Source organism: Pleurodeles waltl, chromosome 8 (assembly GCF_031143425.1).
Source record: "Pleurodeles waltl isolate 20211129_DDA chromosome 8, aPleWal1.hap1.20221129, whole genome shotgun sequence".
Taxonomy (NCBI): domain Eukaryota; kingdom Metazoa; phylum Chordata; class Amphibia; order Caudata; family Salamandridae; genus Pleurodeles; species Pleurodeles waltl.
In genome coordinates, this window is record NC_090447.1 from 1,322,564,460 (window position 1) to 1,322,708,638 (window position 144,179).

Below are 144,179 nucleotides of genomic sequence, written 5' to 3' on the forward strand. Positions count from 1 at the left end.
AGAAAGAAAAGAACGGAGAAAACGAAAATCACAAATATAACAAAAATAGGATTCCCCTATCACAAATATTCTCTCTTATCTCTTATTTTATAACATTAACTAGAGTCCCTTATTCCTAATAGTACAGAAAGCAGCTCAGATGCATTTGGAACTTTCCTAGATACAATTTCACCATCCAACTTAATTCAAGATTGAGTGGCCAAAATTCCTCAATGTATACCAGATAGTAATCGCATGCACTGAAAACCTGCTCCTTTCAGATTCAGCAATGTTATAATTCTTGAAGGGGAAATGCCTTACCTTCCAACGCACCGATTTTAAATAGCGAGTGCTAAACAAACACGCCCGATAAAAGATTGCCGAATGCAGCGTTCTCCATTTTACAGTCAGGCACTGAATTACCAAACGCGGTAGAAGCCGTGAAACGACTAAAAACCGCGAGATTTCGTACTAAAAGAGCCTCATGGGATAGCGTCGGCCATCTTTGGAACGGTTATAAATGCAGCCTACTGATACGGCAAAAAGACTAAAATTAAGTCAAAGAGATAGTCCGGATTGCAACGAACATGCCGTCAGAAAACAATGTCGGCCATCTTAGAATGGTCATAAATATAGCCAGCTAATAAGGAAAAAGACACCTACCATAATAGGAATATAACATAAAAACTAAAGAATAAACAATGAAAAAATAATAAATAATAAGTGAAAAACGACATAACAACACATCTTTAGAGGATCCTGACCCACCCCAAAGAAAGTTCAAATTAAGGCATTCTCCCACGGTATACACTCATTAAGACCCTTCTCATATGTGTCCAGGGTAAAAATCCAAAACACTTCCCGCTTCTTCCTTATGTTTTCCATTACTTTACCTGGGACGTCCTTAATCTTTTCCAAGATCGTCCATGTCAAATCGTCAAGGTCATGTTTTTCTTTCAACCAATGTTGAACCAAAGGAGCTCCCTCCCTTTTGGTTCGAATACTCGATAGATGTTCTGAGATTCGTACTCTGATTTCACGTCCAGTTTCTCCCACATACCCCACTGAGCGAGGACAGATGATCAAATACACACAATTAGAGGTTCTACAGTTAGTCATGTCACACAGTTTGTATTTCTTATGTCCCCATACCAATAGATCACTAACAATGGCTTTGGGGCATACTTTGCAGGTTCCACACTGGTGATTTCCCAAAACTGGGACAGCACCGGAAATGGACTTTTGACAAAATTCTTTATCTCTAGGTAGGGCTGTCTTAACTAATTTATTGCGGATGTTCTGATTTTTTTTTAAAGCCAAAAGAGGTCTCTCTAATGGTTGAAGAGTTTGGTCACTATTCAGAATTTGCCAATTGCTATTAATTATTCTCCTGATTTTATCATTCATATTTGAATGTTGAATGACACAACCTAATCGTTGTTTAGATTCTTTCGTGCATTGTTGAAACATACTCTCTCTATTGTAGTATTTTGCCCGTTTGTACGAATCTCTGACCAATCTCTTAGGGTATCCCCTCAGAAGGAGCTTTTCTTGAAGCACATCTGCATGTAAGTTATAATCACTCAATTCCATGCAGTTTCTACGAATGCGTAGAAACTGACTAAAGGGAACCCCTTGTTTCTGACTTCTGGGGTGGTAGCTATCAAAATGGAGAATAGTATTCTTTGCCGTGGGTTTTGTATATAATGATACCTCTAGCTGGGAATTTTGACTTTTTATCCAAATGTCTAGGAACTCAATTCTGTTCCCGCTTTTATGGATGGAAAATTTAAGATTAGTATCACATAAATTAACCCATTTGCAGAACTCTTCTAGTTTTTCTTCACGTCCTGACCAGATAAAAAAGACATCATCTATATACCTCGACCAAAGCCTGATATTTTCATAAAAAGGGGCAATTTCATTGTATATATGGGTCTGTTCAAATAGGCCTACATAAATATTGGCAACACTTGGAGCACAAGCTGCTTCCATACTGACTCCCTTCTTCTGCTGATACGTTTCTCCATCAAATTCAAAACAATTACTTTCCAATACAATCTTAAGGAAATCAAGAACAAACAACAGGTGGTCCGTCATACCTTCCTTATCAAAAATTTGTCGAACCGCCTGCCAGGCTTCATGTTGGGGGATATTTGTATACAGGGCCTCAATGTCCATAGTAACCAGAAATTCACTATCTGGATTGAACCTAGCCCCTTCCAGGATTGAAATAATATGTCCTGTGTCTTTCACATATGCAGGAAGTTGTACTACTCTTGTTTTGAGAAATGTTTCCACATATTTTGATAATGGTTCCGTAATGGACCCTACTGTGGACACAATGGGTCGAAAAGGAGGATCCGTCTCACTTTTATGAACTTTCGGAAGACCATATAGAATAGGAACTCTAGTGGTCTTAGGATTCAAATATACGTACTCTTTTTCACAAATCAATCCATCATTGTATGCCTTCAAACTAACTTCCTGAATTATCTTTTTTACTTCCCTTTGCCAACCACTGTTGGCTTTACTGTAATGTTCTGGTATTCCTAACAAAAGTCTAACCTTATGTTTGTACTGATCCACATCCAGGAGGGCAATTCCTCCCCCTTTATCACAAGGTTTAATAACCATGTTTTTATTCTGCTGTAATCTTAGGAGCGCCTGATGTTCAATTCTCGTCAGATTACAGTTGGGCTTAGGAGTGAATTTACACAGTTTTTTAACCTTCTCGAGGACCAGGTTCTCAAAGATTCTTATTTCGGGTCCCACCATATCAAGGCTCGGGGTGAAAGTGGATATAGGTTTCAACCCAGACAGATTATTCTCTACAGTATTATTTCTGTTCTCAAAAAATCTGCTAAGACTGATACGCCTAAAAAATGCATATAGGTCAGTAAGAAGTCCAAAACAGTTGATCGAAACACTAGGGACAAAAGATAAACCTTTTTTCAAAATAGCTTCCATATCCGCATCCAAAGTACAAGAAGTGAGATTGAATACTGGTATGGGATCTAATCCCTCCCGTATTGTTGTCTCCTTGTTTGCAGGAAATGTGTAGGGCTGTCTGTATTGAAATACCTGCCCCTCTGCTGATTTCTGTACCTGGCACGTTGTGATCCTCGCCGAGATAAAAAATGATTGGATTGATTGAAACCTTCCTGATATGAACTTCTATTACCCAATTGTTCGGATCTATAACTAGTGCCTTCACCCTCAGACTCCGATGTATCAGAAAAAGTAAAAAATGTTTTACTAGTCCAAAATTGTCGGTCTAACGGTTGGCCGGTTTGATTATATTCCTGATAATATTTCTCTGACAAATAGGGGTAAGCTTTCTCTTGGGTAAACCACCTAATGTCCTTTCTAAGTTTATCTGACTTCCTTTTTATCAGGTAAGCGCCAAAAGAGTCTAATTCCTGGTTTACCATCTCTAGTTGTTTTTTGGCTTCGTGTATAGAATCTTGGGTTTTTAATTCATCTTCCAATGTCTGTATTTCTACGGCTAGTATTTCAATCAATTCCCTAGCAGTCTCCACAATAAGGATCATCCAATCCCGGGAACATCTATTCGATATTAAAGACCACTTCTCTAGAAATTTACGAATTTCTGTAAACAGACCAGGTATATTTCTCACCCTTAGTCCTGCTGGTATTACTCCAGCCCTCAAATATTCCAACATAAAGTCCGCATGTAATTCTGTTAGTTTTACTTTCTTTTTCAATTCCACCAATTTAAACCACCCTTCCTTAGGTTGATTAAAACCTGAGTTCGATCCTGATCCTGTCCTAGGTTGCCCTAATAGTTTAATCAAATCATCTTCCGAGAATCCAAATGTTTTTATCCCATCCATAATTAAAAGATGAGAAAAGAAAAGTAAAAAAAGAAGAAAAAAGAAGAAAAAATAAAAATAAATACCTGAGTGAGGGAAGTGCACAAGGTAGAAGGAGGAATCTCAAGAGAATAAATATTAAATAGACAGAATTCAGACATACATCAAAAACCTATATACATATAACCCTCTGGACAATTTTGTTGTATCACAAGAAGAAAAGACTATTGAGGGTCCCTGGTATAATGCGTAGCCCATCCAGGGAAATACTTGAGTACAAGAAGAGAGATTGAGCTACAACTAATGTCCACTGCTATCTACAATTGTAGAACAACAACAACAATCAAGATAACTGAAATACACAAAATGATATTTATTACATATGTATGTACAACAACAAAAGAATACAATGATCAAGATTAAATATAAAATATTTACATATTCACAGGGAACGGCACATACATTTATATATAGTGAATAGACAGAGACAAAGAATTATACAAAACAAAAACACAACAAATAATGAAAAATAATAGAAACATAACATTGAAAAAAGGAGCAAAAAATCCAAGTTGTCCAAAATACAATACAATACAATTTAGATATATACTTTCTCTACAACATTATTTTAAAGCCTTACTAGTATTCACAGTTTTAACATGTTAACTTAGAACCAGATCGCGTCTCCACCTAATTCAAAAAAGAAAAATTACTTGGACCCTAAACTTCATATTCCATTATAACAACTGTAGGAACTAAGCCTCCGCGCGTTTCGGCGGTAAACCTCTGTTTTGTAAAGCCGCCTTCATCAGGGCAGTTCCTTTTTAATGTTAGGTAACTGATATCGCAGATCTTTTAGATTCTCGTCTTTCCCATCCGAATCACATCTGATAAACATAAAAAATAACAATAAGGAATACCATAGTCATACGTTTAATCTAATTCATTGAGATTCCACCATCCTACCTACATAATACCACAAACCAAGAATAATCAAAAGGAATACCAAAGTGCACGAACGAAGAAATCAAGTGAAAAGATTCAAAAACAAAAATTAAAGGACAATAGAAACCAAGAAAAGATTCCACACCAAGAAACAGTGCAAGAGAATTCAAACACCCACTACATGCAGAAAACCATAAAACCTATGTGGTTTCCCAAACTACTCTCCACAATAAATGTATTAACAATATTAAATACCAGATGACAATGTTGATGCGTTCTCTCATAAAGAGAACACGGAAAGGTTGGTTCTCTAGCTTCAACTTTTGATCACACGGGGCTCCCCAAATAGGCCCACAGTCAGATTCACAAATCCATCTCTATTTCAAAACAGAAAACCTCAAATCAATAAAAGAGATCCATAAGTCTAATAGGCCAACCTTGTACCTATAGGAGCAGTAGCTTGTTCCTAAACATACCCAAGTGGTCTTCAAAATAACCGGATTCCTAGAAGGATAAATATCACAGCTTCCATCAGTCTTTCATCTATATATAAAAAAAGAAAGAAAAGAACGGAGAAAACGAAAATCACAAATATAACAAAAATAGGATTCCCCTATCACAAATATTCTCTCTTATCTCTTATTTTATAACATTAACTAGAGTCCCTTATTCCTAATAGTACAGAAAGCAGCTCAGATGCATTTGGAACTTTCCTAGATACAATTTCACCATCCAACTTAATTCAAGATTGAGTGGCCAAAATTCCTCAATGTATACCAGATAGTAATCGCATGCACTGAAAACCTGCTCCTTTCAGATTCAGCAATGTTATAATTCTTGAAGGGGAAATGCCTTACCTTCCAACGCACCGATTTTAAATAGCGATTGCTAAACAAACACGCCCGATAAAAGATTGCCGAATGCAGCGTTCTCCATTTTAAAGTCAGGCACTGAATTACCAATCGCGGTAGAAGCCGCGAAACGACAAAAAAACGCGAGATTTCGTACTAAAAGAGCCTCATGGGATAGCGTCGGCCATCTTTGGAACGGTTATAAATGCAGCCTACTGATACGGCAAAAAGACTAAAATTAAGTCAAAGAGATAGTCCGGATTGCAACGAACATGCCGTCAGAAAACAATGTCGGCCATCTTAGAATGGTCATAAATATAGCCAGCCAATAAGGAAAAAGACACCTAGCATAATAGGAATATAACATAAAAACTAAACAATAAACAATGAAAAAATAATAAATAATAAGTGAAAAACGACATAACAACACATCTATAGAGGATCCTGACCCACCCCAAAGAAAGTTCAAATTAAGGCATTCTCCCACGGTATACACTCATTAATACCCTTCTCATATGTGTCCAGGGTAAAAATCCAAAACACTTCCTGCTTCTTCCTTATGTTTTCCTTTGCTTTACCTGGGACGTCCTTAATCTTTTCCAAGATCGTCCATGTCAAATCGTCAAGGTCATGTTTTTCTTTCAACCAATGTTGAACCAAAGGAGCTCCCTCCCTTTTGTTTCGAATACTCGATAGATGTTCTGAGATTCGTACTCTGATTTCACGTCCAGTTTCTCCCACATACCCCACTGAGCAGGGACAGATGATCAAATACACACAATTAGAGGTTCTACAGTTAGTCATGTCACACAGTTTGTATTTCTTATGTCCCCATACCAATAGATCACTAACAATGGCTTTGGGGCATACTTTGCAGGTTCCACACTGGTGATTTCCCAAAACTGGGACAGCACCGGTAATGGACTTTTGACAAAATTCTTTATCTCTAGGTAGGGCTGTCTTAACTAATTTATTGCGGATGTTCTGATTTTTTTTGAAAGCCAAAAGAGGTCTCTCTAATGGTTGAAGAGTTTGGTCACTATTCAGAATTTGCCAATTGCTATTAACTATTCTCCTGATTTTATCATTCATATTTGAATGTTGAATGACACAAACTAATCGTTGTTTAGATTCTTTCGTGCATTGTTGAAACATATTCTCTCTATTGTAGTATTTTGCCCGTTTGTACGAATCTCTGACCAATCTCTTAGGGTATCCCCTCAGAAGGAGCTTTTCTTGAAGCACATCTGCATGTAAGTTATAATCACTCAATTCCGTGCAGTTTCTACGAATGCGTAGAAACTGACTAAAGGGAACCCCTTGTTTCTGACTTCCTGGGGTGGTAGCTATCAAAATGGAGAATAGTATTCTTTGCCGTGGGTTTTGTATATAATGATACCTCTAGCTGGGAATTTTGACTTTTTATCCAAATGTCTAGGAACTCAATTCTGTTCCTGCTTTTATGGATGGAAAATTTAAGATTAGTATCACATAAATTAACCCATTTGCAGAACTCTTCTAGTTGTTCTTCACGTCCTGACCAGATAAAAAAGACATAATCTATATACCTCGACCAAAGCCTAATATTTTCATAAAAAGGGGCAATTTCATTGTATATATGGGTCTGTTCAAATAGGCCTACATAAATATTGGCAACACTTGGAGCACAAGCTGCTCCCACACTGACTCCCTTCTTCTGCTGATACGTTTCTCCATCAAATTCAAAAAAATGACTTTCCAATACAATCTTAAGGCAATCAAGAACAAACAACAGGTGGCCCGTCATACCTTCCTTATCAAAAATTTGTCGAACCGCCTGCCAGGCTTCATGTTGGGGGATATTTGTATACAGGGCCTCAATGTCCATAGTAACCAGAAATTCACTATCTGGATTGAACCTAGCCCCTTCCAGGATTGAAATAATATGTCCCGTGTCTTTCACATATGCAGGAAGTTGTACTACTCTTGTTTTGAGAAATGTTTCCACATATTTTGATAATGGTTCCGTAATGGACCCTACTGTGGACACAATGGGTCGAAAAGGAGGATCCGTCTCACTTTTATGAACTTTCGGAAGACCATATAGAATAGGAACTCTAGTGGTCTTAGGATTAAAATATACGTACTCTTTTTCACAAATCAATCCATCATTGTATGCCTTCAAACTAACTTCCTGAATTATCTTTTTTACTTCCCTTTGCCAACCACTGTTGGCTTTACTGTAATGTTCTGGTATTCCTAACAAAAGTCTAACTCTTGCCCTGACAATGGAGAGGGTGTTGTGGGTCCATATTGCACTCTGCTTCGTGCACACATATTTTAGCTTTGCTTAGGACTGCGGCCTGTTCCCTTTTACCTACATATGTGCTCTGATGTCATTTATTCGACTTTATTCACTTTTAGTTAGCCGATTCCAACAGGGAGTTTTTACTTTCTTATCAGCTGTAACTCTGATTCTGCTAAAGTATTGTTATTATTATTTTGTGCAGAACATTTCACCATGTATCCCTGTCCAAGGTTGATGAATCAGAGTACATGGTAATCCAGATAGAAATCGTCACCACAGAAGTTTTGTAAACACTCTGACGCTTAGGCAGAGTCCCATGTCAGGCCTCTTCACGGAATTAAAATATGTTTTATAAAAACACTGTGTCATTAAAGACAGGATTCCATCCACGCTGTGTGCCACTTCATTGCTGACCTCGGCCCTGTCTCCACAGCCAATCCAGGAGACGGAGGGCAGATCCCTTTCCTTCAGGTAATGGAGGTGGGTACTCTTCTTATGGACTGAGTGTGGACGGATTGGACTCTCACTGGTATGATCTCACTGAGAAGTTAGTGGCTAGGTAGAATTCATCTATATATTTCATTCCAATATGATAGGACTGTTGGTTTTCTTCTTGCTGGTCACCACCATTCGAATACTGTTATGCCTCAGTGCCCTAATAATTGCAGCATATTTATTTTATTGTAGATTGCAGTCTTTTCAATAAATTTATTGAAAACTACCCTGCATCTCTTTCTTTGCCTGTGCTTGTAAGAGACCTTTTGCCAATATGAGAATGGGGCGGGACTTGTCAACCACGACTTTCTCCTTGAAGTCACTAAGTGTCATGTTCAGGCTGCCACAAATGAACCTTTCTTTTAAGTTTTGGTGAGCTGCTGATAGCTGGCCAGAATACTTAGGTCGGCAGTTGTCACACGGTGTGGGATTGGACTCAGTCCCCAATAATTGGTACAGCTGCCTCCCAAAATCCAGCAGCCTCATTTCTACAAAGGGAGACTGCAACACCAATTTATCGAGATTGTAAGAATCAAACATATACCCGATGACAAAAGGAATGTATTCAAAAGCAACACAATGCACATACTTATTGGATAGTGTGAATGTTGAAATAATGCATCGATTCCATCAAAATTGTTGTTGACAGAGTGCAAAGTCATAGAATAATACAGACCTGCATTTACATATTTCACATATCTACATATTTCTGAAATATAATGTTGGCAGTGTCTTCTATTCAATGGAAATATTTGATCTTTTGCTGATGCTGTCTACTTTCCAAATCCATCTTTTCTCACAGAGAGTTAGAAAGTAATCAGCACTCTGGAATCTGGATGTGGGTTCAATGACATCAATGGCCCACCATTTGATGTCTCTCTTAGGATGCCTGTATTGTATGTAATGTTCTACCATAAGGGGTCATGCTCTGTTTTGCATCTAACTTCTGACTCGTGTTGTAGAATGTGTTTCCATACATGTTGTGTTGTTTTACCAATGTACGGGAGACCACATAGGCATTCAATGCAATAGATTACATTTGACGTGTTACACTTAAACACATGCTTCACTGGAAAGCCAGGCCCATGGATGTTGACATTTTTATCATATTTGTGGTATTACAGGCACTACAATTGTTACAATTGAAATGACATATGATCAGTAGTAGATTGAAGCAATGTTCAATTGTATGTTGAGTAGGATCCACATAGGCCTTAATGAGCCAATCTCTCGAAATAGTACTTCTTTGAAAGACAATGTTTTTCTGAAAATGTGGAATCTTCTCTCGGGAAATTCCAATGTCTGCAGACAAATTTTCTAGCTTGTTTGATAATGTGCCAAGTGAAGAAACACAAACCAGATGAGATTGTGTAGGAAGATCTTTGATTGTAAAAGAGATGCTCCATTGTTATACCATGCTCTCTTGAGTGATCTTTTCAACAGTCTATATGGATTTTCACATGATTTAAGTTTATCCATAAGTTTGTGGGGTTCATGAAAGTAAACCTCTTTTCTGGTACAGTTATGCCTTAGGTGCAAAAACTGGTCAAATGGCAGACTGTCATACAGAGCTTGGGCATGGTGCTTTCGTATTTAAGAAGTGTGCTTCTGGCAGTAGGTTTGGTAAACCAAGTAGTGTATAGTTTGTTAACCTCAACATTGATGGTCACATCTAAAATAAGTCATACTAAAAATATTGTGCTCAAGTGTGAATTTTAAATCGGGTTCAAGTAATTCAACCAATTATGGAAAGACATGAGGGTTTCTATGTCTCCATGCCAGACCCTAAAGACGTTGTCAATACAATGCATTTATTTGCTGGTATATGGTTTATGGGGATTGCTCGAGATGTTAATAAATGTAATGTAAAAATTTGCAACATAAATGTCCTCTATACTCAGAGCAAAAATGGTCCCCATGGTTACGCCTTTGTCCTGTGAGTAAAACTGGTTCTTAAAAATGAAAAGAAATGTGGTTAAGGGCCAGTTTTGCACATTTATGAATGAAAAATGTAGGAACTTGATGGTGACAAATTCTGTTGCCACGGTTTCAAACCCCATCCTTTGAGTCAATGAGATTGTTTCTGAAGAACCACTCTCAGTTGGTCATTTAGGGTCCTTTTAGGGACACAGCAGCCCAAATGGACTGTGGGGTCACTCAGGGCTCTTCTTGATCAACGCACCTGTATAACATCTATATTAAGCCCCTCATTCAAGCTCTGGACAAAATAAACTTTAAATTACGCTGATGACTCCCAGTTAATTTTCAGACTGAATGGTTCTCTTGCGTCTCAGAGAAACTTTCAATCTGTCATATGTTTTTACTGGAACTGGACGGGAAGAAACTTTCTAAAGCTTAATGCTGAAAAAACATTTTTTTTTATTTTGAACAACAAAATCTACACTTAGAATCCTTCTGCCTGGCCTTCTGAAATTGGAGAGCCGCCTACTTCAAAAACATTATCAAAAAGTTTAAATGTCATCATTGACAGCGAACTCTCCTTGAAACCTTAGATATGCTTAGTGATCTTTACCTGTTCCTGACTCTCAGGAAAATGAAAAGGAGTGCCAGATGCCTTACCCATGATGCCTTCAATTTGGTGGATATGGCATTAATTACACCTTAGGTTGATACTACCCAAAAGCCAATTAGGAAGATTGCAGATTGCACAAAATCAGGCAGCCAGACTTGTTTTAAATTACCCAGAAATTGTCATATCACTTCTGTGCGAGAGATCTTCATTGGCATTTAGGGCAACGGCCTCCAATTCTTAAAACCCAGAGTTGTGGAATATCCACCAGCTAGGAGTCTATGAGCATCTTCTTCAAATCTTTTTATTATCCCAAAATTTAACAGGAAAAGGATGAGTGGCCTCAGGTTCTCTGTACAAGCTCTCACAATTTAGAACTCCCTCTCTCTAACAGTACACCACCACGCTGATTATTTAAAATGTAGGAAAGAGTTAAAGACTTGGCTGTTTAGGCCATTATTCTTTACACCCTTGTTTCAACATGCATCTGGTTTGGTTTGGATTTCCTGTTGTTGCCTAGCACCAAGAAACTATTTGGTGAATGTGCACTGAACAAGCCATTTTAACATAAAACATTGAATCCCCATAATGAATATTTCTCTGTGATGGGTAGGGATATTTGAGAATGGTATGGCATAATATTTGCGCAATACCAGTGACTAAAATGAGAGAACCTGACGTTTTCAGGAAGGATTAGATGGGGTTCTCCCCCTCAAGAAAAGCTTTTAAAACATTGTCAACTTATGCTTTGTAAAACCACATGCTTTATGTATTGTTGCAAAACTCCTTAGACTCTGAAAGGGCACTCATGCATTATGATAATAAAAATAAAATTATTAATATTATGGGTGGGCATAGTTGCCATAATTCTCTGTAGTGTAGTTACTCATAATTACCGTAAAATTTAGCACTAATTTCTGTGCATCCAAAATGTGCCAGAGAATGCATTTTTTGCTAATAAAATAGCACTGAATGTTGCAGGACACTAACAGCAGTAGCCATCAGCCGCTCTCTTTTTAGTCCATTGTTCCTGGTCCCCTGTTGCAGGATTTTTGCCCTAAATTACTCTTAATTGCTCAACCTGGTGTAATTGCATAATATTGGTAATTTTGCATCAGAAAGCTAATGAGAAATTACTGAAATTACTCTGACTACTTGGCATAATTAAAGTTTAATCTAGGCCTAATTACTATAGCACCTTCTTGATGTGCCAATGAGTTGACCCATGTTCTTGAATATGTGCCATGCATGGCACCTTATGTCAACAAGACCTCACAAACCGAACCAGGCCACTATTGATGTCCTTGTGCACAGCATTTACAATTACTTGAGGAGTGTTTAAAACATGGCTTTGTGAATTCTTCGGAACAATAGTTTCAAATGAAGGTAGGTAAAAATCTATAATATGGTTTCTATCTTGTGATCTAACTTGTGATTGATTCTGGTGGATTCAAATGGGCTCCACTATAATTATTTAGATATAGATACATTATCAAAATCTTCTTTAATCATATCTTGTTGCAATGGTGAAAACGATCTAAGGGCTACTATGTGTATATAGGCCCTCATTACAACCTCGGCGGTCTTTTCAAAAGACCGCCGAGGCTGCGGGAGCCAGAATACTGCCAGTGCTGTTGGTATTTCTGGCTCCCTATTATGACTTTACTGTTGGGCCAGCGGACGGTAACAGTGTTACTATCCGCTTGCCCAGCGGAAAAGTCATATCAACATTGCTTCCAGCTCGTAATGGAGCTGACGGCAATGCTGATGTGCAGCGGGTGCAGTAGCACCCGTCGCGCATTTCACTACCCGAAATTCGGGCAGTGAAATGCGCAACGGGCTATACCCTGGGGGCAAAGTGCATGGGCAGTGCAGGGGCCCCCAGGGGCACCCCAAGTCCCCCTTACTGCCAGCCTTTCCATGGCGGTGTTTACCGCCATGGCCAGGCTGGCGGTCGGGGACTTATAATCCCCAGGGCAGCGTTGACTGCACTACTGCCCTGGGGATTATGACCGATAGTGGAGGGGCCAGCGGTATGGCCGTGGCTATAGCACCACGGTCATAAGAGCTGGCAGAACACCGCCAGCCTGTTGGTGGTGTTACCGCCAGCTTACCGCCGGCGGCCAGTGTCATAATGAGGCCCATAGTCTGTCATGCCATTGCATGTGGCTGCTACAGAAACATATAATGAGATTTAATTATATTATAGTATAGGTTTTGCATAAAGATTATAATTTAATGGATTTATGAAGTATTTGATATTAGCTTGTGCCATCATTGTTAAAAGGTCTGGACGCCAGGCTCTTTAACTATCTGTATGATTTATGGTTGACTATAGGAACCTTTTTTGGGGTTATTTATTTTGCCCAATCACCAAAAAAGAGCAAATTATGTATTTACCTCTGTATCATAGTGTGAACTACAGCTACAAGGGTCAATTTAAAAGTAAAGACAGAAAAATATGAATCATCCTGAATAAGAAAAAAATGATATGTAATCTTTAGCATCGTCAGTCCTGTAGGAAATATGTAGACCAGGGTGAAGAAAGATGGCATTACAGCGTAGCATAACCAGCAACATTAAGTTACACCTAGGGTTAAAGTATTGAGGCAGACATACATCTATCAATCATATTAACAGAGTCTTTAACAACTATTAGAACATTAGAACATTTGAATGTTGAGAACTCCATTGAACACAAGAGGCCCAGGGCCTGAAATTAATGGTAATGACCTTTTGCTTCAACATTTCAATGTTTGTTGTTCTGTTTTTGTTTTGTACAACATTCCACCCTCTTCTTCATTATAGGTCCTGCCTATGGATGGCACCTACGACTCCGGTGAGGGTCTTTAACAACCTATATAGCCCTTAGCAGTGGGCTATAAGGCTGTAATATAAACTGACAAACACAATCAGAAAAAACTGATATGACTGAAAAAGAAGCAAATATGGACAGTACAACTGAGTCAAATCCTTACAAACCTATGGGTGATAAGCACACACCTCCTTATTGCAACTGCTGGTCACAATTTGTAAACAATATTATTGCAAACAGATTTTTTGGGGGACTGACCTATGTACGAATAGTTCAGTTTACAAACAAAGGGTTTCAGAGTGGTCGAAATCGAACCAACCTCATTATGACTCATGAAGTATGTCACATTTTGCAACTTACTCCGATTGAAGAAAATGACAGGGATGTTGGCCTGCCTGGGTCAGCAGACCACCAAGCCTTTGACTGACATTACATACAATACACTTTCTTTTTCTTAAGAAGCCCAATTCCTTAAAGGAATGAGCTACTTTGAAAATAATTTCCTTTTAACACATTTTCTATAGGAGTTGGTAGAGGACTTCTTGACCACTGCCTACTCAACAATAAACCTTTTCCAAATTTCACAAAGGGGGCAGGGTAACAGCAGGACACCTTTCTCTTTGTAAATGTATTACCACCTCTTTTGAGGGATCAGTAACATTACAGTGTTTTTTAACTAGAATTCATAAACAACACCACATTGGACAATTCAAACAAGACACACCTGACACCCATACACCCACATACCCACACCACTATAAAACACCCACCCACATTACCTGCAACCCTTTACAACTACAAGGCAATGCCATCAGAGGGACAACAAGACCACTGACACAACCAGAGACTACTCCCACCTATAAACCACTCATGTACTCCACATCACACACTCCAACACATTACCCAACACACCCTCACCAACACACCTCACATAACACCCATGGCACCACAAAGACACTCCCGTTTCTCAGAGGAGGAGCTAAGAGTCATGGTGGAGGAAATTGTCAGGGTAGAGCCACAGCTATTTGTAGCACAGGTGCAGCAGATATCTATAGCAAGGAAGATGGAGCTATGGCGGAGAATCATGGACAGGGTCAATGCCGTGGGACAGCACCCCAGAACTAGGGAAGACACCAGGAAGAGGTGGACAGCTTACGGGGGAAGGTACATTCCATAGCAGCAAGACACGAGCTCGCTATCCAGAGGACTGGCGGTGGACCCCACCGCCTCCTCCACAACTCACAGCATGGGAGGAGCAAGTCTTGGCATTACTGCATCCTGAGGGCCTGGCTGGAGTCAGAGGAGGACTGGACACTGGTAAGTCAACTCTCTACGATTATCACCCCCTACCTGCATGTCATAACATACCCTCACCCTCACTCCCATCACTCCACTACTTCCCACACACCCCACCATCACATCTCACTCATCCCAAAGCCAAGCCCTTCATTCTGTACCAATTCATGGACACCCCTCACAGCCCTGCATGGACACTCATCACTATAGCATGCACAGCAGAGAGAACTAACAATCCCACCATACACTAACATATGCACGTGAAAGCTGGCAGGGCAAATCCAACCATAGAGGGGAAGCCACAAAAGTACAATACATCAGACACATAAACCATAACACATCATTTACATTCCCACAGGTACCCCAGCTAATGTGACCAGGGAGGAGGTGCCAGTATATCCAGCCCCACAGTGATGACAGCGACTCTGGACTTCAGGATCTGGATGACCTACCTGGCCCATCAGGGACCACTGGGCAGCTGGTCACCCAGGCCCAGTCACACGCCACCACCGAGCCTCCCCCATCTGGAAACACCACCACAGCACCCACCCAGCGTACCCACACCTCTGTCTTGAGGACATGTCAATCAGAAGTGTGTCCACCTCTACAGGGACCCCAGGCCACACCTTGCACACAAGACAAGCAGGGACCTGGGGTCAGCGGAAGTGGGCACAAAGTTCAGGGGACAGTGGCACAGGCCAACAGGGAAACTGGGAGGACTGGTGTGCGCCGGGGGAGGACAGGCCCAGGGAACCGACTCTCCAGGAGGCACTCTCTGAGATCTTGAGAGCCTACCAACATTCCCAGGACACAATGGGCCAGATCCTGGACAACGTGCAGGAGAACAGGCGGCTGCAGGAGGGACAGTACTAGGGGATCAGGGAGGACTTGCAGGCCATCAACAACATCCTGATCTCCATAGCATGGGTCCTGGAAGACATGGCCAACATTATGAGGGAGGCGGTCTCACACCAGCGGGCTCCTGCCACTAGCCAGACATCTGACCAGCCTTCCACTTCTGCTGCCGCTAGTGGCCAGGAGGCCCCGCCACAGGACTCACAGGCCACCAGCACCCCTCTCCCTGCAGAAGGTGAAACACCCCACAAACGTTCCCTGCGATCCAGACAGAAGCCAGAGACACTTGTCAAGACCTCCGCCAGGATATTAGACTCTCATGATTGTCACCCTTGTGTCCCACTCAGTCACCCTGTCCACCTTGAAGTGCCATTGCTCCCCCTCCTATGTCCCCTTGGACACTGCACCTCTGCTACAAACAGACTAGAGCCAAACCCTGGACTTTCCTCCGTCATCACCCCATCCCATTGCACTTGCCCCCTATATGTTAGCACTTCAATAAACACCCTTTGACAAAAATCCATTTGGAGTATGTCATGTCTATCAAATATGTATTGATAGAAACAGGTACAAACATTGAAAATTAACTGTACATGGAATGACCATAGATGAATGACCTGTAGCTGGCTGTAGCGATCACACAAGGAATATTTGTCAAATCACCAACATCTGAAAAATGAATTGCCAGAGGGAACAGTAAGTGGGCATAAAAGTGGGAAGTATCAGCATGCCATTGCCACACAGATTACAACCAAAGTCATTGAAATGTAATGTTACATTGTCCTACCTGTGTGTCATTGGAAGTATTGTTGAATAACTGATGTTCTGTTGTCCTTAACCTCACTGTCCACATGGTCTACTGCTGCCACACGGGCATCTCCAGTCTCCTCTGAGGGCCAGGTTGTGCAACATGCAGCATGCCACCACTATCTGGCAGACCTTCTTGGGTGAGTAGCACAGGGATCCACCTGTTAGATGGAGGCACCGGAACCTAGCTCTCAGGAGGCCAAAGGTCCTTTCAATGCTCCTTCTGGTTCACCCATGTGCCTCATTATAATGTTCTTCTGCCCTTGTCCTGGCATTCCTCACAGGGGTCAGCAGCCATGATAGGCTTGGGTAACCAGAGTCACCTGCAAATATTGAGGTACAACATTTAGCCAACCACTATCCTATATGGCCAACACAATACCGATACACCAACATCTACTGGGTGAGAACCAGGGCTCACCTAATAGCCACAGCCTGTGCCTCTGTAGTTGGGCTATCACATTTGGGATGCTGCTATTCCTCAGGATAAAGGCATAATGCACCGACCCAGGATACTTTGTATTGACATGGGAGATGAACTGGTCCACCAAGCACACCATCTGAACATTCATGGAGTGGAAACTCTTACGATTCCTGAACACCTGTTCATTCTGCTGGGGTGGGACAAATGCAGTATGTGTTCCATCAGTCGCACCAACAGTGTTGGGGATATGCCCCATTGGATAAAACTCAGCCTTCACTGTGGCTAAATCCTCAACCTGGGGGAAAACAATGTAGCAGCACGTCTGTTTTATTAGGGCAGACAACACTCTTGTCAGCACTATTGAGAACACTGGCTGTGACATTCCTGTTGCCAAGCCCACTGTCACTTGGAAAGAACCAGATGCCAGGAAATGGAGTACAGATAGCACTTGCACAAGAGTGGGGATCCCAGTTTACTGATGGATAGCAGATATCAGGTCATGCTCCAATTGGGCACACAGCTCTGTGATTGTGGCGCTGTCAAGTCTATAGGTGAGGGTAACGGGCCTGTCCTCCAGTGTTGCCAAGTCCACCAGGGGTTTGTACAAGGGGTATGTCTCCATCTCCTATTCATCCGCAGCTGTAGGTAACTAAGGGACACAAGAGTGAGGAGACTGTCACAAACTGAACATTGGAGCCACAACTGGAGTTTGCAATCTGTGAACTTGTAATGTGTCAGTGTGATTTGTCCAGTATGTGCCTATTTCTCCTATGACGCAGCATGAATCCATAGGGCTGCCCCCCCTCTGAAATGGCGTCCTCTTGTCCTGTGTGGAGGGACAGGTGGAAGTGAGGTAATTCCGCTGACGTTGTGCGCCGTGGCAGGAAGTGGTCGGGAACCGCCGTGCAACTCCTCATTGGTTAATATTGTCCCCTATGGGGTACAGTGGCCAATGGTGATCTACGCCGGTAGTGACGGTATGCACCGCCACAGACGTGACCGCCATTTTCTACCTGATTCCTCACTTGCTACCTTACCAGCCACAGGAGAGGACCTACACTCCATGTGCTGCTGTGACCTGTGCCTGGACCCTACTTTGACCCGTGTGACTGGGGAAAGGGCCCCAGTCTTCACTTCAGAGGAGTTGGAGAGACTGGTGGATGGGTCCTACCCCAGTACAGACTGCTGTATGGGCCTCCAGACCAACAGGCGAGTGCACAGTGGGCACGATGCATGTGGCATGGATGAATCGAGTTTTGTGTGTGTGAAGGCCTCGTGTAAGGGGGTGGGTGGATGTCCTCTTTGCGGTGTACAGCTTGTGTGCTAGGCTATGTGTGTGCCAATGGTTTTGGGAACGGGTATAATGGGCCATATGTGTAACTGGCTGGACTGTTTGTCTAATGGTGTTTTCCTGTGTATATTGCCTCTGCAGGTCAGCGCCCATCAAAAGAAGGGTATATGGCATGCCATTGTCAAGGAGGTGCAGACCCTGGGGTCTATGGCAGGCAGAGCACCCACTCTCGCAAATGGTGGGAGGACCTACGATGCTGGGCACGTAAGATGTGGAGGCTTAGCTGGGGGTGGCCTCCAAACGAGGAAGGGGTGGCCGTCGAACCCTGGCCCCCCTGATGGGCCGCATACTGGTGGTGGCCTATGCAGAGCTGGAAGGGTGCCTGAGGGCATCACAGCAGCCACAAGGAGGTGTGTACATTGCCCATCATTAAAACTTACGCCTGGTGGGGTGGTATCCAGGTGGTGGATGTGTGTCAGTGGGTGCCCCTAAGCCAGGCCTGACATAGCAGCATAGGTCCTCATGTGGCTGGAGTTCTGAAGGGATAATACTGCCTACCTGGCATGTAGGCATCCACTACTGGTCAGGGTTGCATGGGTCCCAGGTGTGCTGCAGTTGGCAGTGTGTGCCCCTCCTCATGCCTTGGTGTCTAGCAATATCAGTGGTGGTGCAATGCATAGTGCGTAGGCCTGTTCCCTGTGTGTGATGGTACTGTGTACGCTAATGGTGGTGTTGGTGCAGCCATTGATCCAGTAAATCCGTTGTCTCTCTCACCCCTTTTTTGTTTTGTCATCCTGTCCTTATGTGCATTAGCATCATTTGGTGGTGGAGCAGAGGCACTGGCGATGGAGGGCGATGCATCTCACAGGACCCAGGGGGCAGAGTCCACCGACGCTGAGGGCACCAGTGGGATGGAGGGCGAGGGAAGCACCACGGCGAAGACTGCAGGGGACACTTTAAACACAGATACCGCCTCCAGTGGAAGCTCCCTAGTGTTTGCAGACACTTCTGTGACCACCCCAGATACAGATACAGCCGCCACCCCTGTGCCAGCACCACCCTCCCAGCAGCCCCTCATCGAGTTGCCCATGCCTGCTCACCCAGGAGTGTGGGCATCCCCTTTGCCCCAGGCACCTCAGGCCCTGCCCCAGTTAGCCCTGAGTGAGGAGGCTATTGACCTCCTGAGATCCTTCTCTGTAGGGCAATCAACCATTGTGAATGCCATCCAGGGGCTGGCATCCAGATTCAGCAATGCAATGCATTTCTGGAGGGCATTCACAGTGGATTGGTGGCCCATCAGAGATCGATTCAGGCTCTGGCCTCCTCTCTGATGGCAGCCACTGTCCCTGTTTCTACTGTCCCCACTCCAACTACCACTCACAAAAACACCATTCATTTGCAGACACTACAACATCCACTATTTCCACTGTCTTCCCCTCCTCCCCCTCCACCACCTTCCTCCCAGCCACGTCCATACTCACACCTGCATGCACTACATCATCATCATCCACTACCAGCATCATCACCACACCAAGCAGAACACACACCTAACTGGCAGACACCTCCACAACATCCATGCACACGTCCCCTGTGTCCTCTCCCACTGTGTCTGTCCCCCTTCCTAAAGTACACAAACACAAGCACTCAGACACCCAACAGCCATCCATCTCACAACAGCATACAGCCCCTGCACCCAAATCCAGCAGACAGACACCTCCAGCAACCACTTCCTCATCCTCCACTCCATTCCTTCTCCCTCCTCCCACCTCAATGTCCCTAAGAAACTTTTCCTATCCACCACTGACCTCTTCCCTACCCCTACTCCCGTCCTGCACATATGGCCAGGGTAGGAAGAACCCAGCCAAGCACCTCAGCCACACAGTCCACGGGCCCAGTTTTATCTGCAACAACTCGTGGTGGAAAGGGATCCAGGCCACATTTACTGAAGGGGAAGGAGCCTGCACCATCCTGCCTAAAGGGTAAGGAGCCTGCAGCAGCAGGCAAGAAGGGCAAGGATCCTGCACCTGCAACCTGAAAGTGCAAAGAGCCTGCACCAGCAGGCAAAAAGGGCAAGGAGCATGCATCTGCCCCCCAAAAGGGCAAGGAGCCTGCACCAGCAGGCAAGAAGTGCCAGGAGCCTGGACCAGCAGCTGTCACGGAGCCCCCACCACCAAGAATGGTTGTGCATCCATCCAAGGGTGCAGGGGATGTGCAGGAGCCTCCCACCACCACCAGCACCACCACAGTGCAGCCGTCACCGCAAGCGGACGGAATGTAATCCTGCCTTCATGGGCTACTATGTGGCCTGTCCCCTTCATAACCAGTGGGCAAGTCACCCACTCGAGAGACGGTGGCCTTGCACTCCCCAGGACCAAGCACAGGGAATGTTGCCTCTTCCAGAACCAGTAGGTAAGATACCCACTCCAGAGACAGTGGCCTTGCACTCCCCAGGACCAAGCACAGGGCATGTGGCCCCCTCCAGAACCAGAGGGCAAGTCACCACTCGAGAGATTGTGACATTGCACTTCCCAGGACCAAGCACAGGGCATGTTGCCCCCTCCAGAACCAGTGAGCAAGACACCCACTCCAGAGACTGTGGCCTTGCACTCCCCAGGACCAAGCACAGGGCATGTTGCCCCCTCCAGAACAAGTGGGTAAGACACCCACTCCAGAGACTGTGGCCTTGCACTCCCCAGGACCAAGCACAGGGCATGTTGCCCCCCTCAAGAACCAGTGGGCAAGTCACCCAGTCGAGAGACTGTGGCCTTGCACTCCCCAGGACCAAGCACAGGGCATGTTGCCCCCTCCAGAACCAGTGGCCAAGTCACCCACTCAAGAGACTGTGGCCTTGCACTCCCCAGGACCAAGCACAGGGCATGTTGCCCCCTCCAGAACCAGTGGGCAAGACACCCACTCGAGAGACTGTGGCCCATCACTCCCCAGAACAAAATACAGGGCATGTTGCCCACTCCAGAACCAGTGGTCTTGTTTCCGCTCCCGACTGAGGTGCCCCCGGCACCTGTGGTGCCTACCTATTTGCCAACTGATGCCCCTGCAGTGTTCTTTCCATGTCGATGGAGGTGACAAGTGGGGCCTTGGACTTTGCCCTGTGGCCATGTGGCACACGCGAACTGAGGACTGGGCAGTGTCCCTTGTTCAGTACATTTGTAAATACCTGTTACATTGGCTAACTTAATATTTTTTAACTGTGTTGATATTATTACACTTACTTTGGTAAATTTGTTTTGTCCTTGCATTATTCTGCCCACTTAGGGGGATAAATTGTTTTCTTGTGTATCTGGTTGTGTGTATGGTGTGTGTGTCTGGGGTGTGTGTGGTGCGTGAGTGTTTCACTGTTGTTTTCCTCCCCCCTCCCTTGTGTGCTAGGTGGCTGTACTCACCGCCGTCGTCTTCGCCGGCATCGGTGCTCGTGGTGGAGCAGAACGTAGAATATCATCAGAAATACATGCAGTTCGGGTTCCACTGCAGCGTGGTTCTTCCCTGTGTCTCCAATGGTGAGTCCTTTCACTTCTTTGCAGTGTTTCCGCCAGGCTTTTGATGTTGTCGGTACCGCCCCAAAAAAGGTGGCGGATTGTGTTGTTGTAAAATGGTGGGTGGAACATTGACTTCCGCCTGGCTACTGGCAGCTACCACTGTGGTGGCTGTTTTTTCAGCCCTGACGGTCGGTGTGGTACATTGGCTGTCTTTCGGCGATCTTTCCGCCATGATCATAGTTTGGTGGTAATTACCGCCGGCCTGTTGGCAGTATTACTGCCACTTTATCAGTGACCGCCAGAGTCGTAATGAGGACCAAAGTGTTTTAGAAGCTGGAAGATGCTCTGTATTGAATGAACTGATAGGTAGGCTAACAAGGAGGAAGATGTCACCAGAGAACTAGAGAAGAATAGCCTGGACAAATTCAGCCATAACTGATACAGAGGCATTTATTGGTAAAATTGAGAAACCCTTTTAGGATTTCAAACAGACACAGAAACATCAGAGACGCTGCAAACATTGACAACTTTAAACTTCATAAGTATGTCCAGATCTTCATAATAGTTTACAGCAAACTAGCAAACACCAGAGTCCAGTACAAGGACCAAGCAGAAAGCAGATGGTTTATCAGCATCTTTTAAACTTCTTCATCAAAGAGCTCAGGAAAAGATACACAAGTAGTGATTTAACCCTTGAGGAATAAGGATTTAATTTTTGGGAGATGCCCCAGAAGAGGAAGAGGAACGGAATGCAAGAATGGGGATTTAGGGAAATTCAAACAGGAAAAACACAGTAGTAGTAAATAAAGCAACTAAAAATATGGAAAAGGGGCTTGTATCACCCAGGCATAACCTGTGCAGCATGAACACCTACTAAGCCCAACATGAGGCAACTATCTATAGGGCTGAACATTATACAGCCAAAACAAACTGATTTTGTGTAATTTAACACTAAGGCGGTCATTACAACATTGGCGGTAAAAGCTGCTTACCACCATGCAGAAGACCGCCAACACACCACCGCGGCTGCGGAATTCCGCCACAGCTATTATGACCCACATCTCGGAACCCGCCAAAATTCAGACACCCACACAAGTCCGCCACACCAAAGGTCAGTGATAAACTGGCGAAAACAAAACCTCCACCGTCACGCCAACAGAAATACGCCCATAATATCACGACACACGAATCCACGCGGCGGTCTTTCAACCACGGTATTCCATTGGCGGTACACACCGCCACGCTCAAAATACACACACTCTTACAAAACACAGCCACATTGGACAATTCTAAATACACACACCTGCCTGATACACATACACACACCACTGCCACACACCCATTACAATATAAAACACACACCCACATCACCCACAAACCCCTACGACAAAAATTGAGAATGAAGCACAGAGAGAGACACCTCCAGCAAGTACAACAGCATCCACAGGCACATAACACCATTACCCACACAACTTCCACACACCTCACACAACACACCACTACATATCACCACACACACCACCCCATGGCACGGCAAAGACACGCCAGGTTCTCGGAGGAGGAGCTCAGGGTCATGGTGGAGGAAATCGTCCGGGTCGAGCCACAGCTATTTGGAGCACAGGTGCAGCACACCTCAATTGCAAGGAAGATGGAGCTATGGCGAAGAATAGTGGACAGGGTCAACGCAGTGGGACAACACCCAAGAAATCGGGAGGACATCAGGAAAATGTGGAACGACCTATGGGGGATGGTGCGTTCTGTGGCCTCAAGACACCACCTGGCAGTTCAGCGGACTGGCGGCGGACCCCCACCTCCTCACCCACAACTAACAACATGGGAGGAGCAGGTCTTGGCGATTCTGCATCCTGAGGGCCTCGCAGGAGTAGGTGGAGGAATGGACTCTGGTAAGTCAAATCTTAACTATTACATCCCCCACCCTACCCTGCATGCTATCACATACCCCTACCCTCGCCCCCACCCCTATCACTCTAACTCCTCACAAATGTACCAATATCACAAACTACACATCCCAACACCAAGCCCTGCATGCAACAACAAAGCATGGACACCCATCACCAAAGCATGCACACTGCACATAGCCATCGACCCCCCTAAACCATCATCACACAACCTCCCACACAGGAATGCCAGCACTGGGGTACACGGTCACCCACCCATTGCACACCATGCCACACAGAGATGCAATAATCATGCCTTTCCAACCCTGCAGGACCCCTACCCAACGTCACCAGACAGGAGGGTCCAGACATGTCCACTCCACCCACAGAAGAGGCCCACAGTGATGACAGCACCTCTGTCCACCTGGATCTAGATGACCAGCCCGGTCCATCGTGGGCCTCGGAACAGTCGGTTCCCCTCACACAGGCACAGCCCACCACAGACCTTCCACCCTCTGGTAACACCAGCACAGCAACCACCCAGCGGGCCCATACCTCTGTCCCCAGGACACATCAATCAGCTGTGGGTCCACCACTACAGGGAACCCAGGATAACCCACCATCCCAACAACAACAGGGACCTGGGGACAGTGGCAGTGGGCACACGGTCCAGGGGACGGAGGCCCAGGAACACAGGGGAACTGGGAGGGCTGCCGTGCGACAGGGGGCGGACAGGCCAAGGGAACCCACTCTCCACGAGGCCCTCTCCTCCATCATGGGAGTATACCACCACTCCCAGGAGACGATGGCAACGGTACTGGCCAAGTTTCAGGAGACCCAGCGCATGCAGGAAGAACAGTATATGGGCTTCAGGGAGGAACTCAGAACCATCAGCTCCACCCTGGGCACCATCGTAGGGGTGCTGAAGGAACCTCTTAACACCAGGAGGGACACTGTGGCACTCCAAGGGGCCCCTGACACTGGCATGGACGATGAACTGCCCACCACCTCCGCTGGCGCTAGTGGACAGGATGCCCCGCCACAGGACCACTACACCAGCACCCCACCCCCTGCAGAGGGAGAACCACCCTGCAAACGGTCCTTGAGATCCTGAGATCCAGGAACAAGACAGAGCACGATGCCAAGACCCCTGCCAAGAAATGAGACCACCCTGATTGTCATCCCACTGTCCCACTTTGTCACCCTGTCCATAATTAAACTGCCCCAGCTCCACTTCCTATGCCCATATGGGCAATGCACCTGTGAGACTAATAGACTGGACTCTGCCAGGGACACTCCTCCGCCATCACCCCTCACCATTTAACTTCCCCCTCCAATATTTTGCATTTAAATAAACACACCTAAAGCACAAAATGATCTGGAGTCTGTCTGTGATTTCGAAATAGTGTATTTGCAATTACAGTGACCAAATATTCTTGAAATAGTAATGTCAACATACCTATGTCACACAGCTCTAGTCCATGAGGAATCTAAGCAGATGACACACGCTGGGACCCACATCTGTGAAACCATAAGGGAAAGTAACAACTCAGTGACCATACACTGGGTGAAAACGGCAGACAGTAGAGAGGTAGTAGTGTAAAAGTACATGTAGTAGGCAGGAATGTATTCTCACCTGTGTTTCACTGGAAATATTGCTGGATCACTGAGTCCCTGTTCTGCATGTCTTCTTCCTCTGCTTCATCCTCAACACTGTCAACAGGCTCCACAGCTGCCACAACACCGCCATCTGGACCATCCTCCTGCAGAAAAGGCACCTGTCATCACAAAGCCAAGATGTGAAGCATACAGCAGGCCACGATGATCTGGCACACCTTCTTTGGTGAGTAGAATAGGGATCCACCTGTCATGTGGAGGCACATGAACCTGGCCTTCAGGAGGCCGAAGGTCCACTCGATCACCCTCCTAGTTCGCCCATGGGCCTCATTGTAGCGTTCCTCTGCCCTGGTCCTGGGATTCCTCACTGGGGTCAGTAGCCATGACAGGTTGGGGTACCCAGAGTCACCTGCAAATGGCGAGGGACAACTGTTAGACACACACTAACCTGTAGGGATAACCCCAGACAAGCATTCACACTGTCTTGCTTCCAGGGGCTCACCTAATCGCCACACTCGGTGCCTCTGGAGTTGACCCATCACATAAGGGATGCTGCTATTCCGCAGGATGTAGGCATCATGCACTGAGCCAGGGAACATGGCATTCACATGGGAGATGTACTGGTCGGCCAAACATTCCATCTGTACATTCATAGAATTATAACTCTTCCGGTTTCTGTACACCTGTTCACTCCTGTGGGGGGGGGAACCAAAGCCACATGGGTCCCATCAATGGCACCTATGATGTTGGGGATATGTCCAAGGGCATACAAGTCACCTTTCACTGTAGGTAAATCCTCCACCTGAGGGAAAACGATGTAGCTCTGCATGTGTTTCAGCAGGGCACACAACACTCTGGACAATACCTTGGAAAACATAGGCTGGGACATCCCTGATGCCATGGCCACAGTTGTTTGAAATGACCCACTTGCAAGGAAATGGAGCACTGATAGCACCTGCACTTGAGAGGGGATTCATGTGGGATGGAGGATTGCTGACATCAGGTCTGGCTCCAACTGCGTACACAGTTCCTGGATTGTGGCACGGTCAAACCTGTAGGTGATTATCAAATGTCTTTCCTCTATTGTCGACAGGTCCACCAGCGGTTGGTACACCGGAGGATGCCGCCATCTCCTCACATGTCCCAGCGGACGGTGCCTATGAAGGACAGCAGCGACCACAGTCAAACAACTCAGAGGTACGTACGAACAGTTTACACAGAACACCAATCATACACAAAAGGTGGCCTGTATGTGTGTTGAGACTAGGCCTAGGTATGTGTGACACAGTTGGAAATTAGGCCATGTGGGCCCCTAAATATGGCGGCTGCGTGACCTCTAAAGTGGGACAAAGGGATGTGAGGTAACTGCGCTGGCATTGTACACCGTTGTGGTAGGCGGTCGGAGACCACGGCGCAATGCTTCATTGGTTAACATTGGACCCTATGGGTCCCAGGAGCCAATGACAATGTACGCCGGCGGTGATGGTATGCCGGCGGTGATGGTACGCACCGCCGCGGACGTGACCGCCGCGGAGGTGACCGCCATTTTCTATCTGTTGAATCACTCAACACCTGATCTTCAACAGGAGAGGACCTACACTGCAAGTGCTGCTGTGACCTCAGTCTGGAAGAGACAATGGCTTGTGCGTCTGGGGAAAGGGCCCCTGCCTTCACATCGGAGGAGTTGGAGAAGCTCATTGATGGGGTCCTCCCCCAGTACACGCTACTCTACGGTCCTCCAGACAAACAGGTAAGTACACAGGAAGCATGTTGTATGGGCTATGCCTGTGTAGAGGGGGCTGGATGTAAGAAGGAAGGGGGCAGAGTTCTGTGTGCATGAAAGAAAGTGGGTGCATGTGCCACATGGCAAGGGTAGGGATGGGGGCCACTCACTTTGATGGTGCAGTTGGTAATGACTTCTCTTCTTCACCTGTACATTTCATGTAGGTCAGCGCCCACCAGGAGAAAGATATTTGGCGTGCCATCGCCAAGGACGTCCGGACCCTGAGGGTGTACCACAGACGTAGCAACCACTGCCGGAAAAGATGGGAGGACATTCGTCGCTGGAGCAAGAAGACGGTGGAGGCTCAGCTGGGGATGGTCTCCCAACGTGGGAGGGGTGCCCGTCGAACCATGACCCCCCTGATGTTCAGGATCCTGGCGGTGGCCTACCCGGAGTTCGATGGGTGCTTGAGGGCATCACAGCAGACACAAGGGGGTGAGTACACTCTCATTCTGCTGACTTCGCGAACAGTGGAGTTGTCTGGGTGGGGGAGAGGGCTGTGGGTTTCCCTAGGCCAGGGCAAGTTCCGTAGGCTAGGCCCCTCCATAAGGCATGACCCTGTGGCCCCCCACCCCACCTCTGTAGACTGCCAAGTACAGCTATTCATGCCCCTGTGTCATCTACGTGTGCAGATGTCGTACATAGCCTTGTAGGCCATTTCCCAGGAATTGCACGGTAGAGCCCAAGAGCGCGGCGTAGTGCAGGGGGCTTTGGTATCTGTCTTGTCCGCCAACGATAGCGGTAATCCATGCACTAAACGTGTGTTTATTCTGTTTCCCCCCCCTTTTTGTGGTCTCCCTGTTCTTGTGTGCATTAGCATCATCAGGCGGAGGAGCAGTGGCACCAGAGCACGAGGGAGCTGCATCCCACATGGCCATGGAGGGCCACACTACGGACTCTGAATTCACCAGTGGGATGGAGGGCGAGGGGAGCTCCACGGCAGGGACAGGAGCTGAGACCAGCGACACGGACTCGTCCTCTGATGGGAGCTCACTTGTGGTGGCGGCAACATCTGTGCCCCTCGCATCTACAGGTACAGCCGCCACCCCACCTAACAGCACCGCCCTCCCAGCAGCCCCTCAGCCTTCGCCTCGTGCCCGCTCACCCAGGAGGGTGGGCATCACCTTCGCACCAGGCACCTCAGGCCATGCCCCAGTCACCCCTGCTGCCCTCAGTGAGGAGGCCATTGACCTCCTCAGGTCCCTCACTGTTGGGCAGTCTACCATTTTGAATGCCATCCAGGGTGTAGAAAGGCAGTTGCAACAAACTAATGCATTCCTGTAGGGCATTCATTCTGGTCAGGCGGCCCTTCACCGACCCTTCCAAACTCTGGCCTCAGCATTGATGGCAGCCATTGTCCCTGTGCCTAGACTCCCCCCTCCAACTTCCTCCACCCAGACCCAATCCCCTGTACCTCTGCCTATCCCAAGCACACCATCAGACCAGCCTGCACACACCTCACCACACAAGGGAAGCTCAGGCAAACATAAGCACCACACATCCCACAGGCACTCACCCAAGCATCAGACACATGGAGACACACCAACATCCACTGCCTCCACTGTGTCCCCCTCCTCGTCGTCTCCCTCCTCCCTCCCAGTCTTGTCTACATACACACCTGCATGCACTACCTCTACAGCCACTACGTCTCTCACCAGCACACCCACCAGCACACCACGCTCATGTGCAGTCACCACCCCCACTACCATTCACACGTCCCCTGTGTCCTCTCCCAATGTGTCTCTGACGCCCCCTCCCAAGATACACAAACGCAGGCACACACCCACCCAACAGCCATCCACCTCACGACAGCCTCCAGCGCATGCACCTGCACCCAAAGTCACCAAACGTACACCTCCTACTACCACCACCTCTTCCTCCACTCCCAAACCCCCTCCAGCTACCCGTCCCAGTGTGTCCAAAAAACTTTTCCTGTCCGGCCTTGACCTTTTTCCCACACCTCCCCCACCCCGTCCATCTCATAGGTCCCGAACTAGCACCTCAGTCGCAACATATCCGGGACCAGTGGTGCCTGTAGTCACAGGTATGTGGAGTGCACCAGCCACCAGGACAGCCAGTGTGGCACGGAGCCACAGCACAGCCAGTCCCCCCCTGTGAAGCATCAGAAGTTGGCCAGTGCCCGGCGGGAGAGGGGGAAGACTCCAGCCACCAAAGCCACTCCCAGGGGTCCCGGTGGGAGTGTGGAGTCAGCTGTGACACCTCCCAAGGTGGGGAAGGGCCACAAGAAACCCGGCAAGTCTGGGAAGAGCAGCATGGCGGAGAAGACCGCCATCATCCCTGCTGCCCAGGAGGCCACTGCCAGCCCCAGCCCAGCTGCTCAGGAGGCCACCGCCAGCCCCATCCCAGCTGCCCAGGAGGGCCCCGCCAGCCCCAGCCCAGCTGCCCAGGAGGCCACCGCCATCCCCATCCCAGCTGCCCAGGAGGGCCCTGCCAGCCCCAGCCCAGCTGCCCAGGAGGGCCCCGCCAGCCCTAGCACAGCTGCCCAGGAGGGCCCCGGCAGCCCCAGCCCAGCTGCCCAGGAGGCCACCGCCATCCCCAGCCCAGCTGCCCAGGAGGGCCCCGACAGGCCCAGCTGCCCAGGAGGCCACCGCCAGCCCCAGCCCAGCTGCCCAGGAGGCCACCGCCAGCGCAAGCCCCGCTGGGCAATGAAGGACCGCCAGCACAATCCCCGCTGGGCCATGAAGGACTGCCAGCACAAGCCCCGGTGGGCCATGAAGGACCGCCAGCACAAGCCCCGCTGGACCATGAAGGACCGCCTACACAAGCCTCGTTGGGCCATGAAGGACCGCCAGCACAAGACCCGCTGGGCCATGATGGATCGCCAACTCAAGCACCGCTGAACAGGGCACTGCCAAATCAAGCACTGCTGAACAGGGCACCGCCAACTCAAGCACCGCTGAACAGGGCACCGCCAACTCAAGCACCGCTGCACAGGGCACCGCAAAATAAAGCACCGCTGAACAGGGCACCGCCAACTCAAGCACCGCTGAACAGGGCACCGCCAAATCAAGCACCGCTGAACAGGGCACCACCAAATCAAGCACCGCTGAACAGGGCACCGCCAAATCAAGCACCGCTGCACAGGGCACTGCCAACTCAAGCACCGCTGAACAGGGCACCGCCAACTCAAGCACCCCTGAACAGGGCACCGCCAAATCAAGCACCGTTGAACAGGGCACCACCAAATCAAGCACCGCTAGCCCATGAGCGGCAGGGGCACTGATGCAACTGGGACCGTCACGGGGTGAGTGATGCACTCTGGGCACCAGTCCCCCTCCAGAACCAGTGGAGAGATCCATCCACTACCTCTGTCCTTCACAGGATGAAACACTCTGGGCACCAGTCCCCCTCCAGAACCAGTGGAGACATCCATCCACTACCTCTGTCCTTCACAGGATGAAGCACTCTGGGCACCAGTCCCCCTCCAGAACCAGTGGAGACTGTTATCAACTTGAGAGACTGTGGCTTTGCACTCCCCAGGATGGAACAGTGGGAAAACCACCCACTGAAGAGACTTGAGAGACTGTGGCTTTGCACTCCCCAGGATTGAACAGTGGGCAAACCACCCACTGTAGAGACTTGAGAGACTATGGCTTTGCACTCCCCAGGATTGAACAGTGGGCAGCCACCCACTGTAGAGACTTGAGAGACTGTGGCTTTGCACTCCCCAGGATTGAACAGTGGGCAAACCACCCACTGTAGAGACTTGAGAGACTGTGGCTTTGCACTCCCCAGGACTGAACTGTGGGCATTGAGCCCCCTCGTGGATCTGGCATCGTGCACTCATCCGGCTGAGGTGCCCCCCCTTCCGTTCCCCTGAGGTGCCTGTTTTATTTCTATCTGATGCCCCTGCAGTGTTCTCTCTGTTTTGATCTGGTATCGAGTGTGGGCCTCGCCCATGCATTTTGGGCCCAGTGGTCCATGGACTATAAATGGTGCAATACCTGGACTTGTATTATTGGTGTATATATTTGTTTATAGTGTATATATATTTTATGGTACTGTATTTTAATAGATTACAATGGTTACAATCATTTCCTTTGGTCTTTGCATTCTTCCGGGGGTTTGGGGGTGTAACTATAATATATAGATATGTATTAGTGTGTGTGTTGTAGTGGGTGAGGGTGGGGGTGGGGGTGTGTGCTTGTGTGTGTCCCTGTATTTTGCCTCCCCCTCCCCTGTGTCGTAGGTGCAGTACTCACTGTGGTCTTCGCCGCCGGAGTGTTAAAGTGGCTGTCTTTGTTGGCTGTTTCTGCCACGGTCGTAATTGCAATTTTTTTACCGCCGGCCTGTTGGCGGCCTTCCAGCCGCTTTAACACCGTCCGCCAGGGTTGTAATAAGGGCCTAAGGGTCCTATTATGAGTTTGGTGGATGGGAAAGAGCGTCTGCCAAACTCCCAACAGGGTGGCCACCATCTACCCGGCAACTTCACTGCCAGTGTTATTGACAGTTTTCTGATAGGTCAGAGCGGCCTAATGGGAAAAAGGCTACTGCATTGTCTCCGGCTCGTAATCGAGCCGGCGGCAATGCTGTCACTTGCAGGGTGCACTAGCACCCTCGCAATGTTCACTGTCTGCAAAGCAGACAGTGAACATTGCGAGGGTGCTGGCCAGAGGGGCCCTTGCACTGCTCATGCCAAGTGCATGGGCAGTACAGGGGTGCCCCTGGGGCTCCCTGCAATCATTTTCTGCCAGCCTTTTCATGGTGGTGCTACTGTCTCATAATCGGGCCTTAAGTTAATTCAATTCTTCAGAAAAGTATGGTGGGGAGAATTTTGTGAAGGTAAAAGCAAATCAGCTGGCCTAACAATAGACCCCTCAAGAATTCCTCATACTTCTGCCACCACCACTCCACCCCCCAGAGAATATTCCTGCAGAGGTATTGGTATTTGATTGGCCTTTAATGAAGAATCTAATTTAACTAAAAGGCAAACATTAATACTCGCCTACTAATGTATCCATAGAGGTAAGGAAACTATGATGGATCAATATGAAGAAAAGACCATCAACATTTAGCCAGAAAAAAAGTGGCCATATTGTAATACAGAATGCTACTGAATATAAAAAGGAGGTGAGATGTTAGTCAGACAATGTAGAACAGTATTGGAAGTTCCGGTAAAATGCCATCGGAGAAACTCAGGATCTGATTGATTGGTTCCCACAGAAGATTTAGAAGAAGAGTGTCTAAACAAGAAGGAAACTGACTTTCTGGTTAGCAATGAGCCACATTTACTGTTAATATACACATTACCCAAATTCCTTAAGGATTCTAGATACCCCCTGGTAGCTGAATCGTTTTAGTGCAAAATTCTATTGTACCTTGAAACCACTGGCAAAGATGTTGGCTTCTTTATGAAACCATTTATAGAAAATATATTTTTACACATGAAGGACAGTACAGATACAATTACTGTTAGAAATTGGGTCACTAGTTGGCAGAGGTATGCACCCTGTCCAAGTAGGGACCACACCCCTAATCAGGGTAAATCACAACACAACATAAATTATCCTGTGCTCACCCTCTGGTAGCTTGGCACAGACCAGGCAGGCCTAACTTAGAAGGCAATGTGTATTTGTGCAATAATTCATACAGTAACATAGTGAAACCTCCACAAAAACAGCAGTGGTAAATCAGAGTAATCAGGGGCCCTGAGCACTGAGCACAGGGGCTGTGCTCATGGCCTCCTTGAGAAAATCAATGGCTTTCTGACGAGCCTCTGCCCAGATCACCAAGCTGTGTTGCTTCTTAGAAGTCAGCTGAGTAAAGGGGGCAACCATGGTGCCACAGCCCTAAATGAATATTCTGTAGTAGCCCGTGAGGCCTAGGAAGGCTCTCACTTCGGTTTGGGTTTTAGGTGGTTAGCAAGCCAAGATGGTTTCAGTCTTGGCCTGGAGGAGTTGTACCTTCCTACCACCTACCAGGTATCCCAAATACACCACAAAACCCTGCCCAGTTTGGTACTTGCTGTCCTTTATTGTCAGGCCTGCCTGTTGCAGGGCCTGAAGCACCTCCCAGCTGGCACTGTATAGGTCAATGTCATCTAAGTAGGCAGCACAGAAAGCCTCCTTTCCCCCCAGGATCTGGTTAACCAGCAGTTGAAAGGTAGCAGGGGCATTCTTCAAGCCAAAGGGCATCACCCAGAATTGGTAATGGCCCTTAGGGGTTAAGAATGCGACCTCTGTTTTGCTCTCTCAGTCAAGGCGATCTGCCAGTACCCTTAAATCAAAGAACTGAGGAATTTGGCAGTACCTAGCCAGCTTTGAGGATGGGGTAAGCATCAGTCTTAGTGATGGAATTGAGGCCTATGTAGTTCACACAAAACCAAAGTTCTGGTTTGGCACCCAGTGGGGTGGCCTTTAGTTCCAACACCACTGGGCTGGACCAAGGACTGCTAGAGGGTTCAATCACCTCTAAAGCTAGCATCTTGGAGACTTCCTTCTGGATGCTGGCTCTCACCCTGTCTGATAGCCTGTAAATGGTGTTCTTGACATGGGGACTGTCTCCTGTGTCAATGTCATGGACGTACAGATGTGTGAGTCCAGGGGTGAGTGAGAACAGTGAGGCAAACTGTCCCAGCAACAGGTAACAGTCACCTTGGTGCTCAGGGGTCAGGGTGGCGGAGAGGTTGATTCCCTCCACCGAACCATCATGTTCCTGTGCAGAGAGGATGTTAGGAAGAGGTTTACTTTCCTGCTCCACACCCTCATTTGTCACATGGAGCATGCTCACTTCAGACCTCTCAAAGTGAGGCGTGAGTCTGTTGACATGGAGGACCCTTAGAGGATTCCAGGGGGTATGGAGATCCACTATGCAAGTGGCCTCCCCCTTATGCTACTTGATTTCGTATGGACAGGTCCAGCAGTCCTGGAGATCTCGGGGCTCTACTAGCTCCATAACCCATACTTTCTGGCCAGGTTAAAACTCTACCAGAGTGGTCTTTTGGTCATACCAGCATTTCATTACCTCCTGCCTGGCCTCATGGTTGCTCTTGGCATTTTTCTAGAAGTGGTGCATCTGGTTCTGGAGGGCCAACATATAGCTGACCACATCTTGGGGGGGGGGGGTTCCCATCTCTCCTTGACAATGCTCAGATGTCCTTTGACAGGGTGACCATAGAGGAGTTTGAAGGGACTGAACCCTACTCCTTTTTGTGGCATCTCCCTTAAGACAAAGAGAACCCCTCATGTAGGCCTACAATCATGTCCTTCAAGGTCTTGTTGAACATCTCAACTACACCACTAGTTTGGGGGTGATAGGGTATGGTGAACTTATAAGTTACAAAACACGCATCCCACATGGACTTCCTATATGATGACATGAAGCTAAGCTAATGCCTTGGTCAGACACTATGGCCCTCATTAGGACTCTGACGGTCTGACGACCGCGAGGGCCACGGTGGCAGTCTCACTGCCGATGGGCCAGAGGTGAACTGTCACATTACGAATGTGCCGGTTTGGCCTCTGCCAAACTGCCACATCTCTGCTGGTACCACCAGGGTGGTAGGACAGCTGGTCTGGAGGACAGCACCTCCAGGCCGGCTGTCCACTGAAGACCGCCGGCGGTATCATGAGTCACCTTTCCACCAGGGTTTCTGCTGCAGTAGGACCTCCATGAAAACCCTGGTGGAAAGGCTGCCGGCGACAGGAAATTCCTTTCCTGTTGCCGGCAGATGACTCCCCCAACCTCCCCTGCAATTACAATACACCCTACTACCTCCTTCAATTTCAGCACCCCCTCCTCCACCCTCTCTTCCATGACACCACCCCCTCTCCCCACCCCAGCGCATAGACAATACACACACCAACACGCACCCCGCATACACTCATTCACCAACATTTACATACACGCATTCAGCAACACTTACATACATGCATTCACCAACACTTATAAACACGCATTCACCAACACCATACACACACTCATTCACCAACACGAATACTTACACGCATTCACCAACATGCATACATACACTCATTCACTTGCACCAACAGACACGCATTCACACAAACATTCCAACACCCACTCCCTTCAACAATCACACATGCATACACACTTACATTCACACACGCAGACATACATCCACTCAAACATGCACACACAACACCCCACACCCTATCACCCTCCCCTCCCCTGTCAGACGGTAGACTTATCTTGTCTGGCGAAGAGGTCGTCCGCCAGGGAACGAGACCCGGCGCTTCCACCGCTGGCAGCAGCGCGCCATCAGGACACCGCTACGCCATATTCTTACTTGTAATATGGCAGACAGAGTCCTTTTGGTGTGGCGGTGATGGCTGTGGAACTGCCTCTGTGCCGCCGACCGCCAGCAGACCTGCTGAAGGATTTCTGCCCATATTGTGGTGGAAATCCTTCAGTACTAGTGATATGGTCGTCAGAAGACCTCCAACACTGGTGGCCTTCTGGATTCCACAGCTTCGGTGGTCTGTGTAAAACCCACATGGGTAAAGATTGCCTCTGGGTAGTGTGAAACATTGTCCACCAAGGCCAGGATGAACCTGTTGTCTAGGGCTGTCTTCAAAGCTACTGGACCCATTATATTGATGCACACCCTTTCACAGGGGATGCCAATGATAGGAAGTGGGAACAGGGAAGCTTTCACCTTCTTTTTTGACTTACCACTGGCCTGGCAGGTAAAAAAAAAAAAGAGCTGTAGAATGTATCGGAGGCTTCTTCATTCTGGGCCAATAAAAGTGGACGGTCTTGTCTTGCACTGAATGTCCTGCCAGGGGTATGTCATGAGCAAACCCAGTGGGAAGGCTCCATAACACTGAGAGATCATCAGCACATGGGCTGCCCTAGCGAACAGACACTTAGGTTTGCTGCAGAGGGGATCATTCTCCCAGTAGATTAGGTGATCCCCATAGGCTTCACCTGCTGCAAGGGCTTCACTGTCACTTCAAGCCCTCAAGAGTGGGATACTCTCTGCGCTTTGCAGAATTCCTCCCTGGTGGGCCCACCCTCAACGTACCAGCCACCACGCTCAGGTAGGTCATCTAAGGCGCCAATGTCTTCCCGGTTGGCTAAGGGGCCTCTTCCTCAGAGACCCCATCAACCTTCAATGCAGGAACTTCAGGGACCAGTTTCCAACACCCCTTTCTCCTCTCCTTGGCAGCTGTCTGGGCAATTGTTCCAGGCTCCAGACACCCTTGACTGCCTTTCCTGGCAGCCACAGATAGTATGGTCATACAGACCCACTCAGGCAATCCCATCATCTCCAAGGGACACCTGAGCTTTACCTCCTTCCAGGTAGTGTGCGCCAGGTCATTTCCTAACACACAATCTATAGGCATGATAGGGCTCACAGCATCTTTCAGAGTACCAGAGACCCCAAAAGGACCCAGATTGTCGGTGACTATGACTTGGTGGAATGTCTTCGGTAGGACCTGCTCTGCTGATACCAGCTGGCACTTGACAGTTGTCATGCTGGCTCCTGTGTCACACAGAGCCTCCACCCGATGCCCATTAATGGTGACCCACTGCTTAAACTTGGAAGTATTGGCAGGCATGTGGGCTTTTGGCACCATATCATTATCCCCAGGGACACTAGGGATACCACTGTCTGTTCCCCAAAACCAGCTGGGACAATCTCCTCCCTGAGCCATTCACATGCTCCCCCGACTCAACATCTTTTGAGAGTGGGACTCTGCCCATGCCCTCTGCACCATTTGCAACTCCACCTTCTTGATGGCTCCTCGGGCAGGTATCACCATTCCTTTGGAAAAGCTTTTCAACTGGTTAATGTGTACTCCTCCAGCTCAGCCAGCTCAACAAGAGGCTAGCTGATAAGTCCTTGGAGATCATTTGTGGTGGGAAGACAGATTCCTTCCAGAAGAGTCATGGAGCAACAGGCAGCAGGGCAACAAGCAGGAGACCAGTCCTTCCAGAAAAGCAGCCCAGATGAGTCCTTTGTGCAGCACTGCAGTCTTTCTGGCAGGGATCAGTTGTTGGTTCAGAAGAGTCTGATTTTAGGGGGTCAGATTTCCAGTATATATATCCAATCATGCCTTTAGAATGGAGAAGACTGCAAAGGGGGATTTTGGAGTGTGCCAGTTCCCCTTTCAACCTAGTCTTGTCAGCCAGTATATCTGTGTGGGGTATCAGTCCTTTGTGTGGGGTCTTCCCACTAGCCTTTAAAGTGAAAGTGAGATCTCCCCTACTCTTCCTGCCCAGTAAGACCCATTAGTATGCATATGAATGCAGATGAAGCTGAGTGTCCTGTGTTTATGTCTGTCTGGGAGGAATGCACAAGGGGATATGTCAATCAGCACAGACCAGATGTGGATTGGAGACAAACTGCAAGGCCTAGAAAGCAATAAGTGCAGAGAAATCCCTACTTTCTCAAAGTACCATTTATAAAATAGTAATCTTAAATCCAACTTCACCAGTCAACAGGATTTCTCACTACCATTTCAACCATACCAAACATTACAATGCCACTCTTTTCAGATCAGAAATTACCACTTAAAGGTATATAAGAATTTTCCAATCCTGGTGTGTGAGAGGAACAAGCTTTACAGTAGTGAAAAACGACTTTGGGAGTTTTTCACTACCAAGACAGGTAAAACGTACAAGTACATGTCCCACCTTTTACTTACACAGCACCCTGCTCTATGAGCTACCTATGCCCTACTTTGGGGTGCCTTATATGTAATAAAAGGGGAGTTTAAGATTTGGCATATAGTTTTAAATGCCAAGTTGAAGTGGCAGAGAAACGAGACACACGCCTTGCAATGGAAGGCCTGAGACATGGTTAATGGGCTACTTATGTGGGCAGCACAATCAGTGCTTCCGACCCGCTAGTAGCATTTAATTTTCAGGCCCTAGGCACATGTAATATACTTTACTGGGGACTTGCAAGTAAATTAAATATGCCAATTGGGTAGGAGTCAATGTTAACATGTTTAGCGCAATCACTTTAACACTGATCGGCAGTGGTAAAGTGCAAAGAGTCCTAAAACCAGCAAAAACAAGATCAGAAAAAATGGAGGGAGGCAGGCAAAAAGTTCGGGAAGACCATCCTAAGGCTGTCAGGTCTAACAATTACTATCACTGTTGGGGCAGTATTTGATTAGAGAAACAATGTCCTCATGCCAATGGATGTGGAACCACTGAAAGCTATGGCATGATCATGGTACAATCATGTTCCCCCAGGCTCTGTGAAAATTGCAGCCAAGAGCTCTGTTTTTGTTGCACTTTTTACATTGTGGATGCGCATGTGCCCTGGTACCAGGGGATCATGCCGCAGTGACATCAGACAAGGAGAGGACCAGAGTACACAAAAGACAGTCCTGGAGCTTCAAGGGCTCTATGGTATCCAGGGCCTGTGGTTGGGCAATGCGGCACTGCCCTGGTGATGGTTTGAGAGCCTCCAGCAGTGCGCCGAACCTCTGGTGTGTGTGGGGACAGTCACTGGAGTTGGTGCAACATGCACATCCTTGGCTCGGTCATGGTGATGGGTTGAAGGTGATCCACCCCTCCCCTAAAGGAAATCCACTAGTGGTTCAATAGCACACCGTGGGCAGAGAGGAGAGGGCCATAGCTTGTTGTGGCCCAAGGCTAAGTGGAGTGTACAGTCACGCCTATAATCTGGGCCCATCTCCCTGGCAATCCACAGCAGAGGAGACCTGGAGGGGAGGATCTGGACAGCAGCAGAAACATTGGGGATGGAATGCTGGGGGCTATTATGGAGATCCTGAGCGTAAGATTCAGATTCTGCCTGCTGGTGAATGGGTTGAAATTGTGCCTTCTCGCTCACCATCGCAGATGCTGCATCGTGAGTTGCTCTTTGAGGGGACACTTCAAATAAACAAGGCATTACTTTTGCAAAGTTCACCAGCAAAATTCCTCCTTCTCCCTGTTAAGGAGTATCTGATGCAAGTGCAAGGTGACTTCTCCATATCAAACTGCCAAGTGGGGGTGCCCTCTTTTGGCTCAAAGGAGAGGGCCAAACTAATCTTGATTGTAGCTGCTGTGGCTCCAGGTGGCATCAAGCTACCTGAGGAAAGGTACTGGGTACTTGGCGTGGCTGCTGCTCCATCCCCACAAAATCCTAGCCAAGGCTAAGGCTAAACTATGGAGAAAGCAGTCCAAAAACAGGCAAAACTCCAGTTTGACAAAAAACAAAATGGTAGTCAGGCAGAATAACCCCAACGTGCATGCACACAGGTTGCTGATTCAGAGGTGGCAGGGTTTCTCAGGCAGCTGAAGAAGTGTCTGGAAAACATAACTACAAGATTAACCACCTCACACTACTGATGGATCATTTCAAGGTTTGTTTTGACATCAAGACACCAGACTGACAGAAGTGGAATCCAGAATGTTAGAGATGGAGGACTCCACCCAGGAACACACTTGCAAACTGGCTACTCTCTCCAAAGATCTTTCCAGGATAAAGCTAGAACATTATAACATGGAAGGCCACTTGCTATGGGGCAATATAAGAATTATGAGGATGGCAAAAAGAGATCAGGCACCAAATATGGAAACATTTGTGGAACAAACAATTACATCTTTCTTGGAGAGGGATACGTTTTCCCCTGTTTTCATTGTGGAGCACGCCCATGGACCCCTGGTCCCTAAAACTCAAGCCAGGGCAGCCCCCATGATTGATCATTGCATGCTGATTAAATTATAGATAGAGGGATACAACACAATGCCTCACTAGGTCAAAATGAGACCTAGAGCATGCCAACTCCTGAGTGGCCTTCTACCTGGAACCCTATGGCCCAGGAGACACAGCCGTCATTTTTTTAAATTAAACAAACAGTTATGCGGACAATTGCTCAAACATTCAATATTGTACCTGGCTAAACTAAGAGTGGAACTAGCAGGCAAGGTCCATTTTTTACACAACTGGAAGCAGCCTCAGATCTCCTGACACTTGCCATTAGTTTGGTATGAAGACACAGATACATGCGGACACAACAGCAGCCACCGGACAAAGCTGAAGACAGCACTCACCCTGCAGTGATAATGACTGACTTTAGAGAGAAAACAGTGCACCACCACCATCATCCCGATGACACCTTGTGAAGCACTGGCTAATATGTTGGTTTACCCTGGGTATACTACTTAAAGGCATCTAGTGAATAGACCCACCCCACTATAGGGCTGGGGTCTGTATGTGGCTATTGTCACTCATTTAGTGATCATATTCACTGATCCTATATGGGTGGAATAGATATGATAGTTGGTAGGAGTGTGGACTGAGTCGGACCATCTCTGTCACCCAGATCCATTGGTATGTGTATAAGGTTGATGATTTAAGTGTTTCTACAGTTATGGGCACCTACCAGTTGCCTACCAGGGCCGACTGTTCACTCTCTGGCATTAATGCACAATGGTAGTTATGAACACTGCCACATGGATATTCCTATGTTCCTGTTTAGGGATGGTTCTTTCTCTGACAATTGGGATGCCGTGGAGGTTGTTATGTTTACTATTGAACATCTTACAAACATGTGAGAGACAGTGCTGGGCCACAATGGTCAACTTACCATAATATAGGCATCTTGGATTGATTAAACATATATGGTGCACAAACAGGCAACTAAAAACAATTAGATGAATTAGTTGGAATGTATGGGGCCTTATAACCCTAAGAAATCCCAACAAGTGTGAGCTTATCTCACAAGACATGGGGCAGAAATCGTTTTCCTACAAAATACACATATGTCACCAAGAGCGCACCCAGCATTTGCAACCATATGGGGACCATGCAGGTGTTTCACATCTTACTTTTCTTCCCATGGGAACTCACAACTTTTCTATACACTAATTATACCCCGTTGTATTATATCACTTACACCATAGGAAAACATACTATTTAAAACAACACCTATAACATCCTAAACCAAATGTTTTGTGAGATTACACTGTATAATAGACTTCTAAGTTATAGTCATCATTGAGCAGTTAGTGAGTAGAGAACAGCATGTATGGATGTGCGTTAGTTACAATATTGAGGAGGAGCTAGATAAATTATGAATGTGTGACATAAATATAACTGCAAAATTTCAAATGTTTGTGTAGTTTATTTTTTGAGTGTATGGAAAAAAGAAAAAAGTTCTCTTACCTAAAACTAAAACTTAACCTTTGATTTTTTCACTTAATTTAATTATTTTGTAAGTGTCAAACATAAATTAATAAGTTCTATTTAAAAGAAATGATGAACAATCACATTTCTAACCTACAGTGCAACAATAGTTATTAATTTATTTTCTTGTAAAAGACACATCAAATTTTAATAATTTAATCCAGTCAGCACAATCTTTATTGTTTTGTGCTGCAATCCAGTAGCTACGTGCTCTAGTGATAGCACATTTATGCTATCATAGTAGCCCATAGTAAATATGTTTTCACTTTTATATTTCAACTGAAATATGCTTGTATAAACAGACATATTTTATTGATGTAGCCTTGGTACATGAGCGTGTTACGTTTTATACTAATTTGTTTTGCCAGTTTCGTGGTACGTCCTTGGTAGTTGTGTGGTAGTACTTCAGTATTTTACGAATGCAAAATTAGATTTTGATTGGCTATAAACTGTATCAATCGTAGGAAGGAAGAGGTTTACAATGCCTACTCAGCATTTCCACTGAGTACCTTTAAGGAGAAGGTGGTGTTGCGGTGTGTGGTTCAATATTTAACCCCTTCGCTGCCAGGCCTTTTCCCCCTCCTGTGCCGAGCCTTTTTTTTGGCTATTTGGGGCAGTTCGCGCTTAGGCATTCATCACTTTTTCTCCACATAAGCTACCCACCCCAAATTTGCGTCCTTTTTTTCCAACATCCTAGGGATTCTAGAGGTACCCAGACTTTGTGGGTTCCCCTGAAGGAGACCAAGAAATTAGCCAAAATACAGCAAAAATTTAGTTTTTTTTAAAAAAATGCGAAAGAAAGGCTGCAGAAGAAGGCTTGTGGTTTTTCCCCTGAAAACATAATTTTGGCATTTTACCGGGACATACCCCATTTTTACTATTTTTTGCGCTTTCAGCCTCCTTCCAGTTAGTGACAGAAATGGGTGTGAAACCAATGCTGGATCCCAGAAAGCTAAACATTTCTGTAAATTAGACAAAATTCTGAATTCAGCAAGGGGTCATTTGTGTAGATCCTACAAGGGTTTCCTACGGAAAATAACAGCTGAAATAAAAATATTGAAATTGAGGTGAAAAAAACAGCCATTTTTCTCCACGTTTTACTCTGTAACTTTTTTCTGCGATGTCAGATTTTTTAAAGCAATATACCGTTACATCAGCTGGACTCTTCTGGTTGTGGGGATATAAAGGGCTTGTAGGTTCATCAAGAACCCTAGGTACCCAGAGCCAATAAATGAGCTGCACATTGCAATGGGTTTTCATTCTATAAAGGGTATACAGCAATTAATTTGCTTAAATATAAAAAGTGAAAAATAGTTATCAAGAAAACCTTTGTATTTCCAAAATGGCCACAAGATAAGGTGTTGAAAAGCAGTGGTTATTTGCACATCTCTGAATTCTGGGGTGCCCATACTAGCATGTGAGTTACAGGGCATTTCTAAAATAGACGTCTTTTTTACACACTGTCTTACATTTGGAAGGAAAAAATGTAGAGAAAGACAAGGGACAATAATATTTGTTTTACTATTCTGTGTTTCCCCAAGTCTCCCGATAAAAATGGTACCTCACTTGCGTGGGTAGGCCTAGCGCCCACGACAGGATATGCCCCAAAACACAACATGGACACATCACATTTTCAGAAAGAAAACAGAGCTGTTTTTTTACAAAGTGCCTAGCTGTGGATTTTGCCCTCTAGCTCAGCCGGCACCTGGGGAAACCCAGCAAACGTGCACATTTTTGAAAACTAGACACCTAGGGGAGTCCAAGATGGGGTGACTTGTGGGGCTCCGACCAGGTTCTGTTACCCAGAATCCTTTGCAAACCTCAACATTTGGCAAAAAAAACACTTTTTCCTGTCATTTCGGTGACAGAAAGTTCTGGAATCTGAGAGGAGCCACAAATTTCCTTCCACCCAGCGTTCCCCCAAGTCTCCCGATAAAAATGGTACCTCACGTGTGTGGGTAGGCCTAGCGCCCGCGACAGGATATGCCCCAAAACACGATGTGGACACATCACATTTTCAGAAAGAAAACAGAGCTGTTTTTTACTAAGTGCCTAGCTATGGATTTTGGCCTCTTGCTCAGCCGGCACCTGGGAAAACCTAGGAAACCTGCACATTTTTGAAAACTAGACACCTAGGGAAATCCAAGATGGGGTGACTTGTGGGGCTCTGACCAGGTTCTGTTACCCAGTATCCTTTGCAAACCTCAAAATTTGGCAAAAAAAACACTTTTCCTGTCATTTCGGTGACAGAAAGTTCTGGAATCTGAGAGGAGCCACAAATTTCCTTCCACCCAGCGTTCCTCCAAGTCTCCCGATAAAAATGGTACCTCACTTGTGTGGGTAGGCCTAACGCCCCGCGACAGGATATGCCCCAAAACACGACGTGGACACACCACATTTTCAGAAAGAAAACAGCTGTTTTTCCTAAGTGCCTAGCTGTGGATTTTGGCCTCTAGCTCAGCTGGCACCTGGGGAAACCTAGCAAACCTGCGCATTTTTTAAAACTAGACACCTAGGGGAATCCAAGATGGGGTGACTTGTGGGGCTCTGACCAGGTTCTGTTACCCAGAATCCTTTGCAAACCTCAAAATTTGGCAAAAAAACACTTTTTCCTGTCATTTCGGTGTCAGAAAATTCTGGAATCGGAGAGGAGCCACACATTTACTTCCACCCAGCATTCCCCCAAGTCTCCCGATAAAAATGGTACCTCACTTGTGTGGGTAGGCCTAGCGCCCGCGACAGGATATGCCCCAAAACACGAAGTGGACACATCACATTTTTAGAAAGAAAACAGAGCTGTTTTTTACTAAGTGCCTTGCTGTGGATTTTGGCCTCTAGCTCAGCCGGCACCTGAGGAAACCTAGCAAACCTGTGCATTTATGAAAACTAGACACCTAGGGGCAATCCAAGATGGGGTGAATTGTTGGGCTCTGACCAGGTTCTGTTACCCAGAATCTTTTGCAAACCTCAAAATCTGGCAAAAAAAACACTTTTTCCTGTCATTTCGGTGACAGAAAGTTCTGGAATCTGAGAGGAGCCACAAATTTCCTTCCACCCAGCATTCCCCCAAGTCTCTCGATAAAAATGGTACCTCACTTGTGTGGTTAGGCCTAGCGCCCGCGACAGGATATGCCCCAAAACACGACGTGGACACATCACATTTTCATAAAGAAAACAGTTGTTTTTTACTAAGTGCCTACCTGTGGATTTTGGCCTCTGGCTCAGCCGGCACCTGGGGAAACCTAGCAAACCTGCGCATTGTTGAAAACTAGACACCTAGGGGAATCCAAGATGGGGTGACTTGTGGGGCTCTGACCAGGTCCTGTTACCTAAAATCCTTTGCAAAACTCAAAATTTGGCCAAAAAAACACTTTTTCCTGTCATTTCGGTGACAGAAAGTTCTGGAATCTGAGAGGAGCCACAGATTTCCTTCCACCCAGTGTTCCCCCAAGTCTCCCGATAAAAATTATACCTCACTTGTGTGGGTGGCCCAGGTGCCTGCAACAGAAAAAAACCAAAAACCTGTAGAGATTGAAGGGATAGCACAGCGAGTTGATAAGCACATATTTTTCTTTTATACATCTTTTAGGCTGACTCTGCTTTGGGGACCCACGCAAGTGAGGTATAATTTTTCTTGGGAGACTGAGGTGAACGCTGGGTGGTAGGAAATTTGTGCCGCAGCAGTTATCCTACAAAGACAAGTGAGGAAAATATGATTTTTTAAGCAAATTTTGAGGTTTGCCGAGGAGTCTGGGTAAGAAACTGTTGGGGGATCCAGGCAAGCCACACCTCCTTGGACTCCTTGGGGTGTCTATTTTTAAAAAATGTCTGGGTTTGGTAGGTTTCCCTAGATGAAGGCCACACCCAGGACCAAAAACATAGGTGCCCCCCCCACACAGGTAGTTTTGCAATAGATCATTTTGGTGTGTCCACATACTTATGTGATGTTCCAACCACTAAAATTGTGAAAAGAAACACACGTTATGTTAAAAAGACTTCTCACGCACCAACCAAGTTGGTGGCATGCTTCCTCATTGTGGTCCCACCTGAGACACCTAGCATGTCACAAGTGTGCTGTGACGCCTGATTACAGCGGAGCAGGTTTTTTAATTTTTGCCACACATACTGGTTGGATTTGGCACGAGGGTGAGTGATGGTTCAGTAGATCAAATTTTATTAACAAGAGATTTCACAAAATTGAAATGCACTGTTGATAACTGAAAGGCCAAAAAACTGAACCAATGACTCACAGCTCGTGAGCTGTAAAGCCACGGCAAGGCACCGACCGCTTTACAGTCCATTCACACACCTTTCATACATGACATGCACAAGACCATTCATGCCGCCAGCCACGGGTCCAGCACATTACAACACTCTCATCGACAGACAGCGCCATTCAAGGGCCCATCACTTACATACGCCCACATGCCTGATACAGCAAATACACCAGCTGATGGGAGTGTGTGGACTGGCGTTCGGCTGGCAGTGTGTTGCAGTACCCAACAGCAAGTCAATATGTACACCGTCAGCAAAGCGCCACTTCACACACAATGGCATCACTTTCTTTTTTAAAACAAAGAAACCACTAACTAATTAGAAATAATTACAAAACTACAAACACAAAAGCTCTAAGTACATGACAGAAATGCCAACCATGAAACTGAACACATGAAAATACAAAACAGGCAATTTACACTCATGGTTGTTCCCAGTAATTCTTCTGGGTGTGGTAACTATTGAAACAACCACCCATACACAGCCCAGGCTTTGAAGGACAATCTGGGCAGTACATTCAAGTCTCCCTCCAGATACCTCTTCGAAAATACATTCCACATTTCTTAGTTGGAAAGTCTTTTTTGGGTGTGGGAGGAATGTGCTCAGCAAAGTGGCAATCTTTCAATCTAGCCACATCCTCCACCACTGCTTCTCTAGGAACTCTGGCCTGTTCCACCACAATAAGGCTCTCTATCACTGACTCCTGAAATTTCACAAATGTCCTCCTTGACTCTGGAGACCTATCCTTAAACACAATAAAAGCATTAAAGGTTGCTAAGTGGAAGAGGTGAATTGCTAACTTCTTATACCAAACGTAAGACTTACGAATAGCAGTATAAGGTTCCAACCTCTGATCAACTCTATCTACACCTCCCATGTGCTTATTATAATCTAAAATGCACACAGGTTTGCACACTTCAGCAACCTGGCCCCAAACAGTCACGGGGGAAGTACTCTCATCATGGATGGTACTTAGCATGAAAACATCCCTCTTGTCTGAAAATTTCAAAGCTAGCAGCTCATCATTCCGCAAGACACAGCACTGTCCCCTCTCAAGTTTTTTACAAACAAGCTCCCTTGGATAGCCTTTCCGGTTACAACGAATTGTGCCACAAGCAACAGTGTCCACTCTAAACAATTCCTTGAACAACTGCACTCCAGTGTAGAAGTTATCTACATACAAATGGTGACCTTTGTTGAACAGTCGTCTACCAAGATCCCACACAATTTTCTCAGTAACTCCAAAAGTGGGAGGACAACCGGGGGGTCAATACTGGAATCCCTACCAGTGTAGACACGGAAAATATACACATATCCTGTACTACTTTCAGACAGCATATACAATTTAATTCATATCATGCCCTTTTGCTAGGAATGTACTGCTTGAAAACCAAACGACCCTTGGAGAGGACCAAAGACTCGTCCACACTTATGTCTTTGCCTGGAACATAGACCTCTGAAAACCGATCTACAAAATGATCAAGGACAGGCCTAATCTTAAAAAGACGGTCAGAATCAGGGTGATCTTGTGGCAAGGCTAATGCATTGTCAACAAAATGCAGCATCCTAAGAAGAAGCAAATACCGATTACGGCTCATGGTCGCAGAAAATATAGCTGTTGCCATCAGGGGACTAGTAGACCAATAAGAAGCCAGTGACGGCTTCCTTATCAACCCCATCAAAAAAGTCAAAACCAAAAACGTTTTCATCTCCTCCAAATTTGTGGGAATCCACTGGGCAGCTCTAGAGTGTGGCCTAAGTCTAGCAGCGTTATCGCTCAAATGCTTCTCCGCATACAAATTAGTCTGCTCAACAATCTCTTCCAAAAACACATCATCCATAAATAACTCAAAGAAATTGACAGGCAAAAAGTTATCTGTATTGGCGCTACACCCCAGGAGACCAGTAAAGGCAGGCAACTCTGGCTGCTCCATGTTTGGGGCAACCCAGAGATCAGGTCTTATAACAGGAAACCTTTCAGCCCCAGGTTGCTGCACTAATGGCACATCAGTGTCCTCCTCTAAAACAGGCCCTTCATCTGCACTGAGTGTGGCTTCCTCATCAGAAGATTCCTCTCCAACAGAAACATCACTGCCAGAATCTCTCACTTCCTCCTCTGCCTCAGATGCAGAGTCCGTCTCATAATCATGATCAGACAATGACTCAAAACGCATACCAACCACCTGCTGAGCGGTCATCCTGCAGCTAGCCATGATATTTCCTATGAAAAGTAACTGGACAAATGCACCACCAACAACCAGCACTGTGTAAGATAAGTAATAAAATGTAGCTTTATCAGTAACAGTTATAAACTCAAAAACGATACAGCTCACTTGCCTGAAAAAGCTTGACTCACCAGCAACTACACTGCACAGACACAGCAATCACCAATGATATCCCACTAAAAAGAAAGAAAGAAAAGCAAATTAGAAATAAGACAAAACAAATATCATTGTGCACAAATCTAAGGACAATTTCACACACAATCCTGCATTTAGTACACCCCCTACAAACATGTCATTCATGCATGGCAACAATACTCCTTTGGAGTAAATTGTTTTTACTTACCTAAAACATGCAACTATGCAAACCGCAGGTCAACCACCGCCAAAACCGCAAGGAGCCGCAGCAAAGAAAGCAAAAGCTTTGAACTAGAACAAAAAGGAGGAAAACATTTTTTATCACAAATGCAAATACTTCATCAGTTGACAAACACCCCACCATCAAACATTTAGAAATTGGTGCCTAAGTGGATTCTGCCATAGGGGCAGATGGGCCTACTAAAAAATAGGCCTATCTGCCCCAAGGAGGGCAGAAAATACCTTTAGTAATGTGTCCCCATGGGGAGCGACCCTTGCCCAAGGGGACACCCCCCAAACAGAAAAAACACAAAAACACACACACTATGCCTGGTGCCTAAGTGGCTTATAGGCCCATCTGCCCCCAAGGGGGGCAGAAATGGCCAACAGGTCAATGCCCCCCTTGGGGGGGCCCTTGCCCAAGGGGACGCCCCCCCACAAAAATAAACATATATAAAAAAAAATCCCTGGCGTTCCAGTGGTTTCTGCCCCCCTTGGGGGCAGATCAGGCTAACAATAATAGGCTGATCTGCCCCCAAGGGGGACAGAAATGGCCCTAAAAGACATGCCACCCAAAGGGGAGCGACCCTTGCCCAAGGGGTAGCCCCCCCATCCACTAAACACACAATCCCTGATGCCTAACTGGCTTCTGCCCCCCTTGGGGCAGATGGACCTAAAACAAATAGGCCGATCTGCCCCCAAGGGGGGCAGAAAAGCCCAACAGTTCTATGCCCCCTGGGGGGTGCCCATTGCCCAAGGGGGCACCCCCCCACATAAATAAACAAAAATAGAAACATCCCTGGCTTTCCAGTGGTTTCTGCCCCCCTTGGGGGCAGATCAGCCTAAAATAATAGGCCGATCTGCCCCCAAGGGGGCAGAAATGGCCGTAAACAACTTGCCCGCAAAAGGGGAGCGACCCTTGCCCACGGGGCAGCTCCCCGACACACAACAAACAAAGAAAAATAAAAAAAAAGAAATCCCTGGCGTCTAGTGGGTATTTCTGCTGCCCGATCGCAATGCGATCGGGCAGCAGTAATGCTCAAAGAGACACCAGGGGAAAGGAAAACTCTTTCCCTCGTGCCTCTTTCTTTAAAACCCCCCACCCGCCGGAGGAGAAACTCGCCTCTTCCTCCGATCGCGTACAGGAAGCAAATGGCTTCCTGCGCGACCGGCACCCTGTAATGATGTCAGCATGCAATTGGGGGGTGGGGGGAAGCACACAGAGGGAGCGACAGCAGCACTGTGCCACAGGACGTAACCATTACGTCCCCAGCACAGAAGGGGTTAAAGAACTCGCAGTATTTGCTGTTGAGAATTGCTGAGCAACGTCATCCTGCCCAGCATGAAGAGGAGAACATCTTGTTACCGGAGGAGCAAGAGGATCAGAGGAGAAAGAAGGTAGAAGAATCAGTGGATTGTGATTTTTTCTCCCTGCTATCAGGGGAGACGAAAGTGTATGCTCCACTGGTAACCTACAAGCTCTGCCAAAAAGTAATCTTCCATGGCACACTGCAGCAATATTCTTTTGGGATCTATGGTATGTGAAAACATCTGATGCTGATCCACTCCCACAGATTGGTCCGTTTGAAAAGGAAACACGAGTTGAAGGACATGGCCACAGCCACATCATCAGTGCCCATAGTTTCAGATCATGCAACACCTTCCACCTCTGGAGCTTTGTCCGCATTGCCACCATCAGAAACTCCATTGGTTGACCCGTCTGAGCAGCTCTTGGTACGGAGGTGTCTGTGCACATGCTTAGGCATGAATAGGCCATTGTTGGCCATTATGGCAGTACAGCCACCTACTGCCTGCTGTGTCAGACAGTGATAATTTCTGGCAGGAGGGATGTCAAGATTGTTTACCAGTTAGTTATTGTTCACCAATGTCCACAACAACATCCATATTTTTCAACCCCTTCTTTAATTTCCTTCCTCTTTCCTCTCCACCTTATTTTATTTGAATTGGCCCGTTGACCTATCTGGAATTTTAAAAACATACAGAAAACATTTCATAAGGAGAAAAAGAATTAAAAATAATTTAAAATAGTTATTTTCAGAACTACCCACATTTTTCCAGTAATAAAGAGGGTGGGTTTATATTAACCATATTTTTTACAGACAACAGCAAAATATAATTTCACAGTATTTAGTAAGGAAAAGTAAGTGCAAGGTAAGTTAGACATGTGTGTTTGAGTTTAGTCATGTGACATAGACTATAGTTGAGGCCTATAGTGAAAAGTGTTCTTCTGTTGAGTAATGTGTAATTGTGGGTCAGTGAGTAAAGTGTTCTTCAGATCAGTATGCTATAAAACAAAGGTTAGAAGTTAATTTTAAGATTTGAAGAAATACAGTAAGGTAATGATATACATGTGTACCTTTAAAAACACTACTATAGTGCCAACTTAATACAATCAAACAATTACTGAATAATCGTAATTTGTTTTTAGTTGTGGTGTGTTTCTGAGATCTCAGTAATGTTATTGTGAGAAGGGTATGTAATCATTTGGAAATTTCACAAGTCAAGATGATATTGCATATTGCAGTAGTCATTGTGCAACACTGGGTAAAAACAATTGGGTTGTGAAAAAAACCTGTAAATGCTGTGCCTGGCCATCTGTTTGCACATCTATTAGAGCAATATGATGAATGTGATACAATTCTATATCACAGCAGACTTCCTCAAATGTCATCAACCATGTGATGCCACATAATGACATACCTTTGGAGTAGATAACTCCTAATGCCTAATGTAAAATATCTTTGCAGCTTACTTCAACTGGTAACATTGAAATTCAGAATTTAGGATGTAGAATTAAGAGGTAACTGGCCTGTACATTATTGGCAGCCTATCCTTAAAACTCAGAGTTTTAGCATTACATTCTGTCCAGCCTGTGTTGTATTTTAAGTATATCGTATAGTGTACTGATGTTGGAGTTCTTCTATGATGGACAATGATAGCAGTACAAGTAAAAGTGCATCCTGTAATACAAATTTGGGAAGCAAAGTTAGAAATACTCCTACCGATTTTTCTGTTATTCAGACTGCTTCTTTGAAACATCATAAGTATATATTTGTTTACCATTCTTATATGAAGTGTTGAGACAAGTTTGGACAGAGATTTGATTGCACAGAGTTAGATATTAAGGCCCAGATTTATAAAAACTGGTGCTGCACCTAGTGCAGCAACACTTTTCTTGCGTTTCTTAGCGCCCCCTTAATGCCACCATTCAAAATAAGGCATACCATGGAAGTAGTCAGGGGGACTAGCATCCGGCGCTTTGCAGGACTAGCATCAAAAAGGTTGATGCTAATCCTGCAAAGCACCCAGAGGCCCATTGAACACAATGGGAAACTCTTTATAACGCCTGCACTTAGCAGGCATTAAACATGTTGATAAGATTGGTGCAAAGGAATCCCAGAGATTCCTCTGTGCCATTTTTACAGCCCCCCCTAGAGCCACAATGCCCCCCCTTGCATACATTATGCCTGGCGCAAAGGGTTACAAAGTGGCGCACTGCAAGCATTGCGCCACTTTGTAAATGTGGTGCAGCGTTTTTCCCCTTCCAACTCCACATTAGCATCAAAACAATAACGCTAGTGTGTTGTTGGAATGGCACTAGACTACCATAAATCTGGGCCTCAATTATTAAATTTAATTGTTTTGCATTTAGGCTTTGGTGACTATACCAATCTTTCAAAATCCGTTACAGTGGAAATTTAGGCCCTGATTCTGACCCCGGCGGTCTGAGACCGCCGGGGCCAGGGTCGGCGGGAGCACCGCCGACAGGCCGGCGGTGCCCGCAGGGCATTCTGACCGCGGCGATTTGGCCGTGGTCAGATTTGGAAAACTGGCGGTCTCCCGCCGGTTTTCCGCTGCCCCTGAGAATCCTCCATGGCGGCGGAGCGCGCTCCGCCGCCATGGGGATTCTGACACCCTCTACCGCCATCCTGTTCCTGGCGGGTCTCCAGCCAGGAACAGGATGGCGGTAGGGGGTGCCGCGGGGCCCCTGGGGGCCCCTGCAGTGCCCATGCCAATGGCATGGGCACTGCAGGGGCCCCCGTAAGAGGGCCCCACTCTGTATTTCAGTGTCTGCTTTGCAGACACTGAAATACGCGACGGGTGCCACTGCACCCGTCGCACCTTCCCACTCCGCCGGCTCAATTCTGAGCCGGCGTCCTCGTGGGAAGGTTGATTTGCCCTGGGCTGGCGGGCGGCCTTTTGGCGGTCGCCCGCCAGCCCAGGGCAAATCCCAAAATACCCTCAGCGGTCTTTCGACCGTGGAGCGGTATTTTGGTGGGGGAACCCTTAGTGTAAGCAATGGAAGCATGCATGTTTCCCAAGAGTAGATTACACCAAAGAGCTCCAAACTAGGGTGAGTATTGTTAGAAATAATTATTGTCAGAACAGCCATTCAGAATTCTTGAGCATCTTGCTATTGATTTATTGAAAAATATACAGTATCTTTACACCGATCTACCATATGTCTAATGGCACTTGTAGAGTGGCAAATGTGGTTGTCTGAGACAATTTGCTCATCAAGATTAGTAAAGGTCCTACTCAAAGCTCAATGTACATTTTTCTGAAGTAGTTCTTTGACTGATGGTAAATATAAAAGTAGATTAAGATCGACATTGCCATAGCCATTAATTATTTGTAAACTACGTTCTTGTTATTTCGTGTTTTTTGTCTTTTGTTTTTTCTTTGTAGGATGTTCTAAATCTTCTTCGCCATTGTAGTCACATATAAGTTTTTTTTTTTAAGAACATTTCTGGTTTTGAAAATATGGCATATTTATCTACATGAGGAGTGCATTTTTCTTGCAAGCGATTGTATTCTCTGACACAGTTACTGTCCACTTTAAGTCTTATTTAATCGAAATCTACAATATATAGTCCTGCTACTTTTCTAATGCAAAACAGAGCAATGTGAATACTCTAGAGCCAATGTTAATTATTGCAAAATGTAAGCTTAGTCCATGTGATTTGTATATTGCAACTGTTTAATCTCTTTGAAATATACAAATCTTTGATAAGTATGAATCTTGCTGCACACTGCAATTTGGTTTTGGTCTTTAATGTGGTCAACCTTCACCCTATAAATTTTATGTCTTCACTATTTACATACATCAAAAACTTGAATACAAATCCTGTGGCTCCTTTTACAAGTCCTTCTTCCACATGTACAGTGCGACGTAAAATTACAGGACAATCTTTACACAGATGTAAATGTTTCTCCAACTCTGCTGTAAGTGACAGAGTTTTCCGTATCCTGACATTTTTTAGCTATACCTTTGCTAATAAGTATCTTTAGTTCGTGACTCTCCACTTTATCTATAGAAGGCAGATGTACAATTTCTTGTTTTTCCAGATGTATCAAATGTTGGCATTCACTTTACTTTCTAATAAATTATGAGTTTGCTCAAGCAAAGTTTTTTTTTTTTTAAATCTGTGCAAATTTTACATGGTGTAAATTGTAATGAGTCTTCAAAAATAAGGACATTTCCTTCCAAATAGGATTTCATTAGATGTTCTGAATACTTTTTGCATCTCCAAATTAACAAAGGCCAACATTAAGTTGTAAATCATGCTAACTTCATCTATGATCAAAACTTTAATTTTTTTTAGAACTCTTCCAAGTTCTTAATGTATATCGCAATTTAATTTCAAATATTCCAATTTGTTATCATGCTCCACAAGCATTGACAGTAAACGATGTAAGATATCCTCATTATGTTATGTGCTGCTAGTCCAGTAGGAGCAATAACTACACATGATACATTTGAATTAGTAGCTTTATGCATGCAAGCAGTAATTACTTTTATACAGAGGTTTTTCCAGTTCCAGCTTGGCCGCAGCAGTATTGTATTATGAGTTTAAATGGACTACATTAAAAAAATCCATTTTCAGGATGAAGTCCATGATCGAGTGACTGCTAAAATTCTTTGTTTCTTTTTACTTGCTTTAAATTAAATTTGGATACTAAGTGAGCCAAAATATTCATGTCCTTTTTAACTTCATTCATTGCATGTTTAACTCATTCAAGTCAACCATAGCTTCATTATCAATGATTGATTGTGCAAATGGATAAGCAGTCCTTGTAGTGGAAGTGTTAGTGATTGTTGTGTATTGCATTGTATTTCTGCATCAATGTTATCCTTTTCTGATATTTCTTGCTAAAACATTTCTAAATCTGTATGGAATTGAGGTACTTTAATCTCATTGTTCTATACACTAAAAGCATTTTCATAGGTTTCAAACAGTTCAATAATTTCTTCTTTGCACCACAGTTTAAATAGCTGTGGAAATGCTAAGTAATAGGATTCTTGTTTTTCCCTGTCTCGTAACTGAGTTTGCAATTGTTAATGACAGTAGGTTTTGAATAATGTATTAATCAGGCACTGTTTTCTTGAATTCAAAAGTTTCCAATGTGTTTACCTTCTGCTACATTATTTTAATCAGTGTTGAACTGAGCAACTTCATAGAGGAATAGGTTTTCTAACAAAGGACTTCTGTTTGGGCAATATGTGACCATGATATTTGTCTTCAAAATGTCTTTGTTAGTCGGATCAAAATGTGCAAGACATTCAACTTCAGATAGGCTTCTGATAGCTCTTTGGCATGATGAAGACAATCTAAAATTAAGCCACATAATTGCCTGGTATTTACTGTATAAGCTTGAAGCACTCAGTCACATGCTTCATAGCTAGTGACCTCATGGTGAGAAAGCATTTAAACGCTAAAGCATTATAACCTTTTACCTATGGATTGCTCTGCAGATATTTCTTCCTATAATTCTTTCATGTCATTTGTTTTATGGCCTTGTAATACAGGAAGTAACATAACATGTGACCGCTGTAGAAATTATCTGCAAAAATTGTATATCCATGCTAGTATCCCTCATATGTAAAATTAAAGGGTTGTAGTCATTGCTGTTTTGTTATGCTTGTTGTCTTCTATGATTATAAGTATTTTTTGTGACTTTCCAGTAACTGCACATCCTACAAACGACATTAAATTGTTCACCCTTCTTTTCTGTAAAGCTGATCTTGGAAATCCAAAGCGACATTTGAAGAAATGTTTGCAATACTTTCTTAAACAGTATTTACAACACATATACAGCTGAAAGCTTACTAGTTGCCCAAATGCATTCTTATTTTGCTCTCTATTTGGGAGGTCGCAAGTCACATAATAATAAATGAAATGTAGAATGGATTAATAAGAGTCGATCCAAACTAAGATACATCTTTAATCTACAAAAAGCATATGAATGTGTGGTGCAGGTCTTGCTTGATCTCATTTCTTCTCATTCATATGCCTTTCCAATGAGATTTTTCGTTTTCTTGGTTAAGGAGTGAAGCACAGTTTGAACCTAGTGGTTGAAATATCTGCAACTATTAGCAGGATCCAAAAAACATAACTCAGCTGTTATTTTGCAGTTAATGTCTGGACTGTTAGCATTTGATTCAGGTAGGAATTAATATAAGTTGTCCTGTAGGTACTCAGTACAGCTTAAAATAATAAACCAAGTAGGTGAACTGAAATTTCCAAGCATACATTTCAATTTGCCATGTCTTCAAAAGCAATATTCAGTTGTCCTCTGTTGACATGTCATAATGTGGATCAAGTTATATTCCAGGTTTTCATCTTTGAGGTGCACCTTTTGAACAAAACCTTGTGCTGTTGTATTAGTGAAATCAGTTCCAGTTCGCATAACGTGTGCAACAGCATAAGAAGTGACTGAAAGTTCACTTTCATATAAGAGTGTAAAAATGTAAGGAATGTCTCGATGAAAGTGTGGATGCTCTGAATATAGCCTTGTTGCTTAGTACTCTGATGCAGAAATTTGTACTGGCTAATCATCATATGGTCCACCATTCCTAGAAGGAAACAAATGTGGATAACATCTTGCTTCCACAGTTTTTCCCCACATACTAGTTGGCTCTTTTCTAGCTTCCATCATCTGACAGAGTTCTAAAACATCACTCATCATCTCTTGAGTGTAGAGGGTGTATACTGTGATGGTCATATATTCCCTCTGCTTTTCATCATTGATCTTCAGAAATTGTCCAGGAAAGTTTTGTAGATGACATAAAGTTACCAATGTTCAACTCTTTAAATATATGTTGTCTTTATGAAGGTAAGATAAAGCTTTTTTAACTTTGTTGATGCTTCCTAATTATTGCCAAACTTTATTGTCTTTTGTAGGTACTTTACTACTAAAACCATGAAAGGCTCCTCTAAATTTCATTGAATTCCAAGAGTGGTTATGTTCTTGTTAAAATCTAATGAAGGAAAACAACATTTCCTTTCAATGAGCGTACTAATTCAAGCCACCGAAATGTTCTTGATTTTGGCTGAATTCTAAAAATGATTTGAAAATGATGTAATGTTAGAATTAAAATACTTTCATATAAGGTAAGTCCAGTATTTCTGATTGTATTGGATACATTTTCAAATTGTAATTGTAAATTAACTGATATTCACAAACATTGCATCTTTCTTCCATAATTAGAAAAATAGTTACATTTCTCCATGCTATTCTGTCTTCATTATATTTTTTGTCAAGGAGATCAATCATTTTAACTTGCTTTTTATAATGTGTGCTTTGACAACAAAGGCAAATCTGATTCAGTATTTCTGAAATTGTTTCTTTAAATCAAAGAATATCCATTCGATAAATCCCCAAAGACACTAATGGATTTTCAGCAGCAGTCTGAGTGAACACTATGGGCCTCATTACGAGGCTGTCGGTCTTCAGACCGCCACATGAAGACCCTGGCGGTCAGACCACCAGAGTTCGCCAGCACCACCAGGGTCGGTGATCCTGATGGCCTAGCAGTGGCGGAGATCGTAATCCGCCAGAGCAGCACTGCATGGCGGGCTGCCCTGCGGATTATGACCTCGTTCTCCGCCAGCCTTTTCATGGCGGTTTCACCACCATGAAAAGGCTTGAAATGAACAGGTGCAGGGGACCACAGGGGGGCCCCTGCACTGCCCATGCTCTTCGCATGGGCAGAGCTGGGGTCCCTCTACCCATCACTGTCTCAAAGGTCACTGTCTGCTGTGCAGACAGTGAACATTGCAAGGGTGCTGGTGCACCCTGTGGGCTACAGCATTGCAGCCGGGTCGATGACGAGTCAGGGACAATGCTGTAGCCTGTTTCCCGCTAGCGGGAAACTCCTAATAGGTACGGGCGGGTGGTCACCACTATGGCAGCTGCCACCCTGTTGGGAGTTTGGCAGATGGGCTTTCCCATTCGCCAAACTCATAATGAGGGCCTACGTCTGGACAGTTATTGCTCTCAGATACTACATCAACGTATTTGGATTGTATGTATTCTGTAATACTGTTGACATGTTGGATTTGAGTGAAGTAGAAAATCATTGATTTGTTCTAATTGCAAGCATGGCATTTTGACAAAACATAGGTCCTGATTACGAGTTTGGGGGTCTGCGGACTGCCATGGGTACGGTGGCAGTCCAACCACTATTGGCTTGTTGGTCAGGCCACCGTATTACGATGTATATGGTTCCATAGAGGAAAGAATGTTGTGGTCCTGCTAGCACCGCCACGCGGCGCAGACCACCATGGTGGCGAGACAGGCCAGTGAGGCAGTCAGAGCCACTGTTTCCACCAGACATATTAAGATGTTGCCTTCCACCGACGTGATTGTGGCGGTCCAACCACCACGTTTCAGCAGGCAGAAATGGAGAGTATAAAGGAAGGAACTCACCTGTAGGCAGCGTCTCACGTCCTGTCCTGCCATGGAGGGGATCACACATGTCCTGCCGCTGCTGCTGCTCATAGATGAAGCACAAATTCCATGCTGCTATTGATGCAAACGATGGTAAAAACACACACCTAGCTGTGTCATGAAGCTAAACAACAGGTTGTATAGCTATCATCCACATGATATGGGGGTCACGCTAAGTGAGTCAAGTACACTTGCCATTGTGTTCTGGGTCGGAGTCATTCACAACAAATGATGTATCCTCAGCCATAAAATGCCCCCTTTGAGCAGGGCACTGACACTGCACCATCACACTCCACAATAACACATGTTTGTTCATCTTGGCAGATTGGCATATCACTTAGCTAATCTTAGTCACAGGGACAGTGAAGTGTACAGAACATTGTGTCACACAACAGCCACACCACATCAACATCACACATAATTCAGCTGACACCCTCACACTGTTCACATGGCAGGGACTGTTGTCAGATTAAAGACACATATGTATGGATGTGTCATATAACACAAACACCCCTCCCATTAAACATCCCTGTAATGGACCTACACAAATCACCCACATTGCAACACAATGGAAGGTCAATGGGATACACAGTATTTTGTGAGACAAATATACAAAGTTCACAATGCAAACAATGCCTGCACAATAGAGATGGAGGCATCAGGAGCACTCCTGGAAGGATGCTACCTTGGGACACATTTCACTTTGCAAATTACCTGAAACACCATTTGCACAGGAACTGGCCCTACATGTATCTCAGGGACAAACAATAGTAGAGCCAAGTGACATGCCAATTTGCCAAATGTGTCATTGCAAGTCAAGTAAGCAAATACACCAGCAACAGCATGAGCTATACATGTAGATGAAGTAGCTGCAAGGTACACACATTAAAATGGACACATGGTCAGTCAGATGTAAAGGAAGGTATCACAATTGAACTCCCTTCACATGTGGACAAACAAAACTTTAGCTTCCACACATTAGACAAATGTACAATCCATATCAGGGGGACAATTCTAGCACCATACATTCAGACATTTGCCAACCCAAGATGAAATATTACCATATCAAACATAACGCAATGCAACTAAACCCCGACTGGATTAACAAACACTCATCCTTACAGTGAACATCTACCCTTGTCCTGGGTGACACTAGCACTACCCACAAAGTCATATTTTGCCAACCACAACAAATGAATCGGAAATCCAGGTGAAACACATACAACTGTAGGCATACAACACAAATTACTCAGGAACAACAAAAAGGTAGAAAAGTAAAGGCTGGGAAAATGCGTACCCAACAAAACAACAACTTGTGTTTATTGCATGTAAATGATTTAGAACAAAGGTCATTGGCCAGTCCATATTAGTCCATGCACTGTAAAGTGCCACAGCTTGACTCCAATCACTGCCAGGGAACCTCCACAGGAAGTGGCAGGCACCTCAGGGATCATGCTTGGGTGGGGTGGGGTCAGATTTGGGATGGGTGGGTTGGGAATTGAAAGGGGGGCTGTTTCTTCAGAGGGGTGGGCTTCTTCTTTGGGGGTATAGGTGCTTGCAGAGGGGCCGGTGTGACAGGGAAGGGTTTGGATGTGGAAGGGATTGGTTGGGATGTGGGTGGGAGCCAAGTGGGGTTGGGAGGGGGAGGTAATAGGAGAAGGGCAAGGTCAAAAGGGAAACTTTCTTTGGGAAAATGGGTAGGGTCATCAGAATGGACTGGGGATTTGGAGTTTAAGGGAGTAGTTGTCTTGTCTGTGGGTGTTGATGCTATTGGTGTGTGCGTGTGTGAGTTATGCTTGTATTTGGGTGGTGTCTGTTGCGTGTGTGAGTGTGGGCATTTGTGTGTCTTGGGGGCTGTGAGTTGGAGGTGCTGGGTGACATGGTAGTTGTGGATGTGTGTGTGTCTGTTGGGGTGGTATCTGTGGGTGTGTGGATGTTGTGGATGTGTCTTTGTGTGTTGGGGTAATGTTTGTGGGTATGGTGGATGTGGTGGATGTGTCTGTGGGTATTGTGGTGGTGTCTGGGGGTACGGTGTCTGAGGTATGTGGGTCTGTGAGTTGTGAGGTGTTGTCTGGGTGTATGGTGGGTGTGGTGGATGTGTCACTTTGTGTTGTGGTGGTGTCTTTGAGTATGTTGTGGTTTCTGGGGTTGACTGTTGAGTGCTTGTGTGTCAGGGTGGTATCTGTTGCATGTGTGAGTGTGGGCATTTGTGTGTCTTGGGGGCTGTGATTTGGAGGTGCTGGGTGACATGGTAGTTGTGAATGTGTGTGTGTCTGTTGGGGTGGTGTCTGTGGGTGTGTGGATGTTGTGGATGTGTCTTTGTGTGTTGGGGTAATGTTTGTGGGTATGGTGGATGTGGTGGATGTGTCTGTGGGTATTGTGGTGGTGTCTGGGGGTACGGTGTCTGAGGTATGTGGGTCTGTGGGTTGTGAGGTGTTGTCTGGGAGCATGGTGGGTGTGGTGGATGTGTATGTTGTGGTATCTGAGGGTGACTGTTGAGTACTTGTGTGCCAATGTGTCATGTGGTGTGTCAATGTGTGCTGCTTGTATGTGTTGAGGTGGGTGGGTGCGGATGTGTCTCTGTGCTTGGGACAAGTAGGGGAATCGTATATTTGGATTGGGAAGAGAGAGGTAGTGGGGACGGGTTTTGGGGTGAATGGCTGCTGTCAGTGAGGAGCCCAGAGCCTGACAAAAGCTCTGTAGGCCAAGCATGTCACTATGAATGCGTTCCAGTTAAGCATTTGTCTGCTGCAGTTGGCTGGCCAAACCCTGGATGGCATTCACAATGGTAGTCTGCCCCCTTGAGATACTCCTCAGAAGGTCAATAGCCTCCTCACTCAACACAACAGGGGCAACAGGGACTGGGGGTCAGGTACCTCTTGGGTGAGCGGGCATGGCTAACTAAGTGGGGAGCAACAGAGAGGGCAGTGATAGAGCTGGGAGAGGCGGACAAGAGTGGTACAGGATCAGGTGCTGATGAGTCAGCCACCACTAGAAACTGGCTACTAGAGGTTGAATCCGAAGATGGTGAGCTTGATCCTGTGTCCTCCGTGGCACTCCCTTTGCCCTCCAGGCCACTGAGTTCCTCTGTGTCGGTGGTGTCATGACTGGAGGTACTGTGGCCAGATGCTTTCCCCTTGGTTCTGCCCTATCTCCTTCAGTTGCCTGGTATGATGCTGCAAGTACAAAGAGAAATAGGGTCTCTACATGTTCCTGATCACACTTGAACAACAGTTGTGGTTAGCAAAAATTGTCATGACGTCAAATAGGCCTCAGCAACAAACTCCATCAAAGTAATGCCTACATTTACCACACCATATGCATGCATGCCACATGACCTGTCCACAGTTGACCACAGGAAAATCAGAATCTCAGACAATTCCAATTGCATGAGTGAAGTTGTTCAACACAGTAGGAGACCTCATCACCTTCAGTGGTTTGCCTCATGTAGCATACCTCAGTTAATTGTGGCCATACAACATTAGGCTAATGCTAAGATAATTCCCACAGACCCCACACAGGGTCACGCATACATCTATTTGTCACATAAACAATACCAAAATAATAGGAAATGATGATCCAAAATCCTGGCATGTTGCTAACTGAAGTATAGTAGCCTGAAGAAGGTGACATGTAAATACCTATGTAACACTGGAAACAAATCAACAGTGCTCACTTCACCATGTGTCAATTGTCCTAATGGAGACATGGAGATAGTACTAATGTTGCTCTTATATACTACACACCTACCATAGAAATGTACACTGTAGACAAAATGTGCAAAATCTCAGGGATATATTTCTCCAAAACCCACAACACAACAAATCAGCTAGCCCTAGGGAAATCACCTTTCTTGTATGGCACCCCTTACAATGACCTACTATAATTGCACCAGTAGAAGCCCATAGTCCTTTTAATGGTGAAGAGGCCCAGGGATTCTCAGGTTCTTGCAGAAGGCCCTCAACATTTTACCCAATAGAAAGCTACATCACTGTTTCCATTGTGGTCCTACAAACCCAGATGTCCGTGGATAAATGGCCGAACACAACCACACATGATTCCCACACAATTGCAAGTCACTCCATGATGCATGCCAACAGTCAGGTAATGAACCTTCCCTATTTCACATGTGCAGTGCACTTTGCTACATGATGCCATATCAATGGCATGCAAATGCAAATTGCGGTTAAAAGGTGTAGTCATACCTGTCATGTCCTTCATTGCTACTTTAGTTTTACATGCAAAATGACATGCAGTGATAGGTGAGGGCGTGTGTGAGCCACCAATAAATGATGACCTGCTCCTGTCTGTGGCACCACTTGAAATTTAGCCCCATGACATATGTCAAATTCCAAACACATATTGGCATGCACACATATGTGAGGGAATACAGAAATCATCCCATGAACACAGGTAGACCGTGCCTGAAACAGCAGTGAAAATAATTTGTCACAAGTGAAGGAATGCATGCTAACATGTAGGCACGATAAACATTGGCAACGGTGATGTCACACAAATAATGTCAATTGACATTCCCCACTTACCAAGGGAAGGATTGATCTGTAGCTACACCCAAAGAACAATGTATACTCTGTCACATGTATGATGGCCACCTTCACATGACAGACAGTAGTGAGACACCAGCACTTGAGACACACTGGAGAAAATTGGACTCTGGGGGGCAGATGCCAATTTACTCACTTGAGCAGACACATGGCTGAGTACAGGGATACATCACTTAATTTTGTTTGGGCTTTCACCCTGAAGATTAGTGGACTGTTACGTACAAATTACACCCTCAACAACAGCTAACATTACTTGATTGATCACTGTATACAACCATGTGCTGGCCCTGGAGAACAAATTGTTTGTGGATGTACTCGGTTGTGTCACAGGTCCCTGGGCTAATTAGTATGCACCAGCTTCCATGCCTACACAAACAGTTACTCATCCTGTGTGTCATACATGGCCCATCCCCAATGGTCAGGGGGAGATATCTGAACCTAACACATCAACTTGACAAGGTGATAGGCAGGAATATGCCCTGTTCTCACCCCTTGTGGCTACTGTGCTTCCCTCAAAAGCCCATCAAGCTTGGGGTAGGCCTTCACCAGAATGAGGGCCATTACGGGGGTCAGGCTCCAACGTTCTCCATGCCCACGTTGGTGGAACAGCCCCAGCTGGACATCTGCAATCGTCTGAGTCCAGCATCTCAGGTCCTACCCCCAGGGTCCGCACCTTCCGGGCGAATGCTTTCCAAATCCCCTTCTTCTGATGGGCGTTGACCTTTATGGATTCAAGAGACAAATCAAAAGATTACAAACACAAGTTTTTGTACAAATGGTTGTGTCAGACACGTCAGAAACACCAAGCACAAAATATGAAATTTGTCAACACACCACAGGTGTAAAGCACTCATGCTGATAAGTACAGGGACGTGACTGCACACTTTTGGAGTTATCTGCAGACTAACCCACTACCCTGATTATGGCATACAATGACTAAGCAAGCCTACTTTACCAACACAAAAGGATGATGGACGGAGTGCTGAAAAATGCAAACACTCACCCCCAGTCACAGATCTGGGTTTAATCCATCGTTCTGTTGCTCACCATGCCACCCCTGTTTGGACCCAGCCATATGCAAATCAGTCTTGACCCTGTTCTTCATGGGAACAGACCAGCCCAAACTGCCAAGCCAGGTCCTCACTGGACCAGAAAGAAGCATCCTGGGAACGGTTTCAGGGTTTCACCCTTCATCAGCCAGGCTAGCTTGAAACCACTGGCACAGTGAGCAAGGGACCCACGTCTGGGCATACCCTTCCCACTTAGGGCAACTTTAGCAACACAAAAGGATGATGGACGGAGTGCTGAACAATGCAAACACTCACCCCCAGTCACAGATATGGGTTTAATCCATTGTTCTTTTGCTCACCATGCCACAACAGTTTGGACCCAGCTATATGCAAATCAGTCTTGACCCTGTTCCTCATGGGAATAGTCCAGCCTGCACTGCCAAGCCAGGTCCTCACTGGACCGGTTTCAAGGTTTCACCCTTCATCAGCCAGGCTAGCTTGAATCCAGTGGCACAGTGAGCAAGGGACCCACGTCTGGGCATACCCTTCCACTTAGGGCAACTTTAGCAACACAAAAGGATGATGGACGGAGTGCTGAATAATGCAAACACTCACCCCCAGTCACAGATCTGGGTTTAATCCATTGTTCTGTTGCTCACCATGCCACCCCAGTTTGGACCCAGCCATATGCAAATCAGTCTTGACCCTGTTCCTCATGGGAACAGTCCAGCTTGAACTGCCAAGCCAGGTCCTCACTGGACCGGAAACAAGCATCCTGGGACAGGTTTCAAGGTTTCACCCTTCATCAGCCAGGCTAGCTTGATTCCAGTGGCACAGTGAGCAAGGGACCCACGTCTGGGCATATCCTTCCCACTTAGGACAACTTTAGCAACACAAAAGGATGATGGACAGAGTGCTGAACAATGCAAACACTCACCCCCCGTCACAGGTCTGGGTTTAATCCATCGTTCTTCTGCTCACCATGCCACCCCAGTTTGGACCCAGCCATTGCAAATCAGTCTTGACCCTGTTCCTCATGGGAACAGCCCCCCCCCAACTGCCAAGCCGGGTCCTCATTGGACCGGAAACAAGCATCCTGGGACCGGTTTCAGAGTTTCACCCTTCATCAGCCAGGTAGCTTGAAACCACCCCACGTCTGGGAATACCCTTCCCATTTAGGGCAACTTTAGCAACACAAAAGGAAGATGGACGGAGTGCTGAACAATGCAAACACTCACCCCCCGTCACAGATCTGGGTTTAATCCATCATTCTTTTGCTCACCATGCCACCCCAGTTTGGACCCAGCCATATGCAAATCAGTCTTGACCCTGTTCCTCATGGGAAAAGTCCAGCCCCACCTGCCAAGCCGGGTCCTCACTGGACCGGAAACAAGCATCCTGGGACCGGTTTCAGGGTTTCACCCTTCATCAGCCAGGCTAGCTTGAAACCACTGGCACAGTGAGCAAGGGACCCACATCTGGGTATACCCTTCCCACTTAGGGCAACTTTAGCAACACAAAAGGATGATGGACGGAGTGCTGAACAATGCAAACACTCACCCCCAGTCACAGATATGGGTTTAATCCATTGTTCTTTTGCTCACCATGCCACACCAGTTTGGACCCAGCTATATGCAAATCAGTCTTGACCCTGTTCCTCATGGGAATAGTCCAGCCCGCACTGCCAAGCCAGGTCCTCACTGGACCGGTTTCAAGGTTTCACCCTTCATCAGCCAGGCTAGCTTGAATCCAGTGGCACAGTGAGCAAGGGACCCACGTCTGGGCATACCCTTCCACTTAGGGCAACTTTAGCAACACAAAAGGATGATGGACGGAGTGCTGAATAATGCAAACACTCACCCCCAGTCACAGATCTGGGTTTAATCCATTGTTCTGTTGCTCACCATGCCACCCCAGTTTGGACCCAGCCATATGCAAATCAGTCTTGACCCTGTTCCTCATGGGAACAGTCCAGCTTGAACTGCCAAGCCAGGTCCTCACTGGACCGGAAACAAGCATCCTGGGACAGGTTTCAAGGTTTCACCCTTCATCACCCAGGCTAACTTGAATCCACTGGCACAGTGAGCAAGGGACCCACGTCTGGGCATACCCTTCCCACTTAGGGCAACTTTAGCAACACAAAAGGATGATGGACGGAGTGCTGAATAATGCAAACACTCACCCCCAGTCACAGATCTGGGTTTAATCCATTGTTCTGTTGATCACCATGCCACCCCAGTTTGGACCCAGCCATATGCAAATCAGTCTTGACCCTGTTCATCATGGGAACAGTCCATCCCGAACTGCCAAGCCCGGTCCTCTTTGGACCGGAAACAAGCATCCTGAGACCAGTTTCAGAGTTTCACCCTTCATCAGCCAGGCTAACTTGAATCCAGTGGCACAGTGAGCAAGGGACCGACGTCTGAGCATACCCTTCCCACTTAGGGCAACTTTAGCAACACAAAAGGATGATTGATGGAGTGCTGAACAATGCAAACACTCACCCCCAATCACAGATCTGGGTTTAATCCATTCTTTCTTTAGCTCACCATGCCACCCGAGTTTGGACCCAGCCATATGCAAATCAGTCTTGACCCTGTTCCTCATGGGAACAGTCCAGCCTGAACTGCCAAGCCAGGTCCTCACTTGACCAGAAAGAAGCATCCTGGGACCGGTTTCAGGGTTTCACCCTTCATCAGCCAGTCTAGCTTGAATCCAGTGGCACAGTGAGCGAGGGACCCACGTCTGGGCATACCATTCCCACTTAGGGCAACTTTAGCAACACAAAAGGATGATGGACGGAGTGCTGAACAATGCTAACACTCACCCCCAGTCACAGATCTGGGTTTAATCCATCGTTCTTTAGCTCACCATGCCACCCCAGTTATACCCAGCCATGTGCAAATCAGTCTTGACCCTGTTCCTCATGGGAACAGTCCAGCCCCAACTGCCAAGCCAGGTCCTCACTGGACCAAAAACAAGCATCCTGGGACTGGTTTCAGGGTTTCACCATACATCAGCCACGCTAGCTTGAATCCAGTGGCACAGTGAGCAAGGGACCCACGTCTGGGCATACCCTTCCCACTTAGGGCAACTTTAGCAACACAAAAGGATGATGGACGGAGTGCTGAACAATGCAAACACTCACCCCCAGTCCCAGATCTGGGTTTAGTCCATTGTTTTTTTGCTCACCATGCCACCCCAGTTTGGATCCAGCCATATGCAAATCAGTCTTGACCCTCTTCCTCATGGGAACAGTCCAGCCCGAACTGCCAAGCCAGGTCCTTACTGGACCGGAAACAAGCATCCTGGGACAGGTTTCAAGGTTTCACCCTTCATCAGCCAGGCTAGCTTGAATCCACTGGAACAGTGAGCAAGGGACCCACGTCTGGGCATACCCTTCCCACTTAGGGCAACTTTAGCAACACAAAAGGATGATTGACGGAGTGCTGAACAATGCAAACACTCACCCAGAGTCACAGATCTGGGTTTAATCCATCGTTCTTTAGCTCACCATGCCACCCCAGTTTGGACCCAGCCATATGCAAATCAGTCTTGACCCTGTTCCTCATGGAAACAGTCCATCCCGAACTGCCAAGCCAGGTCCTCATTTGACTGTTCATTTGACTGGAAACAAGCATCGTGGGATTGGTTTAAGGGTTTCACCCTTCATCAGCCAGGCTACTTGAATCCAGTGGCCCAGTGAGCAAGGGGCCCACGTCTGGGCATACCCTTCCATTTAGGGCAACTTTAGCAACACAAAAGGATGATGGACGGAGTGCTGAACAATGCAAACACTCACCCCCAGTCACAGATCTGGGTTTAATCCATAGTTCTTTTGCTCACCATGCCACCCCAGTTTGGACCCAGCCATATGCAAATCAGTCTTGACCCTGTTCCTTATGGGAACAGTCCAGCCCAAACTGCCAAGCCAGGTCCTCACTGGACCAGAAAGAAGCATCCTGGGATCGGATTCAGGGTTTCACCCTTCATCAGCCAGGCTAGCTTGAATCCAGGGGCGCAGTGAGCAAGGGACCCATGTCTGGGCATACCCTTCCCACTTAGGGCACCTTTAGCAACACAAAAGGATGATGGACAGAGTGCTGAACAATGCTAACACTCACCCCCAGTCACACATCTGGGTTTAATCCATCGTTCTTTTGCTCACCATGCCACCCCAGTTTGGACCCTGCCAAATGCAAATCAGTCTTGACCCTGTTCCTCATGGGAACAGTCCAGCCCAAACTGCCAAGCCAGGTCTTCACTGGACCAGAAAGAAGCATCCTGGGACCGGTTTCAGGGTTTCACCCTTCATCAGCCAGGCTAGCTTGAATCCAGTGGCACAGTGAGCAAGGGACCCACATCTGGGCATACCCTTCCCAATTATTTTGTGATATTGCGTTAAGCAAGCCTACTGACATCAGGTAGCCCAGGCTAACGCAACATGTACTGTGATGCAAGCCACAATGACACACTACACACCAATGTGGCTTTTGAAGGGTAAACTCATTGGGCATGACTGGACTAACACATTTACACTCTGTAACATTGGCTCAATGCATACAGTCCCTACAGGAATCTACGCCAGTACATACTTCACCCTAAGACTTGAGTGACAATGAAAGAGCTGGTATAATGGGCACAGACATTCTCTACTCTGTGCATGTGTGGACATATGGCCTACCAAATGCCAACTCCTGCTACTTTAGGGTGGGTTTCTGTGGTATGTACCTGTACCACAGAACACACTTTGAACATATATGTGAAACCTACAGAGATCGCATCCAACATTCAATTTCTGCTTTGGAACCAAGCTACTGAGTCATCATCAAACAAACTTCATTCGGCTTTCAACCGGCCATAAAAGTATCAAGTAATAACACGTTTAGTAATAAATAGATATATATAAAAAAAAAATAGTAAAAAGAGGGGAAATAAAAAACACATTCTGAATTCATTCAGTACAGATATATAAACCCCTATTAGATTTACACCAATGCCAAATCAAGCATCCTTGCAGTTTTTTTCTTTTGTATTTTCCATAAGGAAAAAAATTCCAAGCAGTCCAATAAAATTTGTCCAAAACTCCCATAGACTTTCTTACAGTCAGTACTGAGCATAAGAAGTTTGCTCAAATTCCACACATTTCAATTGAAGATAAAAGCTGTAGGCTAAACTACGCGTCGCAGCACCGACGCAAATTAATCGACCTTAAATATGGCAATAAAAGCCGTTTTCTTTGTAAATTATAAAATTTGCAAAAAAGAACCACATGCATTGTGGGTTGGGGGGCCTTCGCATCACAAGGACAAACTCTTAAAGTTATGCTCCAATCATTCATGGTCGGGAAAGTTACTAACTGGTGGAAGATGTCTAAACGGAGTCTTGTAAGGACAAATCGATGTCTGGGGTTTGCCACGCTTACTAAGTAAGGCTGGATGGCGTCCGTAGACAAGATTAGTTGGTTAGACATTACGGTGGATTTTTTTTTATTCCTCTTCCCATCTCTGTTCTTCCAAGTGCTTCAATAACAAGGCCCTCAGTTCTCTCCTGGTTATTTTTTCCATTGATTGTGAATTGAAGTAATAGTCTGTGCACCCCAATTTTTTTTTTAAATGATGTAGCTCAGCCAGGGAACTCTGAGCGAATATGTTAGCCTTGTGCAATCAGATAAAATGGCCTTGTTTAGTCCAGTATGCTCAGTGGCCCACACCTTGTGCCATAATAATAATGGCTGGATTTTTATCAGATCGATTAAATAGTGGACCCCAAGTTCTGCTTTACTAATGTAGGATGATGTGCTTTTTGGTATTATTAGCAAGTGTCTAAGGAAGTCATTTTCCACTGTCTGTATCACATTACAGTTAGTATACCCCCAAATACATGCTCCGTAAGTGGCCGCCAGGATGCACTTGGCCTTATAGATCTTTACCATGTTTGTCGGGGTAATCCCACCTATCTTTTTAGAAAAGATATTCAAGGTCGCCGTTGTTTTAATAAGCTGATTTTTTTTTGTCTTCACACAGTGTGCCCAAGTGGCCTGTTTATCAAACATGCCCAAATATGAAAAGGTAGGGGCTATCTTCACCTTATCCTCATGGATAGTAAAATTGTAGGACTTGCTCAATTTCCTGCCACAGTTCAATATAAAAGTTTTTGAGCGGTTGGCTGTGAGTCCCAGGTCTGTCATATAATTTATACAAATGGTTAAAAGTTTCTGGAGGGCTAGCGGTGTCCTGGCCATGAGTACTGTTTCATCTGCATAAAGAAGTATGGGAACAGGGCGGTTACCTATTTGAGGAAGGTCTTTGCAATTACCTATCAGTTCACTTTCAAGAATATTTATGTATAATGAGAATAGAAGTGGAGCGAGAACGCAACCTTGACGCACCCCTCTGTATATTCCAAAGGCCCTGATGCATTCCCCTCTCATCCCGTACCTTACTCTTGCTCTGCAGCCTGTATACAAATCCCTTATAAAGTGAACTATTGTTGGTTCAACCCCCATTTTTGTTAGAATGTCCCATAACTTCTCATGCAGGACGCAGTCAAATGCTGACGATAGATCTATAAAGGCCAGGTGCAAATTACCCTCTCTGATCTTCGTATACTTCCCCACTAAGATGGTCAAATTCAGAGCCTGTTCAACAGTGCCTAGTCCTGTGCGGAATCCGTACTGCACTGGGGAATTTTTTTTATTTTCTTCTGCCCAGGTTTGAAGTCTATTTAAAATTATTCTCCCCGCTAATTTGGCTGATGTATCAAGGAGAGAAATAAGCCTGTAACAGGCTGGATTGAGGCGATCACCTTTTTTATGTATGGGTATAATAATAGAGTCGCGCCAGGTCGGTGGGAGGCCTTGTGAACAGAAAGCCCTCAATACCTGCGTCAATAAAGGGCCCCATAGGTGAATATTAGCTTTGTATAAGTCAATTGGGACGCCATCAGGCCCCAGCGCTTTCCCAGCTTTACTTATATTTATGGCTTCCACTACCTCCTCTAAAGTAAACTGGGGTGCTACTGCTGGGTGTAAAACTTCCTGGGAATCTGAGGCCATTAGAGGGTCCAGGGGGACCGTGTCATTAGATTGGCAGTAAATCTTGGAAAAATACATAATCCATTGCTCCTCCGAGATTGCAATTTCCATTCTGGGAATATCGCTGTTACCTAGAACGGGTGTATTTATTATTTTCCAGAAGAGGACATTGTCTTTCATAAGACTAGCTCTGTGTAGGTTATCCCATGACTCTCCTCTCAAAGCAAGTTTCCTCTTCTTTATGGCTGTTTTGTATGCCTGTCTGCAAGTACGTAATTCAGTTGAGCATCTTATAGGGGCACTTAGGGTTTTTATAAGTCTTGTGGGGGCTTTTGTACAGTCATGGTCGAACCTGCCAGTTTCCTTTTTTTTTTCCCCCTGCCCCTCCCATCCTGATCATAAGAGTATCTTTCACAGCTTGCGTTATCTGTAGGAAAGCACTTATGCATTTGCCTGGGGCCGTATCTTCCCCAAGGCAATCAATGAACGCTTGATTATGTTTGCTTAATATATGTTTCAGTAATATCTGTGGATCAATCCGTGTCCATCTTAATATATAGCCATTACCCGGAGTTAATTCAATGTTATTTGCCATCATTACCTTTCCGACTTTGGGCTCTAGGGCAGGAGTTAGTAACAGTTCCAAGCTTTGGGGGAAGTGGTCGCTTATTGCAATATCGTGAATTGTGTAATTAGTAAAATAATGTGCAAAATGAGTTGACATTAAGATGTAGTCAATCACTGTATTCGCACCCCTTACATTGAAGGTTGGTTTAAACTGTAACTCTTTTGAAGATAGATCATTTACAAGAGACAGGTTGTGTTTTGGGCCACTAATTTCATTGCATCTCCTTGAGTGGTATGTGAAAAATGCGGCCCTATGCCAATGTCTTTGGTGTCCCAGCCACACACCCTTCCCGTGGGTTCTTTACAGAAATGTACATTAAAATCACCCCCCCCATATGATGAGAGTCTCACGTCTGTTACTTGCACACATTCTCTCTAAATCCTCGCTCATCTCTGTTACAATTTTAAGAACTTCTCTTGGCAGTGCGTTATTATAAAAATTAATAAGTACTAAATGCGTATTCTGATCGAGGTTAGACTCTATCAGTTGGTAATAGGGTTTCGTGGTTTGTATTTTTGGGTTGTGTAGCCACGACTTGTTAGAAATATATGTACATAAGCCTCCTTTTGGCCTGCCATGGTTAGTCTGTGCAGCTGGTGTATGGAATGTCTTATAGCCATTTATATGGGCAGGATCTAATGTCCAAGTCTCCTGGAGGCATATACAGGGAAACTCCTCAATAAAGTTCACCCAGAGCTCGTTGTTAATCTTATTGGTTAGGCCTGCCACATTCCAATAAAGTAGAGCTGTTTTCATGTGTTGGAGGGGTTGGGGACACTCCTTCTCTATGCTTGATGTGGTTAATCTATCATCCAGAGTGTAGATTATTGGAGAGGGAGGATTTCCCGGGTTCGAAAGGGTGTCTGTGGTGTTCCTATCGGGTTCCATCTCACGGAATACATCTCCCCGATACATGGTAGGTTTTTCTATTTTTGCGGTCAGGGCCTCCTCACATGGAGAATCTCTCTTAATCCTAATTAGTCAATCCAAATCGTCTAGCGTGTTAAGTAATTGAAATCTATTACTAAGGAAAATAGGGTCCGGGGCATTTATTACTTGGTCATTTACAGATTGCAAATTCCTTGGATTACACCCCCTGGGTCTTGAATAAAAGAACCCCAGGGGTAGTAGTGAGATTCCTTGACAGGTGGCTTGCCTGGCGCCTAGTTTGTGGATGATGCTGTGCACCAGTTCGGGGGTCTTAAATGAAATGACCACACAGTCTCCTTCCACTGCTTTCTCCCTATTTCCTATCCACTTGACTCTTCTGGCCATTTTTATATCATCAAAAAGAACCCACACCATCCCAGGACCCAGACGTGTTCCTATCCAATTCAGGGCCTTGTTCCTCAGCGCCGGCCACGGTCCCCCTATATTGGTCGCCTATCGGAGGGACGTTTGCCAGGACCACAATGTATGGAGTTGCCTCCGGAGGAAGATGTAAAAGGTAATTTGGTAAATATATAGGCTTCGGTGGTCTTGATCCAGTACAATGGGTCCTCCCTTTAACTATCTGGGGGTGCTTTGTCCTAATTAGTGGTGGAATATTCAGTGGTATTGTAGCTGGTTCATGATTAGTAATTGATGCTTGTGGGAGTGATTGTATTCTAGTCGGAGGCGTAGGAGTCAGGTGTAAATAACTAGTGCTTGGAGATATAGATGGTACCTGTGAGTTAATCAAGACCTGTGGGATCACGGGTAAGTCGTCAGCCCTATCCTCGAGGAAGGGTTGAGAATTGCAATCGGAAATTTGAGTTGGCTGTGTTGCCCTAAGGTCTTGTATAGTATCATGTAAAGTCTCTATGTTTAGGGACTTTATAATTCCCACGCCCGCATCAACCTTGCACTCTACCACTTTTAAGCGTTCTGACAAGGAGTCCAGTGTGGCCCCAATTGCTGATTTCATACTATTTATCAGGTCATAAAGGTTTACGAGGAGGGTTTGGGTCGTGTCAGCTGGATTGATCAGGAGTTTCTTTCGAGATGATTTCTTTGGGGGCTTTCAATCAAATGTAGGTACCAGATCATTCTTGGGAGATTTATTTTTAGAGATATTATCTGCCTTCTCCAGGGGCGGCTTTCTTCGGTGTTTAGGTGCAGGTGAGAGGTCATCCAATGTGAGTATTGAATCTGAGGTATATTGGATGCATCTATTTTTATCTGTAGCGTCTTTATTCAGAGCATCATTATTGCATTGAGTAGAGTCGTCAATTATCACCACATTCGTTGGTGATTGTGCAGTGGAATCTTTAGATGTCTGGATTTTCCCCTCTACGTTGGCAATTTGTTTGTCTATCATCCCCATAGCCCCAGAGATGTACTTTAGTATGGAGGCACTATCTTTTAAATTTGAGGGATGACTCAATGTTGAATGCTTCCTTTTCCCCATGTTTAATAGGGTGTTACTCTAAGTACAATATTGGGGGATGAGGATGTATAAAGTGTGCTAATTGGTTGTGTTACCTGTCCAAAATAGCGTTACCCCAACTAAATTAATTATATGGCTAGGCAAGGTGAGGTACAAAGAGAAGGCACTTTACCAACAGGTAGCAATCTGCTCAAGTATAAATCAAAGTATGAAAGATAGATGATAATAAAGAGGAAGAAAAGAGAAAAATTGTCACTTGGGTATCCAGCGTGTAGTAGATCCTAGGGTAATCCTGAGGCTGAGTCCCGCCAGCGGTAGAAGCAGGTTCCAAGGCTTCCCAAGGGGGCCACCATCTGGCCCAAAATAGGCAGTAGGTCTTTAAACTTACCAAATTGGAATAATGTTTCTCTTCTCCTTTGTGGCCGGGGGATCCTCAATAACAAATAAAAGAGGGGGGGCCCAGCCCAGCCTCCTCCTGGCGATGACGGGCGAAGGACGGGCCTGCCCTTGGCCCGGACACGTCCCGCGACGCAGGAGAGCTCCCCTCCTTTTTGGGAGTCTCCCGCGGTGTCCCGCGGTATCGGGCTGGTGGACGCGGCCCGCTCTCTCAGGCGTTCACACAGGAGGCAGGAAGGGGTCTCCTCCCAGCCCCGGCAAGCAACTAAGTTCGTCCTGCGACGCGGGAGAGCTCCCCTCCTTTATGGGAGCCTCCTGCGGTGTCCCGCGGTATCGGGCTGGTGGGCGTGGCCCACCCTCTCAGGCACGCATGCAGGAGGCAGGAAGGGGGCTCCTCCCAGCCCCGGCAAGCAACAAATTTGAAATGTTGATATGTCCTTGAAAACTTCAGCTTCAGTCGAGGTTCGTTGCAGCAACTGCATCAACTCAAATCCTTGCGGCCACTCACGTATTCACTCACACTAAAGCTTGATGGCCAGCACTTATTTTTTCTCAACAGACTGAGTGCAGAACCGTGAGGCTGAGAAGCAACAGAAGAGACGCCTGCCCGCCCGACATTGACGCCATTCCTCACAGACCGTTGACGGAAAGCTACTGAGTCACATGTCATGGCCTCCCTGGAATCTACACACTATCTGCACTGTGGGTTCATGAATTGTATAAGATGCCTGTACCGGACAAATATGACTTATGTGAAGGTGACAACAGAGCTGTTGGAGTAAGGGACCTGTCATGAGTCAAAGACACACTTTGACAGTGATGCAAAATGCACATATGGACTAGTTCAGGGATTTACCTCAGAACCCATTCCTAATCTAGTCAAAAGACTGAAGCATTCAGGGCATGTTTTGCTGCTAGATACTCATATTGTCCACATGACAGACTCTGTAGGTCTACTGTGAATGGGCAAGGTGCCAGAGTTGCGTAGCTACAGTGACTTTCCCTCATCCTGGAGTATGTCCCATACTGGGAGATACATCTGACAGGCCCTGGTCTTTCACTTCCATGCATGACAATACACCATGTGGCCATTATCAATGTGGCTTGTGGCTTGTGTGACACCCTAAAGGGCACAGTGAGTCATGAAATGCCTACCAGACAACAATTTGGCAAGGCTAGATGTGGGGTGAAAGATCTGTGGCACAATACACATTGCTAACAAGCTCCTCAAATGACTCAGACAAGATGCATACACAGTTCATTCTGTCATGCACATACGTTGTCTAAGATGTACAACCACCATAAACAAAGAAATGTCATTATATGGCACTGAAGTCTTCTTGCCTAGTTATATGCACTCAACACAAGGAGGATCTAGGGCCTCAAAAACATCACACAACACAATGTGAATGTCCACAAAATATAGTACTGGCCTCTTATACCTGTACCATGTACACCCTATTGATGCCATACAAACTGCAACAACAGACACACAAGAAGTCTAACTGGCACACAGGGACACATTGTAACCTGTAAGGAGGGAAAGGATGGTGTTGAACAGAGTGCCTATGAGGTACTTACCTGCTCCTCTGGTGAGCCCTAGAGCTGAACATACAGGGGAAGGACCTCTTACACAAGCCTCTCAAGCTCCTCTGGAAAGAAAGCAGGGGCCCTTTCATCTGCTGGCTGTGGCATGATTGCTCCCAGAGGCAGCACACAGCAGCTGAAGTGGTGGAGGTGTTGCCGGCAGCAGTGTCAGGAGTTAAGTGACCGATTTTATCAAATGCAGAGTACACTCACTGCACATATGAGATCATCACCACCATTGGCCTGTGATGCTCACAGGCAACAACATTAGCTTATGGCTGTGTCCACTGTGGTTGGTACCGCCTACTGTGTGGATGATTCGGCTGGTGGTTGGGGGCAGTTCCTGATGTCCAGTGGAGTAGGTGAGGCATCTGCCATTTTGGAGGTTGAAAATACAGTATATGGCTCTGTTAAATGCATCACACAACAATGTATGGGTTGGATCATCACAAACATCCCAAATCAGACTTGTTGTATAGGTTCTACTACACAATCACCAGTTTAGTGTGTTTCTGGGCATAGATGGCAAATGAGGCGGTGCACTGTCTACCGCTGCTGATGTTTCTTTTGGCTGTTGGTTATTACACTTACATTTAGAGGGGCAATTGAGTAGCAGATGGTTGGGTGTTGCACACATCCATGCTGTGGACACATGTCTTGTTAATCATGGGGGCACATTTGACACCTATGCAATTGATGGCGGTGATGCGTTCTGGTTGTAATGTATTTCATGTCTGAAATGCTTAGCCATATGATTTTGTTGAGGTACATAATGTATGTTGGTGCAGATACAGTGACTAATGCTCCCACTCATGTACTTTCACACATCGGTACACTGGGAGAGGGAGGATGCAACAAGCTCCAGACCTCCAGTCCATTGCCAGACCTCAGACCATGGACAAATGCCACATAATTCAACTACAGCATCTGAATAGGCAAAGGTTGGAGCCAGTTCTGATGCCTGCAAACAGTAGTCCATGCTGCATACCACCCATTGTTCACGTCATGGCAGTATTGTGCTTTCTGGCCACAGGGTCCTTCCAACATAGAGTGGCCAAATCTGGTGGTATGTCCCAACCTATGTTCAGTCTGGTGTTGAGCGATTTCCTCTCAGCAATGTTGAAACACATTGACAGTTATATCAGGTTCCCCTGACATGAGAATTTAGCTAATGTGAAGATTGACTTCTATGGTTTTGCCAGCCTCCCACATGTGGTGTAATCCATTGATGGCACACACGTTGCCTTGGTGCCACCGCAGGCCACTGAACAAGTCTAACGCAACAGAAAAAACATCCATTCCATCAACATGTCTGTTTGTCAGATCTCTACATCTCAAATATCTGTGCCCGGTTTGATGGATCAGCTAATTATTTCTTTATAATGTGGAACAGCACCATACCACAGCAGATGTCACAACTGAGAGGGTCCAGCTGGTTGATAAGTCACGTCTGTCCTGATTGTAAATGAGCAATGTCAGGTTGCACAATCATGACGTCAGTGACTCATTGTTGCATTTATGCCCCAATCCTTAACAGGAGACTTGGCATATCCATATCGTCCTTGGGTTTTGACACCGCCGAGGAATCCAACTACACAAGGGGAAGTCCACTTCAGTAAGGCCCATGGAAGAACACTGCGAGCAGTGGAGCAGGCTTTCAGACTCCAGAAGGCCGGATTTCCCTGTCTGGGCAGAACTGGATGAGCCCTCCTCTTCTCACCCAGGAAAGTATGTCAGATCACTGTTGAATGCTGCATGCTCAACAACATCGCTTTGTGGAGGAATATCCCTTACACCTCAGAGGATGGGGAGCCTGCAGTGCCACCAGGTGAGAATCTTCAAATGCCAACTGAAGATGACAGTGGTGAAGAGGAAGGAGCTGACTTGTGAGAAGATCTCATCGACAGCTTCTTCTTATGAGTGTAAGTATGTCATGTAATATCATGACTATGACTGTACAATGTACTATGGTTGTGAGAATGTGTGGAGTTTTTTTTAAAATAGCTAAAAAGCTGATTCTCAGCCATAATCAGCAAAAGGCTGTTTGGTAAGATAGCTTTAGACAAATCCCCATCTTTATAATGTTGCTGTGTTTGTGTCTGATTTGTTGCAATGTACTTTGTTTCCAGATTCTTGCTATGTGACTTGTGCCATATGGATGATTTCATGCTTATACTCCTTGTTTTGTTCTTTGTACAGGTACCATGACATCTTCATGTGGGCATTTCAGAGTTGTGACATTAGTAGGTATGTGATTCTGTTCTGACATATGAAATGGACATGGTTAGTTCCAGATAATGTAGGTTACAGAGTTTGGATGTAGGATAGGTGTGCCAAAACAGCTTGGACAGTGTTAGAATGGAAGTTTAGAAGAGTCCATTGGACTTCTTTAGTGTCCTGTGGTGGCCCTGATGCATAATGTGTGTCAGAATGTGGTCGAAACATATGTAGTCCTATGCCATGACCATGTCAGTTACACTTCACATTGGCTACACTCTTTTTTTGTATGACCTGTATGTAGCTGTTGATGTGTTTCATTATTGTAGGCTAATGTGCCTGTGTCAAATCACTGACAAATGTTTGTGTCATACCATCAGATGCATGCACACTGGATTATAATGATCATGTGATCAGAAACTGTTATACTGCCACCTGCCTGAATCTTGGATTATATGATTTGGATTACTATGGGGTGGTAGGTGATAAGGCTCCAGCTGATGACATCAACAACTTCAATGTTTGGCTATTCTACAGGACAATGTGTGGTAAATCCTTTACTTCCATGTTTTGGAGGTCTGTACCCGTAAATATGTCCATTTACTCAGTAGGATTCAAACATTTATGATTTGCAATATTTCAGACACATTGGCAGCCTATGTGCTGAACACTAATTCAATTTCTTCTTTGATCAAACACTTGTATGTATATCTTTTTGTGGGATGGTTGTAATTCTGAGCTGGACACTGGGTACATGCAACATATCCGATCTCGAACAAGTACCTTGGTACTTGGTATGATGGTCTGACATATCTACATGGCTAAATGTGAAATTAAAAACACTGGACAATCAGTCAGTGATGGGTGATTCTATTGGGAAGCTACGACTAACAGAAAATATATGTGACAAGAATCAACCCCAAAAAAAATGTGAGGGGTTCAGTTATGGTGAATTAAATCACTGGAGTAGATGCCATACCATTGGAAGTCCAAAGTCATCCTATTGGAAATGGAAGGTGGGTTAGGATCAGTCCACAGACTGAATGTGTGACAAACAAATGAGGACCATAAGGAAGAGGATTATTGCTGGCAGTGGGGGGTGTCTTGCCATCTGTACCTCCTGGATTCTTTGCTGGATGTTCCCACTTGTTAAGGGGGGGGGGTCAGCTGCTACATAGGCAGGGGCATCTGTGGCTGTTTGTGTCTCTGTCAGGGCCTCCCTTCCTGTTTCTGCCAAAGTTGTATTTTTACATCATTTTCTTGCCACACAGGAAGGGGTAGATGTTGGGAGTAAAGCCCTGATCAGGGTGGTGTTAATTTCCCACAGCACCACTGTTAGGGTGTCCATTTCGGTATTACGGGCATCCATTTTGTCAATCATGATCCTCTGTAGCTGCTTAATGTCCTGAGCTCAGTCAACACCTGGTCCATCACACATCTGGACTCCTGATAGACCCCCAAGATGAGGCTGATGGTGTCCTGGTTGACCTGAGCCCCAGTGGCTTCACTCTGCTGGCCCCCAGCATCCCTGCCACATACCCTACACCCACGAGCCTGTGCCAGTGGCACAGGAGGCACTCTCCAACTGGGTCCTGAACCCTTAGTGTCGAGAGTGTTGAGTTGCACCTCAAGATCCAGGACTGGGGGGCCAAAGATGGTAGAAACTGTGCCAGGTACACAGGTTGGGGGCACATCTTTCCTTGGATGTTGAAGCAACAGGGCTGGGAGGTAATGTAGTGACTCTCACTGTTGCTGTCTGACCAGGTTGCCCAAATAGGCCAGGACCTTCCTCCACGTCCACAAGTCCAGGAGTGTTGTAATCATGAAGAGCTTCATCCAAAGGGGGGAAAGTAGTGGTCTGTTCTGTGGCCTCCATGTGCTCAGTGGCAGCTCTACCTGTTTATGAAGAAGTACATTGTTATTAGTTGAACTGTGACATTTATCTCCAAAGATTTTGTGTGTTACAGTAAGCAGAGACATTGGACATAGTTAGGTTGTAGGTATTCCCATTGTGCAAAGTTATTATGTATTGGGTCATTTGACATGACATTGTGTGAAGCATGGCTAACCTATCTGACTCAAGCAGCTGATGAGATGTGCAGATCAGTTGCTCTTTGGAAGATGGTCTGAAAATCTTGACATTGACATCTCACCACCAATGAAGCCAACGCATTGTAAAGGCAACATATGGCTTTGGCCATTTGGAGGCCTAGTTTAGTGGGATGCAGGCAAAGGACTTTGTTGTATATGTGACTGGAGTCATCATGTGCACAGTGGTGTGTCAATGTGTCTGCTGCCAATACCAATCTGGTGATGCCACTTGAGGCCTTAGGAATAGTGTTTGTACACAATGGGTAAGGTATCATTCCTGTCATCAATAGTTTCTTCTTGGGTTAGCAGGTCAAGATGGAGCTAGGTAGACAGACACGTCTCTGAGTTGAGTATGATCCGTATCTTGGTCACTCCCAGGTGAGTAAACTTCAATTGAGTGTTAACAACAAGGGAATTGGAACAAGTTCACACTGGGCTGCTGGTTGGAGTTCCAGAAACAGAGCCTCCTGGGAGTTGCAGTCAGGTCACTCTCTCTACTACACACACAATACAAATAGTATGTGCCCAGGCACGTAAATTTCAAATGAGAGTTCACTAACAGATAGATTGGGGCACGTGCATGCAGAGATGATGGTTGAAGTTCCAGAAACAGGGCCTATTAGGCTTTGCAGTCAGGTCAATCCCTCTACTCCCCAATACTTGAGAAACAGTATGCTCCCAGGTGAGTAAACTTCAATTGAGAGTTCACTAACAGTTGCATTGGGAGAAGTGACCACTGGGCTGGTGGTTAGAGTTTCAGACATGGGGCCTCCTGGTAGTTGCCGTCTGGTCACTCCCTCTACTCCCCAACACTTGACAAATGTTGGGTATTACATATCTGTGTGCAGGATGCATTTAGGTTTGGGCATACAGTTACTTTTTGGGACATACCATGAATACTGGAATGTTGATTTTGTATTGTTAGATTTACAGGCACCATTTGGACATATGGCATGTGATGGGCCTTGGTAGCAGTGATGTTGTGTCTAATTATACACATTGACAGTGTAATACTCAGATACTCTGGGTACTGAATGTTGGTGAGGTACATAAACAAGACAGTTGCAAAAGCTGAACTGTGAGCATGCTTGACAATGCAGTTTTATGACAGTTTTTGTGTTGTAACTTATCATACTCCACTCCCATAGGCATTCCTGTCAAGCCCTCAGGATGCAGGATGGCCAAGACCTTCTCCTCCCTGGGAAGGAATCCTAATGGGACACTGGGAGAACAACTGCCAGTCTTCGTGGCCTCCAGCTGCTGCTTGAAGTGGAGGGTACAGACCTTGCCCCTAAGGTCTCTCCACCTTTTCCTAATGTTTTCCTTCGTGCACAGTGTGAAGCCTAGGTGACTCTGTCGATTTTCCTGTTCCACATTTGGATTTTCCTACTGAGATGAGTATGCTGGACTTGTGCTCCAAACAATTGTGGCTCCACTTTTATGATTTCACCCACCATATTCTCAAATCATCTTCTGAAAAATGGGGATTTTTGGAATGTAACAAGGTGGACAAAGAAAGTGGTTGACAGGGGATTAATTAACAGGGGAAGTGCAATTGGGAGTGAATGGACAAAAGTGTGTGTAGGGTGTTCTATGGGATGGTGGAAAAGGGGGTGCCTAATCAATAACATTAAATAAACAGTGTTCGAGGTTCTTTGGCTGTTTGTGGAAATGCAAAAAATTATGGTCTGTGAAGGGGGCTGTTGTGTAGTGTGATTTGCAGGTGTGTCCACTGGACCAATGTGTTTCAGCTGTGTTGTTTTTAAATTCATCCAATGTGCACTTGTTTGTTACTTTGCAGGATGCGTACTGCGATGGTCGTCCACCATTGACTAACTGCTGCAAGGAGACTGCCACAGCGACAGTGTAGTTGTAGTACACTCAGGGGGTCATTCTGACCCTGGCGGTCGGTGTTAAAGCAGCGGCAAAACCGCCAACAGGCTGGCGGGAAAAAAAATGCAAATCTTACCCTGGCGGAAACCGCCAACATAGACCGCCACTTCAACACACCGCCCGCCACGGCGGGACAAACAAACAGTGCGGCGGTCACTGCCAACAGACAGGCGGGAGACAATGTTCCGCCCACCCTATCACAACCCACCAATCCGCCACCTTTTCCGGGGCGGTAGCCCCGCCGATAAAAACACGGCGGAAACAGCCATTTCAAACGGAAAACGCTCACCTCCATACACCCCACGAGGAATCTGGACAGCATGGAACCAGAACTCCACATCCTCCCAGCAATTGTCTTCCTGCTCCTCTACCAGGAGCACGAACGCCGGTGCAGAAGACAACGGTGAGTACTGCACCTACGACACAGGGGAGGGGGGAGGCAAAAAAATACGGGGACACACATATGCGATACACCCACCCTCACCTTCACCCACTAAAACACACACATCAATGCATAGCAACACATCACAGTTACCCCCCCAAACCCCTGTAAGAATGCAAAGACAAAAGGAAATTATTATAAACATTGGAATATATTGTATAACTGGCATTAAAATATATCACACATCTAAAACTTTATATACATAAATTGTCCAGTCCGATATGTGTATCAGGCATTGTTCGTGGGCCACTGGGCCCAAATCACATGGGCAAAGCCCACACAGGATACCTGACTCCAACGGAGAGGACACTGCAGGGGCATCAGATACTAAAACTACAGGCACCTCAGGGGGAAGTGAAGGGGGGGCACCTCAGCCAGATGAGTCCATGACGCCAGATCCACGAGGGGCCTCCATGGCCACTGTTCCATCCTGGGGAGTGCAAAGCCACAGTCTCTCAAGTCAAGACAGTGGGTGGGCTGCCCACTGTTACATCCTGGGGAGTGCAAAGCCACAGTCTCTCAAGTCTCTACAGTGGGTGGCTTGCCCACTGTGCCATCCTGGGGAGTGCAAAGCCACAGTCTCTCAAGTCCAGACAGTGGGTGGGCTGCCCACTGTTACATCCTGGGGAGTGCAAAGCCACAGTCTCTCAAGTCTCTATAGTGGGTGGCTTGCCCACTGTGCCATCCTGGGGAGTGCAAAGCCACAGTCTCTCAAGTCCAGACAGTGGGTGGGCTGCCCACTGTTACATCCTGGGGAGTGCAAAGCCACAGTCTCTCAACTCTCTACAGTGGGTGGGTTGCCCACTGTGCCATCCTGGGGTGTGCAAAGCCACAGTCTCTCAAGTCTCTACAGTGGGTGGGTTGCCCACTGTGCCATCCTGGGGTGTGCAAAGCCACAGTCTCTCAAGTCTCTACAGTGGGTGGGTTGCCCACTGTGCCATCCTGGGGAGTGCAAAGCCACAGTCTCTCAAGTCAATATCAGTCTCCACTGGTACTGGAGGGGGAGTAGTGCCCAGAGTGCTTCGTGCAGCCCTGCCCGACACATATGCGGGCCTGCCCCTTCCGCTTGAGACGGCGGTGCCCAGCGGAGCGGTGCTTGAGACGGCGGTGCCCAGCACTGCAGTGCTTGAGATGAAGGGCCCAGCGCTGCGGTGCTTGAGATGAAGGGCCCAGCGGAGCGGTGCTTGAGACGGTGGTGCCCAGCACTGCGGTGCTTGAGATGAAGGGCCCAGCGGAGCGGTGCTTGAGACGGCGGTGCCCAGCACTGCGGTGCTTGAGATGAAGGGCCCAGCGCAGCGGTGCTTGAGACGGCGGTGCCCAGCGGAGCGGTGCTTGAGATGAAGGGCCCAGCGCAGTGGTGCTTGAGATGAAGGGCCCAGCTCTGCGGTGCTTGAGATAGCGGTGCCCAGCGCTGCGGTGCTTGAGATGAAGGGCCCAGCGCAGCGGTGCTTGAAATAAAGGGCCCAGCGGAGCGGTGCTTGAGACGGCGGTGCCCAGCGCTGCGGTGCTTGAGATGAAGGGCCCAGCGCAGCGGTGCTTGAGATGAAGGGCCCAGCGGAGCGGTGCTTGAAACGGCGGTGCCCAGCGCTGCGGTGCTTGAGAGGAAGGGCCCAGCGCAGCGGTGCTTGAGACGGCGGTGCCCAGCGGAGCGGTGCTTGAGATGAAGGGCCCAGCGCTGCGGTGCTTGAGATAAAGGGCCCAGCGGAGCGGTGCTTGAAACGGCGGTGCCCAGCGGAGCGGTGCTTCGGATGAGTGCCCAGTTCAGCGGATCAGCCCATGGCGTGGAGGTCATTCGCCACCTGACCTGTGGCTGACTGCGCCTTCCTGCCCACCTGGGATGGGCCTGGTGGGGCCCTCCTGGGCTGCAGTACCAGGCCTGTTGGTGTCCTCCTGCCCACCTGGGATGGGGCATGTGGGGCCCTCCTGCACAGCTGGGCTGCTGGCAGTCTTGTCGGGCGTGCTGCCCTTCCCAGACTTCCCTGGTCACCTGTGGCCCTTCCCCACCTTTGGCGGTGTGCCAGGTGGCACCACACTCCCTGCCGGAGCCATGGTAGGGATTTTTGTCCCAGGTGTTTTAGGCCTCTTGCGCCGGCCACTGACAATCTTTGCATGTTTTTGCGGCGGTGGGCTGCCCGTGCCTTGGCTCCCTACTGAGCTGGCTGCCCTTGAGGGTGGGGGACTCCCCAGTCCATGGCAGACTGTCTTCACAGGGCCTGCTCTTGTGGTGGCTGAGGTGATGACTGTAGTCTTGTTAGATGGACGGGGTGGGGAGTTGTTGGAAAGAGGTCAAGTTTGGAAAGGAAAATAAGTTTAGGAAGAGAGGGACGGATAGGTGTAGTAGGTATGGGAGTGGAGGAAGAGGTTGTGGTTGTAGGAGTTTGAAGTGTGGTGTCTTTGGGTGCAGGTGCTTGGGCTGGAGGCTGTCGTGAGGTGGATGGCTGTTGGGTGGGTGGCTGCCTGCGTTTGTGTAGCATGGGAGAGGACACAGGGGACGTGTGAATGGTAGTGGGGGTGGTGACTGCACGTGTGCGGTGGGTTATGGTGGGTGTGCTGGTGATGGATGTAGTGGCTGAAGATGTTGTGCATGCAGGTGTGAGTGGAGACGTGACAGGGAGGGAGGAGGGAGACGAGGAGGAGGGGGACACAGTGGAGGCAGTGGGTGTTGGTATGTCTGTATGTGGATGTTGCTTGTGTGAATGCTTGTGTGATGTGTTGGGCTTATCTCTGGATGAGCTTCCCTTGGGTGTTGAGGTGTGTGCAGGCTGGTCTGATGATGTGTCTGGGATAGGCAGAGGTACAGGTGATAGGGTCTGGGTGGAGGAAGTTGGAGTGGGGAGGCTAGAGACAGGGACAATTGCTGCCATCAGTGCTGAGGCCAGAGTGTTGAACGATCGCTGATGGGCAGCCTGACCAGAATGAATGCCCTCCAGGTATGCATTACTCTGGTGAACCTCCCTTTATACACCCTGGATGGCATTCAAAAGGGTAGACTGCCCAACAATGATCGTCCTCAGGAGGTCAATGACCTACTCACTGAGGGCAGCAGGGGTGACAGGGGCAGGGCCTGAGGTGCCTGGGGCGAAGGAGATGCCCACCTTCCTGGGTGAGCGGGCACGAGGCAAACGCTGAGGGGCTGCTGGGAGGGCGGTGCTGGTGCGCTGGGTGGCGGCTGTACCTGTTGTTGCGGGGGGCACGGATGTTGCCACCACCACAAGGGAGCTCCATTCAGAGGACGAGTCGCTGTCGCTAATGTCTGCACGGGTCCCCGCTGTGGAGCTCCCCTCGCCCTCCGTCCCACTGGTGTATTCGGACTCCGTTGCATTGCCCTCCAGGGCCATGTGCGATGCAGCTCCCTCGTGCTCCGATGCCACTTCTCCGTCTGATGATGCTAATGCACACATGAACAGGAAGACCACAAAAAAGGGGGGGGGGAGAAATAAAGACATGTTGAGTGCATGCATTGGCGACACCGTTGGCGGAGAGGACAGACACAGAAGCCCCCTGCACTACGCCGCGCACTTGGGGTCCACTACTCAATCCGTGGGACATGGCCTACAAGCCTATGGACGACAACTGCATACATAGATGACACAGGGCCATGAATAGCTGTACTTGGCACCCTACAGAGGTGGGGGGCGGGGGCACAGGGCCATGCCTTATGGGAGGGCCTAGCCTACAGAAATCGCCCTGGCCTAGGGATACCCACAGCCCTCCTCCCCCACCCAGACACCTCCACTGCACGCAAAGTCACCAGGATTGGAGTGTACTCACCCCCTTGTGTCTGCTGTGATGTCCTCACACGCCCATCCAAATCGGGGTAGGCCACCACCAGGATCCGGGACATCAGGGGGGTCAAAGTACGACTGGCACCCCTCCCACGTTGGGAGGCCATCCCCAGCTGAGCCTCCGCCGTCTTCCTGCTCCAGCGTCGGATGTCCTCCCATCTCTTCCGGCAGTGGGTGCCCCGTCTGTTGTGGACCCCCAGGGTCCGGACGTCCTTGGCGATGGCACGCCAAATATTGATTTTCTGGTGGGCGCTGACCTATGTGACATGTACAGGGAGAGAAGTATAATCATCACCTTCTGCATGCTCCATGTGAGTGGCCCCCCATCCCCACCCTTGCCATGTGGCACATGCTCTCATCTGTCTTTCGATGCATGCCTCAATCGCTCCCCTCCCCACCACCTTTCATCCACCCGACTCAACACAGGCATTGCCCCCAAAGCATGGTCCCAGTGTACTTACCTGTTGGTCTGGAGGACCATAGAGTTGCGCATACTGGGGGAGGACCCCATCCACAAGTTTCTCCAACTCCTCCGCAGTGAAGGCAAGGGCCCTTTCCCCAGTCGCATAAGCCATTGTCTCTTCCAGACCGAGGTCACAGCAGCACTTGCAGTACAGGTCCTCACCTGTGGAAGATCAGGTATCGAGTGATTAAGCAGATAGAAAATGGCAGTCACGCCCGCAGCGGTGCGTACCGCGACCGCCGGCGCACATCTTCATTGGCTCCTGAAACCCATAGGGTTCAATGTTAACCAATGCTGCTTTGCGCCGCGGTCTTCGACTGCCTACCGCCACGGTGTGCCACGCCAGCGCATTGACCTCACATCCCATTGTCGCACTTCACAGGTCAGGCAGCCGCCATTTCAAGGGCCCACATGGCTTAATTTCTACTGCGTCACACATACCTAGGCCTTGCATCGACACTCATACAAGCCATACAATGCATTGGGAATCGTGTTATGTTCAAGCTGTGGGAACGTACCTGTGGGTTGATTGACTCTGTGCTCGTTGTTGTCCTTCATAGGCACCGTCCACTGGGACATGCGAGGAGATGGAGGAATCTTCCTGTGTACAGACCGCTGGTGGACCTGTCGACAATGGAAGAAAGACATGTCATACTGACATACAGGCTTGACCGAGCCACTATACAGGAACTGTATGCCCAGCTGGAGGCAGACCTGATGTCACCAATCCGACAACCCACAGGGATCCCCCCTCTAGTGCAGGTTCTGATGTACTCCATTTCTTAGCAAGTGGGTCATTTCAAACAACAGTGGCCATTTCATCAGGGATGTCTCAGCCTATGTTTTCAAAGGTGTTGTCCAGAGTGTTGTCTGCCCTGCTGAAATACATGCGGACCTCCATCGTTTTCCCTGAGGTGGGGGATTTGCCTACCGTGAAGGGTGATTTCTATGCCCTTGGACATATTCCCAACATCATAGGTGCCCTTGATGGGACACATGTTGCTTTGGTCCCCCCCAGCAGGAGTGAACAGGTGTACAGGAACAGGAAAAGTTATCATTCCATGAATGTACAGATGGTCTGTTTGGCTGACCAGTACATCTCCCATGTTAATGCCAAGTTCCATGGGTCAGTGCATGACGCGTACATCATGCGGAATAGCAGCATCCCTTACGTGATGGGTCAACTCCAGAGGCACCGTGTGTGGCTAATTGGTGACTCTGGTTACCCCAACCTGTCATGGCTACTGACCCCAGTGAGGAATCCCAGGACAAGGGCAGAGGAACGGTACAATGAGGCCCATGGGCGTACTAGGAGGGTGATCGAGCGGACCTTCGGCCTCCTGAAGGCCAGGTTTAGGTGAATCCATATGACAGGTGGATCCCTAATGTACTCACCAAAGAAGGTGTGCCAGATCATTGTGGCCTGCTGTATGCTTCACAACCTGGCTTTGCGACGCCAGGTGCCTTTTCTGCAGGAGGATGGTCCAGATGGTGGTGTTGTAGCAGCTGTGGAGCCTGTGGAGAGTGAAGAGGAGGAAGGTGAAGAGGACGACATAGACAACAGGAACACAGTAATACAGCAGTATTTTCAATGACACACAGGTAAGAATCCACACCGGCATATTACATTTACTTAAAGACTACTACCTCTCTACTGTCTGATCTTTTCCCCCAGTGTATGGTAACTGAGTTGTGACTTTCCATTCCGATTTCAGAGATGTGGGCCCCACTGCGTGACATCTGCTTTGTTTCCCCATGGACTACAGCTGTGTGAGAGTGGTATGTTGTCATCACAATGTAAATGAACAGTTTTCCATGGTTATGTCTAATACATTTGTTCAAAATTACAGCCGGACTCCAGATTGTTTTGTGCAATAAGTGTGTTTATTAAAGTGCTTTAAATTGGTAAGTGTTTGCCATTCGGTGAGGGGTGATGGTGGAGGAATGTCCATGGCAGAGTGCAGATTATCAGTCTCACAGGTGCATTGTCCAAATGTCTGTGGAAAGTGGAGCAGGGGCAGTTTAAGGTTGGACAGGGTGACAATGTGGGACAGTGGGATGACAATCAGGGAGGTATCCATTCCTGGCGGGGTCTTGGCATCTTACTCTGTCTTCTTCCTGGATCTCAGGGCCCGCTTGAGGGGTGGTTCTCCTTCTGCAGGGGGTGGGGTTCTGGTGGCCTGTTGGTCTTGTGTCGGGGCCTCCTGTCCACTAGCGCCGGCGGAGGTGGTAGGCTTTTCTTGGTCCATGCTAGTGACAGGGGCCCTTTGTGGTGCCACAGTGTCCCGCAATGTGGTGACTACCTGATTCAGAGCCACTACGATGGTGCCCATGGCGGAACTGATGTTTCTTAGTTCCTCCCTGAACCCCATATACTGTTCCTCCTGCAGAAGTTGGATCTCCTGAAACCTGTCCAGGACCGTCGCCATCGTCTCCTGGGAGTGGTGGTATGCTCCCATGATGGTGGATAGGGCCTCGTGGAGAGTGGGTACCCTGGGCCTGTCCCCCCCGTCGCACAGCAGCCCTCCTAGTTCCCCTGTTTCCCTGGGCCTCTGTCCCCTGGACCGTGTGCCCACTGCCCCCAGGTCCCTGTTGTTGTTGGGGTGGTGGGTTAACCTGGGTGCCCCGTAGTGGTGGACACACCGCTGCTTGACGTGTCCTGGGGACAGAGGTATGGGCCCGCTGGATGGGTGCTGTGCTGGTGTTCCCAGAGGGGGGTAGGTCTGCTGCGGCCTGTGGCTGTCTGAGGGGAACCGACTGTCCAGAGGTCCCCGATGGGCCGGGCTGGTCATCCAGATCCAGGGAGACAGAGCTGCTGTCATCACTGTGGGCGGAGTGGACATTTGTGGACCCTCCTGCGCGGTGACGTGGCGTTCGGGTCCTGCAGGGGTATAAAAGTATGGTTATTGCTTCTGTGTGTGCCATAGCGTGCAATGGGTGGGTGCCCGTGTACCCCAGTGCTGGCATTCCCTTGTGGGGGCTGTTGTGACGGTGGTTTGGGGGGGATGGGTATGTGCAGTGGCCATGCTTAGGTGATGGGTGTCCATGGCTTGTGGTCGCATGCAGGGCTTGGTGTTGGGATGGGTGGGTAGTGATTGTGAGACCTTTGCAAAGAGGAGGTGTGATAGGGGTGGGGGTGGGGGTGAGGGTGGGGGTATGAGTTGGCATGCTGGTGGGTGGGGGGGGATGAAGTAGTTAAGATTTGACTTACCAGAGTCCATTCCTCTGCCTACTCCTGCGAGGCCCTCAGGATGCAGGATCGCCAAGACCTGCTCCTCCCATGTTGTAAATTCTGGGGGATGAGGTGGGGGTCCGCCGCCAGTCCGCTGCACCGCGATGTTGTGCCTGGATACCATGGAACGCACCTTCCCCCATAGGTCGTTCCACCGCTTCCTGATGTCGTCCCGATTTCTTGGGTGCTGTCCCACAGCGTTGACCCTGTCTACTATTCTGCTCCATAGCTCCATCTTCCTGGCAATGGTGGTGTGCTGCACCTGTGTCCCGAAGAGCTGTGGCTCTACCCGTACAATTTCCTCCACCATGACCCTGAGTTCAGCGTCAGAAAACCTGGGGTGTCTTTGCGGTGCCATGGGGTGGTGTGGATGAGGTGTGGGGTGGTGTTTGTGTTGATGAGTGTGGTGAGTGTAGTGGTGTGTGGTGTTTTGTGCGTGGATGTTGTGTGGGTGATGGTGTGGTGTGCCTCTGTGTGATGGGCTTGTCAATTGCTGTGCTGTCTCTCTCTGGCCTTCTCTCAGAATTTGTGGTCGTAGGGGTTTGTGGGTGATGTGGGTGTGTATTTTATATTGTGTTGGGTGTGTGGGAGTGGTGTTTGTATGTGTATCAGGTGTGTGTATTTGTAATTGTCCAATGTGGCTGTGTTTTGGAGGTGTGTGTGTATTTTGAGCGCGGCGGTGTGTACCGCCAATGGAATACCGCGGTTGAAAGACCGCCGCGTGGATTCGTGGGTCGTAATGGCATGGGTGTATTTCTGTTGGCGTGACGGTGGAGGTTTGGTCATCGCCAGTTTCTCGCTGCCCTTTGGTGTGGCGGACTTTTGTGGATGTCGGTATTTTGGCGGTTTGCCTGTTGTGGGCCAGAATGGCCGTGGCGGTTTACCGAGCCCGCGGCGGTGTTATGGCGGTCTTCTGCACGGCGGTAAGCGCCTTTTACCGCCGAGGTTGGAATGACCACCTCAGTGTAGTAGCCACGGTGGTTGGCCACGGTGCGAATGGCCTTGATGTCGAACCTCCAAGATACAAGCCACTGTACCTCTGGACGTCTGCCTTTTTTGCTTGGCAGGTTTAGGTCAAGCCTGCTTGCATCATAGTACTGCAGTCTTTGGACCACCAGTGCAGCTTTTTTTTTAGAACCGCCCATATGGCGGTCCGTCGGTCCAACCGCCAAACTCAAAATGAGGCCCATAATGTGTGCACAAGTTTTTTTATACTTGAATATTGTATGTGGTAGCATCTTGATGTGATGGAAGGTGGAGTCACATGGTATTTTTAAGGCAATCTGAAGACTGTCCATGTAGATTGGTCATGGTCCAAAATGGGCAAATACCTATAGTAATTTATTTTTTTAAGGATTGATAATGTTTTTAACTGTCAGCAGAAATGTTTCAGAATGGAATTATTTTTAATATTGTACGTAGAAGTGTAATTCCATTCATCTACAGGTTTTTGTTTTTTTCCACTTGTAAGTCATCTACAGTTATATAATGTTGTTTGACAATTTGTGTTTTTTATCTCTACTACACTTCCATGTAAAATATCATAGCAATGTCCTTCATGTGCTGCTGAATGAAGTATCTTCATGAAAGCATACTTCAGTACTCCATATATGTCTCTGATTTCATAGAAAATGTTGCAGAAGTAGTCTTGTTAGGTATTTCTTGCATATGTTGTATATTTTATAGGTTGACATTAAATGCTCCTGGCTTTTGATGTGATTCATGATGAAAATCAACAGTTTTCATTTGACAGTAAATGCTTTGTTAACAATATGGTTAACATATTGTTTCTGTGCAAGAACGTCTTTTTTTTTCCTTATGAAAGAAAGTGTTTGTAGAAAATGTATGAGGACACATATTTTATAGTGCTTTGCAGTAATGTTCTAATCTTCTCTCTTCTTATGAAAGAGTATAGGGTTCTTGCATAATTATAATTTTTCTTATTGTAATGGCTAACTGTTAACTGGGCTGTCTTTGAAAATTAGTTTGTAGTATTCTGTTTACTATATAATTGCAGTGTCTATAAACAGTCATCAATTTTAATATGCTTACTAGAACTGTTGTTTTTCTGTAGACATCTTGCTTTTATATCTGAATTTTATTTCTGTCTTCTATCTCTGCTGTAAAGTTTATTTTCTTTGATTCTCTTGGTAATGGTGTATAGGCATTATGTAAAAAATCAGCAAATCTGTTGGTAAAAAGACATAAAAAATACTTTCAGTATTGATGAGCCAAATCCAAGATTACCCTTTTGTGACAGTTTAAAGACATACTTAGCTTTACTACCAGTACTACAGAACACAATTTACCTGTTGTATGTGGAAATTTGTAGATTAAAATGTCCAATGTGTAATAGCGCCGTAATCATTTTGAAGAACAAATAGAGCTATATTGCGGTCAAACAGTCACTAGCGTGGCTATGGTTGTATTAGTTATTTAGTAGTATTGTGTTGTGCGTATAACCAGTTAGTGTTCTTTTTTTTTTGTTGTGTTGTATTTTTTTATTATTTCACATCATTAAACAGGTGTACAAAAGCAAACAGAGACGTACCCTTCAGGGCTCGCATGACACTTACAGTCTGTGATCCATCGTATACCTACATATCAAATTAGGAAACAATTTAAACCAATATTAATATTTGCGCTTTAGAACCATTATTGCCGGTATATTGATCTCATAACAATAAATAATTAGAGTATAATACATCAAGGAGGTTCTCGTACCTTATCTTATTATGATATAACTGTGGGTGTAGGGTACATCTGTTCCGGAGTACAGCTATATGGCAGTAGAGTTCTACTAATGGTAGGATTCAGTAGTAGTCTGATGATCTCTCACTATCCTATTCTGTGTCTCCAAGAGAAAGGGGTCAACTTATTGCTTTTTGTTTCTACCCCTAGAAGTAACCCTTCCCTAACTAAACTGGGGAAGCAGGAGAAGGTAATTGCACAAAGGGGGGTTTACAGGTGTGTAATGGGTTCCTTATCTCCAAGTGGAAAAGATATTGGAATAATTTGATAGCTGCAGGTTTGAGGGGGTAAGTGATTTATTTAGATTCTATTAAGGTTAGCTTTTTATCTCTTCTTATTCCACAGGGTAACTTCCTGTTACGTTCATCCAGTTCCCTTTTCTGTTTTCCAGGGCTCTTATCGCGGTCCCACTGTGGTCTGGTCCTGATTTTGGAATGGATCCGGTCTTTCCCGTGTGGAAGCAGCCCAGGTTTCCCCAAAATAAAAGAAGAACGGAAAACAGGTAAGTGTAGAGGTAAAGTAAGGTCCATATAGGGTTAATAGGGGTGAGAGGATAGGTATGTGTGGGGTTTGTGGCGGGATAACTTTCATTCAACTGGTGAGCGTCCCCTTCCCGTGAGTTTCCTAGGTTTTTCTCTCTTTTTGTAAGTTTCTCTCTCTTTTCTCTTTCTTTGGCTTCCCCGTAAGGTTAAGGGGTGGGGGAAACGTTAGTATGGCTGCCCTGGTATTACAGGGTCTCCCCTTCCTGGCAGGACCTCCCCGCTCTCCTCCCCGTATTCCCTTTTATTGCCGTTGTTCCCCTTAACCACTTTGGCAAGAACACCCAGTTGCGGTACGAACATACCTGTGGGGGCCACGCCCCTCCGGGGACGTGGCCAGCTGTTCCGTGGTCTCCCGACTTCACTTCGGTGGGGCGGGAGGCGCCCTGGGGTTTCTCTCCTTCTCCCGTGGTTCTCCTTTCGCGTCGGACTTCGTTCCGGCACTCTTCGGCTACTGGCTCCCACTTTCGTTGCGTCGCGTTTCTCCAGTCTCCTCCGTCTCTCTGCTTCCCTGTCCGGTGGGTCCGTCGTTCTTTTCTTTTCTTCCCACGACGCCTCCTGCGTCTGACGTCATACCCCCGAGGCTCTCTCGCGTGCCCCGGGGGTATGTCAATTCGGCCCCTGTAGCCGTACTTGGACCGGCATCGACGGACGTCCGGCTACAAGGGGCTCGGCGGGTAATGATGCGGGGAGAATAATTCCGAGTGATCTCCGTTGAGGGAGTAATGGCCGAGGGTTAGGGGAGTTGTTCTATCATAATATGGAGGAAGGTAGTGTTCTTCTCTTGATATGGGAAGAGATGTTTGAGAGTGGGGCTCGGGTTAGGGATCTAGGGATTTGAAACGTAGGAGTGTTGGAGTTCCCGAAAAGTAATAGTGCAAATAACAAGAACAGGTAATTCGCGGCAATATTTAGATCAATGATGAGATAATCAAACGCAAGGGGTGGGGGCAATCCTATGGGCAGGGGATGTTCTGATCAGAAAGGTAGTGTTGGTAAAGGTGACGATGATAGTAGTCCTGGAAAGGAAATAATAATAATAGTAATAGTAATAATAGTAATAATAGTAATAATAAGGATAAGAATAAGAATAATAATGGTGACCGAGGGGGGAAAGCCAAAATTATAGGAAAGGAGTAAAGGTGATAAAGCTAGAGTCAGAGTCATAGGGTAGGCAGAGCGGTGTTCCTACGAAGAAGGGGGGATGTAAGATAATAGGTTAATGGAGGTGTGGATGTAGAGATAAGGGATACAGGGAGTGGTGGGGTTAGGGAAATGAATCATTTATGCTAGGTTGTGAGTGGGCATTCAATAGGGTATCGTTGTTGAGGCAGATCAAGGGGGCAGGAAGAGGGACATAGTGTAGCAGGGGGCTATATTGAATGAGTTAATGGAGTAGCGGGGGGCTTTGTTTGTGTAGTTTAGCTGTGGGCCCTCGTAGGGTAAACCTAATTTGTCAATTTGGAGAGAAAGGGTGACCAGGTTTGTAAGAATACATCAGTTTTATCCTGTAAATCATACATGAGTCGCTCATGGGAGGCCGCCTGATACATTGTAATGATCCATTCTTCGTGGGAAGGAACGGCTGTTACCCGCCAATGTCTGAGGATGCATAATTTTGCTGTGGCCAATGCGGTGTGTAGTAGTTGGCCTTGGGGTCGGGAGAGATGATGTAACTCCCTAGTATCATGCAATAGTAGAAGGGATGGGGTGAGGAGTAGTGGTAGGGGTAGCACTTCACTAAGAGTGTGTCCTATTGCCCGCCAAAAGGGTTGTATAGCTGAACAGTCATGTAAAATATGGGTTAGGTCACAGTGAGTGTGGGAGCATCTCCAGCAGGACGCATGGGGTAAGAGTCTCGCCGCGCATAGTTTCTGGGGGGTCCAATACCAGTCATGTAGAGTCTTAAAAAGACAAAATTTTAGGCGGGCCTCATGGGCTCCTCGATCTCTGGCCTCAATCAAGTCAGCCCAGTCCTCTAAGTCATAGTCATTCTGTAGGCGGGCCTGCCATTTAGTCTTAAGGGAGTTAAGAAGGGGTAGTGAGAAGAGGTGCCTGTTCAGCACTGCCTGTAGTCCAGATACAGCCCCCTTCAGTTGGCCCCACGTTTCTAGGTATTGGAGTATCGGGGAGTGTGCATGTCGTCGGAGAGAGCGCCCTAGCCGTTGTACTAGGCAATGTCGTAGTTGTAGATAGCGCCACGAGTAATGTTCAGGGAGATCAAATTTGTCTTTGAGTTCTCCGAACGTCTTCCAGGTTTCTCCGGAAATAAGCTGGTCTATCCTCATGATACCTTTTAGGTACCAGTCTTTCCAGTAAACAGTCTTCCCCCCTATCTGAAACCCTTTATTGCCCCATAAAGGGGCTCTATCGTGTAGATGTGGGTCTATTTTCAGGGAGCAATGTGCCTGTCGCCAAACTTTCCTCATGGCTCCAATTATGGGGTTGGTGGATCGTTGATCCATCGGGCCTGTATTGTATATTATCTGGAGGCCATGTGGAGCGTCCACAAGGGTTCTTTCCACTTCCACCCAAAGTGGTGGGTCTCGCGCGTTCGGGAGTAGGAAGATAAACTGTGAGAGATGTAATGCGGAGGCATAATGTTCAACTGAGGGGAGGTTTAAACCTCTGAATTCATGCCGGGCTAGTAATGTGGCTCTAGGTAATCATGGGCACATGGATCCCCAGATGAAAGCACGGATACAGCAGTCAATCTCTCAGGGTAGAGCTAGTGGCATATGTAGGTGGAGCATACCCAGGACATAGATAAATTTTGGGAGGGTTACCATTCACACCGCTTGCACTCTACCCCACATGGAGAATCCCAGTTGTTTCCACTTCTCAAAATCTCGCTTCATATTGTTAATTAAGAGGTCTAAGTTATCTGTCACTATTTTTCCTAGGCCTCTATTTATGTCAATGCCCAGGTAACGAAGACCTGAGTGTTTCCATTTGACCGGTAAGCCTTGCAAGGAGGCGCTGACTGTTATAAAGGATAGAGGTAGTGCTTTGCTTTTATCCCAGTTTAGCCCAAGAGGTGTTCAAATTCTGTTAATATCTGCTTGAGGGCTGGGAGGGAATTGGGTAGGTCAGTGAGGGTGAGCAAAATATCATTTGCATAGAGGTAAATGGTAGAGCGTCCGCCTGGAATTGAGATTCCTGATATAAGGTTGGAGTTCCGAATTACCGCGGTTAGGGGCTCTATGGCCAACAGGAATAGTAGAGGGGATAACGGGCAGCCCTGTCGCGTTCCTCTGTGATTCGGGAAGGTGTCTGAAAGAAACCCTCCACAGTTTACCAAGGCTGTCGGGGAGTCATAGAGTAATCGTACTCTATTGATGAAGTCAGTCCATAATCCAAAACGTTTTAGGACTTCGAAGAGATACCACCATTCTATTCAGTTAAATGCCTTCTCAGCATCTAATGAGAGGGCAAGAGCCTCTTCCCGTGAGTCTCGCGCTGTCCAGATGGTGTGGAATAACATACGGAGATGGTTCCTCGATGAGCGACCCGGTACAAAGCCTACTTGAGTGTGGTGTATTAGGGAAGGAATGACTTTTTTGGGCTGTGTTGCTAATATCCCTGCTAATATTTTGATGTCTCCATTGAGTAGGGAGATGGGGCGGTAGCTTCCACAGAGAAGAGGGTCTATCCCTGGTTTGGGTAGAACTATGATGGTGGCCTTATTGGAGAGAGGATGTAGGGATCCCGTGTGGTCGGCCCCCCGGAATGCCTCGTATAAGGTTTCCACAGTGTAGACCCGGACCATTTATAGAATTCAGATGTAAACCCGTCCTCTCCTGGTGCTTTATGATATGACAAGTTGGCTATCGCCTGTTGAATCTCTACTTTACTGATATCACCCTCTAATAGTGCCCTACATTCAGCCGTGAGACAAGGTATATGCGCTCTCTGTAGAAAAGCATATAAACGGTCAGTATCTTCTACTGTTTCTGGGGTATAGAGGGCTTGACAATAGCGGCCAAATTCGTTCGCAATTGCCTGCGGATGTGTAAGAAGTTTGTTGTCTTGGTTATTTATTACTGGTATAGCTAGTGTGGCTTCCCTTTGACGTAGTTGAGCGGCTAGTAGGCGGCTCGCTTTATCACTGTGTTCTTAGTGGCAGCCCTTTAGCTTCCGTAATGCATATTCCGCCTGTGAGATGTAGAGTGAGTTGAGCTCCATTTCAGCTTGTTCTAGGTGGCGGTGGTTAAGTGAAGTAGGGGCTCAAGTGTATTCCCTGGTCATGGGGGCTATACGTTCTTCTAGTTTGGCCTGTTGGTCCCTCTTTTGAGCATTGGAGATGGCAGCATCTATCATTAGCTGGCCTCTAATAGTTGCCTTTGCTGCTGCCCATAGGAGTTGGGGTGAGGATACAGAGCCCCTATTATCCTAAAGGTATGTGGTTAGATGAGCTTTGAGTTGTTCCTTTCCTTTCGTGGTTCGATATCTTGAGTTGGGGAGACGCCAGGGCTTACGCCCGGCATAATCATCCCTAGTTCCAATGTTATTAAAACCGGGGATTGGTTGGATAGTGCGGCCGTGAGGATGTCCAACCGTCGTATCGATTGCATCAGTCGCTGATCAATCAGGAAATAGTCTAGTCGTGATTGGGTCCCATGGACCGAGGAGAGAAAAGTGTATTCGCGGTCAGAGGGGTGTGATAGATGCCAACAGTCTAACAAGCCATGATCAGAAAGAATGTCACATAGAAGAGCCCGATCTGCATTGTTGCCTGTATCGAGACCGCTTGATCGATCAAGAATGGCATCTTGTACAATGTTCCAATCTCCTCCCAATATATATTGTGAGGCACCAATCTGTGTAAATAACCGACTGAGAGAGAGGAAGAAGGTGCGTTTAGAGCCTGTGGGAGCATATATGGAACCTATGCAAATTGTGGAGAGGCCTACCATGAGTTTGGCAAGTACGTAACGTCCTTCCGGGTCATGCCATGTTTTGAGCAGCCGAAACTATAGTGAACGACAGATGAGAATTGCTACCCCGCATCTCCTCCCAGTGCCCTGCGCTCCGTCATGTATGGATGGCCGTCCACTATAGAGCACTTTGCCCACCCAATCTCTACGGAGCTTTTCAGATTCTACTGAGGTGAGGTGCGTTTCTTACAACAGGGCAATATCAGCATGTTTAGAGCAGAGATAGGATAATACCTTCTGTCGTTTGACATAGTGGGTCATACCATGTACATTCCAGGATAGGATTGTGATTGGAGTTGTCGTTCCCATGGGTGCCTTGTAGATGGGATCTTTTCTATGGTGTGTATCTGTGTTTTATGTTTGGAGATGAAAGAAGAGGGGGGAGAAATAGGGAGAAGGGGTGTCAGATGTAGGATAGCCCCACCTGAACGTGCAGTGAGGGTGATGCTGTGAAGAGTAAAGAATGCGTGGATCCAGAACCCTCTGTCACCGAGAGAAATAAATAAAGTAGATAAAAGGAGAGAGTAGAAAAATAGTAAATAGGGTGCAATGAGGGATATAGGAAGGTATAAGAGAAGGAGGACTATCTCGAGATGGTCGGGAAGTGGCTGGTGACCTAAGTTGGCATACGGATGGAAGGTAGGGTAAGAAGCTCTGAGATTAAAAAGCCGGACTGAGTGCTAGTGGGAGAAAGGGTAGGGGAGAGACCAGTAGCGAGAAATAACTCACTACTGAAAATTCTATTAAGCTGCGGGTTTGAACCTGTAGAGTCAGCGCGCCGAAAGGATGTTGTTATGGGGTGGGAGTACAGTGGCAGGGTTGATGGCTCTTAAATAGCTTTGAAGGTCCATCAGGCAGCCTCCTTGTTGTATGTGTTTCGTGTCATGGGGGTGATGGGGCATTAGGGATTATAGATGTGGGGGTCGAGGCTTGGAGAAACGGAGATGGTAGGGCATTAGGTACCTCTTATATCTATGAGTATATGTAGTTCATGTTGTGTGTATTGCTAGGTGTTGCAAAGTACCAAAAATTGTGGTGAGTAGTGTTGCAGTCTGTGGGACTGCCCAGATAGAAATTCGGAGGGTATGGATCCAATGCTGGTAAATACGGGATGGAAATAGCGTTATTATTGTCTTTATCTGAGGAGGATATTGCCGAATAAATCTGATTTAGTGGTTGATATTCGTGTCCTCGGTGGTCTATTTGTCAAGAGCTGGCCGTGGGTCTATTGTTTTGAGGGCGTGTTTAGGGAGGACCGATAGGTCTACCAGTAACATAGTGTGGTTGTGGGGTTTTGTTATGCTGGTACCCTGCATATTTTTATCATGTGTGAAGGGAATGTTTTACTAATGTGGAGCCATCCTTTCCTGTATCTAATTTGTAAAATATCCTTGAGGGGTGGGTGCGGAATGGACTCCTCATGGGAGAAGGGTACTTTCAACCTCGGAACGATTATATCAAGGAGACCTGGTCGTAGATAGATAAAGAGCACAATATGTAATAACATATTTAACATGACATTTACATCTCCTAAAATTGCTACTATATGTCCGGGCAGAAGTCACAACTGTGGCCCTGAGCTGGTATGGTAGTAGCATTGCTAATAAACATCAAACGTTATGGATCTTTTTCATACAGAAGGATGGTAGTAGGACCCAGATTCCACCCGGATCCCTCCCCACCAAAAAGACAGTCCTTGATTAGATTAATTGGATTTGCCACTTAGCTCTCCGGAGGTAGGTGGGCCTGGCGATGGGTATAAATCCGTCATTTCTCTGGGGCTCTGGGTACTCAATGTCCTGGATGATCGTCCAATGATGGTTTCAGGGGGGAGTGGAATTTGTCTTGGGTGTGGTGAATTACTGCCTGTAATATATGTTCACGGTTGTCTTGTGATCTAGGGGGGCGTTCATATATTCTGCCTCTCTTTTGTGAGGAAGGGCGTTGGGGTTGGGACCGTAAGATTGTGGCAGTAGGGATGTTCCCAGTCTGAAAGGAGTCAGGATCCACGTGTCCGGATGAGATGCTCATGGGGTGTGAAGCAAGGTCATTCAGAAAGGAGCTGAGGTCTTCTGGCTCAGTAAAGTCCTTGAATTTACCATGGTAAGCGATCCACATCCGTTCTGGTTCAAAAAGGCCATATTTAATGTTTAGGTTCCTGAGTTGCAGCCGAAGAGCCAGGAATGCCTTTCGTTTTTCATTTGTCAGTCTGGAAAAATCTGCAGCTACTCTGATCTCGTGACCGTCCAGGGAGACCGGGCCATGTGTTTTAGCTGCAGAAAGAACTTGGCGAGCTTGCTCATGGCATAAAAAGCATGCTATGATAGGCCGTGGTTTGTCAGAGGCAGCTTTATGGGGTGGGCTGATCCTGTGTGCTCTCTGGAACTCTGGTGGTGGTGAAAACTCTATACCAAAGAAGTCAGGCAGGAGTGATTTGAGGAAGGTCTTGATATCAGATCTCTCTTTGTGTTCTGGAATGCGAAAGAAGCGTACGTTGTCCCGGCGACTCCGATCTTCCAGATCAGTAACCTTTGCCCGGAGAGATTGTAGCTCTGTCTCCTGATCAGGTAATGCCGCTACTTGGTCTTCCACAACTGTGAGTCATTGATCTAGGGCGTTCGCTGTGTTTCGGAAGCCGGCGATGTCTGCTCGGATGGAGGAGGAGGCGACAGTTAAGTCTGTTATCTTTAGGTCCATTGCCTTGAGACGACGTCCCACCGAGGCGATCTCCTGCAATATACGATCTGTAGCTTCCAGTGCAGGAGGGTCCACTGGCGAAGACGTGGGGCATGGTGTTGCTGTTTGTGCCGCCATGGTTTTTGATTGTGCAATAGCCTCCGAGAACAGAAGTTGCCGGGAGTGTTTGCCTGAGGACTTCCCGTTGGGCATTTCCCTCAGAGTGTGAGGGTCTCTAGAGGGGGGTATTTAGTGTACGGGCATGTGGTGGAACCGAATTGCGCCGCTCACAGTGCTTGTATCTACTGATTCAGGTGTTGAGACCGCATTAGTTGCAGAGGGCTAGTCTCCGTAGGCAATGGTTGAGAAAGGGTAAATTGACATGTAGTATGGGACAGTTGAGAAACTGTGTGGGCTGCGGGTGGCGTTCTCGCTTTCCTTTCAAGCTGTCCGGGTGGCAATAGGCCTCGTGTCCTGCGTTGTCTAGTGCTTTGCGCTCTATACCTCAATCTGCCTCCGGGTCCCTTTCAGGTGTTGAGGCTATTAGGAAGGAGGAGACATCTGTAGTGGAGGGGTCCCGTACCTACTACATCGAGTAGGACGGTGTTGCAGGTGAGTGCTGGGTCTTGCCCCTCCGTATTCGTGTTGTCCCGCTGTAATGTTCTGTCTCACTATTTCAGCGAGGGGCCCTTTACGTGGATCTCTGAACAAGGTAGTAGTTTGTATCAAGAAGGGGGATACTGTTTATATTTGTCATGTCCTCTTGGTTTCCTGCTATGAGTGTGCATAGAGATATTTCCTCCCTTAAGGGCATAAATGTTATGTGGCTAGAGTTCAGAGTTCCTCACTCAAGTATGCCCTTCAATATTTGCTGGCTATTCTGGGGGCCATCTGGTGCTGTGTTTCATGCTGCTGCACTGTTGTGTCAGGGCTTGGTGCTAAGCCATGGTAAGAGTAAAATGTAATTTGCAGCGCTGCCCGTGGGAAAGGGGGTGAGGAGGAGGGGGGCGAGGAGCTCCAGTTCCCCTATTTCTTAATTGTACGCCCCTCGGCGTCCGGTCCCGTTCTTTTGTTATTAGCCGCACTGTCGAGGAGCGGCAGCATCACAAATCCCTTTCGCCGCCGCTCCTCCGGAAGGATGGGTCACTTACTCCAGGCCAGGCTCAGTGTCTAAAGACCTTAAGCGGCTCGGCGTTTGGCACTGCTACTGCCGCTATGCCTCCGCTGTTGCCTCTCCAGTCCGCGTTTCCTGCAGTACCAGGAGGTTGTAGAGGAGGCTGCCTGAGGCGGACGTCGCTCCCGCTGAAGCTGAAATCCGACCCGGCGCACGGAGCTCCGTCCTCAGGCGACCATTCTCCTCGGCAGCCAAACCATGTCCCTCCAGTTAGTGTTCTAAACCAATGAGACTGAGTTTTACTTTTTCCTTGTATTAGTTAGGTATTTTCTGTTTGTTTTTATTGTCATGTGATCAGTATCTGTTTAATAGTATTGGGCTGTTTTTGAATTGCACTTTGAGTTAACAACTAATCACAGAGGCCCTCATTACAACATTGGCGGTAAAAGCCGCTTACCACCGTGCAGAAGACCGCAAGCAAACACACCGCCGTGGCCACGGAAAACCGCCACAGCTATTATGACCCACATTTTGGAATCCACCAAAATTCAGACACCCACACAAGTCCGCCACACCAAAGGTCAGTGATAAACTGGCGAAAACAAAACCTCCACCATCACGGCAACAGAAATACGCCCACACTATCACGACACACGAATCCACGCGGCGGTCTTTCAACCACGGTATTCCATTGGCGGTACACACCGCCGCACTCAAAATACACACACTCTTACAAAACACAGCCACATTGGACAATTCAAAATACACAAACCCGATACACATACACACACCACTCCTACACACCCATTACAATATAAAACACACACCCACATCACCCACAAACCCCTACGACAAAAAATCTTGAAGGAAGGCCAGAGAGAGACACCACCAGCAAGAACAACAGCATCCACAGGACAACACCATTACCCACAGAACTTCCACACACCTCACACAACACACCACTACATATCAGAAAACATCACCACACAATCCACCCCACACATCACCTACACCACCCCATGGCACGGCAAAGACACCCCAGGTTCTCGGAGGAGGAGCTCAGGGTCATGGTGGAGGAAATTGTCCGGGTAGAGCCACAGCTATTCGGATCACAGGTGCAGCACACCTCAATAGCAAGGAAGATGGAGCTATGGCGAAGAATAGTGGACAGGGTCAACACAGTGGGACAGCACCCAAGAAATCGGGAGGACATCAGGAAGAGGTGGAACGACCTATGGGACTGGCGGCGGACCCCCACCTCCTCACCCACAACTAACAACATGGGAGGAGTAGGTCTTGGTGATTCTGCATCCTGAGGGCCTCGCAGGAGTAGGCGGAGGAATGGACTATGGTAAGTCAAATCTTAACTATTAAATCCCCCACCCTACCTGCATGCTATCACATACCCCCACCCTCACCCCCAGCACCCCAACTCCTCACATATGTCCCAACATCACAAACCACCCATCCCAACACCAAGCCCTGCAGGCAACAGCAGAGCATGGACACCCATCACTAAAGCATGCACACTGCACATACCCATACAACCCCCTAAACCACCATCACACAAGCATGCAAGCACTGGGGTACACGCTCACCCACCCATTGCACACCATGACACATACAGATGTAATAACCATCCTTTTACACCCCTCCAGGACCCCTACCCAACGTCACCGGACAGGAGGGTCCACACATGTCCACACCACCAACAGAAGAGGCCCACAGTGATGACAGCACCTCTGTCCAACTGGATCTAGATGGCCAGCCCGGCCCGTCGGGGACCTCTGGACAGTCCGTTCCCCTCACACTGGCACAGACCATCACAGACCTTTCCCCCTCTGGAAACACCAGCACAGCACCCACCCAGCTGGCCCATACCTCCGTCCCCAGGACACGTCAATCAGCTGTGTTTCCACCACTACAGGGAATCCAGGCTAACCCACCACCCCAACAACAACAGGGACCTGGGGGCAGTGGTAGTGGGCACACGGTCCAGGGGACGGAGGCCCAGGACCATAGGGGAACTGGGAGGGCTGCTGTGCGACACGGGGCGGATAGGCCAAGGGAACCCACTCTCCACGAGGCCCTCTCCTCCATCATAGGAGCCTACCACCACTCCCAGGAGACGATGGCAACGGTACTGGCCAAGTTTCAGGAGACCCAGCGCCTGCAGGAGGAACAGTATATGGGCTTCAGGGAGGAACTCAGAACCATCAGCTCCACCCTGGGCACCATCGTAGGGGTGCTGAAGGAACTCATGAACACCAGAAGGGACACTGTGGCACTACAAGGGGCCCCTGACACTAGCATGGACGATAAACTGCTCACCACCTCCGCCTGCGCCAGTGGACAGGACGCCCCTCCACAGGGCCACCACACCAGCACCCCACCCCCTGCAGAGGGAGAACCACCCCACAAACGGTCCCTAAGAACCAGGACAAAGACAGAGCACGATGCCAAGACCCCCGCCAAGAAATGAGACCACACTGATTGTCATCCTACTGTCCCACTTTGTCACCCTGGCCATACTTAAACTGCCCAACCTCCACTTCCTATGCCCATTTGGGCAATGCACCTGTGAGACTAATAGCTTGGACTCTGCCATGGACATTCCTCCACCATCACCCCTCACAATTTCACTACCCCCTCCAATATTGAGCACTTAAATAAATACACTTAAAACACAAAACAATCTGCAGTTTGTCTGTTATTTCGAAATAGCGTATTAGCAATTACAGTGACAAAATGCTCTTTCAATTGTAATGTCAACATACCTATGTCACACAGCTCAAGTCCATGAGGAATCAAAGCAGATGTCACACAGTGGGACCCCCATCTGTGAAATCGTAAGGGGAAGTGACAACTGAGTGACCATACACTGGGTGAAAACGACAGACAGTAGAGAGGTAGTAGTGTTTAAGTACATGTAGTAGGCAGGTCTGTACTCTTACTTGTGTCTCACTGGAAATATTGCTGGATCACTGAGTCCCTGTTGTTCATGTCTTCTTCCTCTGCTTCCTCGTCTTCACTATCCACAGGCTCCACAGCTGCAACAACACCGCCATCTGGACCATCCTCCTGCAGAAAAGGCACCTGTCGTCGCAATGCCAAGTTATGAAGCATACAGCAGGCCACGATGATCTGGCACACCTTCTTTGGTGAGTAGAATAGGGATCCACCTGTCATATGGAGGCACTGGAACCTGGCCTTCAGGAGGCCGAAGGTCCACTCGATCACCCTCCTAGATCACCCATGGGCCTCATTGTAGCTTTCCTCTGCCCTTGTCCTGGGATTCCTCACTGGGGTCAGTAGCCATGACAGGTTGGGGTAACCAGAGTCACCTGCAAATGGCGAGGGACAAGTATTTGACACACACTAACCTGTATGGTAACCCCAGACCCAGACAACCATTCCCACTGTCTTGCTTCCAGGTGCTCACCTAATAGCCACACACAGTGCCTCTGGAGTTGACCCATCACATAAGGGATACTGCTATTCCGCAGGATGTAGGCGTCATGCACTGAGCCAGGGAACTTGGCATTCACATGGGAGATGTACTGGTCTGCCAAACATACCATCTGTACATTCATAGAATGATAAGTCTTCCGCTTTCTGTACACCTGTTCACTCCTGTGGGGGGGGACCAAAGCCACAATAGTCCCATCAATGGCACCTATAATGTTGGGGATATGTCCCAGGGCATAGAAATCACCTTGTAGCTCTGCATGTGTTTCATAAGGGCAGACAACACTCTGGACAATACGTTGGAAAACATAGACTGGGACATCCCTGATGCTATGGCCACTGTTGTTTGAAATTACCCACTTGCTAGGATATGGAGCGCTGACAGCACCTGCACTTGAAGGGGGGTTCCTGTGGGATGGTGAATTGCTGACACCAGGTCAGGCTCCAACTGGGTACAGAGTTCCTGGATTGTGGCACGGTCAAGCCTGTATGTGATTATGACATGTCGTTCCTCCATTGTCGACAGGTCCAACAATGGTCGGTACACCGGAGGATGCCGCCATCTCCTCACATGTCCCAGCGGACGGTGCCTATGAAGGACTACAGCGAGCACAGAGTCAAACAACTCAGAGGTACGTAAACGCAGTTTACACAGAACACCAATCATACACAAAAGGTGGCCTGTATGTGTGTTGAGTCTAGGCCTAGGTATGTGTGACGCAGTTGGAAATGAAGCCATGTGGGCCCCTGAAAAGGCGGCTGCTTGACCTCTAAAGTGGGACAATGGGATGTGAGGTAACTGTGCTGGCGTTGTACACCGTCGCGGTAGGCGGTCGAAGACCGCAGCGCAATGCTGCATTGGTTAACATTGGCCCCTATGGGTCCCAGGAGCCAATGACGATGTGTGCCAGCGGTGACGGTACGCACCGCCGCTGACGTGACTGCCAGTTTCTATCTGTTTAATCACTCGATACCTGATCTTCGACAGGAGAGGACCTACACTGCAAGTGCTGCTGTGACCTCGGTCTGGAAGAGACAATGGCTCGAGTGTCTGGGGAAAGGACCCCTGCCTTCACATCGGAGGAGTTGGAGAAGCTCGTGGATGGGGTCCTCCCTGAGTACACGCTACTCTACGGTCCTCCAGACAAACAGGTAAATACACTGTGATTATGCTGTATGGGCTATGACTGTGTGGAGTGGGGTGGATGAAAGATGGGGGTGCATGTGCATCATGGCAAGGGTAGGGATGGAGGCCAATCACTTTGACGGTGTAGTTGGTAATAACTACTCTTTTTCCCCTGTACATTTCATGTAGGTCAGCGCCCACCAGAAAAAAGATATTTGGCGTGCTATCGACAAGGACGTACGGACCCTGGGGGTCTACCACAGACAGAACACCCACTGCCGTAAAAGATGGGAGGACATTCGCTGCTGGAGCAAGAAGATGGCAGAGGCTCAGCTGGGGATGGCCTCCCAACGTGGGAGGGGTGCCCGTCGCACCATGACGCCCCTGATGTTCCGGATCCTGGTGGTGGCGTGCCCGGAGTTGTATGGGCGCTTGAGGGCATCACAGCAGACACAAGGGGGTAAATACACACTCTCATTCTGCTGACTTTGCACGCAGTGGAGTTGTCTGGGTGCGGAGGTGGGCTGTGGCTTTCCCTAGGCCAGGGCGAGTGTCGTAGGCAAGGCACCTCTATAAGGCAGGCCATGTGGCACCCCAGCCCACCTCTGTAGAGTGCCAAGTACACCTAGTCATGCCCCTGTGTCATCTATGTGTGCAGATGTCGTCCATAGCCTTGTAGGCCATTTCCCAGGAATTGAACAGTGGAGCCCAAGAGCGCGGCGTAGTGCAGGGGGCTTCTGTGTCTGTCGTGTCCGCCAACAGTAGCGGTAATTCATGAACTCAACATGTCTCTCTTCTGTCTTCCCCCCCTTTTTGTGGTCTCCCTGTTCTTGTGTGCATTAGAATCATCAGGTGGAGGAGCAGTGGCACCAGAGCAGGAGGGAGCTGCATCCCACATGGCCCTGGAGGGCGACACTACGGAGTCTGAATTCACCAGTGGGACGTAGGGCGAGGGGAGCTCCACGGCGGGGACAGGAGCTGAGACCAGTGACACGGACTCGTCCTCTGATGGGAGCTCCCTTGTGGTGGCGGCAACATCTGTGCCCCCGCATCTACAGGTACAGCCGCCACCCCCCTACCAGCACCGCCCTCCCAGCAGCCCCTCAGGCTTTGCCCCGTGCCCTCTCACCCAGGAGGGTGGGCATCACCTTCGCCCCAGGCACCTCAGGCCCTGCCCAAGTCACCCCTGCTGCCCTCAGTGAGGAGGCCATTGACCTCCTCAGGTCCCTCACTGTTGGGCAGTCTACCATTTTGAATGCCATCCAGGGTGTAGAGAGGCAGTTGCAATAAACTAATGCATTCCTGGAGGGCATTCATTCTGGTCAGGCGGCCCTTCACCGAGCTTTTCAGACTCTGGCCTCAGCACTGATGGCAGCCATTGTCCCCGTCTCTAGCCTTCCTCCTCCAACTTCCTCCAACCAGACCCAATCCCCTCTACCTCACCCCATCCCAAGCACACCTACAGACCAACATGCACACACGTCAACACCCAAGGGTAGTTCAGGCAAACATAAGCACCACACATCCCACAGACATTCACGCAAGCACCACACACATGCAGACACACCAACATCCACTGCCTCCTATGTGTCCCCTTCCTGCTCGTCTCCCTCCTCCCTCCCAGTGACATCTACACTCACACCTGCATGCACTACCTCTACAGCCACTACGTCCCTCTCCAGCACACCCACCACCACACCCCACTCACGTGCAGTCACCACCCCCACAACCATTCACACGTCCTCTGTGTCCTCTCACAGTGTGTCTGTGACGCCCCCTCCCAAGATACACAAACGCAGGCGCACAACCACCCAACAGCCATCCACCTCACGACAGCCTCCAGCGCATGCACCTTCACCCAAAGTCACCAAACGTACACCTCCTACAACCACCACCTCTTCCTCCACTCCCAAACCCCCTCCAGCTACCCATCCCAGTGTGTCCAAAAAACGTTTCCTGTCCACCCTTGACCTCTTTCCCACATCTCCCCCACCCCATCCATCTCATAGGTCCAGAACTAGCACCCCAGCCACATCTCTGGGACCAGTGGTGCCTGTAGTCACCGGAATCTGGAGTGCACCGGCCACCAGGGCAGCCAGTGTGGCACAGAGCCACAGCACAGACAGTCCCCCACATGTGAAGCATCAGAAGTTGGCCAGTGCCCGGTGGGAGAGGGGGAAGATTCCAGCCACCAAAGCCGCTCCCAGGGGTCCCGGTGGGAGTGTGGAGTCAGCTGTGACACCTTCCAAGGTGGGGAAGGGACACAAGAAACCTGGCAAGTCTGGGAAGAGCAGCACGGCGGAGAAGACCGCCATCATACCCGCTGCCCAGGAGGCCAGCACCAGCCCAGCTGCCCAGGAGGCCACCGCCAGCACCAGCCCAGCTTCCCAGGAGGCCACCACCAGCACCAGCCCAGCTGCCCAGGAGGCCAGCACAAGCCCAGCTGCCCAGGAGGCCACCGCCAGTACCAGCCCTTCTGCCCAGGAGGCCTCCGCCAGCAAAAGCCCCGTTGGGCCATGAAGGACTGCCAGCAAAAGCCCCGTTGGGCCATGAAGGACCGCCAGCTAAAGCCCCGTTGGGTCATGAAGGACCGCCAGCAGCTGAGACCCTGCAATGGAGACCGCCATCTCAAGCACCGCTGAACAGGGCACCGCCATCTCAAGCACCGCTGAACAGGGCACCGCCGTCTCATGCACCGCTGCACAGGGCACCGCTGTCTCATGCACCGCTGCACAGGGCACCGCCATCTCAAGCACCGCTGCACAGGGCTCCGCCATCTCAAGCACCGCTGCACAGGGCACTGCCGCCCATCTCAAGCACCGCTGCACAGGGCACCGCCATCTCAAGCACCGCTGAACAGGGCACCGCCGTCTCAAGCACCGCTGCACAGGGCACCGCCATCTCAAGCACCGCTGAACAGGGCACCGCAGTCTCAAGCACCGCTGGCCCATGAGCGGCAAGGGCACTGACGCAACTGAGTCCATCACAGGGTGAATTATGTACTCTGGGCACCATGCCCCATCCAGAACCAGTGGAGAGATCCATCCATGACCTCTGTCCTTAGCAGGATGAAGCACTCTGGGCACCATGCCCCCTCCAGAACCAGTGGAGACTGTTATCCACTTGAGAGACTGTGGCTTTGCACTCCCCAGGATTGAACAGTGGGCAGCCCGCCCACTGTAGAGACTTGAGAGACTGTGGCTTTGCACTCCCCAGGATTGAACAGTGGGCAGCCCACCCACTGTAGAGACTTGAGAGACTGTGGCTTTGCACTCTCCAGGATGGAACAGTGGGCAGCCCACCCACTGTAGAGACTTGAGAGACTGTGGCTTTGCACTCCCCAGGATTGAACAGTGCGCAGCCTACCACTGCAAAGACTTGAGAGACTGTGGCTTTGCACTCCCCAGGATTGAATAGTGGGCATGTGGCCCCCTCGTGGATTTGGCATCGTGCATTCAACCGGCTGAGGTGACCCCCTTTCCCTCCCCCTTAGGTGCCTGTTTAGTTGCTGTCTGATGCTCCTGCAGTGTTCTCTCCGTCATGGTCGGGGATCTTGTGTGGGCCTCGCCCATACCGTGTGGTCCCGGTGTTCCACTGCCTTTCTTAGAACACTACCTGGACTACTATGCTTGGTATATATTATGTACATGGTATATATATCTATTTCTGCCTACTTGCTTTTAATGTATTACAATGGTTGCACTCATTTTCTATTGTCTTTGCATTCTTCGAGGGGTCTGGGGGGTGTAACTGTGATGTATTGATGCGCATTAGTGTGTGCGCTGTAGTGGGTGACGGTGTGGGTGGGGGTCTTGCGTGTGTGTGTCCCTGTTTTTTCCCTCCCTTCTCCCCTGTGTCGTAGGTGCAGTACTCACCGTTCTCTTCGCCCCCGGCGTTCGTGCTCCTGGTAGAGGAGCAAGAAGATGAGGGCTGGAAAAATGTGAAGCTCTGGTTCCATGGCGTCCTCGTTCCTCGTGGAGTGTGTAGAGGTGAGCGTTTTCCCTTCGGGATTCCTGTTTCCGCCATGTTTTTATCCACGGTGAATCCGCCCCGGAAAAGGTGGCGGATTGGCCTGTCAAAATAGTGTGGGCGGTGCATTGTCTCCCGCCTGTCTGTTGGCGGTGACCGCCGCGCTGTTTGTTTGTACCGCCGTGGCGGTGGGAGTGCTAAAGTGGCTGTCTTTGTTGGCGGTTTCCGCCACGGTCGTGATTCCAGATTTTTTACTGCCGCCCTGTTGGCGGTCTTACCGCCTCTTTAACACCGACAGCCAGGGTTGTAATGACCACCAGAATGTCTTATGTGTGTATTTAACTTCTTGTGTATGTTTTATTGGTTTCCATTATCAGGTGGCTATAAATTAGTGTTTCCCTTGGCTACGTATTACTATTGAAATTGTATATGTGCATTTCAGTTTATTTTTCATCTTTACTGCCTTTAGTATTACTGTGCTACATTTGTAACCCAAAATGAATAGAAGCCAATAATTATAGTTCTTTAAAAAATGTAATTGTGAAGTTCTTTCCTACTGACCATTCTTCAATCCCTGTATAGATTTGTTTCTGTGGCTGTGTGCTGCTCATTCTTGTATTTGAGTGCATAAGCAATATGGTTTGTGTTTAGTTTGTCAGGCACAGTTTTATTTTTGGGTCAGGGAGCATGCCAAGAAATCTGATTTTGGAGCCAATTCAGATTTAAAAGGAGTAGACACTACATGGATTGGTGAAAAAGGTTTGGAATGTGTTCAGTTACTCACTCTACTTTCCTCTCTTAGTGGATGTGAGCATCCACACTTAATAATAATCCACTGTGGAGGGAATGATACGAGTCACCTAACTAGAGTTAGGTTTGAAATTTAGATGAAAGACACATTTCGCCAGTTAAGGTCTATGAAAGACACATTTCGCCAGTTAAGGTCTGTGTTTTTAATGACACATTTTGTGTTCTTCAACATTTGTCAGAGACAAACGTAGAAATACTCTAGTTTAAATGCAGCAAAGTTTGAAGAAACATGCAGACATGTTAATAAGATCATGGCATGTCTTCCATTTTACACCTGGATATTAAATATTTAAATACAGTACTGTATTGTCTAGGTGATGTGCAGTTTACCATCTGTGGAAACCAAGTTTTGCTTTCAAACTCTAAAAATTGGCCTATTGAACATACTTAACTGTATTTAATGTTGAATAAACCAAAAGTTATTTTAAGAGCCACCCATAATCAATATTATTGTACAGTTATTAAAAGCCTTTACAAACCTGGAAAGCAGTTCAAATTAATCAGAGTGCAGATTTAAAAACACCACTTTATAAAGCAACTATGTTAAGTTCAGACCAGGAAAGTTTCAACTGAGCCATTACTAAAAGATAAAAAAGTGCAAATAGCATTTTTAGTCAATACCACATAAAACAAGATGGACTTTTGACTCAGTTAGAAAAACACAATGTGCAAAAATACAAGGCCAAGTCATATTATGGGGCCGTCCAATCCACAATTGGCACAAGAAAAAGACATGTTACATGATTGTCTTGCTCTCTGACTGACCAACCAGTGCAATTTAAAAAGCATGGGTCCAATAATATTTTAAACAAAGGCATGTTATAGAAACACTAAACAGCACCCTGTGCCAAATATGGAACAGAAGAATTTGGACAATTAAAAACGATGTGCAATGCACAATTGTGACCATAGGGAGGCAGACAGTAGGTAACATCTATAGTCACTAAAGTGCGGTGTGCAGGATATGCCAGAGGCATCAATCAATCAATCAGGAATTTGTAAAGCGCACTACTCACCCGTGAAGGTCTCAAGGCGCTGAGGAGGGGAGGGGGAGAAGAAGGAGGAGGTGCTGCTACTGCTCGAACAGTCAGGTCTTAATATGTTTCCTGAAGGTAAGGAGGTCTTTGGCCTGGGGCAGATGGGTGGGTAGAGTGTTCCACGTTTTGGAGGTGAGGTGCGAGAACGATCTACTGCCGGTTGTAGTTCTGTGGATGTGTGGGACAGTTGCGAGGACGAGGTCGGCAGAGCGGAGATGCCGGGTCAGGTTGTAGAAGGAGAGTCATCTGTTGAGGTATTCTGATCCGGTGTTGTGCAGTGCTTTGTGAGTATGGGTGAAGAGCTTAAAGGTGATTCTCTTGCTGACTGGGAGCCAGTGCAGGTTTTTCGGGTGGTCTGTGATGTGGCAGTGGCGGGGGATGTCCAGGATGAGGCTTGCAGAGGCGTTCTGAATGCGTTGCAGCCTCTTCTGGAGTTTGTCCGTGATTCCTGCATAGAGTGCATTTCCGTAGTCCAACTTGTGGCTTACGAGGGCTTGGGTGACTGTTCTTCTGGTTTCGGTGGGTATCCATTTGTAGATCTTTCGGAGCATGTGAGGGTGATGAAGCAGGAGGAGGAGATGGCATTGACTTACTGGGTCATTGAGAGTGAGGGGTCCAAGATGAATCTTAGGTTGCGTGCGTGGCCGATGGGAGTTGGAGCGGTTCTGAGAGTGGCAGGCCACCAGGAGTTATCCCATGCAGAGGGGATGGAGGCGAAGATGAGGACTTCCGTCTTGTCGGAATTGAGTTTGAGGCAGCTGCTCTTCATCCATTAGGTGATGGCCTTCACTCCTTCGTGGAGGTTGGTCTTGGCGGAGTACTTGGTCGTTGGCGTATGAGATGATGTTGAGGTTGTGGGATCGAACGATGTTAGCTGAGGGATGAATCCTGGGGTATGCCACAGGTGATTTTGGTGGCCTCTGAACAGAATGGGGGGAGGCAGACTCTCTGGGTTCTTCCAGTGAGAAAGGAGGTGACCCAGTCCAGGGCTCTGTCATGAATTCCAGCATTGCTGAGGCGTGAGCGTAGGGTGTGGTGGCAGATGGTGTTGAACGCGGCCAAGAGGTCCAGGAGGATGAGGGCTGCAGTTTCACCGCTGTCCAGTATGGTTCTGATGTCGTTGGTGGCGGCAATGAGGGCGGTTTCAATGCTGTGGTTGCTGCAGAATCCGAATTGGGAATGGGTCCAGGGTGCGATTCTCCTCTAGGAAGCGGGTTAGTTGTCTGTTGACAGCCTTCTCGAATACTTTTTCCCAGGAAGGGAAGCAGGGAGATAGGCCGGAAGTTCCTGAGGTCCTTTGGGTCCGCCTTGGGTTTTTTGAGGAGGGCGTTGATCTCTGCGTGTTTCCAGCTCTCCAGGAAGGCAACGGACTCGAAGGAGCTGTTGATGATCTTCCGTAGGTGGGATGCAATGACGAAGCTTGCTTTGTTGTGGATGTGGGAGGACAGGGATCAGATGGAGAGCCAGAGTGGATGGTATTCATGATTTAGATGGTGTCCTTGTCGTTGATGGGGGTCCAGGAGAGCAGGAGGTTGGTCGGAGGGGAATCTGTGGTGTTGGTGGTTGTCGTGGTGGTCTGGGTGCTGAACCTGTCGTGGATGTCTGCAATCTTACGGTGGAAGTAGGAGGCTAGGGAGTCGCAGAGGTCTTGGGATGGCGGAATGTCATTGGCTTTGGAGCTGGGGTTGGAGAGTTCCTTCATGACATAGAAGAGCTCCTTGTGACTGTGTGCGTTGTTGTTGATTCGGTCTTTGAAGGCAGTTTTCTTGGCAGCTCGGATGAGTTGGTTGTGTCTGCAGATGGTGTTTTGGAAGGCCGTGAAGTTTTCCAGAGTCTGATCTTGGCACCATTTTTTTTTAGTCTTCGGCAGCTTTGATTAGATTGGTGGAGGTCGATGGTAAACCAGAAGGCCTTTCTGTCAGTGTCTGTTGGAGGGATTCTTGATTGGGGTGAGAGTATTGGCACAGGTGTTGACCCATTGCCTGAAATTGCGGACATCAGTGTTGGTGGTGTCGATGGGTGGGTTCTGGGAGAGGCTCGTGATGGGTTGGTCTTCGGTGACCTTGTTCCAACTGTGGTGGGGGATCCGTTGTGGGTGGTGGTGTGTTGTGGGTTTCTTGAAGGAGAAGTGGATGCAGCAGTGGTCTGTCCAGTGGATTTCGGTGGTGTGGCTGAAAGAAACGTGATTGCTGGCGGAGAAAATAGGGTCAAGTGTGTGTCCTGCGGAGTGGGTTGGTGTCATGACGAGCTGTTTGAGGCTGAGGTTGGAGAGGTTGTCGAGCAGGGTGGCGGTGTTGTTGTCGTTGGTGTTCTCAAGGCGGAATTTTAAGTCCCTGAGGAGTATGACATCAGTGGATGCGAGAGCATGCGTGCTGATGATGTTGGTAATGGAGTCGCTGAACTGCTGTTGTGGGCAGGGGGGCCTGTAGACGAGGGGCCCTCGGAGGGTGGTGTTTGGTTCAGTGTGGATTTGGAAGTGCAGGTGTTTGGCGGTGCTGAGGGTGTCTTCGGTGTTGGTAGTGATCCTGAGGGGTTCTTGTGGATGATGGCGATGCCTCCTCCTGGTATGTTGGAGCGGTCCCTGTGGGCAATCTTGTAGCCGTCCGTGATGGCTATGGCGATGTCAGGGTAAACCCAGCCCATTTGTAGCATACTTATATAGACTGGTCAATGCCCAATTATGACTGTAGGAGACCAGACAGTAAGCAACATTTATAGTCACTAAGGTGCAATGCTCAAAATGAGCCGGAGGCATAAGTAGTCCTATCCCATTTGCAACATACTGTATGAACCGGTCATTTAAAAGCAATGTGCAACACACAGTTGTAACGTTGGGGGAACAGGCAGTGGGCAGCAGATTTATTCACTAAAGTGCAATGTGCAAGCTATGGCAGAGGCATGAATAGATTCAGTCCGTTTACAGCATACTGAGCGAGTAATGATGACATTTTTTCTCAGAATAGCAGCATATAAGACATGGCGTTTTTACGGGTTCAACCGGACGGATTTTAGACAAACAATGATAAGAATCATGGATGTTAAAATAGGAAGAGTGCACAATGCAAAGCAGGTACAGTAAAAATAGGGTACGCAATTTAGCAGCACCTTAAGAGCCACCCTATAGTATCTTTAACTGAAAAATGTATTTGTTTTACTCTTAAATTTGTTTTAGTACTGCTCTACTTCCTGGATAATTCTGCAGTAGTACTACAGTAATCTGTATTTGTTTTTTAAAGAATACACGTTTACCCTATATTTTAACATTCTATACTTCCTATATACTCCCTATCAGGATTAAAGACTTATCCGTCTGAATAAATACACAACACAGCAAAACTGAGTTGCAAACAACATGGCTGCCTTTTCATTGTAGAAGCTATTTCAGTTGTCAATCAGACTTTGGTTTGTCATCACCGTGTACAGCGGTAGTACTGTGATATTACCACAACAACAGCTATCACTAAGCTCTTGTGCCTTATTACTTAATAACTAATAAACCAATTCAACTGAAATCCCAAAAGGATTTTCTACAAACTATAATGTATATTACTGTCAAATTTCATTAAAATCAGTTCACCCATTTTTGCACTACATCCAATTAAAAAACTCTGTGGACAATGCATTGGTGTAAGAATCTGTTTTGGGGCCACCCCTTATCAAACCACCACAAAACTCAGCATTCTCTATCACTTTAAAAAACACTATTGGTCTGCGAATTTTAGTGGAGAATAGTCCAACAAGCGCAATGTTATTAACGGTAAAAAATCTGTGGGAAATTCCTATCTTGGCAACCCTAAATATCCCTACAGAGTGGCTAAAGATATTCACTGAAAGGAACAAAAGTTAAATTTACATCATTTTTAGGTGAAAACTTCAGTGACAATGTAATGTTCTAAACACAAAAAAACACTGAAATTCACCAGGTATAGGGGCCTGATTATAAGTTCACCGGACGGTCGCCGGACCGATTATGATTTTCCGGCTGGGCTGACGGGCGGAAACCAAGGTTTCTGCCCATCAGCAGGAAAGTGGCGGCAGCATTGTTGCTGGCTCGTAATCAAACCACCGCCGGCACCTTCAGCGCGGTCAGGCCGCCATGGTCGATGGGAGCCACCTGCAGGCTGGCAGTGGCTATATTTCAATTGGACATATTATGAGGCTTTACACCGCCAAGGTTTGCGCTGTGGTCGTCTACATTGCAATGTCATTGAAATGCTTGATAAAGCCAAATTGACAATGTCAGACACCCATAGTTAGATCTCCTTCCAATACAACCTTCACATCCCCCATAATATGCATAGGAAGGGACAATGGGGACACCTCCACAAACCCATATGTACAGTCCAATACAGCCCATATCTATTGACTGATTGAGATGCCAGGCTCACATGGATTCAATATCAGTACCAGGACAAAAGGTAACCAGGCCCTGAACCAAATATGTAAAGCGCTCTGTAGCATAGACAGTTGATCTACACAGATGGGAGTGGTCTGACATCTTAGAGCTACATATTTGTATGTCATGATTTATAGACCTGGAAATACTAGATGGATAGGATGCTACAGCATCTTACATACATATATATGGCTCGGTGGAGTAACACATGTGGCACTGTGAATTGTGCGTTTCCACATGCAGTTATAGATGTACCTTGAGACAGATGACATAAGCCTATACATGCACAGGTCTAAGGCCAGTTCTCAATCTCTCAGTCAGGCAAAATGAGTACTATGTAATTCCAGTAGTCAACATACAAGTAGCACCTACAACATTCTCACAGCTGTGTAAGTGTGACAGCAAACACCTAACTACCAGAGCTAAGTACAAGGCTACTGTCAGTACTTAACCCCTTGTGGCTGCTGTGCTGTCCTCAAACGCCCATCTACCACAGGGCAGGCCAGCACCAATATGCGGGCCATCAGGGGGTCCGGGTCTGACGGGCACCCCTCCCTCATTGGGAGGACATCCCCAGCCGGGCATCTGCAGTCTTCCGGGCCCAGCATCTCAGGTCCTCTCACTGCTTTCTGCAATGGGTATTCCACCGGCTGTGGACCCCAGGGTCTGCACTTACTTGGCAATTGCACTCCAAATCCCTTTCTTCTGATGAGCGTTGGCCTGCATGGATGACACTGACAAAAGGAGAAAGTCATGTCACATCCACCATAAAATAAGGAGGAATCAATGCACATCAGTCACTGCAAGCAGGCACACATACTCATCCTCTCTGCACACACCTTCACAATATGCATCTGAATGCATCTGCACCCTCACAAATTCACTTCCCCGAACCAATGTCACACACAAGACCTATCACACTTGGCTAGGCACATTGGACTCACCTGCTCCTCTGGTACCCCATACAGCTGTCCATACAGGGGTAGGACCTCCTCCACCAGCCTTTCAAGTTCTTCGGTGAAGGCAGGGGTCCTATCACCTGCAGGATGTGGCATGATGGCTCCCAGAGGCAGTACACAGCAGCTCACATCGTTGAGGTCTTGCTGGCATTAGTGTCAAGATCCAAGTGAGCAATACTGCAGAAAATGGGGGACACAGCTGCCACATACAGGACCATCACTGCCAGCAGTAATCAACACTGGCCCAAGTCTGCCAAAGGCATCGATGTTAACCATGACAGTTGCGCGGCGGTTGCGACCACCTGCCTCCATGACGATTTCCGCTGGCGGACTTAGGTCACTTCCAACTGTCCACTATAGTAGGTCAGACGCCTGCCATTTTGGGCACATTTCACTGATAGATCTGTTTACTAAACTGCGTCTTTCACTTACTCCCCCAAAATGCTGAATATCCATATGTAGTGACATCATTTTTGTGCAACATATTGTCCAAAACATTACAAAGTGAAGTGTTGAGGGAGTATATATGGTGATAACTATCTTATGGTACTCACAGGTTCATAGCACATGAATAGATAGTGTACGATTACAAAACGTATGTGTGAATGGTGCAGGGCAGCAAAGTCTCACACGCATATACCCTAACATCTGTTTCATATGTACGATGCCATTTACTTGGTTGCCAATGTGCAGCACTGAGGGTGAATTCGAAGCATATCTATGGGCTGTACTGCACATGTCTGCAGTGCTAGGCATCCTCTACATTAGTTAGGTGTGAAGTGATATACAACATGTACATGATGTGTGCATACTGCAAACCTAATTGGTTTTTCACTTCTCTCAACATAGTTATCCTGCCATGAGGAGAGTGAGACTACCAACAGTATACCATCCACTAGTAGACCTGGACACCCCGGAGGAAAGGCATGTCATCTAGACATATCATCTGAATCGTCAGACCATTATGTATCTCTGTACTCAGGTAGAGGCAGATCTGATGCCTGGAATTCACAATCCCTATGGCATACCTGAAATCATTCAAGTCTGGTCAGTGCTACACTTTCTGACCATAGGCTCCTTTCAAAATACAGTCGCCTTCAATCAATCAATCAATCAGTGCATTTATAGAGCGCGCTACTCACCAGAGAGGATCTCAAGGCGCTGGAGGGGGGGTTACTGCTGCTCGAAAAGCCAAGTCTTGAGGAGTTTCCTGAAGGTAAGATGGTCCTGGGTAGTTCTTAGGTGTGCGGGGAGGGAGTTCCATGCTTTGGCTGCCAGGTAGGTGAATGATCTTCCTCTGTCGGTGGTTCTGCGGATCCGTGGGACGGTGGCGAGAGCGAGGTTGGCTGAGCGGAGCTGACGGGTGGGCGTGTAGAACGAGAGGTGGCTGTTGAGGTATTCAGGGCCCGTGTTGTGGAGTGCTTTGTGTGTGTGGGTGAGGAGCCTGAAGGTGATCCTCTTGTTGACGGGGAGCCAGTGCATGTGTTTCAGGTGGGCAGATATGTGGCTGTGGTGAGGAATGTCGAGGATGAGGCGTGCAGAGGCGTTCTGTATGCATTGTAGACATTTCTGAAGCTTTGCGGTGGTGCCTGCGTATAGGATGCTTCCGTAGTCTAGTCGGCTTGTGACGAGGGCATGGGTAACTGTCTTTCTGATTTCGGCTGGAATCCATCGGAAGATTTTTCGGAGCATGCGTAGGGTGTTGAAGCATGATGACGAGACGGCGTTGACTTGCTTGGTCATTGTGAGGAGGGGGTCCAGGATGAATCCGCGGTTGCGTGCGTGATCCGAGGGGGTTGGTGCTGTACCCAGCACCGTTGGCCACCAGGATTCGTCCCAGGCGGATGGGGATTGTCCGAGGATGAGGACCTCCGTCTTGTCTGAGTTCAGTTTTAGGCGGCTGAGCTTCATCCATTCGGCGACGTCTTTCATTCCTTCCTGTAGGTTGGTTTTGGCGGTGGTTGGATCTTTGGTGAGGTAGAGTTTCAGCTGGGTGCCGTCGGCGTAGGAGATTATGTTCATGTTGTGTTTGCGTGCGATGGCTGCGAGGGGGCTCATGTAGCTATTGAAGAAGGATGGGCTGAGGAGGATCCTTGGGGTACGCCGCAGATGATCTCAGTGGGTTCTGAGTGGAAGGGAGGGAGGTGGACTCTCTGGGTTCTGTTGGAGAGGAACGAGATGATCCAGTCTAGGGCCTGTCCTAGGATTCCAGTGGTGCGGAGGCGGGTTATTAGGGTGCGATGGCACACGGTGTTGAAGGCAGCCGAGAGGTCCAGGAGGATGAGGGTGGTTGTTTCTCCGTTGTCCATCAGAGTCCTGATGTCATCGGTGACTGCGATGAGGGCGGTTTCTGTGCTGTGGTTGGCTCGAAATCCAGATTGGGATGGGTTGAGCGAGTTGTTTGCCTCGAGAAAAGCGGTCAGCTGCTTATTGACGGTCTTCTCAATGACCTTGGCCGGGAAGGGAAGAAGAGAGATGGGGCAGAAGTTCTTCAGGTCATTGGGGTCTGCCGTGGGTTTTTTCAGGAGGGCGTTGATTTCTGCGTGTTTCCAGCTCTCGGGGAAGATGGCTGATGCGAACGAGCTGTTGATGATGTTCCGGAGTTGAGGGGTGATGACGGAGTCGGCTTTCTTGAAGATGTGATGGGGGCAAGGGTCTGAGGGGGAGCTGGAGTGGATGGTGTTCATGATGCTTCTGGTCTCTTCTGAGCTGACAGGGGTCCAGGAGCTGAGTGTAGTGGTGGGGGCTGCTGGTTCGGTGATAGGGGGCGGGGTCTAGGGTCTGAAGCTGTCGTGTAGATCTGCGATCTTTCGGTGTAAGAACGTAGCGAGGGAGTTGCAGAGTTCTTGTGAGAGTGTGATGTCGTTGGAGCTGGCGCTGGGGTTGGAGAGCTCTTTGACGATGTTGAAGAGTTCCTTGCTGTTGTGGGTGTTGTTGTCTAGTCGCTCTTTGAATGATGTCCTTTTGGTGGAGCGGATCAGCTGGTGGTGTTCACAGGTGGCGCTCTTGAGGGCTGTCATGTTTTCTGTGATTTGTTCCCTGCGCCAGGTTTTTTCGAGGGTTCGGCAGGATTTTTTAGATTCTTTGAGTGCGTCCGTGAACCATGGGGGTTTCCTGATGCTGGTCCCGCCTGGGTTTTTTTTAAGAGGTGCGAGGTTTTCGGCATAGTTGGGATTTCTCAGTCCATGTTCAGTCTTGTTTTGGAGGATGTACTATGTGCATTGTTGAAACATCTGGACAGCTCTATCAGGTTTCCCCAACAAGCAGATTTTCCCTATGTGAAGGCAGACTTTTATGAGATGGGACACATTCCTCATGTGGCAGGTGCTATTGATTGCATCCATGTAGCCTTGGTGCCTCCCAATGCCAATGAACAGGTGTATAGGTACCAAAATAACTACCACTCAATCAAGGTACAGGTTGTGTGTCTGGTAGACCAGTACATCACACAAGTCACAGCCAAGTATCCTGGATCTGTGCATGATTCCTACATCATGCAGAATAGCAATGTCCCACATCTAATGGCACTACTATAAAGGGAGTGGGCCTGGCTGGTGGGTAAATTTCCATTGTAGTGTTTCTTTGTGTGTTTTGTCTCCTGTCATCACAATCTAACTAGTCCCAGAAACAAAGTTTGAAATGTTCAACCATTGTGTTCACAGGTGACTCAGGCTGTCCTAATCATCCTTAGCTGTTGGCACCAGGGAGGACCCAGCCATGGTGGGGTAACTCTGTTACAATGAGGCTGTATTTATAGGCCCCTAGCACCACAGTAGCATTGCTTTTTGTGATGCTCCGGTGGCGCTAAGCACAGCGCCGTATTTACAAGGTGGCGTTAAGCCACATTTTGTAGCTTAACACCACCTTGTAAATACGGCCCCTTCCCACGCAGCACTGTGCGTGGAAGAGGTGTGTAATGGGTGTTGCAGCGGGCGTGCCACAGCAACACCCATTGCATTTTGACGCTGCCTCAGATTTATGACATTTCGTAAACCTGAGGCAGCACCAAAATCTAACGCCGCACACACAGAAGTGCCAAAGCGCCATTAGTGATTGTTTATGTGCAGGAAGGGACGCCTTCCTGCACATAAACAATCACACCCCTCAATACAGCTATCTTTGCATGACGTGCAATGATGCCTGCGTTGGTGCTGGCAGCTAAATTTAGCACCAGCACAGGGGGAAACGCAGGGGTGTGCCGTATTCCCTTAAATACGGCACACCCCTGTGTTTCTGAAGTGACGCAGCGCTGCCAATTGTGGCTCAGCAGCGTGATGCACCACTTTTCTTTAAATCTGGCCCAAGGTGCGTAATAGAGCAAACATTTGGCCTCCTGAAAAAAAAGATGCCTGAACCTATCTGGAGGAGGCCTCCTTTACTTGCCACACAAGTTATGCCAAGTAATCATCGTTGCCTGCAGCATGCTCCACAATCTAACCCTGAGACGTCATATACCATTGATAGCACATGAGGGGGAGGCAGCTGGACCAGTGTCTGGAAATGCTGAAATGCCAAGTGATGAAGAGCAAGAGGAGGATGGAGCAGGTGACACTAGGGCAGATCTCCTTAATCAGTACTTCAACTGACATACTGGTATGTGAAGTGGACCTTTTGATTTGATGAATGTGCATAACTTGAAGTAGAAGGCTTCCAATACACCTTCTTATTAGCTTCATCTGTGGGCCTGTCAAGAGCTCCAATGCCTATGTGTGAGTTGTGTTAGCAGACTGATAGGTTGTAATGTGTACAGTACAGTATCTCGTGCTGTTTCATTTATTTTTACTTAAGATACTTACATACACTTCTGTGATGGACTTCTCAGATTTGAGGTGTGTTTCTTGCAATCTCATATCCCCTTTTCCCTCCACTCACTGATTTAGCAATGCCATGTTTGCCTCTGCAACCTACGCTTGAGGTATATTTTGTCTTTAGGCAATGGCAATCAGTGTCAGACATGAGAGATGTACCTTACAGATACTTGGGTACATGGATTTAGTTATAGTGGGATGGTACCTTGTTAGTACATCCTTCATACAGGTGGGGTTGTAACTGCTTAGTCCTTTTCTATTGCCAGTGGAGTCGGGGGGACGTTAAAACATGTATTATGTGTATGTTGATGTTTGTAGCCCATGTGTGATGAATGGATAATGGCCTTTAGCTTCACAATACGTGGAGTACTTTGTGATGGCCATGGGACCTAGATGTGGTTGTGTTCTGACTTTGCTGTCCAACGTAGATGTAACTGTACACTAACATAGGTGAGTGCCATACCAACAGGTATGGGGCCTTGTTCATGTACGGTTAAAGCACTGGGTTCCTCTGTGATGTTCCTTGTGACTTCCTTGGGATATGTGAATATGTAGCTATGGTAAGTGAAGAGCCTATACCTGGTGATATATAGTTCCAATCTGGGTGCCCTTGCTTTGCTGGTAGTATACCGTGAGTTTGACTTATATAACAAGTATATGTGCTTTGTATGACACCGTGGCTTACATCCTGATGGTCCTCTGTGTCATTTTCTATTTGCAGATTGGAATACTGACTATACTGTTGTGCAGACCATGATGTCTATGTCTTTGACATCAGTCCTGTGACATTTCTGTTGTTATGTGTCTCCTGTTGAGGCAAGCATGACTATTGTTGATGTATCATAAAAGAAACATATACAGTAGCTGTCTTAAAATGTGATGTTATGTGCGCTCCAAAATACAAAACGTATAAATTAAATTGCATAAAAGAAAAGTAAGGTGAAGAGTGAAGTCATGGTAGATGGATTCATCAGAGTAGCTGCTACACTAGTTTGTTACACAGGTCCAGTCTTTATGTCCCATAGTAAAATGGAATTATGTTTCAGTACAGTCAACAGGGTGTCTCAGTGACACACAAGGATGACAAATCAGGAGAGGTTCACTTCCTAGCAGTGGGTTTTGTCTTGGCTTCTGCTCCAGCTGGATATCTGGGTAGACGTCCACCTTTGCTGGTGGAGTTCTTCAGCTGCAGATGGAGGGGTGTCTAAGGCATGTTCTTCTCCTGATAGGGCCCCAATGCGACTGGCTGCCACAGATATAGATGAGGCAGATGTTACATTGCTAGCAGAAGGGGCCTGATGTTATGAGGAGAAGGTCATTAGGGTGATATTGATGTCCCTCAGCAAGCCTGCAATGGTAGCCATGTGGGCATTTTGTGCGTGCCACTGCTGCATGACTTCCTGGTGGTGTTCCCTCTGTAGCCTTTGATTTTTCCCCAGCATGGCGATAATTTGGCCCATCCTGACCTGGGAACTTTGGTATACTCCCAAGACTTGGGAGATGGTTTCCTGGTCAGTGGAGTCCCTTTAAGGCCCCATCCTCTGTCCCACAGCATCCTTCCCACGCACCCTGGCCCCATGTACCTGGTCCCGCTGCCAGTGGTTGCAGGTCCATCATTGTCAGCGGTGGTAAGATGTGACTCAGGTCCCTGTACTGTGGGGCACACTATTGATTGAACAGTCCTTGGGACACCGGTTTGGGGGCGAATTATTGCCTGTGATATGGATGCACCAGGGGTGGGAGGGGTTGATGTGGGCAGGGCAAGGTTGGGAGTAGTTGACTGACCAGGTATCCCAGATGGGCCAGGTTGTTCATCAGTCTCTACATATCCAGGCGTGTTGTCCTCATTGGGTCCTTCATCCTAAGGGGGACTGGCAGTCTCAGGTATTCTCTCCATGGTGGCAATGGCAGGGTTACCTGTGGAGACACAGAGTTCAGGTTAGAATGTACGTTTGGTTTACTGGCAGTCTCAGGTATCCTCTTCATGGTGGCAATGACAGGGTTACCTGTGGAGACAGAGTTCAGATTGGAATGTATGTTTGGTTTACTCTTTGTGAGATGCAGACAGTGGCTTTACATGATTCCCTGCAATGAGGCGGGCAGATGCAGCACAGCATACCTTAGTTGTACATACGACGTAGTGACTTGTTTTCCTAACTCCATGTTGTATGCTGTCATACTGATTGGATACAGGTTTATGTGCTGTTAGGATCTGATATTGTCTGATGATTGACATGACTGTTCATCTCTGTTACCTAATGAATAGTCAAGCTTGCTAGAAGTCTCACATTGGAGGTGCTCAAAGCACCATGGTGTCCTAGTGGGTACACAGTATGTGAGTATACAGGGGATATTATCCTATAACTAGATGTTGTGCATGTGCATGTAGTCTGCCATCTTACTTCCCAACCCTGGTAAATCTTTTTCTCATTTGGAATATATGATCTGTGACCATTAGGAATTGTCACTGGGCTGTAAGTGTTTTGCTTGGGTTCTTGTTGCGTGAATGCCATTGCATTGCTGTCATTGCCATGTATTGGTCCTCAGTGGAACAATCTAGTAGATGTAGCTGGTACTTTAGTCATACATGCATGATGTGATGTGATGTGCACAACCCAGGTTTTCAGCGTGATGGGTTAGTGTATTCTGGGAGTGGTAGTGATCTGATCAGCCTGTGGTTAAGATGCCATTTTCAGGGGCTATGAAGGCAGTTGGGATGAGTGATTTGGTGGCATGCAAGAGAAGGGCATTAGGTGACTAGGTGAGAGGTGTAGTGGCACATATAGTTCATTGGAAAGAATTTGGGTGGTGAGGCAGCTTGCAGGACTAGTCAATTGTGTGACAGGACTGTTGTGGGTACTTACCAAACTCCAGTCCCCCAGGGATTCCAGTCAGGCCATCCAGATACAGTATGTCAAAGACCTTCTCCTCTCATGATGTGAACCGTGGGGAGGAGGTGGGGCCCATGGCCAGTCTTCTGCATGGCTATCTATGCCTGAATGCCATGGATCGCACATTCCCCCATAGGTTGTTCCACCTCTTCCTGATGTCCTCCCTTGTGCCTGGATGTCTGCCTACAGAATTGACCCTGTCAACTATCCTTTGCCACAACTCAATTTTCTGGGCAGTCAATGTTTGTTGGACCTGTGCTCCAAACAGTTGTGGCTCCACCCTGACAATTTCATCCACTTTGACCCTCAACTCATCAGCAGTGAAATGTGAGTGTTTTTGTGGGGACATGGTTGTGGATGTGTAGTCGGTGTGTGGGGGTGTTGTGAGAGTAAGGGTGCAGTGTTCGGTAATTGGTGTGGTGTGGGTTCTGCGTTGTGAGGGGGTGATGGTTGTGGCGGATTGTCTGTGCTAGTGTTGTGTGTATTCTGTTAGTTCTGCTGACCTGGAGTGTGTGCTGAGTTGTTTGTGTATGTCTGCCTATGGTGTAAAAGTGATATATCTTTCCTATTGGCTTCTCTGAGCAGGTTTATGGTGTTCTGTTTGCAAAGGATTGTGGGTTGCGTAAGCGTGTGTTATGTAGTGCTGTGAATGGGTGTGTCTGGTGTATGTGTGTCAGGTGTGGCATATTCAAACTATCCAATGTGGTGTGGTTTTCTGACTGCTGTGAGTTTTGACTACTGCGAGTTGGACTGCCAATGTTATTCCATCATGGAAGAGCCGCTGTGGTTATTTATGGCTTGTAATCTGGTGGGTGGTAACTTGTCAGGCTGGTGGTGCAGGTGGTGGGACCACCTCTTCTCCATCCTCCAGTGTCCTGGAGCGTTTTGGATTTTTGGCTATTTTTTGCTGGTCTTCACAGTGTGAGTCATAATACGGTGGTCAGATTACTGCTGATATGGTGATCTTTTGGCAGCCACCACCACAGCAGTCTTATCGTTAGAATGCCAAACTCGTAATGAGGTCCTGAGAGGCGACACCATTTCCACTCCAATCTTAGGCCCTCATTATTACTTTGGAGGTTGTAATTATCCGACCGCCAAAGCCCCAGGAAAGAAGGCAGCCATCATATTGGCTGTCTCCCTCGGAGTTGTATTAGGATGTTACTGCTGGGCTGACCGGCGGGAACAGTGCTACGGTATAGGTCTCGGCACCTTAAGAGAGAAAAGGTCAATACTGTAGCACAACAGCAAAGCAGACAGGGCACATTTGGAGAGTGCTGGCAGGGGAGCCCCTGCACTGCCTTTAACATGGTTATGGGCAGTGCAGGGGCCTCCCTGTAGCCTCCAACACAGCCTTTCCCCCAGCCTTTCAATGGCAGTTGAACCACCATAGAAAGGATGGTGGACAGGTGACTGGTTCTCCAGTCAGAGCACAAGTCAGACCACCGTCAGCCATTGGGAACCATGTTACTGTTGGAGACAGCGGTCCCCTGCTGGTCCGACCACCAGGGTCGTAATGTGGCGATCAGTTCGTCAGTGTAGGAGGTCCGACAGCCACTGTGGCATTGTCGGGGTCATAATGTGGCAGTCGGACCGCCTGGAGTGCAGTGGTCTGACTGCCATCATGGCATTGGTAACCCTCAAACCCCCAATGTCAAAATAAGGCCCTAAATCAACTTGGAGAAGATGCTAAGCACTAAAGGGGTGACATTTACTATTCCCACTCCAACCTACATCAACTTGGGCAAGATGATAGACACTGAAGGGGTGATATTTAATTTATATTCCTATCCCAATCTAAACCAACTTGGAGAACATTTTGGACACTAAAGAGGTGACATTTACTATTCCCACTCCAATCTAAACCAACTTGGGAAAGGTGTTGGGCACTAAAGGGGTGATATTTACTAAACCCACTCCAATCTGAACAAACTTGGAGAAGGTGCTGGACACTAAGGGGTGACATTTATTATTGCCACTTCAATCTAAACCAACTTGGGGAAAGTGTTAGAAACTAAAGGAGTGATATTTACTATTACCACTCCAACCTACACCAAATTAGGAAAGATGTTGGACACTAAAGGGGTGACATTTAATATATATCCCCACCCCAATATAAACCAAGTTGGGGAAGCTTTTGGACACTTAAGGGGTGACATTTACTATTCCCACTCCAATCTAACCTAACTTGGGGAAGTTGTTAGACGCTAAAGGGGCATCATATGCTATTCCCGCTCCAAAGTACACCAACTTGGGGAAAGAGTTGGACACTAAAGGGGTGACTTTTACTATTCCCTCTCCAATCTAAACCAACTAATAGAATATGTTGGTCACTAAAGAGGTGACACTATTTCCTCTCTAATCTATATAAACTTGGAGAAGGTATTATGAACTAAAGGGGTCATTTACTATTCCCACAGTAATCTAAACCAATTTGGAGAAGGTATGAGACAATAAAGGTGTGACATTTACTATTCTCACTCTAAATTAAGCCATCTTGTGGAAGGTGCTGGACACTGCTCTGGTGACATTTCTTATTTCTACTCCAATTTAAACCCACTTGGAGAAGGTCTTGAACACTAACAAATGTCATATGTGGTCTTCCCACTCCAATCTAAACCAACTTGGGGAAGGTGTTGGACACTAAGAGGCATCATTTACTATTCCCGTTCTAAATTAAACCAACTCATAGAAGGTGTGGGACAATATAAGGGTAAAATATACTATTTCCACTCCAGCCTAACAATATTGGGGAAGGCTAGGGACACTAAAGGGCTAACATTTGCTATTACCACTCCAGTCTAACCACATTGAGGAAGGTATTGGAATACCAAAGGGGTGAAATGTACTATTCCCACTCAAATCTAAACCAAGTTGAAGAAACTATAAATAACTAAAAACTACTTGTTTCCAATCCAGTTCCAAATAAAAATGTTGAATTAGAATAATATATTTTTGAAATACAAAATACACAAGTAATAGAACAAACTATCACACTACAATTGTTTTTATAGGTTAAAATTGATGACACTATTTCAAACTCATAACATGCATATATAGATTTAAATTTAAAAAGTATAATTTAAATGTGATTCAATAACAACATTTTAAAATGTTTAATCAATAAAATCTAACACTCAAAAATTAACAAAATTAGAATTACACTTTTCACAAATCAGCAAAATATTGAATTCAATTGCATAAAATAATCTTAAATGTATACATTGGATAACTTTTATAATTATTTTAAAATTATTTAAAAATATGTTCTAAATTTAAAACATTAAGTACAATCATAACAATATCATTTACAAATGTGTATATTTTAAAATTAAACATTCAAATAAATTCAAATATATTAATTTGTGATAGTTTACAAATATTCGGTTCTTCTCTCCACAGGAGAGCGATGGGTCGATTCGGTCTGCACACGGGTCCAGCCAGGTCTTGCGTTGTTTTTTACCGCACACAATGGTTCGCGTCAGAAATCCAGCCGCATGATGATCCGAAAACCCCGCAGCGCGGGATGCGTTCTCCCAGCCTCCGTCTGCAATGCTGCACGTCATTTCTCCTCCTCCGTGCGTCAATTCTTCGGTTGCGTTTCCGGCTAGCATCGATTCTCAGCTATGGAGCCGGCTGGACGTTGTTTTTTCAGCCGCAGATCAGAGTTGCGTCAATCTTTTCCCCACAAGGCGCTCTGTGCATGGATTTCTTCCTCTTAGGCTGCCAGCTTCTCCTTTCAAAGTCCCAGGAACTGGATGGGCACCACAGGGCAGAGTAGGAGTCTCTCCAGAGACTCCAGGTGCTGGCAGAGAGAAGTCTTTGCTGTCCCTGAGACTTCAAACAACAGGAGGCAAGCTCTAAATCAAGCCCTTGGAGAGGTCTTCTCAAGATGGAAGGCACACAAAGTCCAGTCTTTGCCCTCTTACTCTGGCAGAAGCAGAAACTGCAGGATAGCTCCACAAAGCACAGTCACAGGCAGGGCAGCTCTTCTTCCTCAGCTCTTCAGCTCTTCTCCAGGCAGAAGTTCCTCTTGTTTCCAGAAGGGTTTCTAAAGTCTGTGGTTTTGGGTGCCCTTCTTATACCCAATTTCTCCTTTGAAGTAGACCTACTTCAAAGTAAAGTCTCTTTTGAATGTGAAATCCTGCCTTGCCCAGGCCAGGCCCAAGACACTCACCAGGAGGTCAGAGACTGCATTGTGTGAGGACAGGCACAGCCCTTTCAGGTGTAAGTCACCACTCCTCCCTTCCCTTCTAGCACAGATGGCTCATCAGGAAATGCAGACTACACCCCAGCTCCCCTTGTGTCACTATCTAGTGTGAGGTACAACCAGCCCAACTGTCAAACTGACCCAGACAGGGAATCCACAAACAGGCAGAGTCACAGAAATGGTATAAGCAAGAAAATGTCTACTTTTTAAAAGTGGCATTTTCAAACACACAATCTTAAAATCAACTTTACTAAAAGATGTATTTTTAAATTGTGAGCTTGGAGACCCCAAACTCCACATGTCCATCCACTCCCAAAGGGAATCTACACTTTAATCAGATTTAAAGGTAGCCCCCATGTTAACCTATGTAAGGGACAGGCCTTGCAACAGTGAAAAACGAATTTAGCAATATTTCACTGTCAGGACATATAAAACACATTACTATATGTCCTACCTTAACCATACACTGCACCCTGCCCTTGGGGATACCTAGGGGCTACCGTAGGGGTGCCCTACATGTAAGAAAAGGGAAGGTTTAGGCCTGGCAAGTGGGTACACTTGCCAAGTCGAATTTACTGTCAAAACTGCACACACAGACACTGCAGTGGCAGGTCTGAGACATGGTTACAGAGCTACGTATGTGGGTGGCACAACCAGTGCTGCAGGCCCACTAGTAGCATTTGATTTACAGGCCCTTGCACATCTAGTGTACCTTACTAGGGACTTACAGCAACAGGTCAGACAAAATAGGGGGCAGGAGGCAAAAAGATTGGGGATGGAACTGCATAAGCAAAAAAAGTCCAACAGTACTATTGAAAATGTATTTTGCATAATAAATATTAACTGAAATGTAAAAATGTAAATGTAGTTTTTTAAAGCAATCTGCCCACTCTTACCCCATTAACCCAACATCCTGCTACTAAACAAATTACAATAATTAAGAAAAATACATTAAACAAAAAAAAAAAGAAAAGTAAACAATTCAACATTTTAAAAAGCTTCTAAGATAAAAAATAAAATAAATTATAAAGATAGATTAAAAAATGCAATACTTTGCATACTATTTAACTATAAAAAATATATTATATCCAATGTTATATACTACATCGATATTTTAACATCAATATGATACACAACACTAAAACAATATTTTTAATTTTTATATTCTTTACCACAGTACGTGTAGTCCCTCTATTCCTGACATGATATTTCTGCAGAATGACATTTTTTAACAGATATTTTGACCGAACAGCTGGAGTGCACCTGGGGGTTGACATGCGTACTAGCAGTGTTCATGTTAACATAATGCTTTCAAGAATACTGCCAATTCAAAAGCAGAGCAAAATGCAGGTAGAGGCAACAGGTGATTTGTGCACCTCATGGATGGCAGAGCACTGTGCTAAAGTTGATGAGCCGTTACTGGCAGTTCATGTCCACTAGTACCTGTATAACCAAATGTTTGCAATAGTGAGGGAGATGACAGTCGATCTTCACCAGTGTGGATTCACCCGTTCAAAGTTTGACCCATCATGTAACATGGCTAATATCACCAAAGTTTAAAAATTGTATCCACTGTATTTTGTCATTCACTGCCATATGGCTGACTAGTAGTCAGAATGGTTAGAGAGCAGAGTGCATATATCAGGTCACAGGTCTGGTGTTTACATCTCCATCATAAAGCAGTTGAACACAAGCTCAGTCTATGTGGCTTCTATTGATTCCAGTGCCAATTTCATTACAAGACCTGGGGCTACCATTATGCATTAGTCTTTTAATGCCACTCAACACAACAGCACTCGAAAGTACATTACATCATAGAGAAATAGAGACTAGAATGGAACCATAGCAACACATAAAAGTTCCTTGAATGCTGCTCCTTCATAAGATGGATAGCACTTTATTCGACTTCTGTTTACAGTGCTGTGTTGTACATTTCTTCATAATATTGCTTAAACCTTTGCAATTCATTTTCATACTTGTTTTCAATTTATGGGAATTTGTTCCCTAAAATTGTTTGATTATTAGTTTTTCATATTTAGTATGTTAATTGCTAACAACGACCAGGGTACGTAACCTGACAACTCTCAGATTTTACCTGATGAGGGCGACTGCTCCTCAAGCTTGCTACACACCGCCCACATTGCTTGATGTTGTTGCACTAGGCCAAGGCTCGGTTTCCCCTCGAGCCTCCTGAAATCCAGCTCTCCTTGCCGAGTAGCAGTCCATTGGGGTACTGCTTAAGTCCCACTCATTTTACGGGGATAGCGCACAATTCACTTTCCCTTTGGGGGTCAAGAAAGGGTTTTGGGACACCTACAGAGGATATTAATCTCACGCAGTTACTCCTGTGAGATTGCCACCATCTTGCCTTGGGTTTATAGTCCTTTCTTGCTTAATAATCACGTTTGCACACAGCCGATACACTGTAATCAGTCACGTTTGACAGTTGGCGGTTACGGTGTCTCTAGGCTCAGCTGTTTGGCGACTGCTCTCCTCAGTAAGACTACAGATTTTATATTACATATACATGTATTTTGCGCACTTAGGGGGTCATTTTGACCCTGGCGGTACGGGACCGCCAGGGCTAAAACGACAGAAGCACCGCCAACAGGCTGGCGGTGCTTCCAGGCGTATTACGACCGCAGCGGAAGCGCCGTAGTCGCACCGCCGGGGCCGGCGGTATTCCGCCACTTTTGCCCCGGCGGTGATAATCCGCCAGGGCAGCGCTGCCCAGGGGATTACGAGTACCCGACCGCCAGCCTTTTTCTGGTGGTTTGCACCGCCAGGAAAAGGCTGGCGGAACGGGGAGTCATGGGGCCCCTGGGGGCCCCTGCACTGCCCATGCCGCTGTCATGGGCAGTGCAGGGGCCCCCTGACAGGGCCCGCTGCAGCTTTTCACTGTCTGCTACGCAGACCGTGAAAAGCGCGACGGGTGCAACTGCACCCGTCGCACGGGCGCAATACCGCCGGCTCCATTTGGAGCCGGCTCCTATGATGCTCCTTGATCCCCGCTGGGCCGGCAGCCGGAAACCAGGTTTCCGCCCAGCAGGGATCTCATAATGGCCCCGGCGGGGGTGCGGCCGCATGGCGGTCAGATCTTGGCGGGTGGCAGGTCGTAATGACCCCCTTAATCCTTTTGTGGATTACATTATTCTGTATTATTAGTGGTCTTTATCAAAAAAAGTTAACATGTCTGACAACAGAGGAGACTCTCCTATGATTTTAGAGAGAAATATTAATGGCGATGGAATGACAAGTCCTTCTTTTTGTACTCTCAAGATATTCTAGGTTGCCACACTGTCATTCTGCTGTTCTCCGTATGCCCTAAGAACAGTTGATAATGGAAGGGTTTTAAACAGCTCTGTTTGGGTCAATCTAGTAATAAAGGTATATAATGCACTAGCTATAGATATTGCCTTAAAAGTGTGATTGAGAAATCCCTCACAATTGATCTGGGCCAATGGACAAGGCTACTGCGGCTTAAAACATTTAAAAGGTACAAACAACTGCCCAGTGGTCACTGAACTACTATTAAATATATCTTCTTGAATGTTAAACCCTCACCCAGAATGCATCATCATGATGACAAAATCAGATGAATAAATCTGAGGTGCTACTGAGCTTTTTTTCTGCTATGCCATCAGTGAGCAGAGTCAATGTGATGATAGAGTTCAGTGTAGGCCTGGATAAAATGTTAATTACGCCAAAGACTTTGGAGTAATTTCAGTAATATTGCTTTACTCTTTTGAGGCAAATGGCTGACAATTAGATGATGATGCTCGTTCAGGTAATTATGAACACCTTGACATACAGAACCTACTGGAGAATCACAGGAACAACAAGCTTAGTGAGTCTGAGTGGCTGCTGCTGTACATGTTATCTTGCATTTAGTACTATTTCCTTAGTGCAGAAACATACTCTGGTGCGTTTTGGATACAAGGGTGCATTTAGTGCAAATTAGTGCCAAATGCTGGGTTACGCTGCTCATATAATTTCACATATTCTTGCGAAATCTTGCTCTAATTATGCTACAGTAAATTATGCATGTTATGTTCACCACTAGATGAGTGTTTTTATGAAATCAGATATTCTATCTTATTGCACTGTACAACCTAAAATGAAAATGTATGCACTGGGTGATGGACTGTGCATGCCTTTATTAACAGCTAGTTTCAGCATTCATTGAAGGGCCATTTGATTTCTTCAGGCAATATTTAATGGTTCACCAATAGCCTAGTAGTAGCATATTTTTCTGTGCTACAACTGGACAAAAGAAATGCAGTGCATCAATGCACCTCAGACATCAAAAATGCCAAATTCTGGTGCTGCTGTAAATTAATAAAATAGTATCTTAACAGACTCAGGTGGTCATTGCGAGTTTCGAGGTCTCGGGACCGCCATATTGGCGGCGGCGGTCGTACCACCAATGGCCTGGTGATGAAGACTGCCATATTATGACCATGGCTGTCTTCCCAACAGAATACAGCCAGTACACCGCCAGTACCGCCAGAGCTGTCTGACCGCAGCTGCTGGTGGTAGGCACCTTCAAATTGGTGGGGAGCATGTTTCCGCCGGACATATTACGAGGCTGCATATTGCCAGGGTTCCGACTGTGGTCGCACCACCACCAAAATCCTGGCAGAAACAAAAGCTATAAAAGGAAACATTTACCTTCAGGAACACAGAGCTGACCGGAGCCGTTATAGAACCAGAACTTGAAGTCCTCCCACTGCTCCTGCTCACACAACAACTCTAGACCCAGCAACGAAGACAATAACCGTGAGAACATACACCTACCGGAAACAGAAGGGAATGGCATTAGTACACATCCACACACAACACACACACAGCCTGAACGCCTTTGTGACAAGCATCCATACACTTACCTGCACACCCATGTAAACACACATATGTGACACACACACACACACAAACTACACACCACGGCCAACACATACCAACTCGCACACACACAACACTGCCACTGTCAAACACATTCAAACACAACACCACCGACTCACACAACCACATCACAATCGCAACTACACATACGCTTCTCCAAGCACTCACTGAACACCTCCACATCGCAAAACATACACACAACAACACATAACAACACCACACAACCAACCAACACTAACACACACCCATACAATGAATGTGTTGTCACACCATAGCCACACCGCGCACAATGCATAGTACATAGCCAACACCACACACATGAATGCACACAGAACAACCACACAGTGGCACACAACACCAACACAACACATCGTACCACGAATAATATATAATATAGCTACACACATGCATGTGACTACACAATCATAACACACCCATCACAGCAGGACTGAAACCAGGGCCTCACACACACATGCAGGCCATGCACAACAGCATGCACAACAAACACACACACAAACTAAGGATCAAAAACACAAATGCGACATGGAGAAACTAAGGATCACAAACACAAATCCGACATGGAGAAAGAAAGGTAGGACAAGTAGTGTTCGATGGATGCCAATATCTAGTCCAAATGTATTAAGGCCCATATTTACACTTTTTAGCACTGCATTTGCGCCACTTTTTAACGCAAAAGCGTCGCAAATGGACAAAATACAATTGTATTTTGTAAGTTTGTGCCGATTTAGCGTAAAAAAATGACGCAAATGCGGCGCTAAAAAGGTATAAATATGGGCCTAAATCTTTAAAATAAATACAAATATTCAACTATGTGCAATAATAGCCCATAGGGCAGTCCAATGTCTGAGCTGCCAAAGGCACATTAGGTACCTCACTGTGTCCCAACTTGACTCCTGGTAACAAAATGACCTCCACAGGGTAGGGGCATCAAAGGGGGTATGCAGGCACCTCAGTGGCGGGAGGGTAGTTGGGGGGTTGGGCTTGGGAGGGGGATCTTTGGGTTTCGGCAGAGGGTCCTTGGGTCTGGCCTTGGGAGGGGTCCTTGGCCTAGGGAGGTTGACTCTTTTGCATGGGGAGGGGCAGGGGCACTAGCAGGGATGGCAGGGGAGGACTTTGAGGTGGAAGGGCTGGGCTTGGGGAGGGACACAGAGCACTCTGGGGTCACACGGGGTGGGAGAGGGGTAGGGAACAGGGAAAACTCATAGAGGAAACGTTTCTTTGGCACACAGTGGCAGTCATGGGAAAAGGGTTTGTAAGTGGAGGAAAGGGAGTGGTCGTAAGATGCGTCTTTGTGGTTGTCTTGGGTGCAGGTGTGTGCATGGAATGCTTGTGTGTGTTGGGTGTCTGTTGGGTGGATGAGTACAAGCGTTTAGGTGTCTTGGGAAGGGGGAGGAGGTGCTGGGAGATGTCATGCTGGATGGGTGACTATGTGTTGGGGTGGTGTCTGTAGGTATGGTACATGTGCTGCATGTGGGGGTGTCGGTGGTTGTGGTAAGTGCGGATGTTGTGATTGGGGTGGATTTTTAAGGGTCTGATATTGTGGTGACTGTGGATAAGATGGGACTGGTGGCTTGACCTGCAAATGATGATGTGCTGCCTGCAGGAGTGTCAGTTGCAGTGTGTGTGAAGGAGGGGATGGTGGGGGAGTCTGTTCAAGGGGTGGATGTTGTTGTGTCTGTAGGTGGGTGTTATCTGTGTGCATGCCGGCGGTGGGTCCTGTGGTGCTTGTGTTTGTCAGTGCCAACCGTGTCTGTTGAGGTGGATGCATAAATGTGTGAATGTGTGCTCTGGATGGGTGTGGGGAGAGGGGTTTGGGATTGGGAAGAGGTAGGTGGAGGGGGGATGGTTGATAAAGGGACACTGGCTGCCGTCAGTGAGGTGGTCAGATCCTGAAAGGATCTCTAGAGGCCAGCCATGGCACCATCAATGCCTTCCAGGAATACATTGCTCTGTTGGACATGAGCTGACGGTTTCTGGATGGCATTCATGATGGTGGACTGACACACAGAGATGGACCTCAGGAGGTCAATGGCATCCTCACTGAAGGCAGCATGGCTGACTGGGGCGGGGACAGAGGTGCCTGTGGTGAAGGGGATGCCCACCATCCTGGGTGAGTGGGCACAGGCAGCTGGGTGGGGAGCTACAGGGAGGGCAGTGCTAGTAAAGGGGGTGGTGGACAAAGATGTTGCTGGGGTGGTCCCAGATGGGTCTGCCACTGCCAGGGAGTGTCCACTGGATGAGGATTCTGAAGAAGTGGTGTTAGATCTGGTCTCCCTGTGGCACTCCCCTCACCCTCTGTCCGACTGGGTCCCTCGGTGCCAGTGGTGCCACCATACCGGGTACTGTGGGATGTTGCTCCCCACTCGCATGTGCCCCTCCTCCTCCGGCAGATGATGCCAATGTACACAATGAGAGAGTGTGCGAGGGGTAGGGAGGGAGAGAGAGAGATAGGAGGCAAAATGATTAATATACACCTCCCATTGACACTGCAAAACATGTACATCGGTCACAATATATATCATGCATAGGCAATATCATTGGCAAATACACATTACCTGCATCATGTCATGACATGTCACTACTTCCCACACCTGGCTGCGAACCCTCACACCTAGAGCAATACCTAAGTAGGACAGCACTACTAGACTCCCCAGGCTAACCGCATCCTCATGATGCCCTCTTAAGCTGGCACAGCGTGCCCTGGATGCACTATCAATACCATGCCAGACTACACATCTTACCTCACTATACCCCTATCATCCATTGGATGTGCAGATGACACAACAATACACTGCAGTACCCTACAGTGACTACACCTGAATAGTCCTTGTCCACTGTCAAATGTCCATTACAGTGAAGACAACTCCAAACACTGAGCCGACTCAGTATAGTGAAGCCATCAAGGAGGACAACTCAGATTTGGCCAATACCAGTCAGACACCCAAACACTTCACATTAGTTGTGTCATGCAATACCCAAACCACTCCCAATCTGCACAACCTAATGGCCAAGCCAAGCTATAAGAGTCACAGGCCATCAGAAGTGTCCCCAACTATCCATGTGGACATGATGTAGGCAGCCAGTCAGCAATGCAGCAGAGGAAAAGCTAGGGCTTTGTTTTACATGCCATATACACATCATGGTGACATATTAGAGATCTCTCAGGTCACTTACCACGACCAGTACCGACCCATACTTTGCAAGGACACATCCCCACAAGTATAGCCCCCATGAATGTTAGAACTGTACAATCAGACCTCATAAAATCTGTAAGTATCAGTGTGTCAGGTTGCCTACCTACACATACCCTACATGCAGCAGGTCACCTATATATGCCTAGTCAGCTCTCAGGCCAGTACTCCTGTCGTATGAAGGGCAGTGCAATGGTGGAACTGTAATGCCAGCCCCACAATCTATCTATACCAGTTACAGCACATGATCTACATAGACCCAGGGATGGAAGGAGAGTTGAACAGTAGCATATGCATGTTGGCTACACAGCTGGGAGTGGACTGACACCTCAGAGCGTCTGATGCAGATGGCTGGAGCTGGTCATACACAATGCTTAGGGTACTGCTGACACTCACATCCATCGTAGAGCCAGGATGGAGTCACACATGTGCGCATGTTATTTGTGCATCTTCAAATTACAGACTTGGAGAGGTATGGAACAGGGTGATGAAATTCCACTGACAGTAGAGCATGGGGACACAACAACAAAAGATACTCAGCAAGGGTGCCTATTGCCCTATTGCAAATGTTGAGGCACATGTAGCAATAACTGCAATACAACTTTGGCAGCACTTAGGCACCCAATCCCAATTAAGGCCAGACAAGTCACAGGATACAGTCAGTACTCACCCCCTGCTGCTGTGCTGCCCTCAAATGCCCATCCACCTCAGTGTAGGCCACCGCCAAAATGCGGGCCATGGGGAGGTCAGGGTCTCACTGGCACCCCTCCATCATTGGGAGGACAACCCTATCTGGGCCTCTGCGGTCTTTCAAGCCCAGCGTCTCAGGTCCTCCCACCGCTTGCGAAAATGGGTGCTCCACTGGGCATGGACCTCCAGGGTCCGCACTTTCTTGGTGATGGCACTCCAGATCCCCTTTTTTTGATGAGTGTTGACCTGCATGGGTGACACAAACAGAAGGAGAAAGTTATGTAGCCTGACACCATACCAACAGCAGTGGACCATAAACATCAGACATCAGACCCACCAAATGGCCACACATTCCCATCCTCACGGTTCACACACCTAAACTCCATCCCCTTGAATGCATGTACTCCCTGACCAGCACACGTACGCCATTCACCCTCACACACACCCCTATCACACATGACTATTGCATTGAGCTCACCTGCTCCTATGGTACCCCATAAAGCTGTCAATGCAGGGGTAAGACCTCATCCACCAGACTCTCTAGTTCTTCTGGGGTGAAGGCGGGGGCCCTATCACCTGCAGGACGTGGCATGATGGCTCCCGGAGACAGTACACAGTAGCTCAGCTCATGAAGGTCTTGCTTGCTAGAGTGTCAGGAGTCAAGTGAGCTAGGCTGCAGAAAATGGAGGTCATGGCCGCCGCATACAGGACCATCACCGCCAGCGGTGATCACCATTGGCCCCAGTCTCCCATAGGCAGCAATGTTACCCAATGACAAGTTGCACATCGGTTGCGACCGTCATGACGATATATGCCAGCGGAATTAGGTCACTACCACCTGTCCAGTGCTGCAGTTCAGGCAGCTGCCATTGTAGGCACATATCATGCCATTATGCAGAAAAATAAGTATGCCATACACCTAATATGGCAGATAGCGGGGTAGGCCTAATTGGTGCCATCATGTTTTGGCACATACATGTGAAATGCATGACACAGTGACCCTATGTGGCTGGGTGTCTGATGACCAGCATGTTCAGCTACTCATTGGCTGATTGGGCAGTGTCACCATATTTGCATATGGCATGACTACATACAGGCTCATTGCAGGGCAGGTCAGTGTACCACATATTGAACTTGACACATGTGATGTATGTCAGACACTATTGATCAGGGGCAGCAATGTGCAACAAGGGAGAAGTCCATGCTGCTTCAGCATGCCCAATATGGTAAGTGCCAGCACTATGCTCCATGTAGATAGTGTTAGGTGTGTGCCAACATGTGTGCTGTGCATTTCACATTGTGCTATTTCTCCTCTCTATCCTAGATACCCTGTCCTGAGGAGAATGAGACAAGCACCAGTGTAGTGTCTGCTCGTGGACCTTGGACCCTAGTCAAGAAGCACATAATTCAGACCTATCATCTGTATCGCCAGACCATCATGGAACTATGTACCCAGTTGGAGCCAGACCTATTGCCTAGTGCAAGTGAGAGCAAAAGAAGCTGAGGGTGAAGCTTCAACTTCATGGACAAAAGGTTATACTCAGAGGGAAAAAATACATGTTTTTAGCAGTTTCTGAAAAGACATAACATTTTCCTCTTTCCTGATACGGAACAGAAGAGTGTTCCAAAGCTTACCTACCGCCACCGAGAAAGCTCTGTCATCCCATTTAGATTTCTGGCTACGGGGGACTGATGGCAGATAGAGACTGGTGGACCTAAGGTGGCAACAAGAAGTGTACCATCTCAGAGTTGCACAGAGGTATTTGGACCCTTTGGAATGGAGAGCCTTATGGGTGATGCAAAGATCTTTAAAGAAAACACACTTCTCCACAGGTAGCCACTTTAGCTGCCTCAGGCTTCCGCTGGCAGACACTGACCTCAGAAGATCCAACACCAGGTGGGCTGCTGTGTTCCATATAAGTTGCAGCTTGTGGAGAGAGCCTTTGTTAATATTCAGCATGAAAGCATTGCAGTAGTCTAATTTAGATATTAATAAAACAAAAATCACCAACATTCTGAGATCCTTCTGTAAGAAGGGTAGAATTTTCTGGAGGGTTTTAATCGCCCAATAAAAAGGTGTCAATAGTATGATTAACCTGTAAGTCGAAAGGCATAGCATTGTCAAATAAGATCCCTACATTTCTTGCCACCGGTATGGGTGCAGACAGGTCTTGCAAGATTGCGGCCACCGGCGAGAGCTCCGTAATGAGCTGTTAGCACCAGAAAACAGAATTTCAGGTTTCTCTCCATTCATTTTTGAACAATTGTAGCTCATCCACTTATTGATCTCATTCATGCAGTTGTGAAACCTGACTGCTACCTATTCCCAGTTCCTATTGACAGGAATAATAAGCTGGGTATCATCAGCATATGAGGTAACCTGGAAGCCCAATGAACCTAGCCCTGAGACGTGAGATACTCTTACTAGCTAAGGAGGAGGAGGCAGCTGGACCAGTGGCTGGTGATGCTGACGTGGAAAGTGATGAGGAGGCAGATGAGGAAGGTGGAGCTGACTCAAGGGCTGAGCTCATCAATTAGTAATTCCAGTAACATACAGGTATGTTGTCTGTGTATTTGCATGTCTGGTATATTTTGATCTATGGCTCTCCTGATTTTGTATATCAGTGGTGGTGTAATGTGCTAATTTCTCCATGTTTGTATTGTGGGAGGTGACAGAGTGCTTGTAAGGTGCAGAGCTGTGATGTATACTGTCTGACAAGTGTACTCTCTGCAGGTTGAATGCATTACATCTCTCATGGACAGGCCAGTATTGTACAATGTGTCCTGCATAGTCCTGTTCTCATGTCATTCCAGCTACAGACTGTGACTCTAATCTTTGACACTCCTACCTATTGCTTGGAGCATGCATGTTCTGTATCCTTTGGTTACTGTACACATTGAGGTTTTTAGAACATGAGAGGTGCCATGTACAGTGTTTGGTGATGTAGTTCCTGCGACTGGTGGTGTAGAGGTGTTATCTGTTGTTCCCTGTTTAGCTGCTACTACACTGGGCACATCCACTGTGGACTGCATATGTGTTTTAGTTGTCACCATGCCTCCTATCCTGATGGTGATCTCTGTCAGGGTCTTTTTGCAGGTTGGATGTGTATATTCACTCTGGTGTGTGGCAACACTAGTGACTCCTTTACATCAGCCCTGGTACATATCTGTTGTACTGTATCTGCTGCAGAGAATGCCTCTCTCTGCAGTCCTATACACTGCCTGTTGGATTGTGGCCCATTCCACTTTGTAAAATATAATTGTGCTACTGTACAACTAAAAACACATATGCAGTGGCTGTGATCAATGGTATTTATTGTCACTTGAGTGACCAACAGTTGATGAGTGGGGTCATGGTAGAAGAAATCCTAAGAGTAGGTGGCACAGCTGTAGGTAGCACTGGTCCAGTGTCCATGGGCCATGGGGAAATGGAGTTTAGGCATTGAACTGTCAATAAGGTGTTTCATTGGCACACAAGGGAGAGCTATCATGTGAGGCTCAGTTCCTGGCAGTGGTTTTGGTCTTGGCATCTGCTCCAACCGGATGTCTGGATGGATGTCCACATTTGCGGGGGAGTTCTCCAGCTACAGAGGGAGGGGTGCCTGGGGCCTGCGCCTCCTCTGGCAGGGCTTCCATTCCACTAGCAGCCACAAATGTTGAGGGCTCTGATGACATGTTACTAGTGAAAGGGGCCTGCTGGTGGTGGAGGAAGCATGCATGGTGGTGTTAATGACCCTGAGCACCCCTGCAATGGAGGCCATGGTGGAATTGTGGGCCTGCAACTGCTGCATGACCTCCTGGTGGTAATCCCTCTACAGCCTTTGGTTTTCCCCCATCATGGATATGATCTGGCCCATCCTGTCCAGGGATAGTTAATATGCTTCCAGGACTTGGGAGATGGCTTCCTGGTCAGATGCCTCCCTTGGCTGCCCCATCCTCTGGCCCACAGGTTCCCCCCCACACCCACTACCCCCATGTGCCGGTGTGCCTGGCACGGTGTGCCCACTCCCAGTTTCACCAGGACCTTCATTGTATTGGGTGTGTGGTTCGACTATTGATTGACCAGTCCATGGGGCACAGGTTTGGGAACAAAGGGTTGGCTGAGTTGTTGTTGCCACAAGGTGGGGGGGTTGGTGTGGGCAGGGTGAGGCAGGGAGTGGTAGATTGACCAGGGGTCCCAGTTGGGTAGGTTGTCTCTGTCCAGACATGCAGCTGAGTTGTCCTCACTGGGGCATTCATCCTGTGGAGGGCTGGCAGTCTCTGGTAACCTCTCTGTTGTTGCTGTGGCAGGGGTTCCTGTGGATGGAGTGAGAGAGAGTTAAATGTTGTAGGTGTGTATGGTTGTCTGTTAGTCTGATGCATACAGACTATCTTGATATGATTCCCAGCAATGGCATTGACAGGTGCAGCACTGCTAACACTGTTTGTGGACGGTGGATTGTCATGTGTACCATGCTTCTTGGGCTTGTTTGCATCAGACCTAGTCACTCTAGCTCAGTGGCTTGGTGTGATGGTTCACATGACAGGTTTGCCCTGTTAACTGATGGACATTCTGGCTTGCTAGGTATGTGATTGGGAATGGCTATACATTACAGCATGGTATACAAATGGGAGGTGGGTATATATGGATGCAAGGTTGTTTGTCCTGTCCGTGCCTGTTGTGCATTGAGTAAACCTCCTTAATATCATGGCCAGAATTAGTCCATTTCAGGGTAGAGGGCCTGGAATAGTGACCCTTTGTATTGGTGACAGTGATGTGTCTATGTCTGGGCTAGTTTTCCATTGTGTAGCGCCACAGCATTGCTGTCATTGCCATGTAGTGGTCCTCAGTTGAGGCATCCAGTTGCTGTAGCTAGTGCAATTGTCATACATGCAAGAGGTGTGATGTGGCATACACCATGCAGGATTTGTAGAGGATGGGCTAGTGCATTGTGATAGTCGTAGTGATTGTAATTGACTGTGCTATCTGTACCCTTGGCAGTGAGGGTGTGGGTATTGGGGTGGGTGGCAGTGTGGCATGCAGGGGAGGGGCATTAGGTGAGTAGGTGGAAGGTGTAGTGGGAGATGGAGTGGATTGGCGAGTGATTGGGGAACGAGGAAGCACGCTGAACAGGATGAATAAGTGGCAAGCGAGTGTTAGTTACTCACCAGAGTCCAGTCCTCCAGGTATTCCAGTGAGGCCCTGAGTATGCAGGATGTCTAGGACCCTCCCCTCCCATGATATGAACTCTGAGAGAAGAGGTGGGGGCACACCGCCAGCTGGTGCCTAGTCACCATGGAATGCATCTTCCCCGTAGGTCATTCCACCTCTTCCTGATGCCCTCTCTTGTGCGTGGATGAATGCCCACTGAATTGACCCTGTTGACTATTCTCTGCCATAACTCATTGTCCTGGCTATGTAGGTCTGCTGTACTTGTGTTCCAAAGAGTTTTGGCTCTACCCTGAGGATTTAATTTACCATGACCCACAGCTCCTCATCGGTAAAGTGTGAGTGCTTTTGACGGAACATGGTGGTTGTTTTATGGGGCGGGAGGTGTTTTGTGTGTGAGGTGCAGTGTAAGGTGCTTGGTGGGGTGGGGTGGGGTGGGGTGGGGTGTTTGGCAGTGAGTGGTGGTAGGTGGTGGTGTTTGTTTTTAGTTGTGATGTGTGTATGGTGTTGGTGGTGCTGTGGTATGGCATATGGTGATTGTGAAGTGTATGAGTGCCTATGGTGTATATGTGCTATATGATTGAATTGCGGTTTCTAGAATTGTGGCTTCTCGGGGTCTGTGTAATTCGTTAGGTGTGCAAAGGATTGTGGGTTGTGTGGGGGGTGTTATATAGTGCTCTGAGCAGGTGTGTCTGGGGTGTGGATGTGTGTCCGGTGTGGGGTATTGGAACTGTCCAATGAGGTGTTGTGTTCTGACAGGAGTGAGTTATGGGTGTGGTGGTTCGGACCGCCAATGGTTTTCTGCCATAGAAGGACAGTTGTGCTGATTTGTGGGTCATAATCTGGTGGGTGGAAAGTTGTTGGCATGGTGGAGC